Below are 144,179 nucleotides of genomic sequence, written 5' to 3' on the forward strand. Positions count from 1 at the left end.
CCTCCACTCCCCCCAGTTTATATACTAGATGTGGCATCACATGGTATGGAATACCCTGTTGGCCAGTTTGGGTCAGGTACCCTGGCTGTGTCCTGTGCCAACTTCTTGTGCCCCTCCAGCTTTCTCGCTGGCTGGGCATGAGAAGCTGAAAAATGCTTTAGTCTAAACACTACTTAGCAACAACTGAAAACATCAGTGTTATCAACATTCTTCTCATGACTAACTCAAAAACATAGCACTGTACCAGCTACTAGGAAGAGTTAACTCTATCCCAGCTGAAACCAGGACATCATCCTTGCCCCTCCTTTGGGTGGGCACCTGAACTCATCGGGCTAATGAGCAGTTTGTGAGCCTTTGGGCTTGGGGGTTGTTTGTGGAGTAACTTCTCTTTCCCTGCAGACAGGGCCATTGTTTGATCTTTGTATCAGAACAGCTTATCAGAACAGGGAGCTGCGCACCCTCCAGCATGCCCTCCCCCTCCTGTTGCTGATGTCTGAGCTGGTGGTCTTTTCACCTTGGTTCCTTGCTGTGCAGGGTTTGTCTTTAAGCAGAACTTGCCCCACCACAATGTTTGAGACCTTAACTCTTTCAGTCTCTCACACCACCCCGTGGCTCAAATGTCTATATTATCTTCGTGGATTCTCCATAGTCTTCTCCCTGTTTGGTGATTTAGATATAAAGAAGGAAGAAAGGAAGAAAAGGAGAGAGAACATGTATAAAACTTCAAACAGTACAAAACAGTATAAACTTTGAACAGTGCAACAGTATAACAATTGCAAAGCCAACCATTAAGAACAAAAAATCCACATAATGACATGAGTCCAATGTTAACAAGTCATTTTCCCCACCCCGTGAGTCCCAAGGATGTTAGGACTCGGTCAGCAATGAGCCTCTGTTAAGTCAGTCTCCAAGTTGCGTCGCTTGGAAAAGTTCTCCAGTCTTGTCTGTAACTTCTCTCATCTTCTTTCACGCTTCTTCTGAGGAGGTAGTTGTGTTGTGTATGGTGAGACAGCATTCACTGTTGGGTGAGATTTAACATCCCTATGTTCTTTTAACAACATCACAAGATTCAAGGTTTCCTCCTCAGGGAAGAAGGTAAATCTTTGAATAGTAGCCATGAAAGGTTCCCCGGAAGTGTTCCAAGAGCATTTTGTTTTTTACAGGATTGGTGATATTTAGATTAATGAGGTCGAATTGAATTCTTTTGTACAAACACCTCAATTGGTGTCATTCCAGAGGTGCATGAAACCTTGAATCAAATTCCAAGCCAAATCTGGAGAATCTTTTCCCTGTCCTCCAGTGGAAAGGATCAGGATGAAGGAAAAGGCTCCCCAAAGCATCTTTCCCTATAATAACAGACAAAAATTACAAATAGCAATAAACTGATAACACAAATAACAATTAATATAGTTAGGATTAACATGGGTCCCTTGTCGTCTTTCTCCATTTCTCTTTGGTTCTACAAAGTGCAAACATAAAACATACATAGATTAAAATGAGAGTATTATCCATCGCGTGTGGATTTGGTGGTCTTTTCCATGTGTATCAGCAGCTGCCCATGAATAGGTGTTCAGTGGAGTTTTAAGGGTTAAAGGCACCTCTCCCATTGTTGGGAGGTCCACCAGTATGACTTTGATTTCTTTTCCCTATCAGAGTTTGCACCCACATTTTCTACAGTGATCTGGGAGCGGGTTTCATCTAATTGCTCTCTTAATACTCTTTCCCGCTCCAGAGCCTCAGTCAAAGCAGTATGTAGTCTCTGGTTAGTCATTTGCTCAGTGGTGAGTTGGTCAGAGAGGCTCTTTATCTCATTTTCCAATTGCTCCTGCGAAGCTTTTGATACCGAAAAGCTGGTCGAAGAAACTCGCTAAGACTCGTTTTGGAGTTTTAGAAAGCAGGCATTCTTTATTGCAGCGCTGGATGCGCGGGGAATAGTTCCACCTAGCGTGCATGCCACGGCTTTAGCACAAACAGGTTATATAGAATAACTAATTGCATATTCATCAGATTAGTATACATATCCATAAAAATGATTGCAACTGATTATCTTAGTACTGCCTACATCCAATCATGCGCAATGAAGGATCCTTTTGAGTCGAAGGGCTGCTTTTGCGACCACCGACCCATTTGAAGTTCTTGCTGGCTGTCCTTGAAGTCTTTGTTCTTGTCCTTGTTCTTTGATCTTGAAGCTTAATGCAGTTTCAATCACGTGGTCAGTTTCAACATTGTTCTCATCTAGCGTACAGGAACATCTAGTCATAAGAGCAAAGAACTGCAAAACTTATGAATAATTACTAGTTAATCACTTGACTAGACTTTGTAATTATCTCCCCGGTTACCCTTTGTCTATTGTTTCAACCATAATGTTAATATATGATCATTTATCAAATCTCACTTGCACAGTCACCTAGCAGCAAACCTGTTTTCATAGAAGGTACAAAATATTAAAACCATAAAAGTTTGAACAAACCACATGAAATGTGTGGACATATGCTATCAATGCCAGTGCCAAAATGTCAAGGATAGGGCACTAGACCAGAAGAATTCTTGGTGTGACCCAGTATGGTGATTCTTATTACCAGAATGTGCTGAAACAGTGGGGTGAAAATGAACTGAATTGGTTTTGAGCGCTTCTGGTCTAATGGCTCTCCTGTGGGAGTTATGCTGTGGTGGGTTAACCCTGGCTGGATGCCAGGTCCCCACCAAAGCTGCTCTGTCACTGCCCCTCCTCAACTGGACAGGGGAGAGAAAATATAATGAAAGGCTCATGGGTTGATAAAAGGACAGGGAGAGATCACTCACCAATTACCGTCACGGGCAAAACAGACTCGACTTGGGGAAATTAGTTTAATTTATTACCAATCAGAATCAGAGTAGAATAATGAGAAATAAAAACTAAATCTTAAAACACCTTCCCCCCACCCCTGCCTTCTTCCCGGGCCTAACTTTACTCCCGAATTCTCTACCTCCTCCCCCACAGCGGTACATGGGGTTGTGGTCAGTTCATCACATGTTGTCACTGCCGCTCCTTCCTCCTCAGGGGGACCACTCCTCACACTCTTCCCCTGCTCCAGCATGGGGTCCTTTCCACAGGGTGTAGTCCTTCAGGAACAGACTGCTCCAGTGTGGGTGCCCCATGGGGCCACAAGTCCTGCCAGAACACCTGCTTCAGCATGGGTTCCTCTCTCTCCACAGGTCCTGCCAGAAGCCTGGTCCAGCACAGGCTTCCCACAGGGTCACAGTCTCCTTCAGACATCCACCTGCTCTGGCGTGGGGTCCTCCATGGGCTGCAGGTGGATATCTGCTCCACTGTGGACCTCCATGGGCTGCAGGGGGACAGCTTACCTCATCATGGTCTTCACCATGGGCTGCAGGGGAATCTCTGCTCCGGTGCCTGGAGCACTTCCTCCCCTTCCTTCTTCACTGTCCTCGGTGTCTGCAGAGCTGTTTCTCTCACATATTCTCCCTCCTCTTGCTAGCTGCAGTTGCCCAGTTGCACAGCAACTTTCCCCCCTTCTTAAATATGTTATCACAGAGGCGCCACCAGCATCGCTGGTTGGCTTGGCCTTGGCCAGCAGCAGGTCTTGGAGCCAGCTTGTACTGGCTCTGTTGGACATAGGGGAAGCTTCTAGCAGTTTCTCACGGAAGCCACCCCTGTAGCCCCCCAAGCTACCAAAACCTTGCCATGCAAACCCAATACATATGCACAGTTCACCACAGATTTTCTTATATCTTTTATTAGCGAATCTGAAAGCACTTGTAGGAGAAAAAGACTGGTACAGGCATAGCCCACCAGCTCAATGTGCCAGACGCTGTTGTGGTTGCAGAGAGTATGACAGCTCAATCACTACTGCCCAGCCAGACAGGTGAGATGCCTGGCGTTAGGTGTCTGGTCCTATCTTTGCTCCACCTTGGCTTCTGATTAGGGTCTGGTTTATGTTCTGATTGAACAAATCTGGATTCTTAGAGCCTCTTCTTCATATAACTGTGGGTGTTCTTGTTATCCATCCAAATGTCTCGTCCTACAGAGAGGGGAAAGAATAGGCTATTGTGAATTCTATTGTGAATTCCTCAATCTTTTTCTATGTTGCAATTTCCTTCATAGTCGAAGTAGTAAAATGTCTCCAGTCTCCCTCCACTGAGAACTGGGAAAGGCTAGAACTGTCTGTTTGCTGATGGCGGAGTGCCTTAGATGCTCATTTTAGGAGCAATAGCAGGAGCCACTGCTCACCCCATTGAAAACTTATCAAACTAATGGGTGTTTTTGTGGAAGCTGGCTGAGGCTGTAGCAAAAGCAACTAGACAGTAATGGGCATGTGAGTTTTTTGTCTGCCATTCATCTTGCTGCGGGGGGGGGGGTGGGGTGGGGTGGATTCTGAACTGCTTAAGCCTGAGCCTGATATCACAGCAGGACTGAGATTTTGGGAATACTGATCTTGGAATCCAGTCATAATTTTTCCTCTGCCTTGTTCCTGTAATGAGCTGAACCCAAATCTATACACTCATGAGCTCTAATGTTTGTGCCTCTTTCAATGGGCCAGATAAAGAGTTTTAAAGCCCCTATAGTGCTGCCCAGTTCTCTGCTCCCTGCAGAGAAAAAAAAAGTCTCCTGGGAGTCTCAAGCTGTTTTTAAACGAAACAGATGCTTGGGGTGCCTGTCTGCTAGAGGCTCCAGCCTGTACACCCTTTTTAACATGCTTCTCCATGTGGCTATATCTAGCTCCAGTTCCTTGCTTTGGGAACGTGACCTCATCGTTATTTTGGTATTTCCAGTGATTCAGCCTGGTTTGGGACAGGAAGGAGTCATTCCTGGTACAGGCTGATGGAGTGTTTGTGCGTTGCTGGAATTCCAGAGCGGTGCAGCCCCAGCCCTTCCGGTGCCTTGACAGCTCGCGCTGAGGCTTGCCTGGTGCATCGCATTCCTGCCTGGAAGATGGTCTGGATGCATCTGCTAAAGGGACCAAAGCTCCTGCTTTTGGGGATAATGGGGATCCCTGTCTTTGCAGCATACCTGCCTTGGTGAGGGCGAAGAAAGCTGAGTGCAGTAGCTCGTATGCCTGGGAAAGCCACAAGTAGTCTCTGCTTTATGTGTGGAAAATCAATCTTGCAGAATTCTCATTACTGTTTACAGACTGACAGCATCCCATAATGAAGTTAACTTTACAACATCTGCATCAACTTGGTAAGTGGATGGTTGGTTGGACTCGATGATCTTGAAGGTCTTTTCCAACCTAAATGATTCTATGATTCTGTGATTCTAAGTGTTATGATCCTTATTTCACAGGTGGGGAAACTGAGGCACTGAACAGGGAGGTGGTCTGCCTGAAGTTTTATGCAGCTAGAGCTGGAAAAGTAAACTCCCATGAAGTGGTGCTGACTGTGCCCATCCTCTCCTGTAATGGCTGGATTCCTCCAGTGAATGATGAATGTGGGCAGTGGGTCAGACTGAGGTGGAGGAGTGCTTGTAGGGAAGAACAGCTTCCAATGTGAGACAAAGCCAGGCTGTACAGATTGCTAAACTACATTTCTGTGGGTATCACTTTCCTCCATCTTTCTAGGTGTGGTCAGAAAGCACAGGGGAGAGCTTGTAGACAGGGTTCCCCAGCCAAGGTCAATGCTTCTGGCAGGCTGTGGATGCTGCAGGGCTGTCACTTGTGCCTTGGCAGAGTTGCTGTTGCTGCACATGCGGTGAGCCTTATTGCAGCCTTGATCTAAACACACTCACTCTCAACTGCTTTGTTTGAGTCTGGGTTGTTGTGAATGATTTTTAAACCTTTTGGGATCATCTGGTGGTTAGCCATTCCCTGGCTGAGACCAGTTTGGCTGCAGAAGCAGCTTGGTTGAAGACATGGCTTCAGTGTTGTCTTGCTTACTAGTGAACCAGCCTGTCAGTGTAGAGTTGCTTCACCCCAGGAGAGACCTGTCCTGGTTTGTGACTATGCAGGAATAAGTCATGAAGGCTCATCATGTTTGGAGAAGCAGCCTTCTGTGTGGAGCTTTCTTGCCCATATTAATGAATACTTGGAGATGAAGTTGTGGCCGTATTTTTGTCTCAGACAGATCTGGGGAGCTGCACCTGGCACAAGATTTACTGTTGTTACATAGGAGCTTTCCCTTTTTCTTGTGCAGTGGTAGCCCAATGTCAGGAGAGTTATCTCATCCCAAGGTCAGCTGGGCTGGGCTGCAGTAGAGAATCTCTGTACCATGGAGGGGGAAAGCATAAAGTACCTTCCTCATTGCAGGCACTGGCAGCCCAGGGAAAGGATAGTAGCATGTGCAGGAACAGGGAGTTTTAACTCCAGTAACCTGTCCTTTCCCAGCTGTGTGGAGGAGTAGTGGCTATACCAGCAGTTTGCTGGAGAGAGGAGACAATAGATAATATAACCTGGCTGCTCTCATTAACAGGGAGAATTTCAGGATGGCTTAATGCCTGGCTGGCTTCACTCTTCTTGTAGGTATCACCAGGACATAGACCTGTTATTCTGGGGTCCCTGTGCTCTCCTTGAAGCTAGGTTTTTAACAGCACTCACTGATGCGATCGGCTTATGTCAACTGTTTTCATCCTTTTTCTTTGAGGCTAGGCAATATTTTTTCAAAGGAGGTCCCCCCAACCTCTACAGAACAGACATCAGTTGCTACAGAACTACATGAACTCCCTGTTCTTTGTCACCAGTTGTACCCAGAAGTCACTGGTGTAAGCTCTATGCCTGTCTGGCACCGGGCTTACTGAAAATAGGCTATACCCGCTGTGGTATACATCCTGAAACAGCTCCTCAGCCTCTTGCTGAGGTCTTTCAGTGCTAGTTTAAGGGGCAGTAGCTGAAACCTGCAAAACCCCTCTACTGCTGGTTCCAGCTGTGGGGACAATGAAGGCAAAGCCCCCAAACCTTTTGACACATTGCTGCTTTGCTGAGCTAGTCCCTATCTCCCCATCTTCCTGATTTGGTGTAAATCCAGTTGCAATACAGTTTGTAAGTTATCCTGAAATGGGAGGGAAAGAAGAATCCTAGCAGGAGGTGCCCAAGGCAAGTGAACTCAAGAGAGAGAGGGTAAGTCCCAGTGACCGTGGAGCCCCTGTGCATGGGGAGAGGGCCTGGACTACAGGGGTGGGCTGCTGCACCATGAGCTGGTCACACACACAGATGGAGCAATGCTCTGATCAGCCTTTCTCCCAGGTGTGATGGGCTGCTGTAGCACTGTACACCAGAGAAAGTGTGGAGCTGGGACTGTCTCAAGTGGAGCATGGAATGGAAAATTGCATAGGTCTGCATTACTGCTAGCAGATGCTATGTATAGAGTTGTAGGAGCTGCTAGAGAGTATGGAGTTGGAGGGGGGTCTCCCCTCGCTAGCAGTCACTTCACCCCAAGGCTTCCCCTTGCAGGCAGATGCCCTCCCACCCCCCTGCCTGAGCAGGCAGGCCGTGGAGTCAGCCCGCACAGCCCCATCACGCTCACTTCTTTCTGAGCTTGTTGTAAATGGCTTTCTGTAACACGAACTGCATTTCTACCACAGTCCTCTCCAGAGTGCATCTGTATTTACATTGGGGCTTTCATTAGCAATCTTGCCCTTATGTTGCCAGCATCCTACAGCCCTTGCTTTTCTCTCCTGCCCACATGCTCTGTGAGTGAGACAAGCACCCTGGCACCACTGTGGCTGTGCCGGAGGAGAGGCAGGTGACTGGCAGCAGGAGGAATCCCTCCCTGAGCCAGCTCCCAACTGGAAGGAGTGCCTCATCACGTTGCCTCTCACCCGCCATACTGCAGTAATGGGGGAGCTGCCTGCAGAGACTCCCTGTAGCATGGCTCGCTGATCCCTGAGCCGACACAGGGACAAGCTGGTTTTGCTTTGGATTATCGCTGGTTCTACATGCTATATTCTTCCTGCTGCTCTCATGCTGTTGCTGCTGCACCCAGCTTCCAGCTGCAGGGAGCTGAGCCCATGATCTGAGGAGATTGTATCTGGCAAGGTAGGAGTTGATCCCTTCCATTTGTTCTGCTAAAAGTAATGTGTCCAGTCCTGTCCCCACCTGGAGAGTATACTTCAATTAGTAGTGTATGTGTTGTTTTATTCTGCATTGTTCTGTAACTCCGATGAACAGTCAGTGTGTTGTTCAGGCTGTAGCCTCTATTATATGGAAAAAAATTGCATATATCCATTTTCTTCTTATGCACTGGAAAATCAAACTCTGACTCCCTTTCTACTCCAGTATGGTGTGTTGGTGCTCCAGAGCCTGTCTGTCTGCTCTGTTCTTGTGCAGCATCCTTTGCATGTTCTACAGGTCATGTCACCTGCTTCTCCAGGTGACATGAAAGTAGAGCGCAGTCTGAATGTGTTTTGGGAGAGAGAAAGGAGGAGGGAAAAGAAACCCATGGAAGACAAAAATTGAGGAAGTTCAATAGGCATGAGAGAAATTATTTTTAACCCAGAAAATTGGACAGGGGAAGAGCCTTCTTTCCCTGGATAGTCTCAAAAGGGTATCTTTGTTTTCCCCTTCAGTCCCTTAGGGCAAGCTGTTTTGATATTGAAAGACCCGAAGCTGCTGTTGTCCCTAGGGGTGGAGGGGAGTTAGTCTGGTGCCTTCTTTCCAGTGAACCTCACAGGCATTTAATGCTTCACCTTCCTCCGCCACTGCACACCTTTACTGGGGATGTATAGAATCATAGAATAGTTTGGGTTGGAAGGGACCTTTAAAGTTCATCTAGTCCAACCCCCCCCTGCAATGAGCAGGGACATCTTCAACTAGATCAGGTTGCTCAGAGCCCTGTCCAACCTGACACTGAATGTTTCAAGGGATGGGGCATCTACCACCTCTCTGGGCAACTTGTTCCAGTGTCTCACCACCCTCATCATAAAAAATTTCATCCTTATGTCCAATCTGAATCTACCCTCTTTCAGTTTAAAACCATTACCCCTTGTCCTATCACAACAGGCCCTGCTAAAAAGTCTGTCCCCATTTTTCTTATAAGCCCCCTTTAAGTACTGAAAGGCCACATGTGGCAGGTTGACCCTGGCTAGATGCCAGGTCCCCACCAAAGCCGCTCTATCACTCCCCCTCCTCAACTGTACAGGGGAGAGAAAATATAACTAAAGGCTCATGGGATGAGATAAGGACAGGGGAAGATCATTCATCAATTACTGTCACAGGCAAAATGGACTCAACTTGGGGAAAAATAATTTAATTTATTACAAATCAAAATCAGAGTAGAATAATGAGAAATAAAACCAAATCTTAAAACATCTTCCAGCCACCCCTCCCTTCTTCCCAGGCTTAACTTTACTCCCGATTTTCTCTACCTCCTCCCCCACAGCGGCACAGGGGGTTCTGGTCAGTTCATCACATGTTGTCTCTGCCGCTCTTTCCTCCTCTTCAGGGGGAGGACTCCTCGCACTCTTCCCCTACTCCAGCATGGGTCCTTTCCCACAGGCTACAGTTCTTCATGAACTGCTCCAGCATGGGTCGCTTCCACGGGGTACAGTCCTTCAGGAACAGACTGCTCCAGTGTGGGTGCCCCATGGGGCCACAAGTCCTGCCAGAACACCTGCTTCAGCGTGGGTTCCTCTCTCTCCACAGGTCCTTCCAGGAGCCTGCTCCAGCATGGGCTTTCCACGGGGTCACAGCCTCCTTCGGGCACATCCACCTGCTCTGGTGTGGGGTCCTCCATGGGCTGCAGGTGGATATCTGCTCCACTGTGGACCTCCATGGGCTGCAGGGGAACAGCCTACCTCATCATGGTCTTCACCATGGGCTGCAGGGGAATCTCTGCTCCGGTGCCTGGAGCACTTCCTCCCCTTCCTTCTTCACTGTCCTTGGTGTCTGCAGAGTTGTTTCTCTCACATATTCTCCCTCCTCTTGCTGGCTGCAGTTGTCCAGTTGCACAGCAACTTTTCCCCCTTCTTAAATATATTATCACAGAGGCGCTACCACCATCACTGATTGGCTTGGCCTTGGCCAGTAGCAGTTGGTCTGTCTTGGAGCTGGCTGACATTGGCTCTATCAGACACAGGGGAAGCTTCTAGCAGATTCTCACAGAAGCCACCCCTGTAACACACACACACACACACCCTGCTACCAAAACCTTGCCACGCAGACCCAATACACATTCCTTCTTCTTCCCCCAGCTTTATATGCTGAGCATGACGTCATATGGTATAGAATATCCATTTGGTCAGATGGGGTCAGCTGTCCCAGCTGTGTCCCCTCCCAACTTCTTGTGCACCCCCAGCCTACTTGCTGGTGGAGTGGTGTGAGAAGCAGAAAAGGCCTTGACTCTGTGTAAGCACTACTCAGCAATAACGAAAACATTTTGGCATTATCAACACTGTTTTCAGCACAAATCCAAAACATAGCCCCATACAAGCTACTATGAAGGAAATTAACTCTATCCCAGCCAAAATCAGCACATTCTCCACCCCTTATTCCATAGCATTTACGTCATGCTCAGGTCCCACACTATCCAATACATCCTCATTAACCACCACCACCCTTCTCATCCTTTGATATAATACACAGATATAATTCCCCTAGTCTATGGATCACCCCTTTAAAATGTTTGTGAAACATCCATAAATGTCCACAAAATGTCCACTGAGATCATTTAGTCCATGACTTTGGGCCCCATCTCTTATGGTAGTCACTCAGGACAGGAGAGGTGGTGTGTTGCGTGGAGTTACTGGGCACCAAAGCCAGCTCAGGTCGCCTCACTGCTGCACTTGCACTGCTGCTTGTATGGCCTGTCCTCCATTTGTTCAGATGGTTCCTGCTGTAGTAATTCCTATAACATGCAACTCAAACGCTGGGTTACAACAACTTAAAGGTATTTCCATTAAAATCTCCACTCCTGGCCCCTTTGGACCAGACCATAGGGTTTAACATTGCAATGAACTCCTCCCCTTGCCCCTGCTCCAGCTTGGACTTATCCATAGACTGCAGTGCCTTAGACGTGTACCTGCTCCAAGTGGAGCCTTATCTATGAGCCATAGTCTCTTCAGGGGTATACCTGCTGCAGCATAGACTTATCCAAAGCCACAGTCGCTTTGAGGTGCACCTGTTCCAGTGTGGCCTTATCCATGGACCACAATGCCTTCAGAGATATACCTGCTCCAGCGTGGCCTTACCCATAGCCACAGTCACTCCAGAAGTAAACCTGCTCCAACATGGCCTTACCCATGGCTGCAGTCACTCCAGGGGCATACCTGCTCTGTTGTGGGCTTATACATGGCCACACAATTTGAGGTGCTCCAGCATGACCTCATGCACAGCCACATATGCTTTGAGGTAGACTTATCCTTGCGTCACGATCCCTTCAGAGGTATACCTGCTGTGGCACAGACATAACCACAGCCACAGACACTTCGAGATGTACCTGTTCTGGCATGGGCTTATCCTTGGCCACAGACGCTTTCAGGTGTCCTGCTCCTGCATGGACTCATCCACAGGTCACAGTCCCTTTGACTCAAGTTCACACCAGAGTTCCAGCCTGTCCAGTACAGCAGCACAGAAACAGCAGCAATGCCCTGGCCATCTGCCAGCCCAGGCGCGTGGCCATTGCTGTTATCAAAATGTTCCCAGGCACAGCAGAGTAAGGTGATAAGCAGTACAGCAAGCAGTGTAAGCAAAAAGCAGCCACTAACAAGCACTAGACTCTAATACACAGTAATGCAAGCAAGCCCCATGGCAAGCACAGGAACCTGCCCGTTAATAACTAAACAGCAATAACAGCTATAAATTTGATCTAGCACATTCCAATCAAATCTGTTGTTATCTCGAACCCTTCAAGCCCCATGTTGTGTGCCAAAAGGACTGTCGTGGTTTAACCCCAGTGGGCAACTAAGCACCACACATCTGCTCGCTCACTCCCTGCAGAAGGGGATGGGGGAGAGAATCAGAAGGGTAAAAGTGAGAAAACTCATGGGTTGAGATAAAGACAGTTTAATAAGTAAGTGTCCTGGTTTCAGCTGGGGTAGAGTTAACTGTCTTCCTAGTAGCTGGTACAGTGCTATGTTTTGAGTTCAGCATGCGAAGAAAGTTGATAACACTGATGTTTTCAGTTGTTGCTCAGAATTGTTTAGACTAAAGTCAAGGATTTTTCAGCTTCTCATGCCCAGCCAGGGCACAAGAAGCTGGCACAGGACACAACCAAGGCACCTGACCCAAACTGGCCAATGGTGTATTCCATACCATGTGACGTCCCATCTAGTTTAGGAACTGGGAAGTGGGGGGCAGAGAATCGCCGCGCAGGGACTGGCGGGGTGTTGGTCGGCGGGTGGTGAGCTATTGCCCTGCGCATCATTTGTACATTCCAATCCTTTTATTACTACTGTTGTCATTTTATTAGTGTTATCATTACCAATATTAGTTTCTTCTCTTCTGTTCTATTAAACTGTTCTTATCTCCACCCAGGAGTTTTACTTTTTTTCCCGATTTCCTCCCCCATCCCACTGGATGGGGGGGAGTGAGTGAGTGGCTGCATGGTGCTTAGTTGCTGGCTGGGGTTAAACCATGACAGTCCATTTTGGCGCCCAACGTGGGGCACGAAGGGTTGAGATATCGACAAACCCGACCAGAGCTTGTTAAAACAAATTTGTTCCAAGCGTCCATTATGTTGATTTATGTGTTCTTAGAGTTGTTGCTCTGGCTTTTAAAGCTCTGTTATGTATCACCTCGCTTGCTGTATATAGTTCCTCTTCTACTGCTTATCATCCGTGGGAGGTGGATTAAGGTTTTCACTTTGATGTATGGTATAACACTGATTTATGGTATGATAAAGTCATCGGCTGTGGGATTAATCCGGTATTTGCACTTAGCATTGTCACCTTTATACGGCAGGAGCCACCTGTGGGAAACTATTAAAAATTATACCATTTACCTTTCCTCCATGGAAAACCAGTCTATGGGTGGGGTACCTTTCTTCCCCTCCCCTTCCTCCTTCAGTCCAGTTACAATGGTGTTTGAGAATTATGAAAAATTTGAATACTCCTGGGATGTTGGGACTAGCACGGTCCTAGCCCTACTGCTAGGAATTAGCATACTTCTGAATGTGGTTCAGCTCTCGTTTAAGGTTAAACAGCTATTTAAGAAGATCACCCAGAGATGTGCCCCAAGGCTAGATAATTATGAGTGGCAGGGTGTGTGGGGTAGTATGGGCGAGTACCAGGGACAGTGGGCACCTCCAATGTTTTGGAAATTCACCCCTGAACAAGTGCAGGATCCAGAAGAACTGGTAAAATATTTGGAAAAGGTATGCTGTCATCCCGGCAGCTCCAGAGAGATACAAATCACTGCAACGTGCTGGGGCCTGGCCCATGCCTATCGAGCCCTGTTTGACACCACTCAGTACCCTCAAGGGGAAGAGAAAGTCTCTAGACCTAACAACAAAACGATGAGCACCGCGGCCACCCAAACCTCGACAATGGGCGCTGCGGCCCCTCCAGGCCTGGCAAGGAGCATTGCAGGCACCCAGACCTTGGCGACAGGCACCATGACCCCTCCAGCCCTGGCGACGAGAACTCGGGCTACCCAAACCTCAACAAGAGACACTGCGGTTATCCAAAACCCGGCGAGCGATACTGCAACTGAACCAGAGGACCAACCTGGATCAGTATTGGTTGCCCCCATACAGAAAAGGAAATATACAAAAAAATCAGTTCGCTTAGCGAAGGATGATGGTGAACCAGGGTCATCACAGGAACCGGAGGAAGAGGCAGAAACAGAGGTAATAACCCGGTCCCTATCCTTGAGTGAGCTGCGGGATATGCAAAAAGAGTTTGGCCGCCGTATAGGTGAGCATATTATCACCTGGCTCCTCCGATGCTGGGACAATGGGGCTAATAGCTTGGAATTAGAAGGTAGGGAAGCCAAGCAGCTAGGATCACTTGCCAGGGAAGGTGGCATTGACAAGGCACTTGGAAGAGGGACACAAGCCATCAGCCTCTGGAGGCGACTCCTGTCAAGTGTGAAGGAAAGGTACCCCTTTAAGGAAGATGTTATTTGTCAATCAAGCAAGTGGACCACCATGGAAAAAGGTATTCAATATCTGAAGGAATTAGCTGTGCTAGAGACGATTCATCATGACCCGGACAACCCACAATTACGCAAAGACCCAGACGAAGTCCAATGCACACGACCCATGTGGCGGAAGTTTGTACGGAGCGCACCATCGTCCTATGCCAACGTATTGGCAGTAATGTCCTGGAAGGATGAAGAGGCACCAACAGTGGAGGAAGTGGCTCGCCAACTGCGTCAATACGAAGAAATTCTCTCCTCCTCCCTACAAGCCTGCATTTCAGCTGTGGAGAAGCTGTCCGAGGATTTCCAGCAGTTCAAAAAGGATATGTCCTATTCCCCACCTGTAAGGACCAATGTCTCAGCTATTAGGAGTGAGCGGTCTTCTGCCCGAGAGAGAGAATATAGAAGGTACACACCGCGAGGTGCCGTGTGTTTTTACCTATGTGATCAGGGAGAGGACATGAGGAAATGGGATGGAAAACCTACCTCGGTCCTAAATGCACGGGTATGTGAACTGCGAGGAAAAACCACCACAAAAGGGGATTCTACCAGGAAAAAACCCGCTCCAGTTTCCAAACAGAGTAGAAGGGCTGATCTTAAGAAGTCCCTCTTGAAGGGACTTCTGAGCCAATTCTACGAGAAGTGAATACTGAATACTCTGACCAGAGTTAGAGGGGCCCTGCCTCCAGCCAGGTAGAGGAAAGGGATAACTGCGTCTGTTGGACTGTGTGGATTCGATGGCCTGGCACGTCAGACCCACAGGAGTACAAGGCTCTAGTAGACACCGGTGCACAGTGCACTCTAATACCATCAAGTTATAAAGGGACAGAATCCATTTGCTGAAGTAAGCCTAACTGGGAATGAATGGCAGAAACACCCCATTGTGACTGGTCCAGAGGCTCCGTGTATCCTTGGCATAGACTATCTCAGGAGGGGGTATTTTAAGGACCCAAAGGGGCATCAATGGGCTTTCGGTATAGCTGCCTTGGAGACGGAGGGCACTGAACAGTTGTCTACCCTGCCTGGTCTCTCTCAAGACCCTTTGATTGTGGGGTTGCTGAAGGTTGAAGAACAGCAAGTGCCAATTGCTACCACAACGGTGCACTGGCGGCAATATCGAACCAACCGAGACTCTCTGATTCCCATCCACAAATTGATTTGCCAACTGGAGAGCCAAGGAGTGATCAGCAAAACTCGCTCACCTTTTAATAGTCCCATATGGCCAGTGCGGAAGTCTAATGGGGAGTGGAGATTAACAGTTGACTATCGCGGCCTGAATGAAGTTACCCCACTGCTGAGTGCTGCCGTTCCAGATATGCTAGAACTTCAATTCGAGCTAGAGTCAAAGGCAGCCAAGTGGTATGCCACAATTGACATTGCTAATGCATTTTTCTCAATCCCTCTGGCAGCAGAGTGTCGTCCACAATTTGCCTTTACTTGGAGGGGTGTCCAGTACACTTGGAATCGATTGCGCCAGGGGTGGAAACATAGCCCCACCATTTGCCATGGACTGATCCAGACTGCACTGGAAAAAGGTGAAGCTCCGGAACACCTGCAATACATTGATGACATCATCGTATGGGGCAACACAGCAGAAGAAGTCTTTGAGAAAGGGAGGAAAATAATCCAAATCCTTCTGAAAGCTGGTTTCGCCATAAAGGAAAGTAAGGTCAAGGGACCTGCACAGGAGATCCAGTTTTTGGGAATAAAATGGCAAGATGGATGTCATCAGATCCCAATGGACGTGATTAACAAAATAGCAGCTATGTCTCCCCCAACTAATAAAAAGGACACACAGGCCTTCTTAGGTGTCGTGGGCTTTTGGAGAATGCATATTCCAAATTACAGTCAGATTGTAAGCCCTCTCTATCAAGTGACCCGGAAGAAGAATAATTTTAATTGGGGCCCTGAACAACAACAAGCCTTCGAACAAATTAAATGGGAGATTGTTCATGCCGTAGCTCTTGGACCAGTCCAGACAGGACAAGATGTTAAAAATGTGCTCTACACTGCAGCTGGGGTGAATGGCCCTACCTGGAGCCTCTGGCAGAAAGCACCTGGGGAAACCCGAGGCTGACCCCTGGGGTTTTGGAGTCGAGGATATCGAGGATCCGAGGATCGCTATACTCCAACTGAAAAAGAGATACTGGCAGCGTATGAAGGAGTTTGAGCCGCCTCAGAAGTGGTTGGTACTGAAACACAGCTCCTCTTAGCACCCCGACTGCCAGTGCTGGGCTGGATGTTCAAAGGGAGGGTCTCCTCTACACATCACGCAACTGACGCCACGTGGAGTAAGTGGATCGCACTGATCACACAATGGGCTCGCATAGGAAACCTCAGTCGCCCAGGGTTTTTAGAAGTGATCATGGACTGGCCAGAAGGCAAAGATTTTGGAATGTCACCAGAGGAGGAGGTGGCACGTGCTGAAGAAGCCCCGCTGTATAATAAACTGCCAGAAAATGAGAGGCAATATGCCCTGTTCGCTGATGGGTCCTGTCGCATTTTGGGAAAGCATCAAAGGTGGAAGGCTGCTGTATGGAGTCCTACACGACAAGTTGCAGAAACTGCTGAAGGAGAAGGTGAATCGAGTCAGTTTGCAGAGGTGAAAGCCATCCAGCTAGCGTTAGACATTGCTGAAAGAGAGATGTGGCCAGTGCTCTATCTCTATACTGACTCATGGATGGTGGCAAATGCCCTGTGGGGGTGGCTACAGCAATGGAAGCAGAGCAATTGGCAGTGCAGAGGTAAACCCATTTGGGCTGCCACACTGTGGCAAGATATTGCGTCCCGGCTAGAGAATCTGGTTGTAAAAGTACGTCATGTAGATGCTCACGTACCCAAGGGTCGGGCCACTGAGGAACATTGAAACAAAGAACAGGTGGATCAGGCTGCCAAGATTGAAGTGGCTCAGGTGGACCTGGACTGGCAACATAAGGGTGAGCTATTTATGGCTTGGTGGGCCCATGATACTTCAGGCCATCAGGGAAGAGATGCAACATATAGATGGGCTCGAGATCGAGGGGTGGACCTGACCATGGATGCTATCGTGCAGGTTATCCATGAATGTGAAACATGTGCTGCAATTAAGCAAGCCAAGCGGTTAAAGCCTCTGTGGTATGGAGGGTGATGGCTGAAATATAAATTTGGGGAAGCCTGGCAGATTGACTATATCACACTCCCACAAACTTGCCAAGGCAAGCGCTATGTGCTGACAATGGTGGAAGCAACCACCGGATGGCTGGAAACATATTCTGTACCCCATGACGCTGCCCGGAATACTATCCTGGGCCTTGAGAAGCAGGTCTTGTGGTGACACGGCACCCCAGAAAGAATTGAGTCAGACAACGGGACTCATTTCTGAAACAACCTCATAGACACCTGGGCCAAAGAGCATGGCATAGAGTGGGTGTATCATATTCCCTATCATGCACCAGCCTCTGGGAAAATCGAGTGATACAATGGACTGTTAAAGACTACATTGAAAGCAATAGGGGGTGGAACTTTCAAACATTGGGATACACATCTAGCAAAGGCCACCTGGTTAGTCAACACCAGAGGATCTGCCAATTGGAGTGGCCCTGCCCAATCAGAATTTTTACATACTGTAGAAGGGGATAAAGTCCCTGTAGTGCACATGAAAAATATGTCAGGGAAAACAGTCTGGGTTACTCCTGTCTCAGGCAAAGGTAAACCCATTCGTGGGATTGCTTTTGCTCAAGGGCCTGGGTGCACTTGGTGGGTGATGCGAAAAGATGGAGAAGTCCGATGTGTGCCTCAAGGGGATTTGATTTTAGGTGAAAATAGCCAGAATTAAACTGTATGATGTTAGTTGCTATATAACCCTGCTACTGTATGTTATCATTACTACAATTGTTATATGCTATATCCATAGTACTATAGTAAGAATCACTTGGATCAAGCAAGAAAGAACTGTGATAAAACTGAGCAAAGCGCAATAGTGATGGAACCAGAACTGACTCCAGCATGCAACAGTCCAACGGTGCACACCATCCTCCTGCTACGTCAAATGTCAGCTGCTCGTCACACCGCACTGAAGCCCAATTCTGCTCTACAGACTGAGAGGACTTTGCACCATTCCTCCTGCCCAGACAGACTGGTGTGACAGATGGAGCCCAGAGTCGGAAACTAATTGAACTCAACAAATGTTTTATGAACATAACTCATGAACTAAAGGAATAATATCTCTGTGTGTGTATGTATATATATATCATTGTTCATATATCTCAAAGGGATGGAAAGGTGGTGATGATTGATCAGGATGTAACTAAAGGTATGGGAACTGAGCATGACGTCAATGGTATAGAATAAGGGGTGGATACTGTCCTGGTTTCAGCTGGGATAGAGCTAACTGTCTTCCTAGTAGCTGGTACAGTGCTATGTTTTGAGTTCAGCATGCGAAGAAAGTTGATAACACTGATGTTTTCAGTTGTTGCTCAGTATTGTTTAGACTAAAGTCATGGATTTTTCAGCTTCTCATGCCCAGCCAGGGCACAAGAAGTTGGCACAGGACACAACCAAGGCACCTGACCCAAACTGGCCAATGGTGTATTCCATACCATGTGACGTCCCATCTAGTTTAGGAACTGGGAAGTGGGTGGGGGGCAGGGAATCGCCGCTCGGGGACTGGCGGGGTGTCGGTCGGCGGGTGGTGAGCTATTGCCCTGTGCATCATTTGTACATTCCAATCCTTTTATTACTACTGTTGTCATTTTATTACTGTTATCATTATCATTATAGTTTCTTCTTTTCTGTTCTATTAAACCGTTCTTATCTCAACCCAGGAGTTTTACTTTTTCCTGATTTCCTCCCCCATCCCACTGGATGGGGGAAGTGACTGAGCGGCTGCGTGGTACTTAGTTGCTGGCTGGGGTTAAACCACGACAGGGGGGTAGAATTGAAAGGGTAAAAGTGAGAAAACTTGTGGGTTCAGATAAAGACAGTTTAATAGGTAAAGCAAAAGCTGCACGCACAAGCAAAGGAAAACAAGGAATTCATTCACTACTTCCCATCGGCAGGCAGGTGTTTAGCCATCTCCAGAAAAGCAGGGCTCCATCACCTGTAACAGTTACTTGGGAAGACAAATGCCATAACTCCAAACGTCCCCCCACTTCCTCCTTCTTGCCCACAGCTTTATTGCTGAGAACAACATCATATGGTATGGAATATCCCTTTCGTCAGTTGGGGTCAGCTGTCCCAGCTGTGTCCCCTCCCAACTTCTTGTGCTGCTCCCCCAGCCTACTCTCTGGTGGAGTGGTGTGAGAAGCAGAAAAGGCCTTGACTGTGTAAACACTGCTCAGCAGTAATGAAAACATTTTGGCATTATCAACACTGTTTTCAGCACAAATCCAAAACATAGCCCCATACAAGCTACTATGAAGAAAATTAACTCTATCCCAGCCAAAACCAACACACCATGCTACAAACAGGGTCATGATGAACCAGAAGCTGTAGCCTAGGCATGTTCTTGCTGTTTCACCCACAGATAGCAAGGCACAGATTGTCCACTGTGGCAATGAGCTTGCTGTTGCTCATACCACTTTCTGTTTTCTCGAGAGGCATGGACACACTGAAGGTAATGAGGACTAGATCAAAATATCCATCCTTTAGGAGGAGGCGGCAAGCGGCAAGCAGCAACCTGTACTGGGTTATAGCCGTGAGCTGCGGTGGAGAGGCAGCAGCCCTGAAGCTGTCAGGCTCTTGCGAGAGTGAGCAAACCGTGCACCACACCTGATGGTTAGGCATGATTAAAGACCTGTTCCTACCCAGTGCTTAGTGTCAGAGATACAGCCCAGGCAGCCAGCTGGGATTTGGGGCTTAGCTGTTTCCAGTTCATGGATCACCAGAGCAGATTTGCAGCAAATAGGTGGGGGGCTTGGGCTGCTGGTGGATGATTTTTCTGTACAATTGGAGTAAAAGTGGAAAGGTTTCTTCCTTTTTGTATGTGGGGTTGTGCTGACCTTAGTGGCCAATTCCTGCATGGTACATGTAGGCAGGTGAAAGAAGGTGACCAAGGCCAAGTCAGAAGTGTGTTGTGCTTTTTTCCACCTAGATGATCTGTTCATGTCCTGGTTGTTGTCAGCAATTGCTCCAGGTACGCACACAGCTCATGTCCAGTGTGAGTGCAGCCCTTGGGTTCCCCCAAAGTGGTAAGCTCTGCTGCAGCCCAGAGCTGGGAATGGGATGTGCCTCCTGAACTGGAATTCACAGATGGGAGAAGGTGTTGTGCACTGAGTTCTCATACCCTTGGAGCAAGGGGGAAAGAGGCGAGATGGCAAAAACTTCTGCCCTATACCTGGGATGCCTGTGAGTAATGAGACTAACTGTGGTGGGTTGACCCTGGCTGGACACCAGGTGCTCACCAAAGCCACTCTATCACTCCCCCTCCTCAGCTGGACAGGGAAGAGAAAATATAAAGAAAGGCTTGTGGGTCGAGATAAGGACAGGGAGAAATCACTCAGCAATTACCGTCATGGGCAAAACAGACTTGACTTGGGGAGAATTAATTTATTACCAATCAAATCAGAGTAGATTAATGAGAAATAAAACCAAATCTTAAAACACCTTCCCCACACCCCTCCCTTCTTCCTGGGCCCAACTCCACTACCGATTTTCTCTACCTCCTCACCCACAGCGGTGCAGGGGGACGGGCAAAGCATCAGTTCATCACACATTGTCTCTGCCACTCCCTCCTCCTCAGGGGCAGGACTCCTCACTCTTCCCCTGCTCCAGAGTGGGATCCTGTAGGGTTCAGTTATATGGAACTTAGTTATTGGGCCTGAAAATAGCTCATGGTCACAAGACTGTTCCAGGCGCCTTTAGAAGGCCTTGAACAGAATAAATAGGAAGATAGAAGAAGAAAGATCCCAATTAGAAAAACACAGGTGCACATTCCACGATAAAGGGAACTTGGCACAAACAACCTCAATTCAGGGGCTTATCTGGAGCAATTGGACTAAGACAAGTCTTGTATGCTTTAATTAACACAACCAATTATGTCTTGTGTTTGTGCGCATGGACAGTACCAATGTAACCAATCACCGCTTATGCTTGTGCGTGTGGACACCAAGTGCTTGCATGTAGTAGCCAATCAAAGTCTCTCAACAACTTAGAGAATTGTATAAAAATGATCAGCTAAGCTCAATAAACTGGCGACTTTAATCATCACATTGGTGTTCCGTCGTCCGGGCCCCGCACGGATTAATCCCTAAACCCTACATTTGGTGACCTCAACGTGATCCGAAGAGGAACAAGAGGCAACGCTACTGAAAAGGTGGGGGAATTGCCGCGGACCACGGTGGCTTGAAAGACAGCACTGGCACTGCTCGAGAGAGGCAGGACACTGCTTGGGAAAAGCAGGTAAAATCGTAAGCTTACGTTGATAAAAAGGGTGGCATGGGTATCGCAGCATCTGCGAGGGAAAAGACAGCCAGAAAGATATTTGTGAGGCTGGTTGAAAAAACAGAGGCAAATATTAAAAAGGACAGAAACCTTTCAATTAGTGTGGGTACAGCTTTTGAGCTTAGTACCTGGAAAGCTATCAGAACCTCCCTATGGGATGAAATTAGTGACGGGTCTAAAGAAGTTAAAGGTCTTGCAACTTTATGGAAATTGATTAAGACAACTCTGCAAGAAATGAAAGCAGATCGTAAAGTGTCTGCGTCTGCTTTTGCTGCTCTCTCTCTCCAACCGCAAGCGAAAGGGAAAAGCGGGGAGAAAAACATAATGCAGCGAGAGAGACTTTTTGGAGCTTGTTCGCCTGCTCCTGTGCCCTTGACTTCTGTTCCACTTCCTGGGACTGCCGATATTAATCAGCCATCTGACAGTTCCCAAGCCTCCCTAACCGTACGATTAAAGGAAACCCTACAGAATCAGGGAGTGAGTAAAAATCCGCCTACGAGAAAACAGCCCCCAGATACCACTGTTCAACATGATCAAATTATACCTAGCATATACCCTGATTCAAATAATGCAAACAAGGACTTGGCTACTCTAATAATAGAACAAAAAGAGACATTGTTAGAATTGTTAAAGGAAATGCGGAAAAGAGACGGGGTAAAGGTGGGCAGCCGTTGACGAGGAAGTCATATGAGAAAGCAACAACTGGGATCGTAGAGAGTATGGATTCTTTTGCTAAAGTGGTGGGCAATGGGGAAGAAAAATCCCCCAGGGACAAAATGCAAGAACTGATTGACCTGTGTGTACAAAAGGGGGAATTAATGCCCGATGAGGGGAAAGGGTCTGAAGGGAGATAGGAGGATAGATACAAAGGAATGTGACGGCTAACAGACCCGCCCTCACGAAACATGGAACCAGCCCGGGCAGGACCCCCCCCACCACCACCCAGCGATCCGTCTTTTTCACCGGGACAACGCTGGCGCGGGATTATCGAGCAAGCCACTATAGAAGGAGTCATACTGCCACCCACTATCAGCTCATTTCCCGTGTTCACTGAACCAGGAGGAAAACGACAATGGGCGCCTCTGGACTGGAAAACGGTTCGAGAACTGCAAAAAGCCATCATGCAATATGGAATAGACAATAAGTACGTACAACAAATGATACAATTTTTCAAGGCACAAACCTTAGTGCCGGCGGATATAAAGGTTTTGGTGGAAATGTTCTTCGAACCAACTCAGAGGTTGCTGTTTCATGATCGGTGGAGACAGAAAGCAGAGGAAGCCCAGGTGAGAAATTTAGATGCTGGGGCACAAAATCCACTTGCATTTGTCAGTGTTGATATGTTACTCGGCACGGGACAGTTTGCTACTGGTCCCGTTCAGGCTGCATTAAGACCAGAGGTTTTACAATTGGCACAACAACTAGCTCTGGAAGCTATTTCAGAGGTGCCGCAAGTGGGTAAGCCGGTTCCACCCTATTCTCAAATCATACAAGGGGAAGAGGAGCTGTACATGAAATTCCTTGACCGTTTGAAAGCTGCTGTCAATGCGTCACCCACTTTAACCCCCGAAGCGAAAGCTGCGGTCGGAAAGGACTTAGCTATTCAAAACGCGAATGCAAAATGCAGACAAATCATTGCGTTGCTTCCACATACAGCTACATTAGTGGATATCATCGAGGCTTGTAATCGCTTACCTCTAATACAGGAACAAGAGAAAGCTAAAATACATGCTGAAGCTCACGCTGCAGCGCTCGCGGTAGCATTACGACCGATAGTGCAACAGGGAAAAGGAGACCGCGGCCCACACAAAGACCCCTTAGCGTGTTATCGGTGTGGTCAACCCGGGCATTTGAGACGTGCATGCCCTCAACGCATAGCAACGCAGCCTCGATCTATGCCAGCACTAACAGCAGTCAGTCAAACTTTCCTGGGGTCTGTAACAAGTGCGACAAGTTCGGACACAAAGCCAACGACTGTCGATCAAGGTTTAAAAAAGATGGAACACCGTTAACACTATATCTGGGTTTGCAGGTTGCAGAAGCCTCTGTACGTGCACAAAAGCTGTCGCTACACAAAGACATACGAAATGTACATGATGTACAAAAACTTGTCGGAGACCTACAGTGGATCCAGCCTTATTGTGGTATCACAAATACAGACTTACAACCACTGTTGGACTTATTGCGGGGCAGCAATAGCCTAACTTCTGTACTACATCTAAGTGCACCGGGGCGGCAAGCCTTGACAGCAAGTGAGCAGAAAATCACATCATCCGTGTCTGGCAGATACATCCCTGATTTGTCCATAAATTTATATGTATATAACTCAGATAAGGAAGTTGCAGGAATTTTGGGTCAGTGGGATGAGCGGTGGAAACAAACCCCATTGGTAATACTAGAATGGATATTCTTGCCTGCTAGCATGTCAAAAATGGTAGTCACTAGAATTGAAGCTCTGGGGATGTGCATTCAAAAAGCAGGGGTAAGGGCGATACAAATTTCAGGGAGGCAAATGGACAAAATCATTTTACCTATGTCACTTGATATTGTGAGTAATGCCGTGACGGAAAATGAATGTCTTGCAGTAGCTCTGCTGGACTTCAAAGGGGAAGTGGATAATCACTACCCCCCTCACCCATTATTTAAAACAATGTTAACAATGGAACCACACTCTATTTGCAGCGATAAGCTGCTGGAGGCCATAACCGTTTTTACTGATGCTAGCAGCAAGACAGGTAAAGCAGGATTTGTATATTTACAGGATGGATCCTGGAAATCCAAAGTCATTCTGTCAGAGGGGTCAGTACAAGTGCTCGAATTATTAGCTGTATGCTCTGTTTTTAAAAAGTGGGATAAAACACCTCTCAACATTATTTCGGATTCTCAATATGTCGTGGGGATAGTCAAACGTATGCATAGGTCCCTACTAAAAACTGTAAACAATAAGCAGCTGTTTATGACACTTTTGAAATTATGGATGTTATTAGAAAAACGGACAGACTTATTTTTTATCGATCATATTCGTAGCCATACAACGCTGCCGGGATTCATTGTGGAAGGTAATGCGTGCGAGGATCAACTGGTAGTAGCCAATGCAAACATCTATTTTAATACACCCAAACCTGATTTGTTTGGACAAGCACTGCTATCCCATAAATTTTATCATCAGTCAGCAAAAGCGCTGAGTAAACAATTTAATCTTCCATTGCAGCAAACCAGAGCTATTCTTGCTGCTTGCCCAGACTGTGCGAATATTCCAAACTTACAACCACAAGGGGTGAACCCCCGGGGATTATCACCATTGCAAATTTGGCAAACAGATGTTACGGAATATCCCAGTTTTGGGAGATATAAATTTATTCATGTATCTATTGACACATATTCGAACCTTATGTGGGCTACTGTTCATATATCAACCAATGCTAAAGCCGTAATTAAGCACCTTTTGGCAGCATTTGCCGCCATGGGAGTGCCAACAGAAATTAAAACAGACAATGGCCCGGGATATTGCGCACAGTCATTAGAAACATTTTTACAGATGTGGGGGGTAGCTCATAATTTTGGCGTACCCCATAATTCCACTGGTCAAGCTATTGTTGAACGTGCACATCGGACCTTAAAGGATCGTTTAAACATTTTAAAAACGGGGGAAGACATGCGGCATTGTACCCCCCAAGAGTTAATAAGCAAAGCACTGTATGTTTTGAATTGGCTACAGCCACGTGGTACTGAGGATCAGATCCCAATTAATAGGCATATGTGTGGGAACAAAAATGTTGATAAAAATCAGCCGCAAGTTTCAGTATTTGATCCAGTTTTACAGCAGTGGCAAGGACCTTGCAAATTATTTATGTGAGGAAGAGGGTATGCTTGTGTTTCCACAGGTAACGAACACCCCATTGGATACCGGCGAAATGGGTCAAGCCGTGGATTGAGCGACCAGATGCCACAGACAACTCAGAAGAGCAAGAGCAAGAGGCAGTGGAGACGTCAGCAGGTCCCGAAGCCCTAGATAGACTGACTAGACAAATCACAACGGAGACCGACAGTCAATGCGGAGATTAAGAATGCGTGTAAAAAACATGGAGTATGATATCGGTTTTGGATATGTATTTTAGTGCGAGTGGGTAGAAAAGATAGGTAATCATCAAAAAAAAAAAAAATTTTCGTAACCATTGTAACAGACATTCAACTAATCAACTAACCTACTAACCTATAACTAATCATATAGAGAATAAGCAGTTTAGAATAAGTGCTTTAGAGAATAAGCAAATATATATATATATGATTTAATGTTAATCAGCACTCAGCGAAACATTACTCATAAGAGCCGAGTGTGGAAGTAGTTTTAAGATACCTGATATGTAGTCATTTATTCATTAATCAAAAAAAAAAAAAAATTTTTTTTTTTTTTTTTTTTGTTAACAGTTAGTTAAAACTAAAATTAGAAGTAAGGTCATAGACTCAGTTAAGAATCTAGAAATAGGGCGATGGGACAGTCCATTTTTCATTAATAACCTCGGGGCGAGATTATGCTTGTGTTTTCACAGGTGCAAGCCCACGATGTACTTCCGTTTGATTTATACGACCATCATCATCCGAAGCATCCTAGATGGTGCAGCAATACGAATACCACCTCAGCCAAAAATTAATGCGTAGGTCATCTTAGCTAACATAACAGGTTAAAATTCTCAGTGCATTACAACCGCATCACAAAGCCCATGACCCAATAGATAAGATAACTATGACTCGTGCAGTGTGCCTGGCCAGCGAGTGCATGCGTCATAGATTTTCAGTTGAGGCGGATTTTGGCACCCGCTGGCCACATGTGCTAAAATCCATTCCTCTGCAAATGTATAAATACCGGGATTTTTCGAAGAGCATCAGGCTGGTGTGCAGCAAAACCAAAGTTGCCTCCGTAGGGACACCCACATAAAACTGACACCTACTGATTGCTGGGCTAAGTTTGTGGAACAAGACAGCAATATGTTTTCAAAAAAAAAAAAAAAAAAAAAAGAGACAGGGGGAGATGTAGGGTTCAATTATATGGAACTTAGTTATTGGGCCTGAAAATAGCTCATGGTCACAAGACTGTTCCAGGCACCTTTAGAAGGCCTTGAACAGAATAAATAGGAAGATAGAAGAAGAAAGATCCCAATTAGACAAACACAGGTGCACATTCCACGATAAAGGGAACTTGGCACAAGCAACCTCAATTCAGGGGCTTATCTTGACCAATTGGACTAAGACAAGTCTTGTATGCTTTAATTAACTGTGATGGGTTGACCCTGGCTGAACACCAGGTGCCCACCAAAGCCGTTCTATCACTCCCCCATCCTCAGCTGGATAGGGGAGAGAAAATATAACAAAAGGCTCGCGGGTCGAGATAAGGACAGGAGAGATCATTCACTATTACCGTCACGGGCAAAACAGACTCAGTTTGCAAAATTAACTCAATTTATTACAAATCAACCAGAGCAAGGTAATGAGAAATAAAACGAAATCTCAGAACACTTTCCCACCACCCCTCCCTTCTTCCCAGGCACAACTACCCTCCCGGATTTCACCAGCAAGCCCCCCCAGCGGCACAGGGGGACAGGGATGGGGTTTATGGTCATCACACGTTATTTTCTGCCGCTTCACCTCCTCAGGACGAGGGCTGATCACACTCTTCCCCTGCTCCAGCGTGGGGTCCCACCCACGGGAGACAGTCCTCCACGAACTCCTCCAACGTGGGCCATTCCCACGGGCTGCAGTTCTTCACGAACTGCTCCAGCATGGGTCCATTCCACGGTGTGCAGTCCTTCAGGAGCACACTGCTCCAGCGCGGGTCCCCCACGGGGTCACAAGTCCTGCCAGAAAACCTGCTCCGCGGGCTCCTCTCTCCACAGATCCGCAGGTCCTGCCAGGAGCCTGCTCCAGCGCGGGGTTCCCACGGGGTCACAGCCTCCTTCGGGAACCCACCTGCTCCGGCGTGGGGTCCTCCACGGGCTACAGGTGGAGATCTGCTCCACCGTGGACCTCCCTGGACTGCAGGGGGACAGCCTGCCTCACCAGGGTCTTCACCACGGGCTGCAGGGGAATCTTCGCTCCGGCGCCTGGAGCATCTCCTCCCCCTCCTTCTTCACTGACCTTGGTGTCCGCAGGCTTGTTTCTCTTACATGTTCTCACTCCTCACTCCGGCGGCAGTTTTCTCTCCGTCCCAACTTTTTCCTTCTTAAAAATGTTATCACAGAGGCGTTACCACTATCACTGATTGGCTCGGCCTTGGCCGGCGGCGGGTCCGTCTCAGAGCCGGCTAATATGGGCTTGCTCTCTCTCGAACACAGGGGAAGCTTCCAGCAGTTTCTTACAGAAGCCACCCCTGTAACCCCCCCCCCCGCTACCAAAACCTTGCCAAACAAAACCAATACATTAACACAACCAATTATGTCTTGTGTTTGTGCGCATGGACAGTACCAATGTAACCAATCACCGCTTATGCTTGTGCGTGTGGACATCAAGTGCTTGCATGTAGTAGCCAATCAAAGTCTCTAAACAACTTAGAGAATTGTATAAAAATGATCAGCTAAGCTCAATAAACTGGCGACTTTAATCATCACATTGGTGTTCCGTCATCCGGGCACCGCACGGATTAATCCCTAAACCCTACAGGGTCCCTCCCACAGTATACAGTCCTCCACGAACTTCTCCAACGTGGGTCCTTCCCACGGGCTGCAGTCCTTCACGAACTGCTCCAGCATGGGTCCTTTCCACAGGGTGCAGTCCTTCAGGAACAGATTGCTCCAGCGTGGGTCCCCTGTGGGGTCACAAGTCCTGCCAGCAAACCTGGTCCAGCATGGGCTTCTCTCTTTCCATGGGTCCACAGGTCCTTCCAGGAGCCTGCTCCAGCATGGGCTTTCCACGGGGTCACAGCCTCCTTCGGGCGCATCCACCTGCTCTGGCGTGGGGTCCTCCACGGGCTGCAGGTGGATATCTGCTCCACTGTGGACCTCCATGGGCTGCAGGGGGACAGCCTACCTCATCATGGTCTTCACCATGGGCTGCAGGGGAATCTCTGCTCCGGTGCCTGGAGCACTTCCTCCCTCTCCTTCTTCACTGTCCTTGGTGTCTGCAGGGCTGTTTCTCTCACATATTCTGCCTCCTCTTTCTGGCTGCAGTTGCCCAGTTGCACAGCAACTTTTCCCTCTTCTTAAAAATGTTATGCCAGAGGCACTACCACTATCGCTGATTGGCTTGGCCTTGACCAGTAGCAGGTCCGTCTTGGAGCTGGCTGGCCTTGCCTCTATCAGACATAGGGGAAGCTTCTAAGAGCTTCTCACAGAAGCTACCCCTGTATCCCCCCAGCTACCAAAACCTTGCCATGCAAACCGAATACACTAACATTGCTTGATAAGCAGTTTTCTCCTGCCAAGCTGCACCCCGCAGTGCTGGGGTGTATGGGAAGCACCTATCCCTACCTCTCCAGGCCAAGCAGGAGGGTGACCCCTGTTACTGTAGGGACAGGTATGTTCTGACACCTGCATCTCCCTTACCTTTCTTCTCTAAGGAGCACAGTCAGCAGCCTGCAGTATCCCTGCTCTCCTCCTTGCATGAGACTGTGGAATCAGCCACGCTCCCCTTCTCACACTGACTCATCTCTGTGATCAAAGAGAAGTTATCTCCTAGAAGACAGTCCTCAAGAAAGAGCTTTCTTCTTCCTCATGAGCACCTGTAATCTCTTACTACCTACGAAGCTTTGGGACAGCCCATCCGTTTTTACCAATGTTGCTGAGAGGGGCAGATCCTGGGAGGGAGAGGCAGCAAAGGGGTGCTTGCTGCAGAGGTGCAAGGCCACGTGAGCTTGGGGTGGGGAAAGGTGCTGAATAACTAACTGTTTTGGGAAGGAAGATACAAATGTTTATGTTGGGAACAGATATGTAAATAGGAATGTTTCTAAGGGAGCCTCTTGTCTGCTGCATTGCTCTGTTTTTTAACAAAACAGCCCCCTGAGTCCATCTGCTGTGGTCTGCATGTCTGCCACACAAGGGAGGCATTGCTGTTTGTTAGTGAATTAGTTAATGCCAGTGTGTTGTGGCAGGGACAGGGATGCAGGCAAGCACTCAGCCTGCCAGCATTTATACCTCCTGGCATCAGTATTGGCAATGTTTGTGAAGGACTGGGGAGGGCACCAAAATAGTTTCCATTCTCCTCTGCTGTGGGAACAAGTCTCCTGGGTAACAAACACTCCTTGTTCTGCACAGAGCTCTGCAGCTGAGACTGTCTTCTTCCTCACTGCTGCTCCCCGACTGTCCCAGCTGAATGAGCTGGAGACATCTGCTTGAGCCTGCCTTAATTAACACTGACAATACAATGGCACTGGCAGTATGGGGGTCTGAGGGCTACACTCTAATGGGAGTACATTGTTGCCACTGCTAATAGTTTCATTTACTGCAGCTCGAGTGGAGCAGAGCCCACCAGGACTAGCTTTCTGCTTGCTGTAATGGCCAGGCATGGAGGTACATCCCTCACTCCTGCATCATCCCTGAGGCTTGTCCTTGCTGCTTGAATGGGACAAGGTTGTGGTGTGGGTCCCAAGCATCCAAGGAAAGGCAAGCAGTGGGCTGAGGAGCATGTAGTACCACAGATGGGGCATGTGCATCGGCCTCTTGGGAAGGACCTGCAGAGCTTGAGCTTTGGGACAGGCTGATGGATCGTTTCCAGTGTTTCAGAGGTGAGTAGCAGAGATGCGTCTTCAATGCTGGCTCCAGTACATTGCGAATGGGCTGCACAGCCCACAGCCAGCCCAAGGCCCTTTCTCTTTTCTCGCTGTAAGGCTCTCTCTGCGGTGGGGGGAGTCCTGGACTCCTGCCTCTGGAGCCCTTACTAGCTCTTGGTGGGAGCTACCCACCAGTCACTGGGTTTTCAGTTGGAAATCTGATTTGAACATTGCCCAAAGAGATATTTTAAAGGTTTCTAGTGGTCTGGGATCCGAGACAATTGGCAGTCACTTTCAGTAATGAGTCTAACATTTTTCTGTCACAACTTTTTATGTTGGCCTCTCCAGAGGCAGAAGCTTCTGCAAAGTGTTGTATTGTCCAAGCTGTTGTATTTGTTTTATTTGGTTGCTGCTTTGAATGCATCATGGCATAGAGCAAGAAGTACTCAGGCATGTGACGGTTCTTCATTTCTCTGAACTGTGTGTGTGTGTGACATTTCTACATGTTCTCTGACTTGCCCGCTCCCCACAGAGCCTCGGTTTAGGAGATGGGGTTTGGTTCAGGCTTGTAGGGATTGCCAGCATAGACCTTTTTCCAATGTGGATGCTCTGTTTTCCAAGTTCTGCTTAGCTCAGAGCAGGCCAGTGGCTGTAGGAGCAGTGATGGCACCTCAGCCCTCCAAGCAGGGTTAGATAGCAAAGTGCAATAATGTGAATGGTCCCTCCAGGATGGTTGTCCAAGGGAGCTGCTCTAGCACTAGGAACATCTCCCCAGCACAGCCTGGAGCACAGTTGAGTTTCTGGGGTGTTGTCATGGTTTAACCCCAGTCAGCAACTAACAACCACACAGCCACTTGCTCACTTCACTCCCACCCAGTGGGATAGGGAAGAGAATCAGGAAAAAAAAAAAAGTAAAACTCATGGGTTGAGATAAGAACAGTTTAACAGAACAGAAAGGAAGAAACTAATAATGATAATAATAAAATTACAATACTAATAAAAAGATTGGAATATACAAAACAAGTGATGCACAGTGCAATTGCTCACCACTCACCGACCGATGCCCAGTTAGTTCCCAAGCAGCAATCTGCCCCCCAGGGCACCTCCTCTCCAGTTTATATACTGGGCTTGACATCACATGGTATGGAATACCCTGTTGGCCAGTTTGGGTCAGCTGTCCTGGCTGTGTCCCCTCCCAACTTCCCGTGCCCCTCCAGCCTTCTTGCTGGCTGGGCATGAGAAGCTGTGGTGGGTTAACTCTGGCTGGACGCCAGGTGCCCACCAAAGCCATTCTATCACTCCTCCTCCTCAACTGGACAGGGGAGAGAAAATATAACAAAGGGCTGGTGGGTAGAGATAAGGACAGGAGAGATCACTCACCAGTTACCATCATGGGCAAAACAGATTCAGCTTGGGGAAAATTAACTCAATTTATTACAAATCAACCAGAGTAGGGTAATGAGAAATAAAACCAAATCTCAGAACACCTTCCCTCCACCCCTCCCTTCTTCCCAGGCACAACTTCACTCCCGGATTCTCTACCAACCCCCCCAGCGGCACAGAGGGACAGGGAATGGGGTTTGCGGTCAGTTCATCACATGTTATTTCTGCCGCTTCATCCTCCTCAGGGGCAGGACTCATCACACTCTTCCCCTGCTCCAGTGTGAGGTCCCTTCCACGGGAGACAGTCCTCCACGAACTTCTCCAGCATGTGTCCTTTCCACGGCATGCAGTCCTTCAGGAGCACACTGCTCCAGCGTGGGTCCCCCATGGGGTCACAAGTCCTGCCAGAAGCCTGCTCCAGCGTGGGCTTCCCACGGGGTCACAGCCTCCTTCGGGCACCCACCTGCTCCGGTGTGGGGTCCTCCACATGCTGCAGGTGGATATCTGCTCCACCGTGGACCTCCATGGGCTGCAGGGGGACAACCTGCCTCACCATGGTCTTCACCATGGGCTGCAGGGGAATCTTCGCTCTGGCGCCTGGAGCATCTCCTCCCCCTCCTTCTTCACTGACCTTGGTGTCTGCAGGACTGTTTCTCTTACATGTTCTCACTCCTCTCTCTGGCTGCCATTTCTGTCTGTCCCAGCAACTTTTTTTTCCTTCTTAAAAATGTTATCCCGGAGGCGTTACTACTATTGCTGATTGGCTTGGCCTTGGCCGGCGGCGGGTCCGTCTTGGAGCTGGCTGGTATTGCCTCTGTCAGACACAGGGGAAGCTTCCAGCAGCTTCTTACAGAAGCCACCCCTGTAACCCCCCCCACACACACACTACCAAAACCTTGCCATGCAAAGCCAATACAGAAGCTGAAAAATCCTTGACTTTTAGTCTAAACACTACTTAGCAACAACTGAAAACATCAGTGTGTTATCAACATTCTTCTCATACTAAATCCAAAACATAAGACAATGCCAGCTACTAGAAAGAAAATTAACTCTATCCTAGCCAAAACCAGGACAGGTGTGTGGTCATGCCCAGAAAAACAAAAGTAGCCACACATGCTACCTGTGCCCTGGGAGAAACTGCACTGACTTGCCCATGGAGCAGGTTGCAGCTGCCTCTGGTGAAAAGGGGGTAATAGAAAAATCCTTTCACATGGCCCCAGGATAGCAAGAGAGCCTTGGCTTTTGTAGGTGGTGATCCCTTGTTTCAGGAAGGAAGATCTGCCATGGATTGCTTTGCAGAGATGCCCAGGTTACGGGCAGCACTTTAATCACAAGCTGTAGTTAATAGTTGCTGGGATCTTGATTTGAGAGTCCCTGTGACAGCGTGGACTTCAGACATCCTATCCCTCCTAGGTGTGTTCAGCACTGGGGGAAGTGCTGGTGGTTGCATCTCACTCTGGGGGTGGCTGCATTTCAGGGATGCTGTGTAGATTCTGTTGGTGAAGCTCTTTAGGACAAGGCACTACAGAAATGTAAAAGAAGCTTCAAGAAGCTTCTTGTAGTCTTCCTGATCTCTTAGTAATAAGTCCTCTCATCCTCCTCCTCCTGTGCGTTGCTTTGCAGACTAGCATTTTATCTCCAAGAGCTCTGGCTGCCATTATCAACTGTAGGAACATAGCACTCCAGTTACTTTTGCTTTCCTTTGCAAAGCCAGGAGAAGAGATCAGACAGCTTGCAACCACGCAGCATCTGAAACCAAAGCTCATCACAGAATAAGATGCTGCAGCTCTATTTTATGGCATAGTTTTTAGTCTTCATATTTCTCCTCATGCTACCTTCCTGATTTCCAAATTCCTGTAAGAATCAATCCTCCATCTTCCAGCTCGACCTGTTCTCTCCCCTCCTCTCCTTCTCTGCTCCCTCCCATCCCCTGCCTTGTCTGAGGTCCCGCAGGGACTGATTGCAAGCCGGAGTGGCGATGCTGTGGGCATGCTTGCTCCTTCACACGCAGCAACGTCACAACAGCAGCAGGAGCATTGGAGATGTGATTGCGCAGACCTTCTGCATTGCCAGGGATGCAGCTGTGAGAAAAAAAAAAAAAAATTGACTCTGTGTTTCCCATAGCATCCTGGTGAGAGGGCATGGAGCCTGCTGGAATCTGAGTGCTCAGCAGTGCCGGAGCAGAGCGTGTTCAATGAGAGGAGACAGGGAACAAAGGATCTGTGGAAAGGTGAGATGGATAAATGATCGGGGTGGGCATTAGTCATACTGATGGTTTTCAGGCCATTCATTGTCCGGCAAAGTGGCTGGTTTGTTTTTGTAGAGATTGTCAGCTACCCAATGAAGCTTAAAGATTTTAGGATTGCTTTGTCTCTTCAGAGGTTGTGTTGCTTTGGAGCTGCTGTGATTATAATTGATGGAAGAGAGTAAGGAGGCTGGTATTGCTGCGCAGAATGTGCGTTTGTCCATTATAGCTATGAAATAGTGGTTGTCATGTCTGGGGCTCATTGTGCAGAGGCGAGCTGTGCTTCGCCCCAACAATGCAGTCGCACAGCTCTCCGTTGTGTCTGCCATGACAGCTGAGCCCACACAGATTGTTTTGGTCCCACAAGCTACCATGCTCTCTGTGCATCCCTGGCGGTGGATGCTGCTGTGCAGCTCAAAAGCTGTTTTGACAGACAGTACTTCCATGAAAAGCCAAAAACAAAGGACACAGAGGAAAGGAAGCTGTCAGTGTGGCTTGTAGCTTTTTTCCCCCCTTTTTTTTCTTTTTTTTTCTTTTTTTTTTTTTAATACTGGTAAATCAATTGCTCAAAAGGTGTTAGGATAAAATAGTGTGGCAGGTAAAACCCTGCTCTTTGTTGAGAGATACACCGGGCTCTGTGCAGGCTGGAGTCCTTTGTGTTGCCCAGGGAGTGTCTGTGCTGGCTGTGTAAATGAATGCTTTCTCTCTGCCTCTTTTTCACAGATCAGATGAGAAAGGTTAGGAATGGAGGAATTGCTACCTTTAATTACTGAGATGAGTGGTCCAGGCTGGGTACCAGTTACTAGAGCTTAATTACATGGTCTTTTTATAGCCAAATCCCTCTTTTCCCTCCCCACCTTCCTTCTTCCCTCCCCCACCCTCTGCACAAATCCTTTCATCAAATTGCATCTGCAAACAAAAAGGGACAAGGGCTTGAACAAAGAGAAGGATACATATGGGATAGGGATATAGATACTGAAGAGGCAATGTTCAGGATGGCAGTCAGTGAGAACAATAAAGCAAAGGTATAAAAGAATGAGATTTTGGTATGTGTTACAGTGATGTGGCTGTAGGGGAATGTACACATGGGAATGTAGTAACAAAAGGAGATAATCAAATAGATACAATCTTTTGGGGTTATGGGAAAATGCTGAACATGTGAGTTTGCACTTGTAGGTGTTTGGGGGGAATGTGGTGTTAATGGGAGTTATATTAGCATTGGCTATTGAGGAGCAGATCATACAAGGACTGGATTGATGGGTGTTGTAAAGGCATATGGAGTATGGGGGAAATAAAGATCTGCTTTTTTACCTCCAGACATCTAGAGCCTTGTATACTGGTGTTGCTAATGAGCAAGCTTGGCAGGTCTAACCTATTCACAAAAGCTTTCTGCAGTTTGCCAATGACCCAAGAATAATTCAGATAAAGCATCTTTAGGCCTGTCAGGAGCAACAGGATCGTAGGAAAAATGTAGCTAAAATGGTAAATATTTGGCAGAGCTGTAGAGGAGCCTTGGAGCAGAAGGCGCAGGTGTGGGGGGCATTGAAGAACTAGAGGAACAGGGGGTTGTGGGTCAGAGACCAGCAATAGAGGGCACAGGGGAGGAAAATCAGGGTTGTCATTGTCAGGGAATGTAAATGTATTGTTTGTACTGTCATTCTCCAGCCTCGTACTGTGTTCCCTGGGATGGTCAGTGCTCTGTGCAGCCCCAAGAGGTTTGTGGAGGTGAGAGTGATCATCAGCACAGCCTTTTCTGCAGCAGTTTTCTGAAGGAACCATTTTGCTGCTGCAGATTCTCAGACAGTTGCTCCTTCTCCATCCCTGTGCAGTGGCAAGGCTCTCTGGCCTTTACACCTGGTGAAGAAGATAAACCCAGAGTTTCAGTGCAGGGTGCTGGGTGGGAAGGACAGGGCTTCCAGCAAAACCATGGAGCAGAGTGCATTCTGCTTGCAGCTCTGTGACAATGTCCTGGAAGCATCATAGGGCTTCCTGAACTGCAGCTCCTCATCCCTATCTCACCCTGGGACTTGGGAACCCTCTCTGTGTCTCCAGGTCTCTGTCCCACTCAGCTCAATGGGAGCAGGGAGCAGGATATGTTCCTGTAGGTATGAGAAGAGGGAACTGTACAATGAGAGACATGCTACCAGACTGCATTTTGTGGTGCTGCTGCAGAACAGGCTCCTGCAGGAGGTTGGTGGGGGTAACAACAACACATGTGCATTTGTAGGTGCATCATGGGCTGGAGGACAGGACATGCAACAGTACATATCTATGCAGCGTACACATACTTGTATCGGGGTGTGGAAGAAAAATTGCATATAGTTTGTGTGTACAATGCTTTTCTAAAAGAATAAAAAGAAGGTGATGTAGCCTGCTTCACTGCATGGGATGGGAACACTCCCCAGGACATACAGGGTGTGCCTAGCTAGTAGGTGCCACTCTTACAAGAGCATCTGTTAAGCAGTGAGAGTGCACAGATAATCTCTGCCCTGAGATGCTTAAAAGATGGGCAAGAGCTTCTGGCAACTGGAGCTGACCAAAATGATTCACAGGAAGGAGATAAAATTGCTGCCATGTGTCTTCTTTGCTGCATTGGTGGAGAATGCTGGGGACAAAGTGCAGCTGGATCTCTGGTTCCAAGGGACCCTGGACCTGCATTGCAGAAAGTGCAGGTAGCCCAGGAGAATATTCCATTGACTCGGAAATGGCCTGCCCATGGCTCCATTACCACCTCTCAGGTGTCTGAGGCTGTAATAGCAAACAAAAAAATGAATTCTCTGTCCCAGACATCTTAATTTTCTTCCAGTCTGATGGTCCTGGCGAGTCAAGATCTCACTCTGGTATTATTCTTGATAGCCAGACAGTAACCCATCTTTAGCAACCCCATGCTGTGCTTTGCCCTATTTTTCATTTATTTCCCAGTCACCTTATTCTTTTCCAATGTTTTGTAATGTATGTAGTATTAAGGGCAGGTCAATAGATCTAATGTGGGTCACTTCCCTTCCTCTTTCAGAACAGGTACAAGTTTACCTTTATTATTTGGCAGCCACACATCTTCCCCTCCTTCCTGTCTTTTCCCTCATGGATATTTTTATCAAAAGCGCTGTTGCCATCTGCGATCATGCGACTATTCTTTCATTGTTCTGGGATCAAGAATATCTTGTCCCTCTGACTTGAGTGCATTTATCTTCTTGAATTTGTTTCCACTTCAAATGCTCACTTCTTTTTCTGCACCCTCTTTTCCCTGTATTGTCTAACCTGTCATCACTGCAGCTTCGATATTCTTCTTCTTGCTGAAACAGCATCAAAGATGCTGTTTCTACTTACCTCTAATATCCTTCTTTGTGTGGTTATTCATTCAGGTTGGTCAGAAGCCCTGCTCTTCTAATTTCCTCACCTTGCCTGGTGATTCCAGATTTTTTTCTTACTTATGATGTACCTTCAAAGTCTTTTCTGCAGTACTTCTCCAAGCTCTTTGTTTTTGTTGGCTTTATAACTGTTTTCTCTGATATGCCAGAGATCTGCTTTTTAAAAATTAAAATGGTTTCATTACAGAGCTGTTTGCTTTTTGCCCTTCTGTTTTATATAAACTGTGTCAGCTTAAGACATTCAGTCCAAAGCCACTTCTATATCATAGATGCTGGGCAATAATTCATCTCAGTAGGCATGGTTCTGATGGACCTGAGTGTTGGTTAAACCCAAGAAAAGCAAACAAAAAGTGAGAGATGCGGAGATCTGTGCAGCTGGGTGAGACATGGAGGTTCAGAGATGGAGGTGCCTCCCTGTCAGCTGTGGAATTGCAGGACAATACTGAAAGAGAAGATTTTGTTCCAGTGTTTGTGGAAGCCATTAAAATCCAACCAGTAATGGGAAAGCTCATTTGTCTGCTACCCTTGCTACTTCATGGGAAGAGTCCTGATGTGGATAAAGTGCTTCTGGCAGTCCAGTCTGTAAGTCCAAAAGAGCCAGAAGCTTACCCCATTCCAGAGTTATGCAAAAGGCTGCAGGATAAGGCTTGAAGGAGCTGAGGGAGCTTGGCTGGCAGGGGGTGAAATCCATAGCAATGATCAATAACTGTGTTGGTAACTAGCCTTAGCAGGGATTTGTCATGTTATCTGCTGAGCAAGTTCCCTGCATGCCCTAGCATTCATCTGAAAGTTGGTTACTCTCCAAAGTAACAGGCTGTCAAAATGGTTCTAGTCCCTGATTCTGCTCCAATTTTCTCTCTTGATGAAAATTATTTTAATGTTCATTTTCTGGAAGAAGTGGGTCAAAGCAGGGACATACCTGTTAAGATGAGCGCAAGAGCAGGACTGTGCACAAAGTCTTCTCCATCCAAACTCTTCCTCCACAGCTGTGTTGCAGCCTCAGGGATGTATAGACAATGGGTTTTTTTTCTATCCATCAGACACATGCAAATATTTCTTACTGGGCAAGGCTGCTGGTGGTTCTATCAGCAGATAGGGAAAGAAGGACTGCAGTTGTTAACTCCTGTAAGTAAGTGGGAGGCAGAAGGCAGAGCCGCCCAGATAGAGCTGTAATGTAGGTGAGTGGCCATAATGTAAGTGACAGCAGCTCCTGGCTCAGGCTCACCCTCTGAGTTTGAACTGTTGGGAGAGAGACCGTGTCTTGGTGTTTGTGCAGTGCTGAGGGTGTGGGGCTGGCAGTACCATTGAGTGATAAATAATAAATATTTGAGTGATGGCAGCAATGCTTTGTACTGACACTTGGCAAGTGATGGGAAACTGGCACTACCACCAAACCATCCCCCTCTCTGCTTCAGCACAAGATGTCCTCTGGAAGCAGAGACCAAGTGTCTGCCCTGTTGACATGCTTTTTGGGCCAGTGGCACAGGTATCTCAGAGTGATGAGAGCTAGCTAGTTATATCTGGTCCCAAGATATTGTTGGCCCACATGGTGTCTCTTCCCTGGCTTTGCCTAATTCATTCTAATGATCAATACCTGGAGTGACACATCTGCCCTGGGGTTTGGCTTACTGTGGTTGCCCTCTCCTTCACCACTTGTTAGTATGTGAGTAGTTGTAGTCACTTCTAAGGGATTTCTTGCCTGAATGTGGCTTATCATGAGCTTGACCCTTCAGAAGAACAGCAAGTAGATTTCAGCATGCATCTGCACTTAGCCATTTTCTATTGGCAACAAACTGTTCTCTCTTGCCTACAGTCAGCGGCATCTAACTTAACCTACTGCTGAGATTTATCCTCCAGCTGCAAGTCATAGTGCTTGAAATGGCTCTTGAAAAGAGCATCTTCCTTACCCAGATGTCTCTTCCTGCCTTCAGCTCCATGTCATATGCCTCATTTTCATTTCTGCAGACACTTGCTATTTATAATTATTGTATTTATAAAGCACTCTGAAGGTGGTGACTACTTCTTATTACAGTAAGCCTGACAGCCTTTTCATTCCCATGTGCTTCCCTTCCATTTCCTCTTAGACTGACTGTTTTTGGGGAGGACTGGGAGAGAGGAAAGGTGAGGCTGCATAGAGCGCAGAAGAACCTCGGACATCCCTGGAGGTCTCTAGACCCTAGTACAGTAGGGCTAGCCAGTTCATGGCATAATAACAGAAGAGGAGAGGAGGAACTGCCAGAAACAGGTATGTCCCAGCACTGACAAGCAGCAGACATGAGGGTGGTTAACACACAAAGGTGGCAACACTCTAGTCACATGTCATTGTTTATGTTTGACCATATCTTGTTGAGACACTGATAGTAGTCATTGATCCATTGGGGCTTATATTCTCTGTGTTTCTGTTGGTGAGTTTGCACAAGCTTTAGAGATCCCAAGGAATGTCTCCATCTCCATACCTCTGACCTCTCCCAGGCTTTGTGCTGCTGACATGATTTAGTATTGAAGGGTGGAGAAACACCCCAAACTGAAGCAATGCATTTGTATTTGTCCTAGAGGCACTGAAGGGTGATCCCCCTGTGTACCAGAGTATGTTCCACAGCCAGTATTTTGGTCTACTACCTTGTTGTCTGCTTTCCCCTTGGCATGAGTTGAGGTTGAAAAGAAAAACCACAACCTCTTAGCCTGCCCATCAAAACGAAAGGGGAATCTTCTTTCATGGAGGCAAACCACCAGACCTCACTGATTTAATGAGGCAAATTCACTAGGGAAAATATCCTTCCACCCAGACCTTAGTCAGACATTGAGGACCCTCTTATCTCTTGGGGGACCACAAAGGGAATTTGCATGGGGACAGGGAAAACTTCTTCCCACACCCCTACCCCAAGAATTTGTGCAACTTGAAGGAGCAAAACCCCCCCAAAAACACACTCTACAGACAGCAAAAAGAAACTCCTCTCCTCAGTGAACAGATATGTAAGAAAAATCCCCTGGTTTCTTCTAGGCTAGTCTCGTTGCAAACCTTGAGTTTTTGAGCTTGATGCTATGTTAAGTAAATGTGTGTAACAGAGGATAGTCACAAAAGTACATTTTTTCAGGTTCCAAATCATTAAACTGATTAAATAATTATTAAATTGATTCCAACTCATTAAACTGATGTCATTAAACTGCAATAAGTACCTGGATGTTACCCTGGTCATAAGGAACTTTACTTGGTGAACATCTACCTATGAATGTTAGGGTACATAAGAAGTGGAATAGAAAGTTATGGTACAGAGTCTTCTAATGTTGATACAGAAAGCAGGGGACATCCTACTGTTGATTAGGAAACTGCAATTAGTCACCCCAGCTCAGAAGTATGACTGCAGAGTTGGAGGGAATTAAGAATCTGCTCAGGAAACTGCACAAAGTCCTGGAAAACTCTCAGAAGAGGAGAGACTGAATAAATGGGAATTATTTGTGTTAAATGGGAAAATGTAGGGTTCATGATGTGAAATAATGAACGGTCTAGAGAAAGATGATAATGATATATGTGCTGCCCTGCTTGTAACATGGAAGTATTCCAGGAAATTAAGGAGGATTATTTGAAACTGATAATAGGAATAATTTTCACACACTGTGATTAATTAGTCCACGAATCTTGGTGTTAAACTCCAAAGCCCAGCAGTATTCTCAAATGGCTTGGCATTTGTGTGAATAAGACTACCCGGTGTATTTATAGTACATGCTCAGAGCAGAAGTTGCAGAGTTTTGAAACCTCCTGGTTGAGTTGAGGCCTATCTCAGTGTAAGGGCTTAGGAGAGGCAAATTCTTCCTCACCGCTTGTTGCAGGTACTTGTTCTTTTCTGAGACATGTGGTACAGAAAGAACGCAACAGCTTCAAGAAAGGTGGTGTCCAAATGCGAGTGTGTCCTAGCTGGGAAGACCTGAGAGCCTACAGTCTTAAGGTATCTCCTCAGACCTCTTGAACACCCTTGAAGTGATTAAAAGCAGAGTGGTCATCCCTCCAGTAGTCTTGGTGTGTCCCCTAGGACTCTGACCTGCTCTTCCAGTACAGAATCAAGGATCATCCCCATTTGACCTCCTTTTTTCTCCTGGTGAATAGGTGTATGCATCCTCTGCAGCCCAGCAAGGCTTTCCTCAGCAGAAGACCTTGGTTAATCCAGGTTTATCAGATTTAGTTAGTTAGACCCTTAATATTGAGCCCAGTCATTCCAAGCCTAATTAGCACATGAGCTGTCTTGTGGAGCGATATCCTAAAATAAATATCTCATTCAGGGCAGCTGATCACTGTCCTGGCTAGAGCTTTGCAAGCTGAGTTTGGTTTGGGTTGCTAGCCCCTGTGAGGGATAAGTTTCTCCTCTCAGAAGAAAAGTATGTATAATCATTAGGAGTGCCTGGTCTGCTTCCTAACTATTTTATTAAGGTTCTGGCTTGCCTTTTGTTAGTTCTGTTGCATGGAAAATATTCTGTTATGTAAATTGATGCTGTGGTTTCATCTAGATCCTCTGAGTTCTGCCTTAGCTGCTGGCCATGCAAACATACGAGCCTACCCACACATCAGGAGAACAGTTGGAGAGAGATTGGTGACAGGACCAAAGATCAGGGAATACTCTTGTATGTGAGCAGAATAAAAAGTTTGGGACTGCTCAGAGGGGTGGCAAATGTAATAGAAAAGATGATACTCTCCCTGCCCTAGCCCAAGGACAAGCAATGAAGTTAAATGCCAGTATATTCAAAAGGACTGGCAGACAACTACTACTGTGGCTTGTAATTAGCTGTGGCACTCACTGGTTCAGGAAGTTACAAGCCCCAAAAGTTGCAAGAATTCAGAAAAAAAATTGGACACTATAAGAGATGTCAAGAATATATAGCATTATAGTTGTATAGGCACCTAGCTTGTTATGGGAGGGTTACGAAACCTGCTTCTAGATGCAAACCGTTCCCATGTGGAGGAGGCTGCCTGTGATGTGTGTGCATGTGTGTGTGTGTGTGTGTGTAGAATGGAGCAGCTGGTCACTCATTTGCCCACTTTGGGGTTATTACACCTCATTCAGAGCATCTGAACTCTGCTGGCAAAGGTGAAGGACAGGGCTTCACTCATCTGATTCAATCCACAAATGTCTGTGTTCCTGTGCTGAAATCAAAACTTCCCTGTAGCAGTTGATCCATGAAGACTAAATATGTTCATCTGTCTGTTACTTCTTTCTCCTCCCTCTATTTCTGAGCTAGTGTCAACAGTTGCCCTAGATTTTGTCTTTCTTGAAAAAAGTATTCTTGATAGATTTGTTTTGGCCAGGGAGGTCATATCAAGACCTGCTGTGTAGGGCAAAAAGTGGTTTCTAATCTTGCGTGGTCTCACTATGGTCCAAAGATTTGTTCCCAGTTCAGAAGCTTCTTGTCCCATCACCTTGGGAATCATTCTGCCTTTCTTTTGCCAAGCCTGAATTCTGCTGAAATGAGATTCAGACAGCATTTGGACTGGATTACAAAGGACCTGTTTGTTCAAGGACTTGGCCATAAAAGGGTCAAGAAATGCACAGTCTTAACAGTAATCAGGCAAATTCCCTTTTCAAACCTGTGTGCTACAGGGTCTTTTCCTCCAGCTACTTTCTAGAGATTGCAAAATCCAGCCTGTGGACTAAAAGCAGTTGGGTATCAGCAGCAAAAGTATATGTGGTCCTGATGTCCTTCAGAGGGCAGGATAAATTTGATGCATTACTCTCATCAGATGCTGCCTTTATTGGGCTGTTACTCAGCCTTTTTGCTTTGTAGCATCCTATCATCCCCGAATCAGGGTGCTGCCAGCCTCCATATCATTGAATTGCTTATTGCATATTCCTGCTCTGGAGAGACAGGAAATTTCTTTCTGTGTATCCAGTTATTGCTTATGGTCTTGTTAGAACTACCTAGAACTGGGAAGGGTTAAAGTTTCCTGCAGTTTTAGCAGGAGTTAGCTGTTGGACATAGCTGCTGTTTGAAAAACCATTTAGACATGCAGCGTGAAGAGGAACATCTAATAAAACCAGCCTGCTGCTGGGATATTTTCTGTTTGTGCTGGATTTTGGAGCTCCTGATCTGGTTGCACACAGTATGTATTAAATTCCATATAGGATTGCATAATTTAAAAATAATAAAGCTCTGCAGATGCAGGCATTCTGGCTGCCTGGCAGAACTGATGCCCATCACTGCTAGGTAATGTCATACCTGCATTGATTCTCCTATTCACTGGGACATGGCTACCTAGTCCTGGTAGCAAACCATTGCACCACCACTGTGTTGAAGTCTGAAAATAATCCTGCTAGGGCTTTTTGGCATCTCTAGCTTCTTTATTTATGGTGACTTGTGGGGTGATACCTTATTTATTTGTATTGGGTTGCCATGGCAAGGTTTTAGTAGCAGGGGGGGTGTCCTGGTTTCAGCTGGGATAGAGTTAACTGTCTTCCTAGTAGCTGGTACAGTGCTATGTTTTGAGTTCAGTATGAGAAGAATGTTGATAACATTGATGTTTTCAGTTGTTGCTAAGTAGTGTTTAGACTATAGTCAAGGATTTTTCAGCTTCTCATGTCCAGCCAGCGAGAAAGCTGGAGGGGCACAAGAAGTTGGCACAGGACACAGCCAGGGCACCTGACCCAAACTGGCCAACCGTGTATTCCATACCATGGGATGTCCCATTTAGTATAGGAACTGGGAAGTGGGGACGGGGAATCGCCGCTCGGGGACTAGCTGGGTGTTGGTCGGCGGGTGGTGAGCAATTGCCCTGCGCATCATTTGTACATTCCAATCCTTTTATTACTACTGTTGTCATTTTATTAGTGTTATCATTATCATTATTAGTTTCTTCTTTTCTGTTCTATTAAACCGTTCTTATCTCAACCCACAAGTTTTGCTTCTTTTCCCGATTTTCTCCCCCATCCCACTGGGTGGGTGGGGAGTCAGTGAGCGGCTGCGTGGTGCTTAGTTGCTGGCTGGGGTTAAACCACAACAGGGGGCTACAGGGGTGGCTTCTGTGAGAAGATACCAGAAGCTGCCCCTATGACTGACAGAGCCAGTGCCAGCCAGCTCCAAGACAGAACTGCTGTTGGCCAAAGCTGAGCCAATCAGTGATGCTGGTGGCGCCTCTGTGATAACATATTTAAGAATGGGGAAAAAAAACCTGTGAAAGAACAGCAGTGGAGAGAAGAGTGAGAAGATGTAAGAGAAAAACAGCCCTGCAGACACCAAGGTCAGTGAAGAAGGAGGGGGAGGAGGTACTCCAGGTGCCGGAGCAGAGATTCCCCTTCAGCCCATGGTGAAGACTATGGTGAGGCAGGCTGTCCCCCTGCAGCCCATGGAGGTCCACAGTGGAGCAGATATCCACCTGCAGCCCGTGGAGGACCCCACGCCAGAGCAGGTGGATGCGCCCGAAGGAGGCTGTGACCCCGTGGAAAGCCCATGCTGGAGCAGGCTCCTGGAAGGACCTGTGGACCCATGGAAAGAGAGAAGCCCATGCTGGACCAGGTTTGCTGGCAGGACTTGTGACCCCACAGGGGACCCACGCTGGAGCAATCTGTTCCTGAAGGACTGCACCCTGTGGAAAGGACCCATGCTGGAGCAGTTCGTGAAGGACTGCAGCCCGTGGGAAGGACCCACGTTGGAGAAGTTCGTGGAGGACTGTCTCCTGTGGGAGGGATCCCACTCTGGAGCAGGGGAAGAGTGAGGAGTCCTGCCCCTGAGGAGGAAGGAGTGGCAGAGACAATGTGTGATGAACTGACGCATTGCCTGTCCCCCTGCACCGCTGTGGGGGAGGAGGTAGAGAAAATCGGTAGTGGAGTTGGGCCCAGGAAGAAGGGAGGGGTGGGGGGGAAGGTGTTTTAAGATTTGGTTTTATTTTCTCATTACCCTATTCTGATTTGATTGGCAATAAATTAAATTAATTTTCCCCAAGTCAGGTCTATTTTGCCCATGACGGTAATTGCTGAGTGATCTCCCTGTCCTTATCCATGAGCCTTTCTTTATATTTTCTCTCCTCTGTCCAGCTGAGGAGGGGGAGTGATAGAGTGGCTTTGTTTAGCACCTGGTGTCCAGCCAGGGTCAACCCACCACATTATTTCAATAACTTGGCCCTGCTGTGGTTTTACTTCACTCTCCCTTAGCCACCTTTGCTGTCTGTTCTGCTTTTGCTATGTTGATATATGAGGTTGTATATCTGTAATCTGCCATCCCATAAATGTTTGGTTTTCCACTTGAAAGTGAGTGATTCCTACGTACATGGAGCTCTGGGTTGAACAGACAGTAAACATAATTTTTCAGCTTCTTTAACTGAGTTATCTTAAGACTGAGTTTCTTATTTCTCGGGCTTTCTTCAGTGGTCATTGATGCTTTTGCCTTGCAGGGAGGGTTCAGGATTGTTTTACAGCTGTGATTCCTGCAATGCATGGTCTGGATAGAAATGCAGTGCCAGTTTTAATCTGGATAGAGAGGAAACAATAGTGAAGATATGCAGCCATGGAGTGGCTGGAGTCTGTATGGATGTGCTGACCTGTGTTGCAGTAAGATCTTATTCGATGTGAAGACCTCCTTTGTGCCTTTTAGGGCTTAGCTCATTGTTGTGGTTTAACCCCAGCCAGCAACTAAGCACCACACAGCCGCTCACTCACTTCCCCCCACCCAGTGGGATGGGGGAGAGAATCAGAAGGAAAAAGGTAAAACTCGTGGGCTGAGATAAGAACAGTTTAATAGAACAAAAAGGAAGAAAATAATAATCATAACAATAACAATAATAAAATTACAATACTAATAAAAGGATTGGAATATACAAAAGAAGTGATGCACAATGCAATTGCTCACCATTCGTCGACTGACGCCCAGTTAGTTCCTGAGCAGCAATTCCCCCCAGCCCCACTCCGTTTATATACTGGACGTGATATCACACAGTATGGAATACCCTGTTGGCCAGTTTGGGTCAGCTGCCCTGGCTGTGTCCCCTCCCAACTTCTTGTGCCCCTCCAGCCTTCTTGCTGGCTGGGCATGAGAAGCTGAAAAATCCTTGACTTTAGTCTAAACACTACTTAGCAACAACTGAAAACATCAGTGTTATCAACATTCTTCGCATACTGAACTCAAAACATAGCATTGTACCAGCTACTAGGAAGACAATTAACTCTATCCCAGCTGAAACCAGGACACTCGTCTTTTCCCCAAGTCATGAAGGTGATAGGGGATCTAGAACTACTTGAGATGCAGCTATCCTCATGTACTTTTTCTTTGTGCAAGTGAGACTTGCTTCTGAAATTATCCTCCCATAAGCCTTGGATAAGCAGGGCCTCTCCTTTGCCATGGTCTGGGCAAGGCCGAGTTATCTGAAGCCAGATTCCAGTAAAAGGAAAAAAAAGGAGGAATGTCCTGAGGGCCCAGTGGATGTGATTCATGATCTCTCATAGAGAGGTCTTTCCAAAATATAGTAATTGTAGGGATGATTCAGATCCCCAGCAACCCCTGAAATCTCCAGTGCTGTTGAGAATATCTCCATCTGTATGAATCATCTGTGCCCTCTCCACCTCTTGCTATGATCTCGGGAGCCTTTGCCCCTGCAGTGCACACCTGAGCAAGAACGGCTGCTCATTCACCATTGAGTGTAGTCATATAACAGACTTCGGGAGCAGCTTTGCCATCTTGTATGCCTGCAGGCACAGATCAGAGAGCCGGCTTTGATCCACAAAGCTGCACTGAGTTTGATGCCTGACTCCCTCAGCAGAACACTTTATTCCCTGCCCTGCTGTGGCTGTTGTGGTGGAGTTTTGAGCTCACAGCTCCCAGTCGTAGAAGTTGGTGGGAAAACCTTCAGTCCATGCTTCTGCTGGCTTTGACTCTGGTTCACGCACAACTGCTGGCTGTACTTTTGTCACTACTCAATTTCAGCCTCTGGTTCCCAGGGTCCTCAGTTGGGCAGGTGTGTAAAAGGAGCATGTTCATGAGACAGCCAGCTGATAGTCACAGCCCTGCTTCATGGCTAAGCCCTGGCCAAAACTGTGCAGCTAAGGAGGAGTTAAGCTTGGCATCTTAGCTACTGATTCTGCTCAGCTATTTCATTTGCTTATAGGATTTTTTCCTCATCTGTGTGGGTTCTTGAGTACTCTGAGAATTGCACAGCAGCCAAGCTCCAGCACCCAGACAGATCTATGTTTCAGAAAGGAATTGTGTAATTTCTGCTCTTGTAAGATCTTCGATATGCTTTCAGAGTGCTCAGACAGAAAGATGCTATAGAAGTGCATAGCTCTCCTCCTGCTGCTGCTACTAGAGTGTCTGTGATAAGAAAGGATTTACTGTGTCTGCAGTTTAATTCAGCAGCAATTTCAGTGTGATATTAACAGCTAGAAACATCAGAAGTTTTTTCTCATCTAGATTTGCATATGGTAATTAAGAGCATATGAGGTGGGGCCTGGGACAGAGGACAGGCTGTGGAGAGAAGGAGGAGCAGGTTCCAACCCAGATCACCTCAACCAATGCCCATGAGTCACAGCCTATAAGTGGCTCCTGTCACATGCCAGATGATGAGTCATGAAGTAAGAGAGCACAGAAATGGGAAAAACTGGTTCAGTCTCTATCTGGTTCCTGTGTTAGCTGGTATAGATCTGCTGCTTGAGCTATCGCTGATGTCTTCTGTAACTCAAAATGCCCAAAGCAACTGGGGCTTCTTTTCCTCTGACTGGGAGGCAGTACCTGCCTCATGTTAGTTGTGTCATCAGCAGGAATACATGTACTGCTACTTATTTTCATCTCACTCAGCCTATCACCTCTGTTGGCAAGCCCCTCACCCCTGACCTGAGCAGTTCCTTGCTGTCATGTGCACAAGGGCTGTGATTGATCATCACGTGCTGCAGTTTCCATGTTGAACACATCATAATCCTATATAGTTCTGGGATGTAATGATACATTAATAACGGGCTTAGTCAGGCTGTCCTGGAAAAAGCTCTGGCCCAAGTGTTGTCCCAAAAACTTGGGTTTGTTACCTGGTGTGTGTCGCCCAATTTACACACAGAGTCGAGGTATTTTCTTTTATTATGTAAATGCGCAGATACGGGTGCATGGTACAAACCAGCACACCGTCAGTACAGACAGTTATTTATACACAAAATTTAGTCAGCTAATACATATTCATTGTTATTCTATTAAATGATTGGTTAAAATTCTTCACCTACCATGTAAATAACTATGCATGCCTGCTATGATTTTTTGAGATCTTTACTTCCTTAACCTTTTGGGTCAGTGGGTTTCTTGAGTGGGTGGTCCTTGAGTTGGTGGTCATGATCTCCCCTTGCTGGAATTACCTTTTCTCTAGTTTCACTTAAATTTGGCAACACTAAGCAGTCCTTCACGGACCTTTAACAAAGCAGACTATCATTCAATTTGGGGTTTTCTTCTTAGACAGCAGTATCCTGGTTTACAATGCCAAAGTATTGTTAGGGTAAAATGAACTAAGTTAATCTTTATCGCTATCACAGGCAGCACCTCGCTGTGGAAAGAAAAGGGAAGTGGTATTTTTGGGAATCACTGTTTGCTCAGGACCACAAGAGGAACTAGCCTGAGCTGAGGCAGAAATTTAGGAAGTAATTTAGTCTTTCTGTCTTGTGGCAGCCCCCTTTAAACACTGGGTGCTGGAATATTCACCCTGGGACCAGACAGACCACCCTTACTATGCTACTCCCTGTTGGAGGCAGGGAAGGAGAACTGGAGGTTTAGGATGAGTCAAACAACTAGCATTTCTTTTTACACCTTTTCTTTCATTAAACATGCTGGATGATTTACTAAAGCATTTAATGAAGGCATGAATTTGGCAGAGATGTATTAACTGGTGAGAAATGAATGAATGCCCAAACAAATACCACTAGCTAGTCCCACCCTACAACAACTTACAGGCTTCCCGAGTCCTCACATCCATCCTCTTCTTACTCACCCAGATGGTTCAGTCCCATCCCCAGGCCACTCATCCTCTGCCCCTCACCCCATCCTCTTTGCTCACACTGCTCCCTGAATGCCCTTCAGCTTGCTGGAATTTTCCTGTTGAGTTTTTTTTTTAAACCATTCAGTACTTTCTGGCAGCTTTTGGAGTGGCAAAGCTGGGGCAGGGATGAACTGCATTACTGGGATCCTGGAAACTGGTGCTGGAACCAGTGAGCCCTGAGATCCCTCACACCGCCTGTCCTGTTGAATGTCTGAAGAGTGGCTTTCAGTCTGGATTCTTCACCCAGCCCTTTTGCCTGGAGGTAGATTTACAGGGAGTAAACTGAATATATCTCTCCCCGTGAGCAAAGAGGAGATGTCTGTATTGTGCCCATGTCTGCAAGCTCACACAAACCGTTGCTTTTTGCAGCATTTCTGCTCGTGCTTGTTTTGTAGAGCTGTGTTGGTTTCTTTAAGCATGTTAATGCAAATGCTCTGTAGGAGTCAGGGATTTACATGGAAGAACCCTCAAAGAACAAGCAGCTCCAATACAAAAGGATTTTTGCTGGTTCATCTATGAAACTGAATGACGAGCTTTTAACTCTGTTTTTCCATCTTTCACCCTTGAGTGACTTGATAGATCTTGGTCCATCTGAGGAAGATGATGATGACAGTGAAACCATAGCCATTCAGAAAGAGGCAGTAAGAATCCTCCCAGTTAAAGGTTTACATTGGGCATTCAATTTCATAGATGAAGTTGCTGACATTTGTAGAAACAGTAATTTGTTTAGAAAAGCCACCCTCCAAAAAGCCAGCATCACCTCCAGCTGGCAGTTCTGATGATCTTGCTCCTGCCTCTTCATTCTCCATGCTATATGTGCAATCTTTTTGTATTTAAATCACATTTATTTCTTAAATCTTTACATGCCTCCCCCACTATTGCATTACATTTTATGAGGAAACTTGTGTCACTGTGTGTTGAACCCAGTTGCCCCATGTGTGCAGCTGAGAGCGCTGAGCAGAGCAGGGTATTAAGCAATCAGCAATGGACGTCCAAAAGCATGGCCAGAGCAGTAACAGATAGCGGGGTATGCCTGGCAGTATGTGACTGCCACACCTAACGCATCAGCACTTGGAGGCACCAGCCCACTCTTAATTGAAGCAGAGCCTTGCAGGCCAGTTTGGAGCCGGCTCTGATAGCTTCTGCATCTTCTCAGCAGTGTTGCAGAGGCAGGAGGCTGTACTCCAGAAGCCATGCAGCTGCACCAACCACCCTTAAATCAGCACATCCTCAGTCTTTGAGGGTAGGACAGAGGAGGGATTTGGGGGCCTCTATGTAGTGCTCAGCAAGGACTTACAAGGCATGAGGTGCAGATCCTGAAAGGCTCAGCTCTGCAAGGTGCTGTATGCCCCTGTTATCTGCAACATGCTGCCTCCTTTCTAAAGCACAGACATAGCTTGGCAGGCAGCTCTCAGATCAGTGCTGAACCATCCTTTGTTGTTCAGCACACCTCTCCCACTACTTACCTAGAGCTTTGCTGCAGCTAAGGTGTTTTTGCTATGTGTATATATATATACATATGTACATAGGAGTATAAGCATTGATAAGCAATTCCACAACACATCATATGTGTCTCACAAAATGCCATCCTTCTCTGTTCTGTATTATCTTGACTGGAGTGAAGTATCCACAGGTAATGAAATGTCTGGCCCTCACCTTCTCCAGGTAACCCTTAGCACCTCAAGAGCAAGCTAACTGAACAAACAATCCATATCTCCCATGTAGCAGCAGATGGCATCAGTATGGAGAAGGTAAAGAATTTTGACATTTGCAATCAAAATAGCTGTTGTACTGATGTGTCTAGAGTCATTGTGCTCCCTGCGTGCCTCCCTGCCTTGTACTGCCACAACATACTTTTCTGGGCAGGGATCATTGCTGGATGCTATGTTTGCTGATGTGTGTGTAGGACTGAGCAGGATTCAGCACACTGTGGGCTTGTGCTATTGCAAATGATAACTAAGAAGAATGAACTAATTTGGCAAAAAGTGTTTAGGTATAGACTGCCTATCCCCACATCTGGAAATTTCCCCTTGCAGAGGAGTGTGAGGGCTTTACAAGGAGCTGATCAAAGCCAGCAGAATCTGAAACTACTCTGCTTGCTGGATTTTATGCTCCAGTGTCAATCCCAGCCTACCAGACCCTAAATAGAAGAAGGAGGATCCTTCTACAGTCTTCCAGAATCAGGGAGGGAGAGCCAAGGGACAGTATGGCCAGGGAGGGTGCTCTGGTGTTGGGAACTGAATAATCCCTGCACTGGCAGTGCCACTGCCTAACCTCCCTGCATCTCTGAGACAGGAGGAAGCCAGGAGAGGTGTCCCAAGGGAGAAAGAGGTATCTAAGGCAGAAAAAGTATCATGCATATCCCTAGGGAAGCTGTCAGAATGGCTCCTGGCAGGAGCTGGCTGCCTGCCTCCTGTGATATTGGACCTCAGAGCCTTGTGCTGGGAGCAGGCAGAGTATGCATCCATCTGCTGCAGCATCTGTGATAGCCAGTGAATCACAGTCCACCCAGGGAGCCTGTGCTGCCACTGAAACTAAATAGCTGGGAAGAGTTGCGGGTTGCAGCCAGAGCTCTGGAGAGACAGCTGGGAAATGGCTGAGTGTCAGCTCTCTTGACATTTTGCTGTCAAATGTCAAAGTGTGCCTGTGCAAAGCTTGTCCTCCCAGAGCAGCATCTGTACCAATGTGAAGTGATGTTGCTCAGCAGGGCTTGTCAGCAGATCAGTGCTGGAAGCCAGTTCCAAGCAGCCATTTCCCAGAGGCAGTGGAGACCAGGTGCTTCAGCAGTGAAGTGTGCTGTCATCACAGTCTGTATCCTCAAAATGATGCTTTTCAAGCAGTTGTATTGTGGCAACACTCAAAATATAGCAAAGCCTTATGGAGAGATGTGATTAAGTGTTACAAACAGCTACAAAGGCAGTAACAAGGGCAGGAGAAGTCTGAATGAGTAGATAGGCACTGGGGGACCAGGGCCAGGGGTTTTTTTCCCCATAGTGCTGGGGGGGGATGACAGGATAAATAGGAGCTCCTACTCCTACATGTACCATCAGTGGAGTGAAAAGTTCAAAATGGGACATGGACATTGCCCCAGCTGTTGAACACCACTTTCAGCATGTGTGTGTGCTAGGCACAGAGCCAGGAGCTGCTGTTACCCACAGTGGTTCTTGAACAATGTGATCTTGGGAATCCCTGATGTAAAAGATATTCTCCCAGGAACTGGGCTGAGGACAGACTCATTCCTTTCAGCCTCTGCAGCAGAGGCTGTGGAAATGGAGCCAGAGGCTTGTAAGACAAAGGAATCACTGAAAGGGGAGTGAAGGGTGATACAGGCATTAGGGAGACTATAGGTTGGGGGGCAGTTTAGGGTTGCACAATAGTCCAGATGGATGCAGTCCAAGTGGACCAGGTGACCTCTCTACTTCAGAGCCTAATCCTGTGTGAAACATCCCAGCAGAAGCAGGCATGAGGGTGTGCGTGCCCCCCATGTAGGTCTCATGATGATCTCTGGTAGAGTCTACCACAAGGCTTGTCTGCTCGCTAATGCTGGTATTAGCATTAACTTTTATATCATTGGGTGTTTACTGTAAACACCAGGTGATGTGGTTTAACCCCAGACAGCAACTAAGCACCACAGCTGCTCACTCGCTTCCCCCCCACCCAGTGGAATGGGGGACAGAATTGGAAAAAGAAAAAAGTAAAACTCATGGGTTGAGATAAGAACAGTTTAACAGAACAGAAAGGAAGAAAATAATAATGATGATAATAATAATAAAATAAGGATTGGAATATACAAAACAAGTGATGCACAATGCAACTGCTCACCACCCACCGACCGACACCCAGTTAGCTCCTGAGCAGTGATTCCCCCCAGCCCCACACCCCCCAGTTTATATACTAGACATGACATCACATGGTATGGAATAACCCGTTGGCCAGTTTGGGTCAGCTGCCCTGGCTGTGTCCCCTCCCAACTTCTTGTGCCCCTCCAGCCTTCTTGCTGGCTGGGCATGAGAAGCTGAAAAATCCTTGACTATAGTCTAAACACTACTTAGCAACAACTGAAAACATCAATGTTATCAACATTCTTCTCATACTAAATCCCAAACATAACACTATACCAGCTACTAGAAAGAAAATTAACTCTATTTCAGCTGAAACCAGGACACCCTCCAATGCACTTCTCTGCATTGGCTTCTCTGAACTGTAGAAGCAAGGCAAGAAGGAAAACCCCCTCCAGACTATCCTGGAGGTGCTTGCAAGTTGGACCTCTGGGTTAGATGGGGAAGAGAGGAATGAACATGTTCTCTGCTCTCCCATATCAAATGCTAGTGAACATCTTCCTCTAGCTTTATGACAACCTGCTATTTACTGAACACTGAGGGAGTTGGGCTCTTAGTGCCCTGCCTGTACGGCTCCTGGGACTGTGGGCTGTGGCAGTGGTACTGCTGTGAAGTGCAGCAGGTAAGAAGATAAGCAGATGATAAGTGCTATAGATAATGTGGCAGAGTGTCAGGGAACTGTGAACCAGGCACCCAGGACCACAAAAGGAACCAGCCTGAGCTGAGGCTTAATCATCAGCAAAAGGTTAGCAGAAGGCAATGTGCTGTATGTGACCTATTTAACCATCAGCAGTAGCTCCCCATGGCCTCACTGAAGTCATCCGCTCCTTTTCACGAGAGGCCCTTGTGTGAATAAGTAGTTGCATACTTTGGTTTGCTCCCCTGGCACCATTAAAAGAGCTCAGGACCTCATGGGGACTCCTGGATTTTGGAGAAGAATGGTTGTTGCTGCTTTCCTGTTCCAGTCTGTTCCTGCTTTCCAGTCTCTGCCTGGACTTGTGTCTCTCCAATATTGCAAGGTCTGGCAGTGCAGTTAAGTGTTTGGTTCTTAAAAGAAAGTTCAAGGTACCTAAAGGCAGGCAAAGATATTGAATCCAGTGCGAGAAGATGGACTGCTCTCATCAGAGTGCAGCACTTCATTTCAGACCCTGTGCTGTCCGCATGTTTTCCTGTGAGTGTACAGTGCCATCAGCAATGAGGTCTTCATTTGGCCCAAAGTCTGTGCAGCCCTTTGGCCACCTGACTGAAATCAGTTAATCCAGTGTCCTGGTTTCAGCTGGGATAAAGTTAACTGTCTTCCTAGTAGCTGGTACAGTGCTATGTTTTGAGTTCAGTATGCGAAGAATGTTGATAACACTGATGTTTTCAGTTGTTGCTAAGTAGTGTTTAGACTAAAGTCAAGGATTTTTCAGCTTCTCATGCCCAGCCAGTGAGAAAGCTGGAGGGGCACAAGAAGTTGGGAGGGGACACAGCCAGGGCAGCTGACCCAAACTGGCCAACAGGGTATTCCATACCATGTGACGTCACGTCCAGTATATAAACTGGGGGGAGTGGGGGCGGGGGGAATCGCTGCTCGGGGACTAACTGGGTGTCGATCAGTGGGTGGTGAGCAATTGCATTGTGCATCACTTGTTTTGTATATTCCAATCCTTTTATTAGTATTGTAATTTTATTATTATTGTTATGATTATTATTTTCTTCCTTTTTGTTCTATTAAACTGTTCTTATCTCAGCCCATGAGTTTTACCTTTTTCCTTCTGATTGTCTCCCCCATCCCACTGGGTGGGGGGGAGTGAGTCAGCAGCTGCATGGTGCTTAGTTGCTGGCTGGGGTTAAACCACAACATCCAGATAAGTTTGAGAGGGATCAGTTGGAAGCACAAGTGTTGTCCCAGGAGTCTGCAGGGAGGGGGGGACATGTTTGTCTTACATTGTGGTGCTTTCCCTGAAGGAGAACTCAGGACCTTGTGCTCAGGTACTTGTGCTGACAAGGTCCAGTCTGTTTAGGTCATGAAGTCTTCAGTCAAACCAAGGATGCTTTAAATAGTCACTGCCTTTCCTGAGAGGTGACTTCCTTTGTGTTTTTGCCTCTCTCTAGGTATCTGAATTCCCCCATGAGAAGTGTCCTCCCAGCCTCTCATGCACACCCCTACCTGTCCATGGGTAGCACCAGCTTAACTGATGTCCTGAAGAGCATTCCTCACCATGGATAGTTCACCCAAACTGACTGGCGAGACGCTGATTGTCCATCACATTCCCCTGGTGCATTGCCAGGTCCCTGATAGACAGTGCTGCTCCGTGAACAAAAGGACCAACCCCTTCTGCCAGCCAGAGCTAGGCATTACACAGACCTCTGCCCTTCCAGACAGAGACCTTTCACAAACTGACTCCTTGGCGTACAGCAGCTTTCTCCAGGCCTCTGAAACCTCAGCAGAGGCCTCAGACAACAAAGAAGGCAAAGCGAGGGACTTGATTGTCCATAGTGTCAGTAATCAACACAACCCTTTCCTGTTGAACGAGGGTGAAGACCTTAGCATCTTTGGGGATAACTTGGGTCAAAAATCTTTCCACCTTCACAACTCCCTTGTGACTGGCAAACCTCCCTTTCACCTGCATGAGCTGGCCTTGCCCCCTTTCCACCTCCATGGCTCCAACCACATTGTGAAATCCTGGAACATGGTCAGCCGGTCTGGTGTGGTAGATGGGCAAGAGGACAAAATCAGCAGTGATGATGTTCAGAAGAGGAACAATGCAAACCAGTGCCACCAGGCCTCGGTACGCATGGAGCTGGATGAATGCAGCTGCCATTGTGGCAGCTCCTCCATCTTCTCTTTTGATGGTGGTGACCAGGAGTGGAACCAGAACATGGGTGAATCACTGAGAAATCAGGATGCCCTGCACAGACAGACATGCAGCTGTTCCAGCTCAGAGCTCCAGCATTGTCGCTGCTACAGTTCATCAAGTCAGTCTGAAGTGATTGACCAACAGATGGGCTACATAAGTGACTCTTCCTGCAACAGCTCCAATGGGGTGCTGGTGAACTTCAGTGCTCTCTACAACAAAATGAATGGCCATTCACGATCTAACCAAAATTCAGCCAACCTGTCCTGTGACTCTTCCTTCTGCAGCCACTCAGACACAGGAGCTTTTTACCTGGATTTGCATTCATCACCCACAGAATCCAAGATGTCTTGTGAGTCACATCACCCAGAGAGTTCGGGGAAGGTGTGTGGGTGTCAACACTCCTCATCACGTGTTCTTGATGCTAACTGTAACTCCTACCACCTCCACTGTGAGCCTTGCACTTCAGAGAGCTCAGATCTCACTGCCTGCTTCCAGAGCCAAGCACGGCTTGTTGTGGCTACTCAGAATTATTACAAGTTAGTCACGTGTGACTTGTCTTCCCAGTCATCCCCCAGCCTGGCAGGATCTTCCATAACTAGCTGCTCGGAAGACCATACCAAAAGTAGCCCAGCCCAGCCCACTGAATACTATCTGTTTAGAAGGCCTGACCTGAGACAAGAAGAAAGGAATGTGGAGTGCAGTGAAGAGGAGGCAAAGGGAGAAGCTGCCCAGAACATGACTGAGGGTCAGGTCTATGTGGATGTGTCACCACCTAACCTCAACACAAGCTGGCAGTGCTCCAGGAGCTATGATCAGAACCTGGACAGAAGTCCTAGCAGCAGGCTGGGCTCTTTGGAGCGCATGGTGAGCTGTCCGATCAAGCTGAGTGAAAGTCCAGCAATAGCCATCCAGAGTCCCCCCCTGAAGCGAGTGACATCTTTTGCTGAACTGGCTAAAGGCAGGAAAAAGAATGGCACCTCCCCACCTCTCCAGTCCAGTGGCGATTCCTCCTTGGAGTTCTCCCCTATCCCCAAGACACAGTGGGATTGTCCAACCTTCCTTGAAGAAAGAGCTCGCCGCAGCCAGAGTCTTCTACCCATGCCTTTTGTCCACAGCCTGAACCAGAGCTGTGAGGGCTTCTGTTTGAATCACGCTTTTGGGGACAGCCAGGCTTTGTGTTCCACCAAAGGCTCAGGTTCCAGTGAGACCATCCCCAGTGGGCATGGGGAAGGTGAGCAAGCCTCTCTTTCCCTGCTGATGGAGGCAGATGCCAGCTTCTCAAGTAGCTCTACCAGTGGCCATGGACAAAGAGATGTTAGAGCCCAAGCAGACAGTAAGGAGCCAAACTAGGCAGAATGGAGAAGTAAAAAGAAAGGCTGCTTTTTGGGACATGAGGGGAGCAGCAGAGGAACCTGCATGGCAATGGGAGACCAGTGCCTGTGCAGTTTGTTTCCTGGTCTACCACTCCTTGGGACAAAACCCTGCTGTGCTTATTTCAGACCCAGATCAGTGCAAGTGTCTTGTCCTTGTATTTCTAAAGCCTTTTGAGGTTCTGTGCAAACCTCTCCTATCATGTAAGGGAGGACACAGCATTAGCACTTGGGGTCTGTGCAGCTTGGAGGATTGTCTCCCTTCCAGGGCATTGTACTCCCCTAGTCCATGAGAACCACCTGCCTTTAGCTCCCAAGACAGAGATTTGAAGATGCTCAGCAGAGCCATGTTCCCAGCAGATGAAGGGAAAGGAACCACTGAGGAGTTTTTAGCCTTTCTTCTTTGGAGCCACATTGGGCAGAGGTGGGGAGGGAAGAGGCATAGCCAGCAGTCATCTCAATGCAGGGTCAGAGAGCTCACACAGTCTCTGCCAGGACTTACAACATGAGTCCTGCAGAGATTAGAGAAGCTGTGTGTCTCTGCTGGAATATCCTGGCCATATCCTCCACAGTGCATTGGATTGCAGCAAAGGTTCCTCTAGAGGGTGATTGTCCCAGCTCCCTCTGCAGGAAAGCCTGTAATACATGAATTGCTTTCCACCTTGATATTGCCGTTACATGTGTTTGTGAGGAAGCTGTGTGACAGTCCCATCAGAGGTACGGCCATTTCTCCAGCATGGCAGGAGACCTCCATCTCTGCCCTAGACAGTTCTTGTACCTGTTTCACAGGTAAGACCCTGTCTAAAATGGGGCTCTGACCAGACTGCTGTGGTAGATAGCCCCTAACATGCCAAGGACCTGACTGTCTCCATTTAATGCCCTGAAAATTTCTGGCAGGAGATAGGAAGAACATGTCATTCATTGCCATGGCAGGTGTGGGAGAGATTTTGGCCTTTGGAGCAAGAGTTTTTTGTGTATTGTCCTGTTTGTTTATTGAGCCTTGAATGTGTGCTAGGTGTGGGATGGCAGGGAAAGCAGGTCTCTGCTGGGAGAAGGCAGCTGTGGGAGCAGCCCTCTTGGTTTGCAGAAGGAGTGCTTGGAAGGAGCAAGAGCTGCTCAGGGAGCAGAAGGAGGGGGCAGACAAGAGCTCTCAGGGCAATATATCCTAGCAGTTCCTGCACCCCCTGCTGTGGTCCCTTCCTCTGCACTGTGACAGCAAGGCAGGCATTAGCACTGTATGGAAAGCTCCTGCCTGCAGCTGGAGATAAGAGGCAGAGCTGCCTCGTGCCAGCTGAGAGCAGCATGCAAGCCTAGAGGGTCTGAGAAGCGACTAGAGGAAAAGCAAGCCCTGCTAAAGGCCAGCTATAGGGAGAGAGGCCTGGCACACCCCACAGGCAGCAAGCAACACCAGGGCTCTGCTTGGAATGGGTCCTTTGTCCCAGAATTTGCTGTGAGCTGGAGGAGTGCTGGGGAAAGCAAGCCAGAAGCTGCCATGCCATGCTGGGATGCAGTGTGGTGATCAGGGATCTCAGTCAGCCCCATATGTGCATCCAGTGCTGTGTGTGTTGTGCACAGTGTGTCACACTTCAGCTGTGTCCCTCAGGATATTGTGGCCCCACCAGGAGCTGCAGGCATGCACGTGTAGGAGATCAGCCCAGCACATACCCTTAGGAAATCCCTGTCAGTCATTTGCTGAAGCAGACCTGCCTTTTCCAGGGTTGGAAGCTCTTCTTATTCTGCTGTGGGCCTGATTCAGTTGGGAACATCCTGCTTGGATCTGGTACAGGCAGGGGGAGGAAGGGACCTGTGTGCTCAGAGGGGGAACAGTTACAGGAGAAAGAGGAAGGAGGGAGAAGGGGAAGCAAGCAGCCTTTCTGACAGCACTGAGTGCAATGTGGGATGCAGAGCTGTGGTGCTATTGCATGTAATGCTTCTGCTCAGTTGGGTGAGTCGGGATAAGAAATCTTGCTGTACCACAGTGCATTGGGACATGTCTTTGTGGTACTGCCTGGATGGAGGCAGGCCAAGGGCAGGCGCTTGGGGCCATGGCTTGTGCTGTCCTGGGACCAAAGGATGGGGAAGGGATGGGAATCTGGTGACCCTACCAGGAGAGAGAAGCCCCCAGTGCAGCGCCCTACTCTTCCAGATAGCTGTCAACAGCTGGAAATTCTGCATTTGGGGCCACATGTCTTTACCCTGCCAGCTCATAATATATGTAACTGGTTCAAACTTGAACCACTCTGCTTGTGTCACTGGCCTCTAGCTCATCCTCTTCCCATAGCTGAGAGCAGGGTCCCTTTTGCCTGTGATCTGCCAGGCTGACAATGACTGTCCTGCCCATCCTCACACTCTGTCCCCTTTTCTCTCCTTGAAGGTGGTGGCACAGACTGCAAACCTGTGGTACGCTACAGCAAGGACCAGCGTCCCACGACTCTGCCTATCCAGCCCTTTGTTTTCCAGCACCATTTCAGCAAGCCACCCAAGGCCCGTGCTCTGCGCAGCCATTTTGCCTCCAGCCTTTCCCAACTCTACAGCTTGTCCAGCGACTGGCCTGCCAGCCAGCAGATCTCCTCCAATTCCCAGTCCTCAGCCTTGGCCACCTCAGCAGAGCAATTGGTGGCAGCAGGGACCAAAGCCCACAGCACGTTCCTGACCCAGCGCTCAGTGGATGGAGCTGCCTCCCGCAATGACAGCTGCATTAAGAAGCCTGCCCCTGAGACAACCCGTCCACCCCCCCTGGGGAGTTACTCTCCTGTGCGATGCAACGTGCCTTTCTTTCAAAGCGTGGACTCCTCTTCCTCATCTACCACAGAGAGGGCTGGAGAGAGCCAACCTCCCAGGAGCAGATCCTGCCCCATCTCTGCCAGCCTGCTTCCCATGAGGTCTTCCCCTGCTTTCAGTGCCACGCAACCCTCCCAAGCGACCAAAGCTGATGCCCTGAGGCAAAAGGAGAATCCCAAGCCTGTTCCCAAGAAGGAGGCATCTCTGGAGCCAAGCCCACCGCTCTCCGAGTACCAACTCCACAGTGGGTCCTTCCTGCCCCTCTCGGTGGATGGTATGCCCGTGAGCAGAGTAGGAGGACATGCAGATCCCCACTGGAGGAGTAGCAGTGAGACCAGCAGCTCTGGTCCCCTGAGCAACATGGGAATATGGCCCCTCAATGGTGGGTTCCCATCCACCAGGATGTGCTAGTCTGGAACATCTCCAGCTCTCTGGCTACTGCTCCCTATAGTACCACTCTCCCTCATAGCTGCAGCTCGGGGCAAAATTGCATCTGGGTGCTGCAACACCCAACAGCCCTCATCATCACTCTGCCTGCAAAAGAAAATGGTATGCTAAAAGCATGTCTGTCCAGTCCTGACTTCTACACTGTGTCTCTGGAGAGGGCAGCATGGGGCTGCTGATCTTACAGCAACCCACACCAGGTGTTTGCACCCCAATCCTGCTCCCTCTTTGCCCGCAGCCATGAGGCCATCCAGGCTCCTGCCCTGCTCTGCCAGGCTGTGGCCTCTGCCTCCCTTCATGTATGTATGCTAATGTCCTGAAATGCTGCTAGACTTTTAACTAACTTGCTGCCTCTCTTTCTGTCCTTCCTCTTTCTCATCTCTCTCCCTGTTTCTCTTCCATGTCCTCCCATCTGCTCACATCCTGCCATCTGGTGTTCACTGCCTGCGGCGTTCTAGCAAATCACCTGTCCCCCCAAGCACTGAAGTGGTGGGAGTACAGGCAGAGGAACCCCCTGGGTCTGGACCACCTTTCGGGGCTGCCTGGCTTAGCAGGCAGCCTAAACAGGAGGCAGCAAGAGCCCCAGCTGAACCGGGGAAACCCCATCTTTGAGCTCCCCAGCACTCTCAACACCAGCCATTTCCACTGCAAGCTGAATGGTGCGCACCACCTTTCTGCTGGGGGGGGGGGTCTTGGGAGGTGACCTTGGGGCTCAGGTTCAGTATCCCAGCTATGCCTGGCCTCATCACTGCTCTGCCTGCTCTGAGCAGGAGGGATGATGCATCTGCTTACAGTGGGGCTGAGGGGTACAAGATGAAGGTGAAAATGGCCTCACTGATGGGTACACTCTGTGTGGAGCCTCCCTTCTTCTCCACAAGGTGAGAGCAGTCAGGTCTGGCTCTGGGCTGGATTGAAGGGGAAAGTGAATGGCCCAAAAGCTGGCTCAGACCTCAGCAAGTGCTTCTAGGCTGTGTCCAGCTTGTAGTTCATGTCTCATACAGGAGTTGTGGCCCTTGGAGATCTCATGTCTGTGCTCCACGGTATCTGCCCCAACTCTGGCAGCATGCTAGGTGCTGGGCTGTAGCTCCCATGGGGCAGCTGGCAACACTGTAGGGCTCCATGGGGCTCTGTCTTCTCCATGCTCTGCCCTTAAGGTCTTCTCTGTTCTCCAAAACCTGTGTAGGAAAGGCCGAGAGTGGCAGGCTGCTTTTGGCTGAACCTTTGAGAGTCCTCCAGGAGGAGCAAAGGGGTCTGTCTGTGGGAGGGAGAGCATTCTTGAGGCCAGCCCCGAGTCATGGAGTGAATTCCCCAAAGCTCTACACCTCACTGACAACCCAAACAGTTTCTTCATCCCTCCTTCACAGGAAGATGCCTTGCCCAGAGCTGGGGAATCAACCAGATGATGGAAATCAAGCACATGAAAGATCTCCTGCAAAAGTCACCTCTTGAAAATAGAGACCATCTCAGGGGACAGGCAGAAGGCATGTAGTTTGATGCCTGTGTGTGTGACAAGTAGGGATTCTCTCTGTGATCTACTTTTGACCCCACTTGCTGGGGCTATCCACACAGCAGCCCTGAAAGTCTGGTGCAGCGAGGTTTTCCTTAGCATCAGCTCATGAGGGTGAACCTCCCACAGCATCTTCCAGTGCCCATGGGCCCCCCAGTCAAGCTGGAGCTAGATGTTGGGTGGACTGTGGGGTTGAACTCTACAGGCTTATGTTGCTAACCATTGCTGGAAGAGTAACAAGCTTGTAGCCTTGCTGTCTTGGACAGGCTGGTGTGAAGACTCCTGCTGGTGAGGTTGCTTCTGAGAAAAGCAAACAATGTGGGAGAGGCTTTAGTATAAGGGCTTGGGGCTGATCCTTCTCCTCCCTGTCTTGGTCCTGCAGGGCAGTCTATGAGGCAACTCCAGCTTACCTACGTTGATATCTTCCCTGACTACTTCTCACTAGCAGAGAAACCCCCCACTGAGTTCTGCCTCTCCCCAGATGGCAACACAGAGTCCATCTCCATCGACCTGCTGCAGAAGAAGGGTGAGTGAGTCCATGCGTCTCGTGTCAGTGGAGGAGGGTGTGGTGTCATCACGACCTGTGTCGCGGTAGAGACGGACACGACAAGTAATAGATCACACAAAATGGCTACTTTATTGTTCTAACACACCTTTTTATCCCCTTCTTCAGAGTATGTGTTAGTATATGATTGGCTTAGTAACTAACAATTCATGATTGGTGAGTTTGTCAGGACGGTTCTTCTTATCACTATCTTGTTTTCGTACTGGTCTTCTCGGATCTTTCCAGACTTCTCAAGGATATACTACAAGCTGCTCAAGGTCGCGCTGTTCTCGAACTGTCAGGAATTCCGTAGACTTGTTGCATCCCCCGACAATTCCCCCTTTTTGTATTTGTGCTAAAAATATCATCCCGGCTGCCCTCTGCAGGGCCCTTTGCAGAAGGCTGAAAAGACAGGGCAACATTAGAAGCATAGTTATCACAATCAAGATCACTACCCCCACAGTCTTGAGCAGAGATATCAACCATCCAGATAATCCCCAACCCTCAAATATCTTTGTCCTTGTGCTAAAAGCAAGAAATCAATTGCAGCTCTATTTTATAGTGTAGCATGTCTGACACTACCAATGTCTAGCAGTAAATCTGATAATACTACACCAGTCTGTATTCAGGCACCCCAGAATTTGTGATTCCTGGGGTGGCAATGAGGGTTAATGCCCGATCCGTGAAAACCAGGCATTCCCATCCATTGAGTCCATGACCTGCTGCACAGGGGTCTCCATCAATAAGTTCTTAAACTTTGTCGATGTCAGTGTAACCCCCTATTAAACCTGTGAAAAAGGGATAGCTTGGTGTTGTTGTACTAAGGTATAAGAAATCTTGTCCGGTCACGTCAGCCAGGGTCATCCAGATGTTTTCTTTGGTTTGCGGTGGTATCCATGCCTACGTCCATCCGAGGACTGTGAGGTAGATGAACCATCTGTACATTCTCGTGCTGTCTTGCTCCGCAAATTCAGCCCAGCAATCAGTAGGTGCCAGCTTTATGTGGGCGTCCCCACGGAGGCAACGATGGCCTTGCCGTACACCAGTCCGATGCTCTTCGGAAAATCCCGGTATTTATACATTTGTAGAGGAACGGATTTCAGCACACATGGCCAGCGGGTGCCAAAAATCCGCCTCATTTGCAACCTATGACGCATGCGCTCGCTGGCCAGGCGCGCTGCATGAGTCATAGTCATCGTCTCTATTGGTTCATGGACTTTGTGATGCGGTTGCAATGCACAGAGAATCTTGACCTGTTATATTGGTCAAGGTGACCTACACTTAGTTTTTGGTTGAGGTGGTATTCATATTGCTGCACCCTCTGGGATGTTCCAGATGATGATGGTCATTCAAATCAAGCGGGAGTCCATTGTGGGCCTGTATCTGTAGAAACACAAGCATAACCTTGCCCCCAGGTTAACAGCTCACATGGTCCACTCCACTGACCAGTAACTAAATCTTTAATGTGTACTTTGATGCCTCTTTGTAAATTCTGTGTTGAAAAAAGAGAAGTGTTGAAAAAAGGAGGTAGAGAAGAATTATCCCCATAATAGAGAAAGCTAAGAACACAAACCACGTTATCTAAACATGTCTGTGGTGGTTCCCCAATCATTCCCCCTTTTTGTTTTTGAAGCTGCTGCTTCAGTGTGCCATGTGCACGCAGCTCTACTATTTGTGGAGAACCATTTTGATACACTACTTTGCTGTTCCAGTTGTTGTTTTCATACCATACTACTGGTGCTTTACCTGTTTTTCCAGAACCATCTGTGAAGACAGTAGGGCCTTTCACAGGTTCCGGTTGGCTTAAGCTTTTCTGACCAAATGGTATTTCTCGAGCAAATTTCAGGAGCAGGTGCGACGGTAGATGATACGAGATCTGTCCTTGAAAACCCGCCATAGCCACTTGCAGCTTGTAATTGTTTGCCAGACACTATTCAAAGTACCAATTTTGAACAGGTAAAACAATCGTAGCTGGATCACGTCATGTTAGTTCTACACATCGTTTTCTGGCTTTTATGATTACATCAGCAATAAGTTCAAACAAGCCAGGAGCAGTTTTTTGTGGCCAGAAATGACAAAAACATCCATTCTAAAATATGTAATGGGTCATCCCACTCAGAATTCCACTGCACCAAAGCACCAAATGGCACTGTTTTGTCAATTAGTACAAAGAATTGTACCAATTGAGACAGATCAATTTGAGAAACAAATTTCTTGTGTATACATTGTTCCACCCTGTGAATTACATTTAACACTTCCTTATTCAATATTCTGGGTTCTGTTGGATCATTGGAATTTTTTAATAAGTCTAATAGAGGTTGTAACTGCAAATTGGTCAGTCCAAGATAGGGCCTGATCCAGTTCAAGGATCCCATTAATTTCTGTACATCACTGAGTGTCTTAACTGCAGGGTTAAGTTTCACAGGTTGGGGCACAGCCTGCTTATTTGTAATTGTCATTCCCAAATATTTCCAGGGTGCTATTTTTTGCTCTTTTTCAGGGGCAATAACTAACTCATATTGTTGTAGCAAATTCGTGGCCAAATTGTTCATGCCATTCAACTGCTCCTTGTTGTCTGACGCTAACAGAATGTCATCCATATAGTGATAACTATAACTAGTAGGGAATTTTTCCCGTACAGGTGACAGAGCTTGTGCAACAAACGATTGACAAGTGGTTGGTGAATTTTTCATCCTCTGTGGCAGAACTCTCCATTGATATCTTTTTGCTGGTTCTGCATGATTGATAGAAGGCACAGAGAATGCAAAAATTTTTTAATTTTTTTTATTTATTTATTTATTTTTTTTTTTGTCTTCGGAAGCTAGTGGAATTGTAAAAAAAAAACAACCCTTAAGGTCCATGACAATGATTTCCCAATCTTGAGGGATCATGGCAGGTGAAGGCATGCCTGGTTGCAGAGCCCCCATCGTGGCCATGACAGCATTGACTTGCCACAGGTCATGCAAAAATTGCCATTTTCCTGATTTCTTTTTTTTTTTTTTTCTTTTTTTTTTTTTCACAAACACTGGAGCATTCCACAGACTGTGAGATGGTTCAATGTGTCTGGCAGCTAGTTGTTCTGCTACCAATTCTTGCAGGGCCTTTAATTTTTTCAAGTGGTAGGGGCCACTGATCCACCCACACAGGGTTATTTGTTAACCAAGTTAAAACAAGCATGGGTTGTCTAACACCCTGCAGCACAGTGGCCCCCATTAAAAATCTGTGATAATTCTCACCCCCCACTGCAACAAGCAATCCCTCCCCCATAAATTGAGGGGAGCTGCCATCACATATGGTTTATTAACTGCTTGTTGGCCCTCAGGATTGGCAATCGGAACTGGAGTGGCTGCTATCTTCGCTCGTGTGGATCCTCCCAGCCCCACTGCTCCCATACCAGCCTCCTCTGTTGGCCAGGTAGACGGCCACAGATAATCGGCAATAATAGTCACATCGGCTCCGGTATCCAGGAGCCCTGCAAGCCTTACTGTAGTCGGAGATCTTCCGTGATTCGACAGTGTGCACGTCATATGTGGTCAGGATGATGAGACAGTCTGAGACCAGCAGACCTGAGGGGGTCCCGTGGAGCTGAAGCCTCCATCGCATCGCAGTCGTTGTTCTGCTTTTGAAATAGAACTCGAAAAAGGAACAAGTTGAGCAATGCGAGTACCTTTAGGAATTGGTACTGGTGGGTAGGGGGTCGAAATCATCGCGCAAATTTGACCTGTTAAAGCAGCATCAATAACTCCCACATGCACGATTATTCCATTCAACGTGCTACCTGATCTTCCCGGTAGCAATGCACTCAGTCCCCGTCCTATAGGACCCCTTGCATTAAGAGGGACCTTAACGATGTCTTTCGTGGCTAGAGTTACTGTGTCAGCGGTGGATACATCCAACCCTGCTAAGCCAGGTGTTGCAGCTGGCAATTGTTCGCAGAGAGGAATTGGCCGGCTGTCGGGAGGGGATTTGTTCTCCTCGCGCGCCCTCTCACACTCATTTTGTGGTTTTCCTGTAGCGGCTGTCCATTAGCATGAAATTTGGAATGACACTGTTTTGCAAAGTGTCCTGATTTCCCACATTTCTTGCAAGTAATCTCCGGTGAGTGGTGCACCGGTTGTTTACCTGGTGATGTTTTGTGTGGAGAAGTTACCATGATGTGCCCTTCGCTGCCACACCCAGAGCACTTTCCAGAATTTCTCATAGCATTCACTATGGTGGTCACTGTGTGTACCAGCGTCCCAACTTTAGAACATGCAGCTACCATGTCAGGGACAGAAGGATCTCCTGGCAGAGCCTGTATGATCTTTTGACAGTCCTCATTAGCATTATCTTTTACCAACTGTTTGCATAGCATTTGTCTTAAGACCGCATCTTCTACCTGTTTTTCCAGGGCAGCAGATATTTTTTCTACAAATTGTAAAAAGGGTTCTGTGGGGCCTTGGTGGATAGTGATGTATTTTTGCTTCAGAGCTGCCATATCCATTGTTCGCTTTATTGCCATAAGGCCTATATTTCGTGCTTGTTCGAGAGCCAGCGGAGGCCATGTAGCCTGTAGCTGAGGGTTACTATACTGCCCTTCACCAAGCAAAGCATCCTCTCCAAGGCCTAATCTCGGGTCACCCTGTGGCAGTCGTGAATTATGCAGCGCCGCCGCGCGTGCCATCTGCCTCCAGGTGGATTGAAATACTTGCAATTGTACGGGCTGAAACAGCACTTGTGCTAGATGCATAATGTCATATGGACACAGCAGATCTGTGCTAATTATACGAATAAGTTGCATTACCTCAGGAGAATTGATTCCAAATTTTTGTACTTTATTCTGCAAATCCTGCACTACTCTCCAGCCGATTGGAGTGTGCTCATCTTGCCGGTTCGTGCCCGCAGCAGCTTTGAAAACAGGAAATGTAACAGGAGCCTCTGCTGCGTTATCTAGAGGCATTAGAAATGCAGGTGTTAGAGAGCACGGGCTGAGGCGTTCTACTAGATCCCAGTTGCCGGAGTCGGCAGCATATCTTCTAACTCCTTCCCAAAATTGATCAGGGGATCTCGGGACCACAGTTACTGTGGACGGAGGGAGAGTCCATGGCAGGGGTTCTTTTGGTATGGTTTTATCTGCGAGCTGCAGGGATCGCATAGCGTCAATTAGAGATTTTTCTGCCTCAGCTTCATTTTTGCTCTCATTTTCCGTGCGGCCCTCACATTCGGTTTGAGTCTCACCATCCTTTCGGCCCTCACTTTCGTTACGGCCCTGGCTTTTCGGCTCAGTGTTAATCGCCACATTTTTCTCTTCGGGGGGGGCTGATGGAGTCACCCCTTCTGCCGCCGCACCAGTAGGTGAGGAGGGCCCCTCATCGCCCGGTAAAGTAATTAATGGTGTAGGAGGAGGAGGTGAATAAGGGTATGATCTGATTTTGCTTGTGAGGGGTTTTCTGCCCGCAACTGCTGATATTGCAGCATTGGCCGCAGCTGTTACTTGAGCAGAAACTTTTTCATTGATAACATTTTCTGATTTCTCATCTTTCTTTTGCTGATCTTTCGCATCACATTCTGCTTTCCATTCCTTCAGGGTCTCACGTAATAGACGCCATACGATCGCCAACTTACAGAGCTCTTTCTGTCCTTTAGAGATCTCATCAAACATTTTCCAGCCCACTGCTTGCCATGCACCCACACTGAATGCAGTAACTGTTGTGGCTGTAAAGCCTTGCACCTTACACCGTATTAAAATCCGTTTCAGGCTTTGTTCTGGGGTTTTAACCCCTTTTCTTTTTAATAGGGCTTTCCAGGTAGACAAAATCGTCTCCTTTTCTTTTGTTAATTTCTGCCCCATTCTAACAGTTTAGTCCCCGGTGGCTCACCTTATTATGTGTCTAGGCTCAGGTCCGGACCAGGCAGATTCCACTGCTCTCAGCTTCACCGGGCTCCGTCTCCGCAGCTTTTCTCGCTGCCAGTATACTCTTTCGCAGCTCTCGTCGCCGCTGGTATACTTCTCTCTAGTGCTGGATTTATCACCGTTAGATGATCTGTTCGCTCAGGCGCATCGGGGTCACCGTTTGTCGCGGTAGAGACGGACACGACAAGTAATAGATCACACAAAATGGCTACTTTATTGTTCTAACACACCTTTTTATCCCCTTCTTCAGAGTATGTGTTAGTATATGATTGGCTTAGTTAGTAACTAACAATTCATGATTGGTGAGTTTGTCAGGACGGTTCTTCTTATCACTATCTTGTTTTCGTACTGGTTTTCTCGGATCTTTCCAGACTTCTCAAGGATATACTACAAGCTGCTCAAGGTCGCGCTGTTCTCGAACTGTCAGGAATTCCGTAGACTTGTTGCATCCCCCGACAGACCTGGGCTGGACAGACCAGGGAGTCGTGTTTAATTCGAAATTCCATTGGGCTAAATTAAGGTGAAACGACACCAAACGATCAGTTAAAGATTTTATTCATGACAGAAGCAAACTGAACTGGGGAGGCATAAGAGGGGGCGGGGTTTCTCACAACAGGAATTGGCATGGAACTACCTCAGGGAACCATGTTACACGTGGTAACCATATACATCAATTCAGGGAATAAGGAGATCCCTTCCATTGAGTCACCAGGTTCAGAGTAGACCCCCTTGCTTTCTAGAGTCCTTCTCAGAGAAGGGCCTAGGGGTGGCTGGATCCACTCTTAGTCCCAGACTTGGTCAATGGTTTTATGTCTTAAAGGGATGAGGTGTAGGGATTATGGAAAAGGAAAGAGAGAAGACAGGGAGAGAAAAAGGAAGAGAGAAAGATTTCACCAGTCCTGGGTCCAGCGTTGGTCCAGTAAGCCAAGGGGTCCAGTTCCAGTGGGCTTGAGCACCTGGGGCTTCAGTTTGTGTCCTTTTATCATCCTTGCCCCTCCTTCGGATGGGCACTCGAACTCATTAGGCTAATTAGGTACCATGTTCAGTTTGTGAGCCTTTGGGCTTGGGGGTCGTTTGGGGAGTAGCTTCCCCTTCCCTGCAGATGTGATCTTTTGCCATGCATGGTGAGCTGCCCTGCTCAGCACATCAGAACACGGATCTGTGCACCCTCCGGCATGCCCTCCCTGTCCTGTTGCTGATCTGTGCTGATCAGCTTCTTTTCACCTGTGGTTCCTTGCTGTGCAGGGTTTGTCTTTAAGCAGAACTTGCCCCACCACAATGTTTGAGATATTAACTCAGTCTCTCACAGGTGTAGTGCAGCATAACGCAAATAGTGTTTCTCTCTGTCTCATGTCATCTCTGTAGACATAATGGTTTTTTTCCCTGTCGTTGTCTACTGTAGCATCATAACTACATGTCCCCCTGGACTGATGGATGTTTCCACGGCAGGTTCTTGTGTTCTCTGCACCATGCCACATGCCATGGAGTATGTTTGAGCTGCTTGTCCCAGGAAGTATGATTAGAAAGGATCTTAAGTCCACAAGAAAGGGGAGAGAGAGCAGGCAGGCACAGGAGTATAACCCTAAGGCAGGGCATGCTGCCATGCCTGTCTCAGTATACAAGGGTAGACCTGTGAGTCTGTGTGATGTTGCAGATGTGCTAGCCTTAGATTTTGTAATTTAGGTATGAGATGGGTTGACCCTGGCTGAACACCAGGTGCCCACCAAAGCCGTTCTATCACTCCCCCATCCTCAGCTGGACAGGGGAGAGAAAAATATAACAAAAAGCTTGCGGGTCGAGATAAGGACAGGAGAGATCATTCACTAATTACCGTCACAGGCCAAACAGACTCAATTTGGGAAAATTAACTCAATTTATTACAAATCAGCCACAGCAAGGTAATGAGAAATAAAATGAAATCTCAGAACACCTTCCCACCACCACTCCCTTCTTCCCGGGCACAACTACACTCCCGGATTTCACCACCAAGCTCCCCCAGCGGCACAGGGGGACAGGGATGGGGTTTATGGTCATCACATGTTATTTTCTGCCACTTCACCTCCTCAGGGGCAGGACTCATCACACTCTTCCCCTGCTCCAGCGTGGGGTCCCACCCACGGGAGACAGTCCTCCACAAACTCCTCCAATGTGGGCCATTTCCACGGGCTGCAGTTCTTCACGAACTGCTCCAGCATGGGTCCATTCCATGGTGTGCAGTCCTTCAGGAGCACACTGCTCCAGCGTGAGTCCCCCACGGGGTCACAAGTCCTGCCAAAAAACCTGCTCCAATGTGGGCTCCTCTCTCCACAGATCCGCAGGTCCTGCCAGGAACCTGCTCCAGCGTGGGGTTCCCACGGGGTCACAGACTCCTTCGGGAACCCACCTGCTCTGGCGTGGGGTCCTCCATGGGCTGCAGGTGGATATCTGCTCCACCGTGGACCTCCCTGGGCTGCAGAGGGACAGCCTGCCTCACCAGGGTCTTCACCACAGGCTGCAGGGGAATCTTCGCTCCAGCACCTGGAGCATCTCCTCCCCCTCCTTCTTCACTGACCTTGGTGTCCGCAGGCTTGTTTCTCTTACATGTTCTCACTCCAATCTTCGGCGGCTGTTTTTCCCTGTCCCAACTTTTTTTTCCTTCTTAAAAATGTTATCACAGAGGCGTTACCACTATCACTGATTGGCTCGGCCTTGGCCGGCGGCGGGTCCATCTTAGAGCCGGCTGGTATGGGCTCGCTCGCTCTCGAACACAGGGGAAGCTTCCAGCAGCTTCTTACAGAAGCCACCCCTATCACCCCCCCCCACTACCAAAACCTTGCCACACAAAACCAATACAAGGTAAAAGGTCTGTTGGGTCCTACATGATAAAACATTTATGACATTTATGTAAAAGGGCAGGAGAAAGGATTCCAAAACAGGACAAGATATGGCTGTGATGAGACCCATGGTAGAGGCAAGCTTTGGGGACTGGGTTGTTGACAGGTGCCTCGGTATCATATCAGAGGGAAGGGATGTGCAGAAAGGTTCCCATGCCTTTACCAGCTATGTGTTGGTGATTACCAGATGGCAGCCTTCCCCTCTATTCCACTTCTGTTCTTGCATCACACCGATGCAGATGTCAGATTACCCACCACTGGCTTGTTACTGAAAGTTATTACATAGCTTGCCATATGCATAGCTTCTGCCCTGCCACCTTGTAAGATAAAAGCAGCAAAAGACTCATTGCCTCAGACTCCATCTGTGCTCCCTCAAGGGATGGTGCGTGGAGGTGATGGTTCATGTCCCTTGGGAACACTGACAGGGTGTCTTATGCTTCAGCCACTTGTAAAGGTTGTCATACTGTTGGGCTGGTACATGAGTGTTGGAACCAGCAAGGATAGATTTGGTGAGGAGTTAGGAGGGGTTCTGCATGTTTTTGGCAGAGACCCAACATGAGCTGATCATGTTGCCAGAGAGGGCATGTGTGCTGACATATGCTTGAAATGCCCCTGCCTGATTTCTTCATTAAGTGTTTGGTCAGGGTCTGTCCTAGAAGCCCCTCAGGCAGCTCTCTGACTCTCTTTCCCTCTAGGTCTGGTGAAGGCAATCAACATTGCTGTTGACCTGATTGTGGCTCACTTTGGAACCAGCAGGGATCCAGGGGTGAAGGTAAGTCTTGCTTTCAGTATGGCTTCTCAACATCATGAGTGACATGGAGAGGATGGAGAAAGATTGCCTCTACATTCTCTTCCAGTTAAAAAACTACAGGGTATCCAATGAAGCTAGTAGTACCAAGAACAAAACAAACAAAGGTGATGGTACATCATGCAGCAGATGATAGTAAATCCGTCACAATTCTTGCTGTATGATGCTGGGGATGCTAAAAGGTTATGTGGATTTAAGGGAAGATCGGAAAAATACAGGGAAGGGAAATTCATTGAGCCTACTAAACACATAGGAATCATGTCCAGCTTAAGTAGTCTCTGAGTTGAAAGTAGTTGTAGGATGGGAGAGTATTAAGGGGAAGTATTATATATGTTTGCTCTGGTTTGACTCTTTCTTATGTACTTACTCATGACTCTTTATAAGAGAGAATATCAGGCCAACCGGACTTCTGGTCTGATGCAGCATACCAGCTCTTTTTTCTCATATAGCGGAAAGCTGTGTTTCCCTCCTCCACTCATCCAGCGATTCTATTCTGGCACTGATGCCAGGGCACAGTGCAGTGTCCCCAGTCCCTTAATGTCTCACAGGGCTCCATAATGATAAAAAGGTGCATCAGTCATTGCCCATCTGAGGCAGTTGGGCTTCCCCTATAGCCCTTCCCATGAACCCACTAGCTTCAGAGTTCATGTAGGTTGCCCATGGGGCTGGCTGTCTTTGGCCTGTGCTCCCCTCATCTCCCATTTATGGAATAACACAGGCAGAGCAAGCTCACTTCTGTTTGTGCCAGACAGTGTTTGCAGTCCTGTGACACTCAGCATCTTTGTGGTGGCTCCTCTCAAAGCTGAACACTCTGCTTCAGTTGCAGGGACTCTGGGGCAGCAATGTGACACTGTTTGGACATGATAACTGCCCCGTGATGCCATCCCCAAGGAGAAACCTGACTAGGACAGATTCCAAGCCCATTCAATCTTATCTCAGAGACCAGGGTAATTTGCTCCTAATTACAATTGTTGCTGATGCAGAGATTGCTGTGCTGCATAACCAGAGCCATTTGGATTTCCGCAGCTTTTGAAAGCTTCACTGTGAATTTCCTATTCTTGCATTGTTGGTTTGGGGAATAATCGCAACATTCCCCCATTACTTTACTTGCCAGACAACACTGTGGTTTTGATCTGGGGTTTCAATATGTGTCAGTGTGCCAAGGGCTGAGCATTCACCTGTCAAAAGGCAGCACTCGTCCCTGATGCTCCCACACTCAATGGATCTGGCAGGATTATTCCTGACCCAGAAGTTCAGTCTCAGTTCAGGACCTTTGTGGACCCGTGCCAACTGGCCAGTGTAATTCCAGCTCAGCTGGTAAAATCTGTGCCCTGAACACAACTGCCTGGGACCACTGACATGATGTGCAAGGCCTGGGGCTGACCCCTTTGGATAGACCCCCTCGGCAGCTCAAGGACTGTATGCAGCAGAATATGTCCCTGCTCTGCTGATGCTGGGCTCTTACATGCTTCCTCACCTCAACCTGGGCTCTGTTCATCCATTTTGCCCTCACCCTGTTTATTTATACTAATCCCTAGGAATTATAGCTCGGCATGTCACTGAGTTAAGTGTTCCTTAACCTCTCAGTACTGGAAGTTCCTATGTTGCTTGCTGCTTCCTACTTTAAAAATATCAACAAGAAAATCTACAACAGCAGAAAAAGCCCCTACTCTCTTCTTCCTCTAGCAGGACAGCCTTGTTATACCCATAGGGAGAACTGGGCATCCTTTCTAACGGAGATATCCTCTTCTCAAGATGGGATATTCCCTTCCCAAGCTGTTGCCTCATCCCAGCCTGGGGCAGACCTTGCAGGGAGCAACCCAGAATTGGTGTATGAGGCAGAAAGGGTAAAGGAGAAGAGCATGCCTGTTCAAGGAGCATCACTGTAGCCTGGATGTTGCCTGCTGGGTGTCTGTAGTAGGCAAGTGGGACTGGACTGTTTGCATGCATCTGTACCTTGTAGAGCAGTTACCAACCCTCTCCCTGTTGCCTGTTCTCCCTTAGGCCAAACTTGGGAATAGCTCCGTGAGTCCCAACGTGGGGCATCTCATCCTGAAATACCTGTGCCCTGCTGTCTGGGACATCCTGAGTGACGGGCTCAAGGCTTATGTCCTGGACATGATCATTGGCCAGAGGAGGAACATCCCCTGGAGCATGGTGGAGGCATCCACCCAGCTAGGTATGGAGGGTGTGCAGTGATGCCCATTGCTCTGTAGTACTCATGTGTTGTGGCTGGGAGGTGCTAGGGAAGGCTGACTATAAGGATGCAGATGCAGAATAATACCTGGCTCCCTGTGTGGAACAAGATGCACCTTGACCTTCTCTTGCAAGGTGGGAGAGCCACTGCTATATTCTGTCCAAATATTTATTGTCATTTTTCCTGAAATTTCTAAATTCTTCTATAACAGCCCCTAGCAATAGAAAAAAAAAAAAAAGAAAGAAAAAAAACCTAAAAGAATGCCCTTTTCCATCCTCTAAGTTTCCAGGGTGTTTCTAGACCTTCATCTTTAGCCCTGTGCAGCTACTGTATAAGGCAGAGCTGGTCTGTAAGAAAATTTGCATGCACAGCTCATTTTGCTCAAGCAAGCCCACATCACCTGCACCCTCTGCTAGTACCAGTCTGCACCCTGGATTGTGGCAGTGGCTACCATTCAGGAGAACTCCTTTCTGAGGTTATAGATGGCAGGGCCACGCTGATTTCTGCATCATGAAGAGCTTACATCCACGGCTGGGAAGCCTCCTAGCCTGTCTGTGGCAAATCTCCAGCTCTGGGGTTATCTCTGTGATTGCAGATACCCCAAATTATAACTACCCACCATAATATTCCGTTTACCTGCTGATTCTGAGCTGAGGGCCATGATTGTCCCTATAGTGTAAAAGACAGGTCCCTGGGGTACTTTCATCCACTGAAACTCTCCCAAAGTTTTGGAGTGGCAGTCTGGGACAGACCACAACTTCACCCCTTCTGAAGTCTAACTCTTGGGATGGAGCGAGCTCATCTTGATAATTGGTGGAGGGGAAATGCACATACGGGCATGGGCACCCAGCCAACTTCTGTCTTTGCCTTGATGCTCCTTCCTGTGATGCCCTTTTGGCTTTGCTGACCACAACTAATCTCAACATTTCGCTTCTCTCCATAGGCCCCTCTACCAAGTTGCTGCACAGCCTCTATAGCAAGATCAGCCAGTACACAGAGCTCACCAACCACACCATGAGGTTCAATGCATTCATCTTTGGCCTCCTCAAGTAAGCAGGCTCCCTGGGCTGACTGCATGTCACTGTCCAGGGCTGGCAGCAGGTGCTGGTCCTTGACTGCAAGCAGGCACAGTTGCCAATGAAAAGACTTAAGAAACCTGGGAAGCCACTCCCCAGCTGTAGGTGAGGGAAGGAAGAAGCTGTGAGCTTCAGAAGGATCAAAACCTACCCCTACCAGGCCAGAGCTGAGAAGGGCTGGTTGTAGCCCACTGAAGAACATTGTCAGCTTGTTTTAGCCTCAGAACATTAGGTGGGAAGAGTCTGTCTGTCAGTGTTCATATAGGGATAGACATAACATATGCATAAATTACTCCTGAAAATCCCTGCTTAAATCACTGCTTCCTGGAGCTGCAGTGAATCCCAGTGCATGAGGCTTTGAAGGAGAAATTGCCCTGGTTCAGGACTCAAGGCTGACCCTTCCAGATTGGATAAGGAGTGTGTGCACTACACTCTGTGTTAAACAGAAGGTGGCTGCGGTAAAGGGATGAGTACTGTTAGGATGGTATTTCCCTGCTCCTCTCCAGCAATCAGCAAGAGCTCCAACAGTGGCAACAGAGTCCCCAAGATCTCCAAATGTTGGGGGACCCCTACAAGCAGGAGCAAGCTCTGCCCTGCTCTCCCTACCCAGGATGGCCCAGCTCTCCTCTGCTGGCACAGGATGCCAGCATATTTTGGGCCAAGCCTGCAGCAATGATCTCATGTTTATAGATGATTTACCTCTTTCATGTGAGCCCTTCTCAGCAAACCTAAGCTCTGCCAAGGACATAGGAGCTAAATGGTAAGGAAACTTGCTGGAAACATGGTTGCTGTTAGGGGTTACGGTTGCACAATGCTTCATGTAAAGCAAACTGGCTCTGTGACAAGCTGGGTGGCTGTGGTCAGTGCATGCTGATGGGAGTGAGCCACTGTCCTTTCACTAGGCCTTGAGGTTCACAGGGCTATGCTGTGTAAATGCCCTTTTCCAGCCATGCTTCTTGTAGAACAGCTAGGATGAAGGGGGTGAATTTATTTTCACTTTTTCTTTCTTTCCCTGCTTGTTTTCCCTTCCTGCAGTATCCGGTCCTTGGAGTTCTGGTTCAACCACCTCTTCAACCATGAAGGTAAGAGCCTGAGGGCTGTGGGCTGCAGAGGGGGCCAAATTCTGCACAATGTAGAGCACAGATCTAAGCTCTGGGGCACGCATGTCTCTTGTTGGTCTCTCAGCCTAGGCTGCTCCCCTCTGCTCTGAGCTGAAGGACTAGACTATACATAGTCCCAGTGTACGTGTTGCTGGAGGGCTGCTCAGCTAAAGGGAATGAGGTAGAAGTCAAAGCTCCATGCAGCTCCCTCCACCTGAGCTGTTGAGAGCCTGGCCAGCCATGTCCTTCCCAGCTGCAGCTATTACCCACCAAGTGCACCCAGGCCCTTGAGCAAAAGCAATCCCACGAATGGGTTTACCTTTGCCTGAGGCAGGAGTAACCCAGACTGTTTTCCCTAACATATTTTTCATGTGCACTACAGGGACTTTATCCCCTTCTACAGTATGTAAAAATTCTGATTGGGCAGGGCCACTCCGATTGGCAGATCCTCTGGTGTTGACTAACCAGGTGGCTTTTGCTAAATGTGTATCCCAATGTTTGAAGGTTCCACCCCCCATTGCTCTCAATGTAGTCTTTAACAGTCCATTGTATCACTCAATTTTCCCAGAGGCTGGTGCATGATAGGGGATATCATACACCCACTCAATGCCATGCTCTTTGGCCCAGGTGTCTATGAGGTTGTTTCGGAAATGAGTCCCGTTGTCTGACTCGATTCTTTCTGGGGTGCCATGTCGCCACAAGACCTGCTTCTCAAGGCCCAGGATAGTATTCCGGGCAGCGTCATGGGGTACAGAATATGTTTCCAGCCATCCGGTGGTTGCTTCCACCATTGTCAGCACATAGCACTTGCCTTGGCAAGTTTGTGGGAGTGTGATATAGTCAATCTGCCAGGCTTCCCCAAATTTATATTTCAGCCATCGCCCTCCATACCACAGGGGCTTTAACCACTTGGCTTGCTTAATTGCAGCACATGTTTCACATTCATGGATAACCTGCATGATAGCGTCCATGGTCAGGTCCACCCCTCGATCTCGAGCCCATCTATATGTTGCATCTCTTCCCTGATGGCCTGAAGTATCATGGGCCCACCAAGCCATAAATAGCTCACCCTTATGTTGCCAGTCCAGGTCCACCTGAGCCACTTCAATCTTGGTAGCCTGATCCACCTGCTGTTTGATTTGATGTTCTTCATTGGCCTGACCCTTGGGTACGTGAGCATCTACATGACATACTTTTACAACCAGATTCTCTAGCCGGGATGCAATATCTTGCCACAGTGTGGCAGCCCAAATGGGTTTCCCTCTGCGCTGCCAGTTGCTCTGCTTCCATTGCTGTAACCACCCCCACAGGGCATTTGCCACCATCCATGAGTCAGTATAGAGATAGAGCACTGGCCACTTCTCTCTTTCAGCAATATCTAATGCTAGCTGGATGGCTTTCACCTCTGCAAACTGACTCGATTCACCTTCTCCTTCAGCAGTTTCTGCAACTTGTCGTGTAGGACTCCATACAGCAGCTTTCCAACTTCGATGCTTTCCCACAATGCGACAGGACCCATCAGTGAACAGGGCATATTGCCTCTCATTTTCTGGCAGTTTATTATACAGCGGGGCCTCTTCAGCCCGTGTTACCTCCTCCTCTGGTGACATTCCAAAATCTTTGCCTTCTGGCCAGTCCGTGATCACTTCTAAAAATCCTCGGTGACTGGGGTTTCCTATGCGAGCCCGTTGTGTGATCAGTGCGATCCACTTACTCCATGTGGCGTCAGTTGCGTGATGTGTAGAGGAGACCCTCCCTTTGAACATCTAGCACAGCACTGGCAGTCGGGGTGCTAAGAAGAGCTGTGTTTCAGTACCAACCACTTCTGAGGCGGCTCGAACTCCTTCATATGCTGCCAATATCTCTTTTTCAGTTGGAGTATAGCGAGCCTCAGATCCTCGATATCCTCGACTCCAAAACCCCAGGGGTCGGCCTCGGGTCTCCCCAGGTGCTTTCTGCCAGAGGCTCCAGGTAGGGCCATTCACCCCAGCTGCAGTGTAGAGCACATTTTTAACATCTTGTCCTGTCCGGACTGGTCCAAGGGCTACTGCATGAACAATCTCCCGTTTAATTGGTTCAAAGGCTTGTTGTTGCTCAGGGCTCCGTTTAAAATCATTCTTCTTCCTGGTCACTTGATAGAGAGGGCTTACAATCTGACTGTAATTTGGAATATGCATTCTCCAAAACCCTACGACACCTAAGAAGGCCTGTGTGTCCTTTTTATTAGTTGGGGGAGACATAGCTGCTATTTTGTTAATCACGTCCATTGGGATCTGACCGCATCCATCTTGCCATTTTATTCCCAAAAACTGGATCTCCTGTGCAGGTCCCTTGACCTTACTTTCCTTTATGGCGAAACCAGCTTTCAGAAGGATTTGGATTATTTTCTTCCCTTTCTCAAAGACTTCTTCTGCTGTGTTGCCCCATACGATGATGTCATCAATGTATTGCAGGTGTTCCGGAGCTTCACCTTTTTCCAGTGCAGTCTGGATTAGTCCATGGCAAATGGTGGGGCTGTGTTTCCACCCCTGGCGCAATCGATTCCAAGTGTACTGGACACCCTTCAAAGTAAAGGCAAATTGTGGACGACACTCTGCTGCCAGAGGGATTGAGAAAAACGCTTTAGCAATGTCAATTGTGGCATACCACTTGGCTGCCTTTGACTCTAGCTCGTATTGAAGTTCTAGCATAGCTGGAACGGCAGCACTCAGCGGTGGTGTAACTTCATTCAGGCCACGATAGTCAACTGTTAATCTCCACTCCCCATTAGACTTCCGCACTGGCCATATGGGACTATTAAAGGGTGAGTGAGTTTTGCTGATCACTCCTTGGCTCTCCAGTTGGCGAATCAGTTTGTGGATGGGAATCAGAGAGTCTGGGTTGGTTCGATATTGCCGCCGGTGCACCGTCATGGTAGCAATTGGCACTTGTTGTTCTTCAACCTTCAGCAACCCCACAATCGAAGGGTCTTGAGAGAGACCAGGCAGGGTAGACAACTGTTCAGTGCCCTCCGTCTCCAAGGCAGCCATACCAAAAACCCATCGATACCCCTTCGGGTCCTTAAAATACCCCCTCCTGAGATAGTCTATGCCAAGGATACACGGAGCCTCTGGACCAGTCACAATGGGGTGTTTCTGCCATTCATTCCCAGTTAGGCTTACTTTAGCTTCCAATACAGTTAGCTCTTGGGATCCCCCTGTCACACCAGAAATACAAATGGGTTCTGCCCCTTTATAACTTGATGGCATTAGAGTGCACTGTGCACCGGTGTCTACTAGAGACTTATACTCCTGTGGGTCTGACGTGCCAGGCCATCGAATCCACACAGTCCAACAGACGCGGTTATCCCTTTCCTCCACCTGGCTGGAGGCAGGGCCCCTCTAATTCTGGTTAGAGTATTCAGTATTCACTTCTCGTAGAATTGGCTCAGAAGTCCCTTCAAGAGGATCGGAAATAAAGTCAGCCCTTCTACTCTGTTTGGAAACTGGAGTGGCATTTTTCCTGGGAGAATCCCCTTTTGTGGGGGTTTTTCCTCGCAGTTCACGTACCCGTGCATTTAGGACCGAGGTAGGTTTTCCATCCCATTTCCTCATGTCCTCTCCCTGATCACATAGGTAAAAACACACGGCACCTCGTGGTGTGTACCTTCTATATTCTCTCTCTCGGGCAGAAGACCGCTCACTCCTAGTAGCTGAGACATTGGTCCTTACAAGTGTGGAGTAGGACATATCCTCTTTGATTTGTTGGACATCCTGGGACAGCTTCTCCACAGCCAAAATGCAGGCTTGTAGGGAGGAGGAGAGATTTTCTTCGTATTGACGGAGTTGGCGAGCCACTTCCTCCAGTGTTGGTGCCTCTTCATCCTTCCAGGACATTATTGCCCATGCGTTGGCATAGGACGATGGTGCGCTTTGTACAAACTTCTGCCACATGGGTCGTGTGCATTGGAGTTCGTCTGGATCTTTGGGCAATTGTGTGTTGTCCGGGTCATGATGAATTGTCTCTAGCACAGCTAATTCCCTCAGATATTGGATACCTTTTTCCATGGTCGTCCACTTGCTTTATTGACATATAACATCTTCCTTAAAGGGGTACCTTTCCTTCACACTTGACAGGAGTCGCCTCCAGAGAGGCTGATGGCTTGTGTCCCTCTTCCAATTGCCTTGTCAATGCCACCTTCCCTGGCAAGTGATCCCAGCTGCTTGGCTTCCCTACCTTGTAATTCCAAGCTATTAGCCCCATTGTCCCAGCATCGGAGGAGCCAGGTGATAATATGCTCACCTATATGGCGGCCAAAATCTTTTCGCATATCCCGCAGCTCACTCAAGGATAGGGACCGGGTTATTACCTCTGGTTCTGCCTCTTCCTCCGCTTCCTGTGATGACCCTGGTTCACCTTCATCCTTTGCTAAGCGAACTGATTTTTTTTGTATATTTCTTTTTCTGTACGGGGGCAACTGATACTGGTACAGGTTGGTCCGCTGGTTCATTTGCAGCATCGCTCGCTGGGTTTTGGATAACTGCAGTGTCTGTTTTTGAGGTTTGGGTAGCTGCAGTGCTCATTGCCGGGGATGGAGGGGCTGCAGTGCCTGTTGTTGAGGTTTGGGTAGCCCGAGTTCTCGTCACTGGGGCTGGAGGGGTCACGGTGCCTGTCGCCAAGGTCTGGGTGCCTGCAATGCTCCTTGCCAGGCCTGGAGGGGCCGCAGCGCCCATTGTCGAGGTTTGGGTGGCCGCGGTGCTCATCGTTTTGTTGTTAGGTCTAGAGACTTTCTCTTCCCCTTGAGGGTACTGAGTGGTGTCAAACAGGGCTCGATAGGCATGGGCCAGGCCCCAGCACGTTGCAGTGATTTGTATCTCTCTGGAGCTGCCGGGATGACAGCATACCTTTTCCAAATATTTTACTAGTTCTTCTGGATCCTGCACTTGTTCAGGGGTGAATTTCCAGAACATTGGAGGTGCCCACTTTTCTAGGTACTTGCCCATACTACCTCACACACCCTGCCACTCATAATTATCCAGCCTTGGGTCACATCTCTGGGTGATCTTCTTAAATAGCTGTTTAACCTTAAACGAGAGCTGAACCACATTCAGAAGTATGCTAATTCCTAGCAGTAGGGCTAGGACCGTGCTAGTCCCAACACCCCAGGAGTATTCAAATTTTTCAAAATTCTCAAACACCATTGTAACTGGACTGAAGGAGAAAGGGGAGGGGAAGAAAGGTACCCCACCCATAGACTGGTTTTCCATGGAGGAAAAGTAAATGGTATAATTATTAATACTTTCCCACAGATGGCTCCCGCAGTATAAAGGTGACAATGCTAAGTGCAAATACCGGATTAATCCCACAGCCGATGACTTTATCATACCATAAACCAGTGTTATACCATACATCAAAGCGAAAACCTTAAGCCACCTCCCACGGATGATAAGAAGTAGAAGAGGAACTACATACAGCAAGCGAGGTGATACATAACAGAGCTTTAAAAACCAGAGCAACAACTCTAAGAACACATAAATCAACATAATGAACGCTTGGAACAAATTTGTTTTAACAAGCTCTGGTCAGGTTTGTCGTTATCTCAACCCTTCTTGCCCCATGTTGGGCACCAAAATGGACTGTCATGGTTTAACCCCAGCCAGCAACTAAGCACCAGAAAGCCGCTCACTCACTCCCCCCAGTCCAGTGGGATGGGGGAGAAAATTGGAAAAAAAGAAAACTTCTGGGTTGAGATAAGAACGGTTTAATAGAACAGAAAAGAAGAAACTAATATTGGTAATGATAACACTAATAAAATGACAACAGTAGTAATAAAAGGATTGGAATGTACAAATGATGCGCAGGGCAATTGCTCACCACCTGCTGACCAACACCCAGCTAGTCCCCGAGCGGCGATTCCCTGCCCCCCCACTTCCCAGTTCCTATACTAGATGGGACGTCCCATGGTATGGAATACACCGTTGGCCAGTTTGGGTCAGGTGCCCTGGTTGCGTCCTGTGCCAACTTCTTGTGCCCTGCCTGGGCATGAGAAGCTGAAAAATCCTTGACTATAGTCTAAACACTACTGAGCAACAACTGAAAACATCAGTGTTGTCAACATTCTTTGCATACTGAACTCAAAACATAGCACTGTACCAGCTACTAGGAAGACAGTTAACTCTATCCCAGCTGAAACCAGGACACACCTCCAATGCCAATCCCTCAGTCTACCTGCAGGAGACCAAATCTAACCCTCCCCAAATTTCTGCATACCCTACCCAGTGCCTGAGAGCTTCATATGGCTGGAGGTATGAACACTTAGCTGAAAACCTTCAGGCGTGGGAAATGGAAAGGAAAACCTCCTGACAAATGAAAAGAAGATTTTTACTGGATGTATCTGTTTTTTCAACCAGAAATCTTTTTGGAGTGTACTGATAACCCAGCAGCAACGACCAAACTGCCAGATGCTTAGAAGCAGCATGACTAAGTGCTAAGTGCACAGTGAGACAGACACCCTTGACCTGCTGCATCCCCTGAGAGTGCTGCTGGCTCAGCCTGTGCTCAGCCCAGGGCCCCATGCACTGCAAGAAGCCCAGCCCAGTATCTTGTGGCAGGTTTTGGGGCTGACAGCAGACATTTCTCATGTCTGTGTGTTCAGTCAGCACTTCTCTCTGGAGAAGACAGGAAAATAGACTTGCCTTTTTACTGAGCAGTGTTGCATTTGTCGTGGTTTAACCCCAGCCAGCAACTAAGCACCACACAGCCACTCACTCACTCCCCCACCCACCCAGTGGGATGGGGGAGAAAATCGGGAAAAGAAGTAAAACTCGTGGGTTGAGATAAGAACGGTTTAATAGAACAGAAAAGAAGAAAATAATAATGATAATGATAACACTAATAAAATGACAACAGTAGTAATAAAAGGATTGGAATGTACAAATGATGCACAGGGCAATTGCTCACCACCCGCCGACCAACACCCAGCTAGTCCCCAAGCGGAGATCCCCCTCCCCCACTCCCCCCAGTTTATATACTAGATGTGGCATCACATGGTATGGAATACACCGTTGGCCAGTTTGGGTCAGGTGCCCTGGCTGTGTCCTGTGCCAACTTCTTGTGCCCCTCCAGCTTTCTTGCTGTCTGGGCATCAGAAGCTGAAAAATCCTTGACTTTAGACTAAACATGACTTAGCAACAACTGAAAACATCAGTGTTATCAACATTCTTTGCATACTGAACACAAAACATAGCACCATACCAGCTACTAGGAAGACAATTAACTCTATCCCAGCTGAAACCAGGACAGCATTAAAGGGTAAAGAATTTTGGCAGGAAATAAACCCCCTTGCATTCCAACTTATTCTCAGATGTCAGAGGAGCTGGGGGCAGCTAGGTTTAATTTCTGAGTGATGTCCAATTCATCATTATAAGTCCGGTTGCATTCAATATGTTGTACTATCCCGATGACAGATGCACTAATAGCGTACTGCACTCTCAGCTTAGCCACATTCAACACACTAGAATTACCAGACTCAGGGAGTTTGGTTGCATTAACAAACTATCACAGCTAGATTAATGAACAGTACAGTTTATTAAAGCAACAGTACAGATTCTTTTGGATTGCCAGTGATAAATACACTGTCTGCAAAGCATGTGCAAATAATTATACAGTTGACTACAAGCACACTAAATTATGGAAAAACTCTATAGAGATTTCCCGGGGAAGCACTCAGTATGACCGTGGGTTCGAATCTTACCCAATAGGTGTCCCTATGTGGGGGGAAGAGAGGTTCAGCCCGTCAACTGATCCCAGAAGTCAGCGATGTCCTCCTGACTTGTCTATGATGGTGTCTTCCCTAGCATTCCTCCTCTCTTAAGTCCTTTTCTATTGTCTTATTTTTTAGGTGGAGCTTGAGTGACTCTAGTCATATATACCTTTATTATGATTGGTAAAAAGTTCCTTTGCTTTAATTTTAAAGGTACATGCTAGAGAAAATTCAGAGTGCATGCTCCAGGGGGGGGGGGGGGGGGGGGGGGGTCGCACCTTGGAGGCGAGTAGGTTTTGGGATGGAGGTGTGTTTTGGTATTATAATGAGTTTATAATGAGCAAAGTTCACCCAGAGAACATGATTTAGCATGTCACTACTCCAGGACTGGGCACTTATGATATAAATCAGAAGTAAGGCCATAACGTTGACAGAACCCCCATTATTTCACCTCCTTGCTTCAGTGGATTCAATGCAGGGACCTTCCATTCTTGTCCCATTAGTTCCAGTTCCCTATCCCTGCAGTGATATCACAGAGCCTGGCCACAGTGTCTCCACTCCGCTCCACCCTCCATGTTGTTTCTCTTAGAGTCAGTATACCAAGCTCCCCTGGTGTTGCTAACATCTAAGGTTGCAGGTTATGTTGCTTAGGGAATTATTATGGAACAGATTTCTTGCATATCCACTGCATTCCACCCTGGAGGTTCACCTTCCCTTAAGAGGTGGGGGGACACACAAATCAATAAGTAAGTCACCTCCAGCAATCATTCCACATAATCCACCCTGTGACTATAGTCACTCAAGCTTCATAATATTTAAAAGGAATTCGGTATGTCGATTATATATATATCTCGTGGGGGTAACAGAGGGGTTAAACATTTTTCCATAATCCAAAGCTTAACATATAGGGTCATTATCAAAACAAGACACAATACAGTGAATACTAATAAGATAGTGACAGGATGAAGCATATTGTTGAAGATTCCTGTGGCAGTTGGCAACCATCTGAAAAGAGAGTCCCACCATTTCTGTTCTCCATCTTTCTTCACTCTTTCCAACACCTGATGTATCCTCTCTGCATAGTGATGGATGGTAATCAGAGTTTTTTGTCCATTTTCTTGAACTTGCTTTAACAGTTGTTTCAGGTCTTCATGTCACAGAAGTTTTCCCACCAAGGTGAGGTTCATTCCAATAGGAGTAAGCAGCAGATCACGAATTAGTGTATAGTCAGATTGTAACAATTGATAAGAGGTAACAGGAGGTAAATAATCAAAGTCACATCCCATCATTTTTGTAAGGTTACAAACACAGATATTTGAGTGATTACTTGTATCTACAGTAATGTTATCTATGAATATAAAATCACAAAGTGTTCTCATACAAACACATCCTTTTCCAGTATATATAAATACAGTTTCAGGGGTTTCATCAGGATGTATTTCAGAATGGCAGATATTGTGTTCAGTGTCAAGACAAATGTCTTGGGCCTTGATGGTATTACTTTCACAAATGAATCCCCATTGTTCCCGTACAATGTATGCATCAATATCAATAGTTTGCCATTTGTTTCTATTTTGTTGGGCCCATACTCTATGTTCCAATGGATAGAGTATAGTTCCATCATGGTTTAATCCCAGCACAATGATTGGGTATATGGTGTATACCGAAGCATTGTGTATTGTGAGGATAAAGGCAATAATCTTATCACTCTCTGCATGGTAGGTAAAGTTGACTAATTGCCACCATGACTGAAACTCTTTCTCAAATTCTGAAGCATTGTCCCAAATCAGTTTTCAAATTTCAGTGGGTAAGATTCCTCCCTCTCCTTCTCTAATGATAGCTGCTGCTATAGACTGTGTCCATAACTGTGCTTGGATGCAGCTCAAGGCAAGGGAAGTATCACCTTGGTTTGCTCCGAGGGCTTTTACGATTAATTGATGATCATTTTCTTCAGTTCATTCCCAATGGGGTAAAATGTCTGATAGGAGCCATTGACTTGCTCCTAAGGCCAATAAGGATGATTTTAATGGATATTCCAATTTCCTTAGGTGGTCTGTAGAAGCAGTTATTTTGTTCATTAGGATCTCAGCATCTATGCTATTGACTATTCCTAATCCTGTTCCCAATAACCCAGTGGCATCTCGTGGCATGCGTTGAGATTGTTTCAGAGATTGTCCATGTAACCATGCCAACCAGCCAGTGTGAGCAGTTCCCAAAAAGGTGGAACAGTTTGGTTTAATTTCTGAGATATTAATGTGTAGTGTTAGCTCTACCCTTTTTGGAGACCAACTAGGGTTGAGGAGAACTTGTTGTTGACCCATGTTTCTAATTATGTAAGTGCCTGTGCTGAAGATGTGAGGACTTGGCTCAATAGGAGGCTCAGTTGGTACAAATGGCTGTTCAGCTTCAAATTTAAACTGGAGTGTCATGCTGGAATTGATCTCAAAATTGGCCCAGAAACCCATTATGAGTGCTGAGCGAAATAGGGTAAAAGTATACCAACATTCGCGTCCATAGGGACAGGCATGTATGTAATCGAAGCTGTGTTTGACTTCTGGCATATTTTATAGTAATGCATGAGGCTGTTGCATGTTCAGTGCTGTTTTCAGTTCGGCATCCTATTGAGATGGTGTCTCTGCCTTTCTCCATCAGAGACGGAATCCATTGATCTCTGTCTTCATCTTTTATGACCCATTTCTGCTTGGAAATGGTAAAATTGTTTCATAACACCACTACAGACAAACTTGGTATGGATCCATTATAATCAGCGTAGGCATGGATCCATGGCCACACCATTGTATACGTATGTATTCCATATATTTTGTGTATTAATTATAAATTCAAATAGCAATTCGGTGTCTCTATAACCCCAAATACAATATGCAATTATAGGTTTGGTGAAGGTGCAATCTAAATTTGGTTCCGTTATTTATCCAGCAGCCAATTTGTATTTTCTCCCCTGGTATGGCCTAAAACCTGGGTCTCCACATCCACATGCGGTTCATTCAGGATTCCTGTGAACACAAAAAAGGGAAGAAAATATGCTCGGTTGTGTTCAACCAGCAGGGTTAAAAGGAAGGTGAGACCACCAGGTGCTAATCCGGTGTCCCTTTCCTGAGCAATCTCTGGCTTCCCATGTGTAGGGATTTTTGGGTGTAGTTAGTACCATTAGTACTGTTCCAATCTGAGGCATTTTCACCAGTACAGGTTGTCCAGTGTAAAATCCCATAGGATATTCTCCTGGCTTGGTATGAACTTTCGGGGCAGTTGTATTAGCAGATCCACAAAAGGCTTTAATTTTGGGGCAGCCATCTCTGCTCCATCTATTTTTCAATTAGTAGATGGTGTTATACAATCGCAAATGCCATCCAGATTTATGAGTCTTTGGGAAATGCTTGACCAATTCAATTTCAGTTGTAACATTCTTACAAATTGGCCATCTGAATTGGATCAAATGGGGTTTTTCAGGTATGATCTCCTACTCCACCCCGAGGTCCAGTGATTTCTTCTGTTTTTTATAATGGGCCTGGCCTCATATTTGGGGGAATCTAAAGGAGACAGAGGGTTATTTCCCCTTGCATAGCTATCATCGGGGTCACCCCATATGTTTTCATCCCATTCTTCAGGGGATACAATTGGTTTCCTAATTTGCATGATGTCAGGGGGATGGGGAGCTTACACAAGCATCATTTCAACCCTTTCCTCCAACTTTTTTATTGACCCTGGCCAGTTTTAGCTGTTCTTCAACAGTTTTCCAATCATGCCAGTTATCACGAGCCCATTTCTCTGAAAATCTGGGGCTCAAACTTATTCCATGCTTTGTGAGTAATCAGTGATACTACTCGCCATCCTGTCCATGACACCAATTTGTTGCAAAAGGAGTGTTTTGGACTGCTTAAAGAATCGCCTTTAAGGGTATTAGCAAAACTGATTCAATAGGAATTTATAAAAGCGTGACTTCACAGAATTCAATGGCAAGGTTCACTCTATTATTTAATACACGGATGAAACATACAAAGGAAAATTAAGTTAGAATCAAACTAAAATTATGTATACAGAGACCAAAGATGCAATAGGGTAAAAGAGAAACATACAAAGAAAAATCGAGTTAGAGAAAGGTAGGGGAGACCCTCCCATTGAGTCACAAGGTTCAGAGAAGACCCCTTGCTTTCTAAACTCCTGTCGGAGTCTAGGTGCAGCTGGATCAACTCCTAGTCTCAGACTCGGTCAACAGTTTATATCTAAAGAGATTATGAGTATAATAGCAGCCTGAGATTCATCCACAGTTGAATAAAGTTCACAACAGTAATTTAAGCATAGATTTTGGAAAGCAATATTTGTAATATACTTGCTATAGAATATTCAGGTTTTATCTAATAGCTGATTCACCCTTTCCTGTTTGAGATAATTATTCTCACTCACAAGTTTATCAGCTAGTTTTTCTCCTGTCTCCCTTTCAAAGGCCAATGAGGACTTCAACACCTCATTTTCTGATTTCAAAGCTGCATATTCTACATCAGAAATTTGTTTGGGAGCAGGGGCTTCCTTAGCTTCTTGCTGAGCACAAGATAAACAGGCTCCTAAAACCACACAAATGCACAGCCTGACACTGCTCAATGCATTCTCATCCTTCCAAAACTTTTGGGCCCACTCCTTCCCAGCCTGGGAAGGGGCATATTTATATTTTTGCAGCAGTTTATCCATGGCAATCCTGCTGACTATGCCAATTTTCTGTTTGGGCTGTCAGGACACAGAAGGCTAGGCAAAAGGGTTGGAGATAAGGTGAAAGTCCTGTCTATGGTGTAAGTTTGTTATCTCACTGGAGCCAAACTGCCACAAATCCTGTTCCCAACTCTCTCCCTGGGAGTGAGACCTGACAACAAAGCTGGGGGGGGCACTGCAGATGTGGTCAAATGAAGTGAAAGATGAATGCTGCAGGTAGAAATGCTAGTTCATTTTGTTAGGATCCACAGTTCAGCCCAGCCAGATCCCTAGAAAGACTGTATTCAGCTGTCCCTGACACCTCTCTCTCTGCAGGGGACTGGTACTGGCCAGATCTTCAGCTCCTTGTTCATCTCCAGTAGGTGGGGAAGAGAATCTTAATGTTTGCCAACCCTCTTTGATGCTCTTTATTTGCACCCTACTCCCATGGCATTTGTGGCAGAGGTCATCCTGGTGGATAGTCTGACAGGTCCTGGCTGCAGGCATGACTGGAAGCAGGACCTGGGCCAGTTTGCCCAGAGCTCACAGAGCATCTGGTGCTCCCTGACCCAGTGTTAAACCTCACACTGCAGCCACATCTGTGACCAAAAACTAGTGTCCAACTCCTTTCCCCATAGCTTCAGCAGCTTCTCGGTGGTTTGACAAAGGTGGCAAGGGCCTCTCATCTAATTAAATGTCTCTTGCCCTACAGATATCATCCTGGCACACTATCAGCCAGTAGGCTTCTTGTGCCTGTCTCATAGTGTGTGCCAGCCTCTTTTTGAGGAGCTCCTGCTCCTGCTCCAGCCTCTCTCCCTGCTACCCTTTAACCTAGACCTCCTTTTTGAACATCACCTGATGCAGATGAGCAAAGAGCAGCAGCAGCAAAAGGAGCTGCTGCGTGTGAAGCAGGACCTGCTGCTTTCCACACACTCCACCCTGCAGCTGATGCGGATGCGGGGCAGCAGTGAGGATCCTTATGACTGCAGCACTGCCCCTGAAGCATGCAAAGTGGGTGCCAGAGATGATGACATCTCACCAGGCTACAGCCCCCAGCAAGCTGCAAGTGAGAGGGTCAAGGGGGTGGGGGCCTCCTGCAGAGATGGCAACAGGGAGGAAGAGCAGAGGAAGGTACGAGAGAGCACGTGGGAGGGGAAGAAGGATAAGCAGGCAGGCTGGTGGTACCAGCTCATGCAGAGCTCTCAGATTTACATCAAGGGCTCGGCCGAAGGCTTGAAGTTCATCCGCTATGAGAAGAAGGTGGCAGCTTTGAATGCTGTGCCCAGGTCAGCGGAGACCTGCAAGGCACCATCCCCCCGTGAAGGGGTGGTAGAGGGTGCAGAGGCTGAGGGTACCTTGGAGGAGAGGCCCAAGGCTGCCAGCAAGCCAAGTCCTGAAGCTGTGGAAGAGCCCTTGGAAAAGCCCCAGCAGGTACTGGTCGGCGAAGAGGTGAAGGAATGGAGCTGGCCCTTCTGGATGGGCAGCCCCCCAGACTCGGTGCTTACAGAGCTGAAGCACAGCAAGGAAAAGGAGACTGGGACTCAGCAAAGAGTGGGAGTAGCAGTAGCAGCCCCCCAAGAGGAGAGCAGCATCAGTGCATCAAAGGGCAGCCAGCCCATCAAGTGGGGACACTTGTTTGGGTCCAGGAAGGTGCAAAAAGAGCCCAGGCAGCCTAACAGGTAGGGATGGGGCTGGGGAGGGCTGGTTAACCTGGGGTTGCAGCAGTGCAGGTGGAAGTCAGGTCAATAGCCAATCACTGGGCTACACCATGGTGGTACATAAGAGGCAGTGTGTGAATGGAGAGGTCTGTCACCCCTGTCCAGTCCTGCCTGCCTGCCTGCCCACACCACCGTTTCCCTCCTTGGCTCCTACCCTTGCTCAATCTTCTGCCTGAGCTCTACCACTGCCTCAGCTCCTAAGCCCCCTCTCCACAGGAAGGGCCCCTGCTGCACCACCCCCATCATCACCTCATCCCTCCCAAAACCACGTACTAAGTGAGAGCAAAACATGGAGCCATCCCTGTTGCTCACAATGGGTGAGGAGGATGCATGAAGTTGCCCCATGTAGCTGGGCCCTCCCTGCATTGCCTCTCCATCTGCACTCTTCTTGTTTCTATGACCACTGGAAATGTCCTTCCCAGTCTAGACCATGGTGTGTCTGGAGGATGCTGAGCCCTCCTCACCAGGAGACAGCCTGGGGACCACAGTGCACTTTGTGCATGGAGTCAGACCTCTAAGGCATGACCTTGCCATGAGAGCAGCTGCTCCTTGCCCCCGGGTACGCTTCCCTGCCACTACCTTCTTCTATCTCCTTGCAGGTTGCCCTCCAGCTGGCTGAGCTTGGACAAGTCCATGTTCCAGCTGGTGGCCCAGATGGTCGGGGCAAGCATGTGGCAAGAAGCAGCCCCTGAGTTGGAGCCTCCCCAGCCAGAGCCACCTGAAGTGCCCCCCAAGGCATGGCCAGCCTGGGGGCTGTCTGCCCACCCTCCCTGGTGAGTGGCACCATATGGCTGTCCTGCAGATGCTGGGACATGGTGGGTTGGGGTTGGCATGGCTCTGACTGTTGCAGTTCACCTGGCCCCCTTTGTACTCATGGACCAGGGGACAGATCAGGGCAGTGACGCAGCTTGTGCATCTGTCCACCCCAAGTCTGCAATCTGCAGGCGACAGGGAGCTGGGGGGCAGCTGAGAGCCTGTCTGGGGAGGGAGGCAGGGGGTGCTTTCCTCACACCTCTGTGCCTGCGGTGGTCCCTGGGCTTCAATGGGGTGAGTGTGCTGTGGCAAGTTAACCCTTCCTCCCCTCCCTCTGCCTGCAGTGAAGTGAAAGCTCTTTGCCATCACATTGCCACCGAGGCAGGACAGCTGAGTTTCAACAAGGGGGATATCCTGCAGGTCATCTCCAAGGTAGACGGTGACTGGCTGCAGTGCAGCCTCGGCTCCAAGAAGGGACTGGTGCCCATCATGTACATCACCCACCCGGAGGATGAGGACTATTGACGTGGCTGGGAGGCCAAGCACAGTACCGTGGGCTGCTGAGGCTCGTCTGGGGAAGCCCACCCTGCCAGAGGAACAGACACAGCTTCTTGCTAGTTTCTTACCATTAAAAAATACAGTAACTGTAGGTGGTTCCTTCTTGCTCCTCCTTGTGCAGCTGCCAAAGGCTGACTCGGCCCCTGGGGCCTTCTGCAAGCTGTACCTTGTATTACCAGGCATCGCTGTGCATGCAGCCACACCAGGGACCATCTGAGCCCCCTCCACCCCATGCCATCTCCAGCACCCATAAGCCATGTACTCATACATAGCAGGAACCCAAGCAGTCCCTGCCAGGGCAGTGCTACCCTGCTGCATGGCTCAGTTTCACACTGGAGGGTGCAGGATGCGAGTTGTCCCCTCCCCAGGGGTGGCAGTGCAGACTGCAGCCTTCAGCATCCCTGGCATCATCAGCCAAAGGGGTGGGAGCACCTTGTGTTGGCAAGGTCTCTGCAAGGCTGGGCTGATGGGTTGCGTTGCGGCTTGAAGGGAGGCTGCAAGGTAGGCTCCTCCACATTGGAGCAGCCCTGTCCTAATGTGTAATAGCGGTGCCTGGTGGGTTGTACTGGGCCAAGTGGCCTGGCACTGCCACACTGCAGGGCCTGGGGCTGTGCCTGGCCACAGCCAGGGGAGGGGGACAGGGTACGTGTATGCATGTGGAGCAAAGGGGTGCATGGAATTGTGAGGAAGGAGCGTGGATGTTCAGTGTTACATAGGTCCAGAATGGGTAGAGCCACCCTCTGTGGAGATGGGTGCTTTGGGGGGTGGCCCTGTGCTCTCCATGCTGAGCAGGGAGCCAGTGCCTAGGATGCCTTGGGATGCTCAGTGGAGAGGGGGTAGGAGGGGAGGGGGTGAGGGCAGGGTTCCTGACTGGGCTAGGGATGCTCTTTGGAGTTGGGGGCAGTGCTCCCAGCAGGTAGAGCAGAGGGGTGCTCCCAGAGGGAGATGGGGAGATGGGGAGGGAGGGGTGGTACTCCCCTTGGCATAAGGGTTTCTGGTCTTGCTGAGCAGTGCCGTGGGGTAGGGAGGGGGCAAGTGTTGTGTATGAGCACAAGGGGCTGCTGGGGGTCCTGGGGTCCTCGGTAGAGGCAATGCCAGTCAATCCCTTCCTTGCCATGGTCATGCTTCCCACTGCGCATCAGGTGGGGAACAGTGTTAACAAAAGGCCATGCCAGTATTTGGTGCCTTGGCCGGGTTGATGCTGCTCTCAGCATTGTGCCTCAGCTGGCTTCCCCATGGCAAGGGGCCCTGGTCTTGCAAGGTTACCTCCTGCTTATATATTGCTTAGCAGACATTGCACCATATTTAATTTGTATTTCCCCATTAGAACAAGGTGTCTTGCCTTTATTTCTTTATTTATGATGCATATTAATAAAAAAGGTGCTGATTGAGCTCCCTGCTACACAGCCTTGTGATTTCAGCCCGTCCCTGGGAAGAGCCTGAGGGGTACCTGTGCTGGGACACTGCACTGCAGGCTTTGTCCTACCTCCGGCCACAGCCAACACCAGACCTTCAGAAGGAGATAGGTTGTCCCTAACTATTCTTGGCTCATGGCAGACCATGGGAGTAGGGAGGAGATAGACCCCACCTGGCCAAGAGTAGTTGATTCAGTCCCCATGTCATCCACTCGAAGTGCAGGATCAGAGGTCCTTTCCTCACCCCTCTGGTGTATTCCTAGACCCAGGCTGGATGTGGCTGCCCCTTCCTGGGTATTTCTTTTCTCTGCTGTCCTGCATGAGCCCATGTTGTTTTGACCCTTTCCAGCTCTGGCAGTACTTGGCCAGTGGTGCCACACAGGCTCAGAGGCTCTGCCAAGACTTGGGGCAGGGAAGAAGGAGATGGCCATTAGGGGCACCACTCCTGAGCATCTCATAAACCTGTCCCATCTTTTGTTCTTGCTGAAAATGGGTTGATTTGACCTGTCAGTTCAGACTGGGGGGAGCTACATCACATCATCAGATGATGGTATGTCTCAGGGAGGCAGTGTTGTTCAGGGTTCCTTGTCTTTATTCCTTGTGCATGCTCATGGGGGCCGAAGCAGGTTTCAGACAGAAGTTCACATCATTTCAGTCTGGCATCTGCTTCTCCAGGGTGCTCAGGGTGTTGTGAGTAAGGTGTCCGTAGGTGTGGTGTGGTGGGTTGACCTTGGCTGGCTTCCAGGTGTCCACCAAGCCACTCTATCACTCCCCTCCTCAACTGGACAGGGGGGAAGAAAATAAGATGAAAAAAACCCTTGTGGGCCAAGATAAAGGCAGTTTAATAAAGAAAAGCAAAGGCCGCATACAGAAGCAAAGGAAAAAAAAAAAATTTATTCTCTACTTCCCATCAACAGGCAATGTCCAGCCACTTCCTGGGAAGTAGACCCTCAGTGTGCATAGCAGTTGCTCCAGAAGACAAACACCTTAGTAATGATTACCCCCTCTCCCCTCCTCCTTTCTCTTAGCTTTTATTGCTGAGCACAGCCTCATATGGTTTGGAATATCTCTTTGGTCAGTTTGGGTCAGCTGTCCTGGTTATGTCCTCTCCCAACCTCTTGCTCATCCCCAGCCTACTGGCCTTTGGGGGTGGGGGGACTGTTGGAGAGACAGCCTTGATGCTGTGCAAGCATTGCTCAGCAATAGCCAAAACATTGGTATGTTATCAACACCTTTCTAGCTACAAATACAAAGCACAGCACTATGAGGGCTACTATGGGGAAAGTTAACTCCATCCCTGCCAGACCCAGTACATGTGGCCAAACTGGAACTTGTAACCTGTGGGCAGCAGGAGGAAGTCCTGAATAGCGTGGGAAGGAGACGGTGAAGGATGGGTTGTGGGTCTAGGACCCAGAGCCTGGGACAACCTGGCCATGAGGCTCAGTGGTTGCAGATCACTCACAAGGAAGGGCTCTGGGGCTTTTAAACTTACACTAGCATGAGCATTGGACCTCCAAGTCCAGCAGGAATGAGCCCCAAGAACCCATCCATTCCCTTTACACCTCAGTAGCCCCCAGGAGAAGGGAAAAGCTCTGCTTGAGGCTCCAGCCTTTGCTGCAAGGACACCACGCTGGAGCTTGTTGCATCCATGTGGACAAATGGTCTGCAGTGGTGGAGTGAGTCAAAATAGTTGAAAAAAAATCCAGAAATGAAGCAGTGTAAGCCCCTATCCTGGCTTAGAGAGGCCAGGGATTGCACATGGGCTGCTTTAATAAACCTCTTAGAGGGGATGGTGGTCAGGGCTGTTTACAAATTGCACAGGGCCAGGCTGCTCTCCCCACATGCACAGGCTGGCTCAAATGGGGAAGGGGACTGGACTGTGTGCTGCCAAACTGTGGTGCTGAGTCAGCCCTGGGGCAGGAGAGGGGATTTCCAGCTGCCTGTGCTGCTGGCACTGACACTGAGTGGCTCTCAGCTGAGTTCAGCCACAGGGATGGGTTCTCGCTGCCAGGACATCCTTGGATGCAGAGGGGGCCGTAGCGGGGTGATTAGGGTGTGAGGCTGGCTTTGGGGTCACTGCTACGGTGTTTGCAGCTACTGAAGTCTTCTTCAGCGTCATTTGGCTAACCTCAAGCAGAGTCCAGTTGGTGGTTATCAAATAGCCTGTCCCAATCAGGAACTGGGCATGGGGCACAAAGCCCGTGAAGCCTGCATGGCTGGAAGGCATGTGGCAATGTGTATGGGGCAGTGGCTGCCAGCACTGCTTCTGTGGCTTGGGTGGCCCTGACAGTGGCCTGGCCCCAGAGGGTCAGCTGCAGAATCCTGATGGGGACATGGGGCTGTGAGTACCACCAGGGGCAGGCTGATCAGGGAAAGGAGCTTCCAGGTGCTGCCATGCCCTGGAGCCGACCCTGGTCTGGGGAGGGCAGCTCAGCCAGCCCCCGGCACAGGGAGCTCAGCATCCCTCAGCACCCCTTTGGCTGGGACATGGCAGCAGAAAGGTGGGTGCTGTGGGGTGTGGGTGGCAATGGAGAGAGGGATGGGTGCTGGCCCACAGCCTTGTGAGCACCTCCAGAGCAGATGGGAGCAGGTAAGACGGTCATGCTGTGTGCATGACCCCTCCTCAGTTCTTCCCTGAACCCAAACCCAGCAACCCTTCACTCTAGCAAACAGTGCAGGTCCTTGGCCTCATTACTGCACCAGACGAAATCCCTTCCCAACCTCCCAGTGGCAGGCTGCCTGCCAGGGCCAGCCCCATGTCCCCCTGCCCTCCGTGGGCACAGGGCAGAGCAGTTGCCAGCCCTAGCACCAGTGCCCACCTCACATGCCCTGAGGCACAGAGCGAGGCCAGGGGCAGCTCCGGACCAGCAGTAAGATGCACACTCGGTCCTGCCCATCTCCCATCACTCTCCTGTGCGGGGTCCTGGAGCAGTGGCCATGTCCTCCACTCCTACTCCTTGCAGACAGCTCTCAGATGCTGCTCAACGAAGTTGCTCCTGGCCTCCTTGCAGATCTTGGAGTAGATCTTAACAAAGAAGTGCTGAGCTCTGGAGATGAACCCTGGGAGAAGATCATCCGGCATGCAGGAAGCAAAGAGGACCCCAGCTTCATGGTATGGGGGGGGGTCTGGTCTGGGGTGATGGGGGGGTCTGTGGGGCCCAGCAGTGGGGGAGATAAAGGCATGGGGTGACAGTGTGGCTGTGGGGGGATTAAGGGTGCAGTGGGAGTCCAAATGCACACAACAACCTGAGGGACATGCGCCAGCTGAGAGGTGGAGACCTGCTGGTGCCAAGTGCTAGGGGGTCCTGGCAGGTCCCCTTGGACCTTCTCTGCCCAGGTCATCAGGACCTGGCTCATCATCAGGGCAAAGGCTGTGGCCATGGCCCCTGGATGCCTGCCAGGGCTGAAGCAACACTGGCAGCTCTCAGAAGCTGCTGCAGGAGACTGGAAAGGGAGGAGGCACCTGAGCACCACCAAGCTGCCTTGGGGACAGGCTGGGAGAGCTGAGGTGGGAATGCACATTTGGGCAAAACAGGCAGGGAGAGGTGGGACAGGGATGTACATGGAGTCAGGACAGCCAGGGAGAGGTGGGATGGGGATGTACACAAGGCAGGACAGGCAGCCCCAGGGGTGAGCACAAGGCCCTGGGGGTCTGCAGCCACAGCAAGCTAATAGACAGCTGTCATTGAAGGGGGGAACCCTACAGCTGAGCCAGAATGCCATGAACAGTTTCTGAGGACAGACCTGCAAGCCATGCCAACCAGCACAACTCACAGGAAAACAGAGGGTATCTTGTCAAACAGACTCAGTAGCAGCCAGTATCAGGCCTGACAAAGGAGTGTGACTGTCACGTCACTGCAACTGGGTGGCATCTGATGGAGAACAAAGAAGGTACTCCATTAGCATGGCAGCTTTTCAAGGCACTAAAGGCACTGAAACCTGAGCAAGTGGGGAAGTGTCAGTGTGGTGGGAAACACAGGCTCAGGCTCTGCTGGGATTGACCCTTCTCTTGCAAGGGCTGCAGACAGCACTGAGCTTGAGGGCAGCAGAGGGGTGGACGTCTGCTCATGGGAGCATGGGGTACAGGCAGGCACATGTGTGTCCACAAGAAAGGCCCACATGGGGGGGGGGGCTTTCCCTCCTGTGCCCCTCCTGGCAGCCAGACCTGGTGCCCACCCTGCCAGCATCCAGCAGGCAGAGACACATCCCCAAATCCCATGAGGCTCCATGCAGCAGTCACGCCATACAGGGCAGGGGCTGCTAGGCTGGGGATGGGTATGCAGGTGACTGACACTTCTTCGATCACTGCTTTGGGGACATTAAGCCATGTATGAGCTCATATTAACCCCTGAGAGCTTTGTGCATGCTGAATACAGATGAACATCCAGCTTTCAGGCTAGCCCAGATGGAGCATAGCCCAGGGACATGTCAGCTCCCTGCACGGTGGCTGTCCCAGCTCGGGGTCACAGGAGCTGCTTCCCAGGTCCCTGGTCAGTGCAACCCCCACTTGTGGTAGTAGCCCAGGAGTGCTGAGGCAGGACCAGATGCTGGGACGCAGCCCAGTTCCCTTTCAGCTGGAGGAAGGACAGCACTGCAGTTGCGGCATCGTCCTGGAACTCAGCGCTGAAATCAGTGTCTGCTGTGCAGACTTCCTTCCTTGGCCCCTTCGCTGACTCTCTCTCTGCCTCAGTGTCCCCATCTGTACAATGAAACCCAGGAGGTTTCCTCTGAACAAACTTTAGTGGCAGCATTGCCCACAAGCAGCTTTCATAGCCCAGAGACCCTATTTCCCCTTGCTGTGGTGCTCATGGGGACATGCTTGCTACAGGGCAAGAGCCAGTCTCTGTGCACCAGCAGCTGCGTGCAGTCCATGAATTTCAGTGCAGGGGAGTTTTAGGTGAGGACTGGTAAGCCAGGTGCTACTCCTGGAGAGCATTGTGCAGGTGAGTAGCACGTGTGGTTGCAAGCACCAACTTCCAGCCACAGGCAGGAGGGCAGGAACCCTTTCTCCAAGGTGTGGCCCCAGCAATGGGGTCCCTGCTTTAGAAGATGGATGCAGACCCCTTTGCACAACAGATACACCTTTGGGAACAGGGATCCCAACCAAAAGGAAGAGTTAGGGTGTAGTACTACTGCTGTTGGTCTTCAAGCACCCCTATGGCTGGTTTGAAATACCAGGCAGAGGCAAGCAAGGCATCAGTGTGTGGCTCCTCCATGTGTGCCACAAGTCCAGGAAGGAAGATGGGGAACTGAGCTCTGTGCAGGACTGGGCTGAGAACATTGTCAGCAAAGGGCTGCCCGCTGTTGACAGCCACAACATGCTTCGTTTCCATGACCCTGCGTAATCATCAAAGATTGAAAAGTCCAGTGGCATCTTGTTCAGCTTCAGAAAGGGGAAATGCATGAAATGAGGAACCGCAGATAAAATTAAGCTAAAAGAAGCAGCATGGTCACACAGTGTCCAGCAAGCCTGCAAAGATTTAAGGCAGCCTTTCAGGGCTCCTGGTATGAAAAGTCAGAGGGGAACCAGCAGGGCTAACCGCCAGGGCCAGAGGTTATTTGAAACAGAGAGGCCCCCTTCAAAGAGCTGAAGTCATGTCTAGATGACAAAAAAATGGCATCAGGCAGATAAGATGTAAAAGCTCAGTAAGACAAACACAAAAGAGAGCAAAGAACAGCCTGTAGAAGCAGCCAGCAGTCCTTTTTGTAAACACTTCAAGAGCTTCAAATCCACCAAAAAGTCTGTAGGGTCAATAGGAGTGCATGTCCTTGCAGTGGAGGAGTGACATCCTCCAGGGTGGCAAGATTGCTGTGAAACGTGGCTCAAATGCCAGCACACTGTGAGGTTTGTGGCAAAATGGGACACATGCGTGGCAGTGTGCCTGGGTCCTGGTATTACATCAGGATGCCACTCCCCACCAAGGGAAGGGGGAAAGACAAGATACACCCTGCTGAAATACACCCTGCCCATCCTCCCAGCTGTGCCAGATCTGCTGGGTGTGCTCTGCGATGTGGTGACACGGGGGAGGCAGTGGGACCTGCCAAACCAAGAAACCCAGGGACACCTGCGTCCTGTCTTGTTGCAAACAAACCAAAGCTGTCTGTGGCTTTGGCTTTGCCTTGTGTGACCAGAGCATGTAGCTGCTGGCCAAGCATTCAGGCCATGCTTGGGAAGGTGGCACCAGCTTGCAACACCCCTCTGTCTTCTATGCAGTGGCTAGGTTATGCTTGAGGATGGATTTTTTTCCAAAGCGGTGTTACCAAAAATCTGGTTATGAAAACTCTCTAAGACCAGTTTGAGGTTTTAGAAAGCAGGCATTGTTTATTGCAGCACTGGGCGCACACACGAATCGTTTTGCAAAGGTGGCGCCCTGTGTTCAAAAACTATACAGCTTTTATCTTTACATTACATACATATTCATTAGACTTCCGAGAACTACTTAACATATGCTAATCTATTTGGCGCACGCTCTTTCTTATTCCAGGAAGAGTCAGTGGTCTTCTGAGGGTCCCTGGTGGTCGTCGGTAGTCTCTGGGCTGTCCTCTGGATTAACCCAGACCTTTGAGCATGCACCCTTCTAAGCAGACACTGTTTATCTAAGCTAGGCCCTGAGGAACCAGTTAGAAGCAGTCTGCTTCCCTTTACTCTCTTTCTTATCTATTACAGAGTCCCCAAGTCTGTACTTTATAACCTAAGCAAGGTCACACTAAATTCTTCAGTGAGCATCTTATCTCTGATAATTTTGCAAGGAGCAGTTTTTTGCAGGAAAGCGGCTGCAAGCTATCAATCCCTCCTTTTCTTTTGAAGGTATAGTGCTTCTAAGCTCTATCCTTCATTTTAGAATGCAAGCAATGATACATAAACAGTTTCTTTGGTATAACAAATCCAGTCACTAGAGGCGAGTTTACTTCAAGTTTCAAATCCCCAGAATATGGAGGCTACTATTCTTTAGTAGCCTCATGTTAATGAAATAAAGGTGTTCATTAACACTTACTTTTACAAGTTACTTTGATACATATCACAATTAAAACAACTACAATGACAATGAGGGTCTGCAAAAGGCCTGCCAGCTAGTCAGTGAGAATCCCAGTCCTTGGAGTATTTTGTTTAACTATGAATTCTCTAGTCCTGCTCATAATTCTTTACTACTTTGTGCTACTTGTTTGATCTTGTCCAGTTGTTCATTTAGGTCCCCTGTTACATTTGGAATATGAACACAGCATGAATCATTTTGCAAATTTAAGTATCCACAGACCCCATGTTCTTTGAGAAGGAGTAAATTGAGGGTCAAACGATCCTGCAATGTCATTTTAGTATTGGCTTGCACTTGTATATTTAAATCTTGTAATCCTCCTTCTGTAGCATTAGCTAAGGTTTCTACCTGTAAAGTCAGGTTATGAAGGATCATCCAATTTTGATAGCTGGTAATACCTGACTCATTGCTACCATAATTGTTACAAACAAAACATAAAAATAAGTCATAACTTTTTCAATTTCAGTTTAAGGGGAGACTTTTGTTCAACTGTCCATGAGGTTGGAGCCCTTTTAATCCTGGAGTAATGAATCCACGGGCCTTTCCCTTGGACCTTGACAGCTGTATAAGTAGTCAGGAGTACCTGGAATGGTCCCTTCCACTTTTCAGTTAGCAGCTCCGAATTCCATGACTTGATGTAGACCCAGTCTCCAGGTTGAAATGGATGGGCTGGTGTATCCAGTTCCAAGGGCCTGCTTGTCATCACGTATCTTTGCAATTCCTGTAAAGTCTTTCCCAAGGACATTAAGTAATTATTTAAATCCATTTCCCCTTTAATGTGGATTGTCCCTGGTATATGTGGGGCCTGGTAAGGCCTTCCATAAAGTAACTCGTAAGGGTTCAAACTGTTTTTGCCATGAGGTTGTATTCTAATTCTTAACAGCACTAAAGGTAGCACTAGTATCCAAGTCATTGATGTTTCCTGACATATTTTTCCAATCTGCAATTTAAGTATATAGTTCATTCTTTCTACTTTTCCCCTTGACTGTGGCCTATAAGGAGTATGGAGATCCCACGTTATGGCTAAGTTTTTACTCAACTGTTTTATAACTTCAGCAACAAAATGTGGTCCTCTGTCTGAGGACATTCCTAAAAGGATACCGAACCTTGGGATAATTTCTTTTAACAGGATTTTAGTTACTTCTCTAGCTTTGTTGGTGCGACAGGGAAAAGCTTCTGGTAAAAGTATCAACTAGAACAAGGATGTATCTATATCCCCCTTTTCTAGGTAGTTCTGTAAAATAAGTTTGCCAATAGTCTCCTGGGGAATTTCCTCCTTTTGTAACCCCCCAAATTAACTTATTGCTGGTATTTGGGTTATTTTTACAACAAATTTCACATTTTTCCCATAATGCATTGGATAATTTCTGTCATTGCTCAGCTTATAACTATCTTGTGAAGATGTTTTACTTAATTTTCAGTTCCCCAATGCACTTTATTATGTTCTCATTTAGCAATTTGTCTCATTAATGAGGGTGGGGTTACTATTTGTCCTGTGGGAGTAACAGCCCACCCATCTGTTTGTTCCTGTGCCTGTAAGGCTTTTATTAATTTGGCATCTTTACTATCATATTTAGGTGGTGTTTCCGGTAAAGTTATTTCTTTTTCTGGTAATAATGCCATGATGCCTGTTTCTGCAGCCTCTTTGGCAGCTTTATCTGCCAATTGATTACCTATTTCTGGTGGGGTTTTTCCTGTTTGGTGGTGTAGTGGGTTGACCCTGGCTGGATGCCAGGTGCCCATCAAAGCCGTTCTATCACTCCCCCTCCTCAGCTGGACAGGGGAGAGAAAATATAACAAAGGGCTTGTGGGTAGAGATAAGGACAGGGAGAGATCACTCAACAAAACAGACTCAGCTTGGGGAAAATTAACTCAATTTATTACCAAGCAACCAGAGTAGAGTAATGAGAAATAAAACCAAATCTCAAAACACCTTCCCTCCACCCCTCCATTCTTCACAGGCACAACTTCACTTCCAGATTCTCTACCTACCCCCCCCCAGCAGCGCAGGGGGATGAGGAATGGGGGTTATGGTCAGTTCATCACACGTTATCTCTGCCACATCATCCTCCTCAGGGGCAGGACTCCTCACTCTTCCCCTGCTCCAGCACGGGGTCCCTCCCACAGGAGACAGTCCTCCATGAACTTCTCCAACGTGGATCCTTCCCACAGGCTGCAGTTCTTCACGAACTGCTCCAGCATGGGTACTTTCCACAGGGTGCAGTCCTTCAGGAGCACACTGCTCCAGCATGGGTCCCCCACAGGGTCACAAGTCCTGCCAGAAAAACCTGCTCTGTGGGCTCCTCTCTCCACAGATCTGCAGGTCCTGCCAGGAGCCTGCTCCAGCGTGGGGTTCCCACGGGGTCACAGCCTCCTTCGGGAACCCACCTGCTCTGGCGTGGGGTCCTCCACGGGCTGCAGGTGGATATCTGCTCCACCGTGGACCTCCCTGGACTGCAGGGGGACAGCCTGCCTCACCAGGGTCTTCACCAAGGGCTGCAGGGGAATCTTCGCTCCGGCACCTGGAGTGTCTCCTCCCCCTCCTTCTTCACTGACCTTGGTGTCTGCAGGGTTGTTTCTCTTACATGTTCTCGCTCCGCTCTCCGGCTGCCGTTTCTGTGTGCCCTGCAACTTTTCCCCCTTCTTAAATATGTTATCCCAGAGGCGCTACCACTATCGCTGATTGGCTCGGCCATGGCTGGCGGTTGGTCTGTCTTAGAGCTGGCTGGTATTGGCTCTATTGGACATAGGGGAAGCTTCCAGCAGCTTCTCACAGAAGCCACCCCTGTAACACACACACACCCCCCCCCCCCCCGCTACCAAAACCTTGCCACACAAACCCAATAGAGGTGGACTTTGCAATGCATTATTGCAACCGCCGTTGGTTTTTGAATACTCTCCAGTAATTCTTGTATTTGTGCAGCATGTTTGATTTCAGTTCCTTGTGCTGATAGTAGTACTCTTTCTTTCCAGATGGCTCCATGGGCGTGTACAACTCCAAAAGCATACTTAGAGTCTGTCCAAATATTAACCTTTTTCCCTTCACTCAGTTCCAATGCTCGAGTTAAGGCTATTAGTTCTGCCTTTTGGGCTGATGTTTTGGGAAATAAGGCTTGTGCCTCTACTATGCCATCTAAGTTCGTCACAGCATATCCTGACAGTCTCTTCCCATCACGAACAAAACTACTGCCATCAGTATATAACTCCCAGTCTGGATATTCCAATGGAACGTCTTTAAGATCCAGATGGCTAGCATATGTTTCTTCTACTGTTTGTAAGCAATCATGTTCTGGTGGGCTCTCCACTCGATCAGTAGAGAGAAACACTGCAGGATTGACAATTGAAGTAGTCTTGAGATCGATGTCATCTTGTTCCATTAGTACTATTTGGTATTTCAGCAAACAGCTGGGGTACAACCAGTGCCCCCCTAAAGTAAGTTTACGAGCCTCTTGAATTAATAATACTGCGGCTGCTACTGCTTTGAGGCAGCTGGGACATCCCTGGCTCACATTGTCCAATTTTTTGGAAAAATATGCTACAGCTCTCCGTTGCACCCCTAAAAATTGTGCCAGGACCCCTAGTGCCACTCCTCGTTGCTCATAAGTGAAATGTTCAAAAAATTTTGTCAGGTCTGGCAATCCCAGGGTTTGTTCACCTTTCATCAGGGTTTGGTTTAGTTGCTTAAATGCAGCTCTGCTGTCATTTGTCCATTCAAGAGTCCCTTTTTGGGAGTCTTTTAGTAATTCGTATAGAGGTTTTACCAACAGTCCATAATTTACAATCCATAGGCGACACCATCCAGTCATGCCTAGAAATGCTAGCAGTTCTCTTGGCTCTGGGAGGCGGCAAATAGCTTCTTTCCATTCAATTCCCAATCATCTCTGCCCTTTTAGAATTTTGAAGCCTAGATAAATGACTGTTTCCTGGATGATTTCCTTTGATACCCGGTATCCACTGAGTCCCAAAAAGTTCAAGAGGCTTATGATCAAAGAAAAACATTGTTTCTGAGTTTCTGTTGCAATTAGGATGGCATCTACATATTGTAATACAGTTTCCTGTCCATTTTATTTTCTCCAAATCTCTAATTCCTTTGCCAGCTGATTTCCAAAAATAGTTGGGCTATTCTTGAATCCTTATGGTAGAACTGTCCAAGTATATTGTGTCTTTCACCCTGTTTCAGGATTTTCCCACTCAGAAGCAAAAATCTCTTGACTTTTAGAATCCAAAGGGATGCAGAAAAAGGCATCTTTCAGATCTAAACCCGTAAACCAGCTTTGTTCACTGGTGAGGGTAGTTAGTAATGTATATGGGTTTGCAACTACTGGATGTATATCTTGTACTATCTGATTTATTGCTCTAAGATCCTGGACTAAACAGTAATCCTTTCCGTTAGCTTTCTTTACTGGTAAGATAGGTGTATTGTATTTTGACTCACCGTCTATCAGCAACTTATATTTCAAGAATTTTTGTACTATTGGTACCAAGCCAGTTCTCGCTTCTAATTTTAAAGGATATTGTTTAATTCTTACTGGTGACGATCCTGGTTTTAGATCAATTCTTACTGGTTCCACTCTCTTAGACCTTCCTGGAACTTCTCCTGCCCAAGTGATGGGAATCACTGCATCTTCTATTTCTCGAGGTATCTTGTCCCTTTTGGGATTTGTATCCTGTAACGACAAGGCTATGGCTTCGACATATTTAGATTCTGGGATTAAAATTTCAACTTCCCCATCCTTGAATCTGATTTCAGCTTTTACCTTTTCAAGTAAATCTCTACCCAATAAAGTTTTTGGAGAAGTTGGCAAATATAAAAACTGGTGAGTAACCCATTGTTTTCCAAGTTTAAATTTCAGGGATTTGAAAAATGGCCAGATCTCATGAGTCCCTGTCGCACCAATGACATTTATGCTTTTGTTATTTAAATTTCCTTCTAGTGTATTTAAGACCGAATATGTAGCCCCAGTGTCAACTAAAAATTCTATTTCCTCATCTCCCAGCTTTGCTTTAACCAGAGGTTCCTCTGGGAGAGGTTCCTCTGGTCCCTATCAGTCCTCTCTCACTGCTTACTTCAAATGCTTCTCTCAACACAGCCACGAAGACACTTGATTCCTCTTTCTTTTAACATTCCTCTTCTTGACCACTGTAGTCAAACATACTACCTCATCCATTAACTTCCCTGGTCATTCAGGGACATGTTTAGAAAAATATTTTTCTTGCTGCACATATCCCAGGTTTCCACAATAGTAACATTTTCTTCCAGTGTTCCTTGATATTCTCCTTCCCTTTTTCCAAGTCTTAGTTCAGACCCTGTACCTGATCTTCTTTCTTCCTAATCCTTATCTCACTTGTAAATCCCTTGCAAAAGCAGCTGCCAGTAAATCAGCCACTTGTTGCTTTGCTCCTCTTTTTCTTTTTTTTTCCTGCTCAGTTTTCTGCTTTTCTTGGTGCTCATCATATACAAACACAGAAACACACAAATTATTTCTCTAAATCAGGGGCCATTTGACCCACAAGGACACTAATTGCGAGTGCATCATTAAAATTTTGTTAGCAGAGCTTGTCTGAGTCCCCAAAAATCACTGTTACGCTCATCAGGCCTCTGCCTACATTCTTGCACTTTTAATCCAATTTACCCCTAGTTCCCCACATGCCCTAATGGCTTCTATTAAATTTCAGAGCCCTATCTGACAAACGGCTCTGCTCAGGGAAATTTAACACTTGCCCTTCTTTTCCAAAGCTAAAATGAGGGGATCACTAGGTGCAAGATTTATACTGCATTCCTTTTGCCACTCTGGATGTCTCCTCAAAATAAAGAACATATCCGCATACAACACTTCATCCCACTTTCCTTCTCTCCTCAAGAATAACATTAATTGTAATAAGGTGTTATAATTTAACGTACCATTCATAGGCCACTTTCCCCATCATCCAATTTATACAGTGGCCACCATTGATTGCAATACTTAATCAAATTTTCCCTTGTTGGGTCCCCACCCAGGGGTCCGGCAATCTGCTTCCAATGCTGAAGTATACAAGCCAGCGGGGACTTTTTCAAAATCCTGCCTTTTGATGATCCTGCCCCCATTATACACAAGGAATAAACCAGTTCTTTTTAACCACAAAAACACAGAACACAGACAAATATCAACAATAGACAAGGAATTTCAATAAACGACAACAGAACATAATTCATTCATAAATCCAGAAATAAACTGATGTTTCCCAAAGATGGGGACTCGAACCCCAATTTCCAAAACCAGATGGGGACTCGAACCCCAGTTTCCTGACAACTGCTTGGGCCACACTTCTTCCATGGCATTTGAGGTTTCAGATGGGATAATGAAGGGCTTTTGGAGATGCCATATACTGTTAACACAGGAGCTGACAACCATTGTGCTGGGAGTGGTGCACAGAGGTATTTTTTTTTAGTCTTTTTTAATTTATGGAATTTCCCTACTCATCTTCCAAAGATCCTCCAAATGGGGAACCTATTCCTACTGATATGGTTTGCTTTTGCAACCCTTTAATTATTTCTTGAAAGCCCCAGGAGCACCACCAGGTAGGGAGAGGTGATGTCTGAGTTGCTGCTGTTGCTGGAGGCAGAGCAGCAGTTGCTCCCCCCCACCCCCCACCCCCAACCTCCCACCTGAGGCCATGGAGCACAGCTATTATTTCCCAACTACTTCCCAGCTACCTCCAGGGCTGTGCCCTGCTGCGATATGGGGTCCTGACTATGCACTTGCAGCCGCAGGGCACTTCTGCCAGGGCAAGCGTGTTTGGGTATGGCAAACTCTCTACAGGTGAGCTCTGTATCTGAGTGAAGGAAATGGAAAGGCAAGTTCCTGGAGGGCCACTGGCCCTGCCAGCTCTGTTGCAGGAAGAGATGAAAAACAGACAAGGGAGAAGAGACTGAGACTGCCTTTCTGAGCACAGGAGGGCACAAGGAAGGTGTCTGGGCAGACTCCTGTTCTGTTCCTGAGAGGTGAAAGACTGCTGGAGTATCTGCCTGCAAGCACCATCATTGCAGAAAAAAACCACCCAAAACCAAAACTTCTACCACATTTTGCTCAGGGGCAGATTTTTGTTGTTGCTCGGAAAAGTGTATTTGGAGGGGGACACCCCATGCTGGCCTGCTTGATGCTGCTGAATAAAGGGTGTTGCAGGGCATGCAAATCAAAAGAAGGATGTGCATCAGCGGAAAGCAGAGCCTGACCCCAAGCTTAGGAGTATTGGGCCTTCCTGAAGAGCACAATAAAGAGGAAGGCCATCACAAGGGGCTACAGCCCTGCTGCGAAGCCTCAAAAAGATTTCAGGGCTTGTTTTTCTCCCAGCTGCATGTTTCAGCTGGGACATGGGCCAAGCACATCCAGCAAGGGCTGCTGTGTGGCTGGGAAAGCTGGAGTACAAATTCATCAACTCCTGCCCTGGGCTACCTCTGACAGTCAGGTCTGCTGCTATGGCCAGTGCCACCAGCGTCCAGCTGCAGAGACAGACTCACTGGTAGTCCCTACCCTGCCCGCTGCCATGCTGCGCCTCTGCCACCTTCCCACCCCTTCACGGTCATTCCTGCTTCCAGTACGTGTCGGCTGCACAACCAGCCATGGTGCTTGGGCTCCAGGTCCCCAGGGCTCTCACCAGTTTGTTCCCAAGCAGCTGCTCTTGTTACTGACTGGTCATTGATTATGTTATTGATTTGTTATTGATTGGTTGGTAGCTTTGATTTATTACTGATTTGGTAGTAGTTAGAATAAATTATGTTTGATAAAAATATAAAATGGTAAGAAACAGTTTAGTAAAGATACCTCTATTGCATTTTGCACATTTAATTAACAACCGACAGCTGCTGTGAAACCCTCTGTATAACCTGATACCAAGGCCAGAGGAATTGGTCAAAATCATTTAGAAGGAACATTTAGAACTTAGATGACAAGCTTGAGATTTAAGATGATTTCGACATAGTGTTTGTCAGTAGGAGTATATTATAGCAAACTAGTGATATAGTGTGTGTCAGAGGGAGTATATAATAACAAACTAGAAGAATGGAGAAGATGTCAGAATTACAAATTAATGGAATTGATAAGGGTCGAATGAAGCGACCTGTAGCAATTTGCCAATAAATAGTTAGTTAGTTATTTACCAAGGACCCAACTGCGCAGAATCACCTGGAGAAGGTCAAGAAGCTGACAAGTGAGGAAGACTATGAAAGACCACTAGAGGACTCTAGAAGACCACCAGAGACCTCCAATGCGCATGTGTAAAGGACATTAATATATGCTAATGTAGGCTAATGATTTCTTGGAAATCTAATGAATATGAATGAATAAGTTCAATATAAGGTGTATGATTTTGGAGTTTGGTGTGCGTGGTTCGTGAGAGGACTCACCCGCGCACCCGGCCGTCAATAAAGAAGTGTCTGCTTATCTACACTAAATTGGTGTTGATAAGTTCTTTATTCCGAGTTTTTCGGCAACACTCTCAGCTCAGTCTTGAGCACCCAGCCCCTTCTGCCAAAACCTTGTCTTTCCTGCCCATGGCATGCACTTCAGAAGTCCTTTTTATCACAATCTTTCCTAAGTTATCAGGCAGTAACAAGGTGAGGGTTGTCCTTATGTAGTCTCTGCTTGACTACAGCGTGAGTATGGAAGCTACATCTTCCTGCAAAACCCCAGTCCCAGAGGACCAGGAACCAGCACTGCTCACAAGTCCTTCTGGGACTGCTGAGATCTGTGCCGGGAGAGGAGGCAACCCAGGTGTTGTGGCTAGTAGCTGCTCCTGCCAGAAAGCCTGAAAACTGTGGTTCTCAGATGAAAGCTCAGAGAGCAGCAAGATTGCAAAAAGGGGCATGAAGCTGCCCTGGTGCACAGAAGAGAAGAACAAAAGTGGTGCTGACACTGGTAGAGGTTCCCTCTCCAATGAGGATGCCTCTTGCACCATATGTGATTTCTCTGTGTGGCTTTTTCCTTTCTGTGCTTGCACCTCTTATAATTAGATGGGCGTGCTGTGAGGCAATGAGCGGGGCTGAGACCTCAGTCTTGCCCTGGGAGCATAAGCAAACATGGCCCTGTGATGGGCATTTCTCCTGGTCCTCACACGTCTGCTGGCAGCACAGGGGCAGGAAGAGCCAGACCCCAATGTCCACAGAGAACCCCAGGAAACAGGTAAGAAGTGCTCACTCCTCTCCCTGCATGGTCGCTTCTCTCCGTACAAGAGAAGGTTTTACTGCTCTCCTGCTGCAAGTTTGCTGTGCATCTTTACTGCGTACAGGATGCAGTAGCTGTATCAGAGAGGACTGGAGCTGATGTCCATACCAGGGCCCAAGACACTCGGGCATCAGTCAGGTTGTGGTGGGGTGAAGCACTGTTTGGGGATGGAGGGCAGCAAACCTCAGTGTGCTGGAAAAGCCTCCACAGGGGCCGTAACATTCCTCCATGGAATGGGCAGTGTCCCTGGGAGCAGGACGTAGCCATATCTCTTTGCATGGTGTGCAGATGCCATGTCCTCACCACAGTGGCAATGGGTTCTGGTGCCCAGCAAAGACCTGGGGAGCCATGAGCTGAGCCCCTGTGTCTCCAGGAGACCCTGGGAGGGCAGGCATTATGGTGTGCTGAGATTGCTCTTTAATGGGCTTCCTTGGTGCTGGAGAGCCAGGGCACCCCCAGGGCTCTGCTGGGCTCTTCCTATGCAGTCTGCACACTTTCATCCCAGCAGTCACTTAATGGACATCTGCAGGCTCAGATGTTATCTGACCTTCCAGGAGGCTGCCTGGGGTTTGAGCTGGGGTCCAGGGGCTGTGACCTTGCATTGTTCTGTATCTGTCTGGATTGGAGTATTTTTCTAAACTAATCTTGCTGGAGCTAGATGATAAAAAAATCATTAAACTAGCATCTACTCATGTTGTCCCGACCCACTGTGGGGATGTGTCTGGGCTGACACAGGCTAGAGAAACCCACTGATTAAGGACCCTGGCTATGATAGAGGCCCAGGAACGGTAACGGGATCTTTAGTTGCTGATGTGAAGTGATGGCAGGATCTGTACTGTGTGATATGGGCCATAGGAGCCCATTCCCAGGGGAAATGTGTCCCTGTGGCTGCAGGGAGAGTGAGCACAGCACACTGTCACTCAAAAACCAAGGGCTAAGCCTGTTACTGAAATCCGGAATAAAAATCCTTAACACCAATGTGAAGTTAAGAAGCAGGCACTTCGTTTATTGCAGCACTGGGGACACGGGGGATCACTCCTCCAAAGGCGTGTCCAACTTAGTATCAAAATCCATCAGTTTTTATAGACTTTTTCTGTCAGGTCATTGTTACATAAGCTCTTTACATAAAAATGCATACTATGCTCGCTCTTAAATTTAACCTTTATAATGATTGGTCCTTTGATTATATAACCTTATCAATATTCTTATTTAAAAACAATCATTGGTCAATTTCACTTAGCTCTACTGATTGGAATCTTCAATACTCAAATCGAGATGGGAAGGGTAAGGGGTTTCCAAGCAGCATAACTGGTGTCCATGACAGTTTCCTTAGTTTCTTAAAACAAAACATAGAAAGGCCAGTAACTTCCTGGTGAGGTTTCCATGGTTAGCTATTTCAAACCTTAACAATATTAGGGTTCCTATAGTCACACATAACACAGTTCCTAAAGTTTCTATGGCTACATTTCAAACTTAACAATCCTATACATTATGCTTCACAATTTTACTTCTTAATCAAACCTAACTCTTCTATGTGATTAAATTTTGATTTCTTTATCAGAATATTTGCAACATTTCCCCCCTTTGAAAGTTTTGAAAATAATTTCAATACTTTCATCTTTTCTGTTTGAGGCTACCAATTTTTTAGTAGTCTCACTTGAACAGAGATTGTGTCAGTTTGTTGAAGACAGGCAAAAGTGACACAGATTATAACAATGATGATAACTATCAGAATTATATTTTGTAAAAGCTCAGTCAACCATCCAGTCAGAGAAAATTCAAAGTTTTGAAATATTTTGTTTAGCCTAAAACTTTCTGTGTTTGATCTTAATTCTCTACTGTTTTGAGCTACGTGTTTTATTCTATCTGATGATTTAGATCATCTGTCACATTTGGTATGTGGATATAACATGAATCATTTGAAAGTCCAATGTACCTACATACTCCATGTTTTTTAACAGTAGTAAGTCTAAAGTTAAGCGATTTTGCAATGTCATTTTACTAGCAGCTTGTATTTATACATTGAGTTTACTTAACCCACTTTAAATAACATTAGCTAATGTTTCTACTTGGAATGAAAGCTTGTGAAGAGTCATCTTATTTTGAAGAGTTGTTATCTGTGGTAAAAATATAGATTTTAATACCCATCCTATTTAAGTTCTAATACTTGGCAATTGCCAGATATCATCTTTTTGATTTACCCAATTCCACCATTGAGGCCGCAAGGGAGTTTTCTTCCAGAGAAGGTATAGAGTTATTAAGTCTAAAGTCCATTATTTGCTTTTGTCCTTCATGGGAAGGTGAGTGGACCATGTACCATCACTACTCACCCAAACAGTTAACCCTAAACTTTCCACCTGTCCTTTAATACAGTCAATTCCAGGCCAAATTCTCCTTCCATTATTAAGATGGGATCAAGTATCATTTAAAATATTATTATAATTTCTACAAGTACATCCCCATCTTAGAGCTTTAGCTACTAGATAAAGTCTTTGAATTTCTGGGTCAGAGGAGTTACAAGTTTAAACTTTCATACAGTTCTATTTAGGATGTGTGATTTTCTCTGTCTAAACCAATCTAAATTCCCATAAGATGGTCCTGACTCTGAGTGGATCTAACAAGGATCCTGGAAGTTCAGTAAATTCTAAACACCATTCTATATTTTAAATATGATCCCAAGTTTGTTGGAGCGGCGGAGGAATGCACATAAGTAGACCCAATATGAGTGATAGAAGTGATTCAACTTTATTTGCACGGATAGCTCATATTTATACAGTTTGCGATAATTATGCCTACTAGTCCTAATATGATTGCTACATTGCTAATGTTTATTCATTACTAAAACACACCCACTTGTGATTTGCAGCTATGCGTGTTCCATAACTTTCTCATGGGAACTTCTTCAAAAGTTACTTATGAAGTTATGCCAAGGTCACACCGTCCCTGTCTTTCTCCTGATAACAGCGAGACCAGCTGTTGTTTTTCTCCCAATATCAGTAAAGCCAGCTATTTTCAGCCAAGGCCTAGTCTTGTTGCTCAAACTGACATTCTTTCACACAGAACTCTGCTCGCACATCTTTTCCACAGGCCCATGTCCTTTTTCAGCAAGCCACTTCCCAACACAAGTTCCTTTTTGCATTTGTCTCTATGGTTTTGGCAATTGGCAGCCCCAAGGGATATTTGTACAAGTTTCTCCCGAAGGGTGATAAATTAATTCTTTTGCCCACAAGGTGGATGGTTTGGTAATGTTATAATTCAAAATGCTATTATTCCTTCTTTCAAATTTTAAAAAAATAATTTCCTTTTAAATCCATCACATTTAATTTGCTAAAAATGATTCTCATTGTTCTACATCTTTTCTCAAGTTTTGGTTAAATTCAATGTCAATATTCTCCATGGAATTGGATTTTCAGCTGACTTTGGAATCGGAAAGCAGGCTGTTATTGAGGTTAAATTTTATATCTTTACAAAGCTTTGAATCAATTACAAAACTAGATTTTTTTTATCAAAATTACAGAGACGATTAATATCAGGATTAGTAGCTCTAACAATAATTGTTTCATTTTGTTTATCTTGTGTTTAGAACCCTTTAAAAAATACTTAAAACCTGTATGTAACACACAAAAAGATTACTGCCCCTGACAATATTCCTAATAGCAGCCTCAATATTATAAGCTTTACACAATTATTTTCCCAATTACATAGCATGGAACTTATTTATAGAGTTTCAATTTCAAAGGACCAGTTTCTTTCGACTTCCAATTCCCTGTTGGTGCTTTCTTTATTCTTGAATAATGAAGCCAAGGTCCTTTTTCCCAAACCTTTACTGCTGTATATATTGTTAAAATTACTTGATACAGTCCTTTCCACTTCTTAGTGATTTTATATACATTCAGTCTCCTGGTTGGAAGGGATGCACTGCTATGTCCAATTCTAAGGGTCCAGCTGTGGAGACATACTGACGAAATTCTTGAAAAGAATTTCTTAAAAAAAATCATAACACCCTTTAAAGACATATCTCCAAAAGCGCTCAAGGTACTCAGAACATAGGACTCGATATGGTCTTCCATGTAACATTTCATAATGACTTAAATTTTCTTTCTCTTCTGGCTATACTCTGATTCTTAATAGAGCCATGGGTAATGCTTTAACCCATGTAAGTGTGGCTTCCTGACAAATTTTACTCAACTATTGCTTAAGGGTATAGTTCATTCTTTCTATTTTTCCACTTGCTTGTGGTCTATATGGGGTGTGATAGTCTCAATCTATAGATAATACTTTGTTCAACTTGTCTTATAATCTTTGCTACAAAATGATGGCCATTGTCAGATGACATTCCTACAGGCACCCCAAATTTTGGTATTATCTCTTTGACCAATAATTTAACTACTTCTCTTGCTTTGTTGGTGCGACAAGGGAAAACCTCAGGCCACCCAGTAAAGGTATCAACTAAAACTAGGATGTATCAGTATCCTTCTTTTCAAGGCAATTCTGTAAAATCAGTTTGCTAATATTCTGCTGGAAAATTTCCTTGTTTAATAATTCCAAAGATAATCTTATTACTGGTTTGGGGATTATTTTGTATATAAATTTCACATCTGCTTATAATTATTTAAATAATCTTTATCATATTTTACTTTTTGTTCCCCAATATACTTTGTTATGTTCAGCTTGGACAATTTATCTCATTCTTGCAGGTGGGACTATTATTTGACCTGTCGGTGGTACAGCCCATCCCGTTTCATTTTTGTTAGCCTGCAATTTAATAATTAATTCTTCATCTTTTTCATTATAATTTGGAGCATCTTTAGGTAAATTTACACTTTTCTCTGGAACTAGTGTTAGGATGCCTTTTTTCTGCAGCCTCTTTAGCAGCTCTATCAGCCAATCGGTTACCTGTTTCAGGGACAGTCCTAGCTGACTGATGTGCTTTACAGTGTATTATCATGACTGCTGTTGGCTTTTGAATGGCTTCTAACAATTTCAGCATTTGTTCTCCATGCTGAATGGTAGTTCCTTGTGCAGATAACAGTCCTCTTTCTTTCCATATTGCTCCATGTGCATGTACTACTCCAAAAGCATACTTTGAGCTGGTACAGTGCTATGTTTTGAGTTCAGTATGCGAAGAATATTGATAACACTGATGTTTTCAGTTGTTGCTCAGTAGTGCTTAGACTATAGTCAAGGATTTTTCAGCTTCTCGTGCCCAGCCAGGGCACAAGAAGTTGGCACAAGACACAACCAGGGCACCTGACCCAAACTGGCCAACGGTGTATTCCATACCATGTGATGTCCCATCTAGTATAGGAACTGGGAAGTGGGGGGGCATGTTGAGGATTTCTTGGCTGGGCGAGGGCATGTGAGCAATCCAGCCTTTAGCTGGGAACGAAGCATAAGTTTACAAAGTGCTGAAGCAGACAAGGATGCTGTGTCCTTGTACGCTGGGTAAGGTATATAACTGTGCTAAAAGTTGTAGTAAATGGGCTTCACTTGATCACATTGGTTTGTGTGTGATGTCCCCTGTGGATCCTCTGCAACATTTGGCGCCCGAGCAGGGACCCTCAGATCAGCACTTTATCGTCTCTATGAGAATCTCTGGTGCATCTGAACTGACGAGGGAGCGGAGAAGCCAGATGAGACTGTTCCTGCTGCCCCGGCAGGATGGCATGAGCTTCAGCTAAGCTGGGAATAACGACATGAGTTTTAGCTGAGCTGGGAAGACGAGGAGGCACACGCAAGTGAATAGAAGCTTGAATCTCGCCCTGATCAGGTGAGCGGTCAGAGAAGGAGATGGGGTTGGACAAAAGGCAGGAAGCAGTCCTAAAGCTCCTTCGTTATTTTCTCTCTGAGAGAGGACTGAATTGCGATAATTCTGTGATAAAGGGGTTGCTTTTACGGGCCTGGAGAGAGAACTTATTCCGAGTATAAATGTCGCATTTGAAGTAGCGACCTGGGATAATATAGGCAAGGCGCTGTGGGACGCTATTAGCTGCGGGGGGGATAAGGCAAAGGAGGCAAACAAATACGCAGCGCACTGGAAGGTAATTCAAGACATGCTGCAAGCAATGAGGGCGGACCGGTAGGCAGCCGCCGCTGTCTGCGCGGCGGTGACCCCCTCTGCTGCCTCCATGCCTGCCGCGTCAGCCTATCCGGCTGCAGTGAGGGGGACATTCTCTACACAACTATGTCTACTCCCCCGAGCATCCATTTCTGCTAATGCTGAGACGCCTGCACAAACACAGCCTTTCCCTATACCCAGGCAGGTCGCTGGCGCCGAAGATATCCCCGTGCCTGTTACTCCGCGAGAAGCGGAGGAATTAGGGGGGGCCGATTGTCGCCCGGCAGGTCCGAAGCCGACAGACTCGGAGGTGGTGAACCAGTTACAAAACTGCCAGCCCCGCTTTTTCTCCCCCACCCCGCCCCGCCGCGGCGTGTGTCAGCCGGCCATGGAGCGGCCGCCGCCAGAGCCACCGCCGCCGGCCCCCGGGCAGCACCATCCGCGCCCCCGCCCCCGCCCTTTAATCCATCCCGCCTCTCGAAGCCGAAGCCATCCGCGCCCGCGGTAGACGCGGAGCCGCCTGTAATAGCCGCTGCAGACGAGAGGGAGAGGCATTGGAGGGGAGTAATAAAAAATGCCCTTGTGGAAGGGACTATGCTCCAAGCGTTTCCAGTTGTTGTACAAAATAATGGACAAAAAAGATGGGAGGCGTTTCACTGGAAAGTCCTTGAGAAATTAAGGACTGCTGTGAGTCAGTATGGAATCCACTTATTGATAAAGCCAGTAAGAAATCCTCAGTCAAGTGTTTTAATTGTGGTAAACTTGGACACATCAAGAGCCAATGTAGAGTTTCTGCTAACAAAAAGACGGTGCAACAGTTGTAAGAAAGATAACCATACCACTAAGAATGCAGGAAGAAGGGAAACTTTACACCGAGTGTGAAGGACCCTTGCACAACAATGCAAGGGGTTTGGGCTGCCAGTCCTCAGGCAGCCTCTCAACTACCAGATCCACCACTGCAGGAAGCTCCAGAGTGGATGTGGAAGTACACATTACGTTGGTGGATGCAGGAGTCCACTTGGTGGATAGCAACATAAAGGGACCACTGGGGTTTGGGCTTAGTGCATTTTTAATGGGGCAATCTTCAACAGCTCTAAAAGGAATTCTGGTAGTCCCAGGGCTTATTGATGCAGATTATTGTGGGACTGTGAAAATTATGATTCATGTTTTAATCCCTGGTAGATTCGGCTCCACAGGGGAACCGCAGGTATATTTTGCCATGGACTTAACAAAAGGTAAACCAGAAAAGGTAGTGCAATTGGAAGGGCCTGACGGAGTTATCGTCAAGAAACCGATGACAATCAATACAGGAGCTGATGTTACAATTATTTCACAATATATTTGGCCTCCATCATGGCCATTGATCAATCCAAATTTTGGTATTGCAGGGATAGGGGGCACAGAAGCCACCTTAGTAAGTCAGCTACTGATTACATTTGTGTTCCCTGACGGTGAGCATGTTACGACGCGTCCGTATGTCATGACTACCCCACCTGAATTGTTCGGCCTCATAGGCCGTGATTTATTGAGCCAAATGAAGGCAATGTTGGCGGTCACTGAGGGGCAGCCAATCCTGAAAATTAGCTGGAAAACAGATGAGCCTGTGTGGATTGATCAGTGGCCGCTAAATTCTGAAAGGCTGCTAAAAATACAAGAGTTAGTCGAGGACCAATTGAGAGCGGGACATGTTGTTCCTTCTACTACTCCATGGAATACACCAATATTTACCATTCCCAAGAAAAGTGGGAAATGGAGACTGTTACATGATCTCAGAGCTGTGAATGCGGTGATGCACAGTATGGGAGCCCTGCAGCTGGGTTTGCCGTCTCCAGTTATGCTTCCAGAAGAATGGGATTTTTTAATTATAGATCTAAAGGATTGTTTTTTCACCATTCCCTTGCACCCAGATGACGCTGAACGGTTCGCTTTTTCGGTACCATTGATTAACAAGGCAGAGCCCTATAAGAGATACCATTGGGTCGTGTTACCGCAAGGAATGCGCAATTCCCCCACGATGTGTCAGGTGTATGTGGCCTGGGCATTAGAGCCTGTAAGAAAGCAGTTTCCTCAGTTAATCATTTATCATTATATGGATGACATTTTGATAGCGGGAAGGAACTTGCCACAGGATGAAATTTTAACTCTATTGCAGGACATCTTAAGCCATCGCGGAGTAATAATTGCTCCTGAAAAGGTGCAAAAGGCAGCACCTTGGAAGTATTTGGGGTGGCACATAGATGCTAGCAATGTTAAATCTCAGAAGGTTCAAATAACATGAGAAATTTCAGTGGTGCATGATGTCCAGAAGATTGTGGGAGATATCCAGTGGGTGCGGAATCTTTGCGGTATCACTAATGATGATATGGCCCCTCTGGTAGAACTCTTGGGTACGAGCGAACGTGCAGATGAGAAACGGGAAATGACAGGAGAACAGCAAAAAGCCTTAGGATATACATCAAAGAAAATTGCATCTAGCTTTGCATCCAGATGCAATGAGGATTTACCGATCATGTTGATGAGCATTAATACAGGGGACTCTCAGAGACAACACCCTTATGCGGTAATTTGTCAGTGGGACACAAAGCGCTCAGTTCCCTTGAGAATTCTGGAATGGGTCTTCTTGGCCATGCGGCCAGACAAATCTATTGTAACCCGATTGGAATTATTTGCACAACTGATCATTAGGGGAAGAATGAGGATTGTAGAGATTGCAGGGACAGAACCAGAAATAATACTAATACCTCTGGTAAAACGGTATTTGGAATGGGGAATTCGGCATTCTGTAGCGTCACAAGTGGCATTAGCAGGGTTTGGAGGTACCATAAGTAATCAATATCCAAAGCATAAGTTGTGGTCACTATTGGAACAGCAAACCTTTGAGCAAAAACCATGGAGGTTGGAAACACCTGTACACGGGGTAACAGTGTTTACTGATGCTGGGAAAAAGACAGGTACAGCCGCCTGTACATGGAAAGATGCTAACGATCAATGGTATGAGCATGTTGCAAAGGGAGAGCCTGGGGATTCTTTACAGATGTTAGAATTAAAAGCGGTGATTTGGGCACTGCAGCATTGGGCTAAGGAGCTGCTGAATATCGTATCCGATTCTCTTTATGTAGTTGGGGTGGTACAAAGGATGGAAAGAGCAATGGTAAAGGAGGTCACAAACAAAAGATTGGGCATGTTGTTTTTGTCATTACTACGTTGGCTGAACTCTCGCAGTGTAGAGTATTTTATAACACATATAAGAAGTCATCAAAAGCTACCAGGTTTGTCAGAGGGAAGTGACAGAGCTGACCAATTGGTTGCAGCAGCATGGGAACCTCCTCCAGGGAATTGTGGGAATTCACCATGGTACGGGTATTCCACATCTTCCCACAGGACAGGCTATTGTTGAACGAGCCAACCAAACCCTAAAGAGCATGCTGCAAAAACAAAAGGGGGGAACCCAGGGCTTACTCCCAGAGGAACGATTGGCCAAAGCCTTATTTGTGCTAAATTATCTTAGATTGACAGGTGATCACAAAGACCCACCAATGGTAGTGCATCATGCTCTTTTACAGGTGGAAAGGACACAACAAAGTACAGGAATCATGGTAACGTATAAGGACCCAGAGTCCGGGAAATGGTGTGGACCCGCAGAAGTAAACCTTACTGGGAGAGGGTATATGTGTTTGCTTACAGATCGAGGCATTCGCTGGATCCCAGCTAAGTGGGTCAAGCCATGGCTTCACACTGATGCTGGGTCTGGAATCATCCCAACGGCAACTGGCATGGTACCAGCGGGTGCTGGAGCCACTGATCCGACAGATTCTGACTAACAGAGTATTACACTTTAGAGGACTAGCGGACATTGAGTGCTTCAGAGAGGTTTTTGGTTAGGGCATTATAAGGATTTATCGCTTGTAGAAGACTTAGAACAGCGTGCCTTATTGTATATAGAACTTGCTTTAGGTAAAAAGTGTGTTAAGCATAATTTGATTAAACTTAGTGTGATTACAGGAAGACAGTGTGGGGTAAATGTAAAAGTTAGCTAAAGCCAAAATTAGGGTTAAGGTCTATTTCCATTAATAACCAGGGAACGAGGTTATGATTGTGTTTCCACAGATACAGGCCCACGACAGACTCTTGTTCGATTTGCACGACCATCATCATCTGGAGCATCATAGATGGTGTGGCAATATGAATAGCACCTCAGCCAAAAACTAACATGTAGGTCACCTTGGCTAACATAACAGGTCAAGATTCTCTGTGCATAGCAACTGTATCATAAAGCCCATGAACCAATAGACAAGATGGCTATGACTCGTGCAGTGCGCCTGGCCAGCAAGCGCATGCGTCATAGATTGCAACCGAGGCGGACTTTTGGCACCCGCTGGCCACGTGTGCTGAAACCCGTTCCTCTGCAAATGTATAAATACCGGGATTTTCCGAATAGCATCGGGCTGGTGTACGGCAAGGCCATTGTTGCCTCCGTGGGGACGCCCACAGAAAGCTGGCACCTACCGATTGTTGGGCTGAGTTCGTGGAGCAAGATAGCACAGGAGTGTATGGATGGTTCATCTTCCTCATAGTCCTCATGGTCTGGGTCATTAGGAGCAACGGGTTGGCTCAAAGAATTATGGGCATTGTTGTAGTTATCATGATTTTAGCTATTGTAATAATTTTACCTTGTTTAGCTTGTTAAGAAAAAATTGGCATCCCAAGTTATTAAGCAAGCCTGGATTGCTCAAAAACAAAAAGGGGGAATTGTTGAGGATTTCTTGGCTGGGCGAGAGCATGTGAGCAATCCAGCCGTTAGGTGGGAACGAAGCATAAGTTTATAAAGTGCAGGAGCAGACAAGGACGCTGTGTCCTTGTACACTCGGAAAAAGGAAGATAAGAAGAGCCTGACAAACAACTCCTGGATGCCAAAGAATGAGATAAGTAACTGCTGGACACCTCATGAAGAAGCTTGCACAGCCAATAGAGGATAAGATAGCATTGCGTGAAACCGGGTATTGTACCAATTAGAGTATTGTATAAGGCGCATGCACAAGTGTCCTGGTTTCAGCTGGGATAGAGTTAACTGTCTTCCTAGTAGCTGGTACAGTGCTATGTTTTGAGTTCAGTATGGAAAGAATTTTGATAACACTGATGTTTTCAGTTGTTGCTCAGTAGTATTTACACTATAGTCAAGGATTTTTCAGTTTCTCATGCCCAGCCAGGGCACAAGAAGTTGGCAGAGGACACAACCAGGGCACCTGACCCAAACTGGCCTATGGTGTATTCCATACCATGGGACGTCCCATCTAGTATAGGAACTGGGAAGTGGGGGGGGGGGGGGGGGGGGGGGCGGGTATCGCCGCTCGGGGACTAGCTGGGTGTCGGTTGGCGGGTGGTGAGCAATTGCCCTGCGCATCATTTGTACATTCGAATCTTTTTATTACTACTGTTGTCATTTTATTAGTGTTATCATTATCATTATTAGTTTCTTCTTTTCTGTTCTATTAAACCGTTCTTATCTCAACCTACGAATTTTACTTCTTTTTCCTGATTTTCTCCCACGGGTGAATATCTTGTACTATTTGATTTATCACTCTGAGGTCTTGAACTAATCTGTAATCTTTTGCATTAGCCTTTTAACAGGCAAGATTGGGGTGTTATATTTAGATTTGCATTGTATTAACAATTTATACATTAAAATTTTTTGTATTATAGGTACTAACCCTTTCCGACTTTCCAGTTTTAAGGGGTATTGTTTAATTCTTACCGGACTCGATCCTGGCTTTAAATCAATTCTCACAGGCTCTGTTTTTTTGGATTTACCAGGAACTTCCCAGTCCAGACGATTGGAATTACAGCATTATTTACTTCGACTGGTATGATCTTCTGCTCTCAGTAACCATCCTGTAACAACAAAGCCACTGCTTCGATATGTTTAGTGTCTGGAATTAAAATTTTAATCTCTCTTCTTAACAGGGGTTTAGGAGAATTTGGCACATACAGAAACTGACGAGTGACCCATTGCTTTCCTAATTTCATTGCTAAACTTTTAAAGAACGGTCTAGTTTCTCATTCACCTGTTGCACCAACACCACAATTTCTTCAAAATTAACTCTCCCTCTAAGGTATTTAAAACTGAAAAGGTGACTCTAGTGTCAACTAAAATTCAATTTTCTGTTCTCCCAGGTTAGCTGTAACCAGAGGTTCTGCTGGGAGACTCCCCTCCAGTCCCTGTTAGATATTTTCACTTAAAAAGAACAAATCTACATATGGCACTTCACTCCATTTACTCTCTTTCCTACAAAACAACATTAATTGCAATATAGTATTATAACTCAAAGTTCCGTTTGTTGACCATTTTTCCTGCAATTCACCCCAGTGTGGCAATGAACATCCCAACGGTGATGGTTTTGGTATCTTTTCATCAGCAGTTATATTTCCTGCACTCTTACTCTTAAACAATTTTGCTAATGCCATTATACTTATATATATTCAAATACCAAATATCAAATACCAAACAAATGCAAATGACAATTGTCCCAAATAATACACAAAGTCCAACCCAGCAATAGCTTTCGCTTATGACTTACGGGCAGATGCCTATGCTTCCAATGCAAACGGGTACCCTCTGAGCCCCAACTCTGCGAAGCTTTCGCCATGCCTTATGGGCAGGCTATCCAAATAAATTCCAAAGAAGTGCCTTACCCTTTTTTTCCAGGGAATGTTGCAAGGAGCTTTGTGAGTCGAGGTTGATGGTTCTTCCCGAGAATACCTCGGTGCCAGCCGGAGTTCGATCAACACTCGATCTTGTCCTGTCTCAGTTGCAAGGTCCCATCTGGGTCGCCAAAACTGTTACCGAAATCCGGAATAAAACTCCTTAACACCAATGTGAAGTTAAGCAGGCACTTCGTTTATTGCAGTGCTGGGGACACGGGGTTCGCTCTTCTATGTGATTAAATTTTGATTTCTTTATCAGAATATTTGCAACAAGACTGCAACAGAGGATATCCTCCTGCCCACAGTGGCTTCCCCTTGCCAAGATCCCCCACTGAAGCTGTCCTGCCAGGCCAGCATGTGCAACCATGCCCAAGCATTGCATGGCTCTCCAGCTTGTTTGCATGGTGCACAATAAGGCCAGGACCTGGTCATACCATGTGTGGTGCGATACAGTGGGGACTCGGTGGCCAGCAGACCCTTGGTGCACTCTGCACATCTTGGTCACCCAGCCATCCCTGGGGCTGCCTGCAGCAAAGGTGGTATTGCTGAGTTTGCACCTTGGTGTTTGTGAAAAGAGGAACAAAAACATTTGGCAGCCATACCCAGCAGTGCTGGCAGCCTTGCCTGTGTCCTCAGCACATGGGCTCATCCCACGCCGGGACCTGTGCTGAGGTCCTGTCCTGGTTTCAGCCCAGCCGGTAACAAAGGACCACGCAGCCGCTCGCTCACTCCTCCGCCCCCCTCCGGTGGGATGGGGAGGAGACGGAGGAGAAAAAAGAAAAAGAAACTGGAACCTCGAGGGTTGAGATAAAGGCAGTTTACTGGGACAAACACAAAGAAATTACAACAACAACGGTACTAATGAAAAAGTACACAAAAAGAGTGATGCACAGTGCAACTGCTCACCACCCGGGACCCGACGCTCCGCCACTTCCCCCACCGAAAACCGAGACCACCCCCCCCCCCCGGCCTGCTCCCCATTTATATACTGAGCATGATGTCACATGGTATGGAATAGCTCCTTGGCTAGTTCAGGTCAGCTGCCCCGGCTATGCCCCCACCTCCCAGGTTCCTGTAAAAATTAACTCTATCCCAGCTGAACCCAGGACAGGTCCCCACCTGACAGATCAGGGGCCTTGTCTCGCTGAGGGACAGGACAAAGGGCATGACCAGGATGGGGCAGGAGGGTCCTTCCCATCCCCATTAGGGTGGAATAGGTCTCCATGCGGCGGACAGTAACAGTGCAGCAGGGTAAAGATGTTGGGCAGAGAGGGGGGACATGGGGGCATGAGGAGACTGAAGTATACGGATGCCTGTAAAGTTGAAAGCAGATGACAGACGACCCTTTATTGCTAAAACACACACACATAGTCACATATTCTGCAAAGTCACTGTACACATGCACAAGCATAAAATATGATTGGTTATATCGACACTGTACACGTGCATAAACATAGGACATAATTGGTTATATTAACTAGAGCATGCGAAACTTGTCTCAGTCTAATTGGTCAAGATAAACTGCTGAATTGAGGTTCTTTGTGCCAAGTTCCCTTTATCGTGGAATGCACACCTGTGTTTTTCTAATTGGGATCTTTCTTTTTCTGTCTTCTTGTTTATTCTGTTCAAGGTCTTCTAAAGGCATCTGGAATGCTCTTGCGACCATTAGCTAAATATATCTCTACAATTCCCCCTTTTTTGTTTTTCGACAATTAACAACCTGCTGTATTGCCCTTTGCAAAAACCTATGAACACAGTTAATTAAACATGGCAAAAGCAACATTATACCTAATAAAATACATAAGAATGAAAGACTGTTCAGGTAATGCCAATGACACACAAAAAGAGGTTTGATGAATAGCTTTAGCTAGTGACACCCAAACATTCTTACTGTCCCATGGCGTTAAACGATGTGGATCAATCACTGGTGTCACTGTCATGCTGCTTACTACAGTCAGTGTGTTCCATATCAATCTCAGCATAAGGTTTCATCCATTTAGTTGGAATCCACTTTGGCCCATTTTCTGTAATGACACAAGCATAACCTCGGTCACACGTTATTACTTTAAAAGGTCCCTCCCATTGCTGACGCTCAATATTTTTAACCCAGACTTTCCACCCATTATCAATATTTTGAATCCCACTATTCATTGTTTGAAAATGCCAAACTACAGGGGGAACAACTGACTCTCCACGCAGAGTCAAAAAATTCATCACATATATTGCTTTCATCAGTCTATTTGAAGGAGGTTCCCCTAATTCCCCCGTTTTTTGTTTTTCCAAAAAATGTTTTAATACTTTATGAGTACGTTCGATTATAGCTTGACCTGTGGGAGAATGAGGAATGCCGGTAATATGAGTAACTCCCCATTGCTGAAAAAATTCCTGAGTCCGTTGTGCTATAAAACATGGTCTGTTATCTGTTTTTATCTGGGCCGGGACACCCGTTACTGCAAATGCTTGTCGTAAGTGTGTTTGTAGATGTCGACTTGGTTTGCCCGCAAGTGCTGTGGCCCATATCATCAAGGAATATGTATCAACAGAAACATGAACATAACACAATTTTCCAAAAGCTGGTACATGAGTCACATCAGTCTGCCACAATTGCAAGTATTGCAGACCCCTAGGATTTACAGCGCCATCTCCGTGCCCAGATAATTTCTGGCACTCAGCACAGGATTGAATGATGGCTTTGGTATCTGCTATAGAAATTTGAAACTGTTTGGCTAATACTTTCGCTGGTTGGTGGAAAAAACTATGAGCTCCACGTGCCTGCAGAAGTTTATTGGGGGGTGGCCCAGTCCATACAGGATTAGCTAGTAAATCAGCTCGTTTATTCCCTTCTGTGATCCATCCAGGCAAACTGATGTGACTTGGCACATACATTATATAATACCACTTTGTCCGTTGGTTTAACAGAAATAGCAACATCTTAAATTTTTCAAACAATGTGATGTTATCAATTTCTTTCAAATAAGCCTGTCTCAAGCTTTTTACTACACCTACCACGTATAAAGAATCAGCAATAATATTGACCTCATCATCCTGCACCTTTTTAAATACTTCTATTACAGCTTGAAGTTCCACCACTTGGGGGGAGCCTTCATATGTGACAATGTGATTTTTCCATACCTGACCTTCTTTCCAAACTACTACTGCCTTTCCTGTTTTTCCACTGTCATCCGTAAATATTGTAGGACCATCAGTAGGTAACTGCACACAATTCTTTTTCTTCTAGTTGTATATTCTGTAGCAAGGTAAACATTTTGTGTGCAGGAAGATGAATGTCTATCTTTCCTTCGAAATCTGCAAAAGCAATTTGTAAAGTTAGGCTATTCTGTAGACACCATTGTAAATATCCTTGAGTCAAAGGAACGACAATCGTGTGTGGTTCTCATCCACAAATCTCAATAATCCGACATCTCCCCTTTATAATTAATTCCAAAATCATTTCAATTTGAGAAAATATGGTTTTTCGGGCCTGGTGAGCTAAAAAGATCCATTCTATTATTAACAAGTCTTTGTGACTCCCCTCCCATTGATATATGATCCCGAGGAGTTGTTTTTCTCGGTTTAAAATGCTAAGATTAATGTCAAGATTTTCTTTAATCCTAAAAGCCTGACTCTGGGATATTATATCTGCTATCTGTTGTAATGCTTGTTTACCTTGAGGGGTCAATTGCCGAGGTGCAGTTAAGGTAGTGTCGCCTCGTAACATTTCAAATAAAGGGGTCAGAAGCTCATTATCTATTCCCAACAGTGTTCGAACCCAATTCATTGTCCCCAGTAATTTTTGCACATCATTCAATGTTTCAATCTTGTCTGTAATTTCCAGTTTTTGTGGAACTATAGTTTTTTCTAAAATCTTCCAGCCTAAATATTTCCATGGTTGCATTTTTTGTACCTTTTCTGGTGCTATTTTTAAACCAAAATCAGACAATTGTGTAGTCAGTTCTTTGAGCTTTTCAGATAACTCTCTTTTCCCTGCTATCAAGATATCATCCATATAGTGATAAATAATCAAGTCTGAATGTTGTTGTCTAAACCCTTTTAGAGCTTGGGATACATAGGATTGGCATATGGTTGGAGAATTTTTCATTCCTTGTGGCAGAACTACCCAATGATAACGTTCCATGGGTTCCTGTTTGTTTATGGTGGGGATAGAAAAGGCAAAATTTTCCACATCTCTCGGGTCTAAATATATTGTAAAGAAACAATCCTTTAAATCAATAATCAAAATGTTCCATCCTTGTGGAACCATAGTAGGTGTGGGTAACCCTAATTCAAGGGCTCCTATATTTTCCATTACTTCATTTATTTTTCTTAAATCATGCATCAGTCTCCATTTCCCAGATTTTTTGGAATGACAAAAACTGGTGTATTCCAAGGGCTCGTGGTATTCACCAAGTGCCCTTGTTCCAATTGCTCCTGTACTGTTTCAAGATGGCGACCTTAGATTCAGTCAGTGGCCATTGATCTACCCAACCTGGTTCCTCTGTTTTCCATTTCAGATTTAGGCATGGTCACTCGTCAATGGCCGTGCCACAAAATTGTCTCCTGTACTAAGCACACATCCCATTTGACTTAATGCATCTGTAGGGTTTAGGGTTATTCCATGCGGGGCCTGGACGACAGGACACCAATATGATGATTAAAGTCGCCAGTTTATTGAGCCTAGCTGATCATTCTTATACAATTCTCTAAGTTGCTTAGAGGCTTTGATTGGCTGCTGCATGCAAGCATTTGGTGTCCATGCGCACAAGCATAAAATGTGATTGGTTATACCGACATTGTACACGTGCATAAACATAAGATACAGTTAGTTATACTCACTCTGTACACGCGCATAAACACAGGACATAATTGGCTATATTAACTAGAGCATGCAAAACTTGTCTCAGTCTAATTGGTCAAGATAAACTGCCGAACTGAGGTTGTTTGTGCCAAGTTCCCTTTATCGTGGAATGCACACCTGTGTTTTTCTAATTGGGATCTTTCTTTTTCTGTCTTCTTGTTTATTCTGTTCAAGGCCTTCTAAAGGCATCTGGAATGCTCTTGCGACCATGAGCTACTTTCAGGCCCAGTAACTAAGTTCCATATAATTGACCCCAACATGCATCCCCTTTTTTGTTTTGTTTGTTTGTTTGTTTGTTTCAATTAACACAGCCTTACTTGATCTATCAATTAATTTTTAAACACATTGCAACATACAAGGATGGACCATCTGTACATTCTTGTGCTGTCTTGCTCTGCAAACTCAGCCTAGCAATCAGTAGGTGTCAGCTTTGTGTGGGTGTCCCCACGGAGGCAACAATGGCCTTGCCGTACACCAGCCCGATGCTCTTCGGAAAATCCCAGTATTTATATATTTGCAGAGGAACGGGTTTCAGCACATGTGGCCAGCGGGTGCCAAAATCCGCCTCAGTTGCAACCTATGACGCATGTGCTTGCTGGCCAGGCGCGCTGCACGAGTCATAGCCATCCTGTCTATTGGTTCATAGGCTTTGTGATGCGGTTGCAATACACAGAGAATCTTGACCTGTTATGTTAGCCAAGGTGATCTACATGTTAGTTTTTGGCTGAGGTGGTATTCATATTGCCGCACCATCTATGATGTTCCGGATGATGATGGTCGTACAAATTGAACGGGAGTTCATTGTGGGCCTGCATCTGTGGAAACACAAGCATAATCTCGCCCCCAGGTTATTAATGAAAAAAGGGACCTTCCCATTGCTCTGTTTCTAGATTCTTAACTAGAACCATGACCTTACCCCTAATTTTGGCTTTAGCTATCTTTTCTTGTGGAGAGAGATTCCCTACTCTTTTCTCTCTCTTTTTTTTTTTTTTTTTTGAGAGCATTAACAGATCTAGTTATCATCATTCATGAGCATTGAATCATACATGGGATAATAGCCAAGAGTATGAATATAGGAGCCACCAAGAAAATCGACCACTTTAATATTTGCCGTATCCAAGGCCCAAACCCCAATGATTCTAACCAGTCACTAAACGGGTCAGTATAGTATCCAATCTTGATTAGGTTCTCTTGTAATTGATTTGTTTGTGAATGCTTATAGAATGGTCTGAGAAGTTCATGCAACACATTCCTTCAAACTCTTCACACCTATGTCCTATCTCCACAAATCAAAAACACTCCTGGGGGCAGCAACTTTCCCCCCGCAGTATTTACTTCCAAACTTGCGGTATCAACGTCAGGCCATAAAGGTAACCGTGTTATGTTCTGCCATCCTATAAAGTATGACCCTGATCGCTCTTTCTCCTTCTTTACCAAAACGGTGTCCCCCCGAAAAATATCACTCCTATACCATTATATGGTTGTAATTGTGATCGGAGATGTCGACAATCTTCTAAATGGGAAATATTGGTTACCTCAACCGGGGGTAAAGAAAACATTAGATCCAATTCCTGAAGGGGCAAGCTCGCACTAATCAGAAGGTTTTCCACAAACAATTGTTGCTGTTTAGCTCCTATCAAAGAGGGCCACCACTTTTCGCCAATCTTTATAAACATCACCACATCGCTTGCTGTCATCATGTTGAATTTCTCAAATTCTATATTGTAATTAGTCTGGTTGTACCATGAGCTGTAAAATTTGGGGTTAAAGTCTGGATACCCAATTAGACATGTGCGAAAAGGATCCCCTGGTATAGCTAAGGACAGACAAAAATCAGTCAATTTTAAATACAGAGCCTGTGACTAAGGTCATCGCAATCATTATCACTACCATTTGCTTTTCCAAATCCCTCTCTTTTTTTTTTTCTTTTTCTTTTTTCTTTTTTTTTTGGTCTTTATCATAAATGACTACGTATCGGGGTATCTTAATACTACTTCCACACTCGGCTCTTATGAGTAATGTTTCGCCGGATGCCGATCAACATTAAATCATATATATTTGCTGCAATAGCTCTAAGCTGCTTATTCTCTATACGATTAGTTATACACAAAGCCAAAATCAGTACGCGATCTATTGAAAACTCCTCTGCCCACTCACGCAAGGTTAGTTGGTTAGTTAAATTTCTATCACAATGATCACACAAAAAATTTTCTATCCCTTTCACCTAATGTATTGGTTTTGTTTGGCAAGGTTTTGGTAGCGGGGGGGGGGGGGGTTACAGGGGTGGCTTCTGTAAGAAACTGCTGGAAGCTTCCCCTGTGTTCGAGAGAGAGCGAGCCCATATTAGCCGGCTCTGAGACGGACCCGCCGCCGGCCAAGGCCGAGCCAATCAGTGATAGTGGTAACGCCTCTGTGATAACATTTTTAAGAAGGAAAAAAGTTGGGACGGAGAGAAACTGCCGCCGGAGTGAGGAGTGAGAACATGTAAGAGAAACAAGCCTGCGGACACCAAGGTCAGTGAAGAAGGAGGGGGAGGAGATGCTCCAGGCGCCGGAGCGAAGATTCCCCTGCAGCCCGTGGTGAAGACCCTGGTGAGGCAGGCTGTCCCCCTGCAGTCCATGGAGGTCCATGGTGGAGCAAATATCCACCTGCAGCCTGTGGAGGACCCCACGCCGGAGCAGGTGGGTTCCCGAAGGAGGCTGTGACCCCGTGGGAACCCCGCGCTGGAGCAGGCTCCTGGCAGGACCTGCGGATCTGTGGAGAGAGGAGCCCATGGAGCAGGCTTTCTGGCAGGACTTGTGACCCCGTGGGGGACCCGCGCTGGAGCAGTGTGCTCCTGAAGGACTGCACACCGTGGAATGGACCCATGCTGGAGCAGTTCGTGAAGAACTGCAGCCCGTGGGAATGGCCCACGTTGGAGGAGTTCGTGGAGGACTGTCTCCCGTGGGTGGGACCCCACGCTGGAGCAGGGGAAGAGTGTGATCAGCCCTCGTCCTGAGGAGGTGAAGCGGCAGAAAATAACGTGTGATGACCATAAACCCCATCCCTGTCCCCCTGTGCCGCTGGGGGGGCTTGGTGGTGAAATCCGGGAGGGTAGTTGTGCCTGGGAAGAACGGAGGGGTGGTGGGAAGGTGTTCTGAGATTTCATTTTACTTCTCATTACCTTGCTCTGGTTGATTTGTAATAAATTGAGTATGTTTTGCAAATTGAGTCTGTTTTGCCCGTGACGGTAATAGTGAATGATCTCTCCTGTCCTTATCTCGACCCGCGAGCCTTTTGTTATATTTTCTCTCCCCTATCCAGCTGAGGATGGGGGAGTGATAGAACGGCTTTGGTGGGCACCTGGTGTTCAGCCAGGGTTAACCCATCACAGTCATTTTGGTGGAGATGCCGGGGAATGTGAGGAATTTGAGATAAGGATAGTGACTGAGAGAGGTAACGGGCAAAACATGGACTGAACGCAGCTAGAGAGTTAAGAGCTGCTTGATAAGTGGGGAATCTTTATTGTTGTAATTGTGGTGAAGGGATGAGGGGTGGATTGTGTGTGTAAATTGTCCACTTTTGTCAGTTTTGTGATGATATTATTTTGATTTTGGTGTGGGGAATTATTTTTGTGATGTGAGTGAAGACTTTGTGTGATGAATGTGGATTTTAATGATAGTTCTTAAAAATGTGATGCACAGAGGCGAGGGGTGGAATGTATTGGTTTTGTTTGGCAAGGTTTTGGTAGCGGGGGGGGGGGGGGTTACAGGGGTGGCTTCTGTAAGAAACTGCTGGAAGCTTCCCCTGTGTTCGAGAGAGAGAGAGCCCATATTAGCCGGCTCTGAGACGGACCCGCCGCCGGCCAAGGCCGAGCCAATCAGTGATAGTGGTAACGCCTCTGTGATAACATTTTTAAGAAGGAAAAAAGTTGGGACGGAGAGAAACTGCCGCCGGAGTGAGGAGTGAGAACATGTAAGAGAAACAAGCCTGCGGACACCAAGGTCAGTGAAGAAGGAGGGGGAGGAGATGCTCCAGGCGCCGGAGCGAAGATTCCCCTGCAGCCCGTGGTGAAGACCCTGGTGAGGCAGGCTGTCCCCCTGCAGTCCAGGGAGGTCCACGGTGGAGCAGATATCCACCTGTAGCCCGTGGAGGACCCCACGCCGGAGCAGGTGGGTTCCCGAAGGAGGCTGTGACCCCGTGGGAACCCCGCGCTGGAGCAGGTTCCTGGCAGGACCTGCGGATCTGTGGAGAGAGGAGCCCATGGAGCAGGCTTTCTGGCAGGACTTGTGACCCCGTGGGGGACCCGCGCTGGAGCAGTGTGCTCCTGAAGGACTGCACACCGTGGAATGGACCCATGCTGGAGCAGTTCGTGAAGAACTGCAGCCCGTGGGAATGGCCCACGTTGGAGGAGTTCGTGGAGGACTGTCTCCCGTGGGTGGGACCCCACGCTGGAGCAGGGGAAGAGTGTGATCAGCCCTCGTCCTGAGGAGGTGAAGCGGCAGAAAATAACGTGTGATGACCATAAACCCCATCCCTGTCCCCCTGTGCCGCTGGGGGGGCTTGGTGGTGAAATCCGGGAGGGTAGTTGTGCCTGGGAAGAACGGAGGGGTGGTGGGAAGGTGTTCTGAGATTTCATTTTACTTCTCATTACCTTGCTCTGGTTGATTTGTAATAAATTGAGTATGTTTTGCAAATTGAGTCTGTTTTGCCCGTGACGGTAATAGTGAATGATCTCTCCTGTCCTTATCTCGACCCGCGAGCCTTTTGTTATATTTTCTCTCCCCTATCCAGCTGAGGATGGGGGAGTGATAGAACGGCTTTGGTGGGCACCTGGTGTTCAGCCAGGGTTAACCCATCACACCTACTCATACTAAGATGCATATCCAGGGCCAGCACCGTACTCTGTGTTTTTCAGACGCGTTCTTAATTTCCACATTGACTGCCGGTCTCCATTGTGATTTGTCTAGGCAGTCTATCTAGGGCTTCAGGACCTGCTGAAGTCTCCACTGCCTCTTGTTCCCGATCTTCTGAGTTGTTTGTGACATCTGATTGCTCAATCCATGGCTTGACCCATTTTGCCGGTATCCAATGGGGCTGTTTGTTACCTGTGGAAATACAAGCATACCCTCTTCCCCACGTGAATAACTTGCAAGGTCCCTGCCATTGCTGTAAAACTGGATTGAATATTGAAACTTGTGGCTGGTTTTTATCAACATTTTTGCTCCCACACATATACCTAGTAATTGGGATCTGATCCTCAGTACCACGTGGCTGTAGCCAGTTCAGAACATATAGTGCTTTGCTTATTAACTCTTGGGGGGTACAATGCCGCATGTCTTCCCCCGTTTTCAAAATGTTTAAACGATACTTTAAGGTCCGATGTGCACGTTCAACAATAGCTTGACCAGTAGAATTATGGGGTACGCCAAAATTATGAGTTACCCCCCATTGCTGTAAAAATGTTTCTAATGACTGTGCACGATATCCCGGGCCATTGTCTGTTTTAATTTCTGTTGGCACTCCCATGGCAGCAAATGCTGCCAAAAAGTGCTTAATTACAGATCTGGCATTAGTTGATACATGAACAGTAGCCCACATAAGGTTCGAATACGTGTCAATAGATACATGGACGTATTTATATTTCCCCAAACTGGGATACTCTGTAACATCTGTTTGCCAAATTTGCAATGGTGATAGTCCCTGGGGGTTCACCCCTTGTGGTTGTAAGTTTGGAATGTTCGCACAGTCAGGGCAAGCAGCAATAATAGTTCTGGCTTGCTGCAATGGGAGATCAAATTGCTTACTCAGCACTTTTGCTGACTGATGATAAAATTTATGGGATAGCAGTGCTTGTCCAAACAAATCAGGTTTGGGTGTATTAAAATAGATGTTTGCATTGGCTACTACCAGTCAATCCACGTGCGCATTACCTTCCACAATAAATCCCGGCAACGTTGTATGGCTACGAATATGATCGATAAAAAATAAGTCTGTCCGTTTTTCTAATAACATCCATAATTTCAAAAGTGTCATAAACAGCTGCTTATTGTTTACAGTTTTTAGCAAGGATCTATGCATACGTTTGACTATCCCCACGACATATTGAGAATCCGAAACAATGTTGAGAGGTGTTTTATCCCATTTTTTGAAAACAGAGCATATGGCTAATAGCTCAAGCACCTGTACTGACCCCTCTGACAGAATGACTTCGGATTTCCAGGATCCACCCTGAAGATATACAAATCCTGCTTTACCTGTTCTGCTGCTAGCATCAGTAAAAACGGTAATGGCCTCCAGCTCAGCCCCTCCTCACCAGCTCCATGTGTGACCCTGTCCTCCTGTGCTTCCGGAGAAGCTGTGGCTGGATGCCAGCATAGGGTCCCTCAGATGAAAGGTGCTGCCCTCCTGCAAAGGGAAGTTCATTGGATACCAGGTACCAGGGGACCGCAGACTACCTGTGGTCCCCCTCACCTTGCCAGGTGCCTCTGCCTGGAGCTGTGTGCAGGCAGCCTGGGTACAGCAGGGAAGAGAAGGCTGTGATGAGTTGCAGGAGAAAAGAGAAGTTCAGGGCTCCTCCTGTGGGGGAAGTCACCACAGTGCCTGATTTGTTGCATTACTATACCAGTGACCTGGCCTCAGGTTGCCGTGGCATCCATGACATCTCCCCATCCCAAGGGACAATCGACTGTACTTCCCCTCTGCCCCATCACCTGGCCCCCTGAGGCAGCAAGGCAAGTGCAGCCCCCAGCAGCTCTGCTCTCCACAGCCCTGAGATGGGTTTCTCCACCAGCAGTGCTTGCCTGCAGCCGCCTCTGTCCCACTCTCCCCGTCCCCATCTCCCCCAGACTTCTCACCACCCTGCCTTGCAGGGAGCACCAGTTCATTGTGGCCATGACACACAATGGCACGGCAGTGGAAGGTGCATGCTCCTGGGAGCCGCAGGCCTTCAACGCCAGCCAGCAGCCCAGTGTCTACATAGCCACCATGCTCAACCTCACCACCCCCACAGACTTTGTGCTGGGTGATGGGATCCATGAGCAGGGTTACCGCAATGCTGCCCTCTGGCCAGTCTGGGACTATATAGCCCTTTCTCCACCTCATCCACTGCTCACAGAAGCTACCCATCACAGGGGGGCTCCTGCTCCACGAGGACACTACCAGATGGGGTTGAGCCCCTTGGCTGGGTCTGGGCTGGCTGCCAAAGGCAAGCAGCAGTGCCGCACGGGGTCTGCTCCCAGACCATGTGCTGAGAGCCTGGGTGCCTTGGCAGGACAGTGTCCCCAGGGTCCTTGACCACAGCTGGGGGATTTCATGGCCGTGGGTGGTGTTACAGAGGCATGCACACTCAAATCCAACAGGTGTTAAAAGTCAGATTTATTCTTCAGTAGAAAAGTTAGCTAGAACTCCGGTAACATTAGTGAACTGTGCGGAGAGACTTGAAGGAATCAGACAGGACGGCGGGTACTGCTCCATTGTTAGAAAGGGATGTGCTGGAACTTGTAGGCTATAAACCTTGGGAGGCCTGATAAGGGAAATAGAGAGGCACCGAGGTGGTGGAGAATTACTGACCCATGAGTCATGTTCGATAAGGTGCTGGAACTTAGAGTCTTTTGCAAAAATAGCTTAGTTGCTGACAGTCCAATTGTTAAAGTTAAGTAGCTACCAATTAGTGCGCCCTGATAAGAACTTTGAAGCATAATAACCAATCAGTTCAAAAAACGCATCTTCTAATTTTCTATATAAACGAGTGTTATATGCAATAAAACTGACTCTCTGCTTGCATCAAGCTGTGTCCCGTCTCTCAATCATGGCAGTGAACTACAGGCTCACTGATGTAAGGGGAATTAGTACTACACAGCTGACTTAATCCTTAAGATTCAAAAGTGATGACTCAAAATGCGCATATCACTCACCTAAAAGATGAGGGCTCTCTCCCTCAAGGAGTTACCTCAGGCGGTGCCCCAACCCGAGGGGGAGTCCCTGACTGCAGACCCGCTGCTCCAAGGAGGACTTGACGTGGGAAAAACAGACTCCACAATCAGTAAGACTGTAAAGTAGGTATGTTCATTCAGCACTGGGCGGCACGGGGGGGGGGGGGGGGGGGGGGGGGGGGTAGTCCCACCAAAGTTGTGCGCGCGTGACTCGGCAGTTCGCCTCAAGTTTATACAGTCAGGTATTACATATTCACAATACGCCTATACATATGCATGACCTATCCCCGCTCCATATTAAAATTAGCTCTGAGAGGTCATTTCCATAGTCCCGTCCCAACTGCGCCTGCGCAGGGCCTCTTTATGGTGGTCGTCTGGTGGTCGCAGAGATGAAGATAGATGACTCCTCTTCGTCACTGCTAGTAACCTTTTTCCTTGCGCAGGCTCAGTGATTTCTTGGTATTCACCCAAGCCACAAGACCAGTCTTAGCTGGCTCTTGGGGCCTGCTCCTGCTTCTTATCAAGGACTGTCTTTACCTCATTGGCTGGTTCTTGGGACCAGCTCTTCTTATCAAGGACTGTCTCTACCTCAGCTAATTTCAACAATGTAAGCACTAAACATCATCTTTCAACCCCCTTTATTATGTCTACTAAGATTCTTTTGACTCCCCTTGTCTCAGACTGATTCCAACATGTCCTCCAGCAGGACCCCGTTTAGATCTGATCTGTGGTCATTTAATCCCTATTGGCCAAGAAGGTCACCTCTGTGTACTTGGCACGTCTTGATTGGCCAGTTCAAATTTCAACCTGTGGCCTCCAGGGTTTAGGGGTTTTTCCCCTCTTCTCCCTGCCTGGAGAAGTTTCGTTTCTGCTTGGGGGGGCGGGCTGGGCAGTGTACTGCCACAGGTTGGATGCCTTTGCCCTAAGGGTGGGCAGCAGGGCAGGAGTGGCCTGAGCTCTCCCTCCCATCTCCTCCAACAGGCAAAGAAGTTCACCTATGTGTGCTACAGCTTCTCTGTTGGTAAGTGGACTCCTCACTCCTTGGGCCTGAGGGTCTCTCCCCCATCCTCTCTTTTCCCAGCCTGGCTCCTTCCCATGGAGAGGAGCTGGCCGAGCACAGGAGCAGTGGGGTCTTGTTGTGGGGGGGCAGAGGAAACCTTTCATTTCCCATACATGGGGGTGCTGCTCTAATCAACTCCTATTTCCATCTTCTTGGAAGTTCTCTGGATCTTGAGGCTATCTACGGTAGATGAGCTTTGGGCAACGTCAGGCCACTTGGGCAGGTGTTGCACAGCTGGACACTGTTCAGTGTCCCTGCCATCATCGCATATTGCATCTTAGTCCTAGTGCTCCCCTGGTGCATGTGCAACCCCAGAAACGCAAACACCTCACCAGGCTCTGTCCATGCCTGGAGACAGTCAGGGAGACAGGACCCATGTTGAAGGGTATCACACCAAGCAAGCACCTACTCTTTCTGCACCAGCTTAGCTATTCTCCAATGCAAAGCCTGTGGTGGGAGATGAGGGAAGATGCTTTTCACCCTATACCCCTATGGGATCTCCTGCTGCCTGGTTTAGGCTGTGTGTGTCGTGGTTTAACCCCAGCCAGCAACTAAGCACCATGCAGCCACTCACTCACTCCCCCCCACCCAGTGGGATGGGGGAGAAAATCAGGAAAAACAAGTAAAACTCGTGGGTTGAGATAAGAACAGTTTAATAGAACAGAAAAGAAGAAAATAATAATGATGATGATAACACTAATAAAATGACAACAGTAGTAATAAAAGGATTGGAATGTACAAATGATGCGCAGGGCAATTGCTCACCACCTGCCGAACCGACACCCAGCTAGTCCCCGAGCAGCGATTCCCTGCCCCCACTTCCCAGTTCCTATACTAGATGGGACGTGACATGGTATGGAATACACCGTTGGCCAGTTTGGGTCAGCTGCCCTAGCTGTGTCCTGTGCCAACTTCTTGTGCCCCTCCAGCTTTCTCGCTGGCTGGGCATCAGAAGCTGAAAAATCCTTGACTTTAGTCTAAACATTACTTAGCAACAACTGAAAACATCAGTGTTATCAACATTCTTTGCATACTGAACTCAAAACATAGCACTGTACCAGCTACTAGGAAGACAGTTAACTCTATCCCAGCTGAAACCAGGACAGTGTGAGAGCCTGAGTCTGGGCTGTGCTGGTTGCAGGGCAGGTGCCAGTGCCTCTGCTGGGCAGGATGGCCATGGTTATGGCTCTAACATTGGTCGTGGCTCTCCTGGCACTGGGGATTTTCCTGCTCTTCACGTCAGTATGTGCTTCACCTCTCCTGCTGTCTGTGCTGCCATGGGGCATTCAGCAACCTGCACTGCCAGGGAGTGTCCAAGTGGACCCTGAGATAAAGCAAGGTGGGAGGCAAGGCTGTTACATGGGCAACACCCTCTCCTCTGTCTCTCCTGCTGGTCTATGGGCCTGACTTGCTGTTTTGCAGGCGAAAGTACAACAGTTCAAAAACCTTGGAGAGCAACAGCATTATCCCCCTGTGAAGATGTTGAGGAGATGCAGTATGAGAGAAGTCTTGCATGCCTTGTCTGGACAAGCTGTCTGTTAAAAGCACAGGCAGGTTGCTTACAGATTCTGTAAGGTCCTTACAGGAACAGGGGGATCAGAGTTGGCTGGCTTGGGGAAAGGGACACCTCCCAGGAAAGAGGGACCTGCATGGGGAGGGACAATCTAGGCTTTGGTGGGGTCCTGCCCACCAAAATGCCAGCTCAGTCCCAGCTGCAGTGCTCCAGGGGCAGCCATCAGGTGCATGCTAAACTCCTGTCCTTGTGATCCCTGTAGGTGTGTGCAAGCTGAACACACAGATCCTGGTGGAGGAACTGATGGAGACTCTGAAGAGGTTTAAGAGGGCAGAAATAGAGGCAGAACAGACAGAGGATGAATCAATCAACAGGCATAGTGCTGGACATCTGAGAGAGTATCAGGTCTGGTTTAGATTTGTTTTCCTGTCTTGATGCCTTGAACAAAGGCAGGAGAAGGAAAATTTCACTGTATCGCTGTACTAATGAACTTTTGCTTGCTTGAATAACTTTGAAATTTTGATATGTACTAATTAGATAAGAAAAACCTTGAGCTTTGTCAATGGTATGCACTGGAGGTGCCAACAAACAGGAAGCCTCAGGCCTGATGTGCATCAACAGACAAGAAACCTTGGGCCTTGATGATAAGCTTTGAGTTCTGCTGAGTTTTTGTAATTAAAAATTGCCAAGGCCAGTTAACTAGGAGAAAGAGATGACCCACACTGCGCATGACCAAAGGGTGGACACTATGTAAATGATAATATGAATATGCATATCACTAGAACAATATAAATTTTGCTTGCTGTAGGTAACAGTGTGCACAATAGGTGGAGCGATCCCCCTTGCACCCAGCACTGCAATAAAGAATGCCTGATTTCTAAAACTCCAAAATTGAGTCTTAGAGAGTTTCTTTGACTGACTTTTTTGGTAACAGTCTGGTGTTGTGTCCCAAAGTTGGAGTGACTCAGGTTCGTGGATTTCCTTTGACAGAATTAAGGTGAAATGACACCAGGGGAGTTCAAACAACAATCAACATTTATTCAACCTAGCTAACTTTGTCCAAATACACATGAACTTATTAATATGAACCTTGCAACATGTCATTAAGCCGCTGTTTGAGGAGGGAAGTATAGAAAAATGAAATGGAAGAAGGAACATGAAACTGTGTCAGAAGGAGAGCCCTCCCCTTGAGTCACGAGGTTCAGAGCAGACCCCCTTGCTTTCTGGACTCCTCAAAGAGGAGCTCAGGGGCAGCTAGATCCACTCCTAGTCTCAGACTTGGTCAACGGTTTATGTTTCAAAGGATGAGGTGTAGGGACTGTGGAAAAGAGAGAAGGAAAAGAGGGAGAGAGAGAATGAGAGAAAGAGAGAGAGAGAGAGAGAAGAGAAGAGAAAGGTTTCATCAGTCCTGGGTCCAGCATTGGTTCAGCCAGCATAGAGATCCAGTTCTGGAGGGCATGCACTGAGAACTCGTTCTCTCTTCTTTTATAGTGTGTTAGTTGATGATCTCAACATGCACAGTTCCCACACCTGGGGTTCACTGGAATTGGTCGGTGAGCTTTGTGGAGGGGGGGTTCATTGTGGAGTTGCCTCTCTTCCTGCTGGCATGACTGCTTAAGATAGAAGCACAGTCCCAACTTCCATGGGGCCTTCTTCCTCCAGGAAGGCATAAATTGTGCTCCTTCTCCTGGTCACTTAAGATAAGGAATTGGGGCTTTGGAGAAGTGCGTTCCCACCCTCCGTGGGGCCCTCTCTGTCCACATTGTCCTGTTCACAAAACTCCAGCATTTTTACAGAGGCCGTTTTCTCCAGCAAAGCTCTTTAACGGATGTTTGAGACATTGAATTTGTCAGACCGTCACATCTGGCTGCACTGTACACCCATCCTTGAACCCTTCCTTGGGTGTGCAATGCAGTCAGCCTTGGCCAGCCCCAGAACATGTGCTAATGCAGAGTGCACTTGTCTTCTTCCTCTGCAGAAACTGGCCTCCACTTTGTTGTATCCCTGTGATGCCAGGAAGGAGCTGTGTAATCAGAGCAAGAACTGCTACAAAAGCATCATCCCGTGTAAGCAGAAATCTCCAGGAGTTGGCACAGTCACTTGGAGGTGGTTGGGCAGTGCAGGGTGCTGGTCTGGTGTAGGTGTCCCTCCAGCTATTCAGTAATGCTGAGCTCCTCATCTCATCCCCTGTGGCCACTGAAACCCAGAGGGATTTTCCAAAATCATCATGTTGGCCCCACTGTTTTATATCCAGCTGGAGAATCCTATTCTGCTCCTCAAATCTCCCTGCAAGTTTAATCATTCATCATTGTATACCTGTTCCTGCTGTTAGTCATTGAACACTGCCGTGTCCCATCCAGAGGTGGCTATTTGTGGGAAAACGGAGGGAGTGACCCAATTTCTATCAAAGCTTAAAGCTCCTCTGGGCCCCATGTGGTGTGGATATTTGGCCATTGCATTAACAGTATTCCCCCAAACCATGTTACATTTCCTGCTGTGCCATGTCAACTTTTGTCTCGTCAGCTGTTCTTTACCTCTGGACATGTCCTAAGGCCTGTAATGCTGCTGAGGAGGGAGCAGACAGTCCCAGGCTTTCTTAAATTACATCCCCCTCCTTAAACAGTCACTTTGTTGCTGCTCCAAAGAGACAGTCCACCGACTCCCATCTCCCTTCTCTTTCAGACGATCACTGCTGTGTGGTGCTGCAGCCCTCTGACACAGGGAATGGCTACATCAGTGCTAGGTACCTGGATGTAGGTAGTGAGGAATTGCTGCCCTGGGCAGGGTAGGAGGGGTGCCTGGCTGCACTGGGCAAGGACAATCCTGCTCACATGGGTGGCCCCAAGGTCTAGCACTTGCTGCCCTCAAGTGCTGGTGGATCTTGGGATGTCGCTTTCCTTGTGTCCTCTCTAAGCTGCCTGGAGTACTCTGGATTCGTGTGCAATTCTCATCCCTATCAAAAAGGGACCTGCTCACGATGTGAGGGGACAGGAGCCAAGATGCAGCCTCTGGGTACCTGCTCTCTGTGCTGACTGGGAGTGGTGCTATGGGACACACTGTGGTGAGGGCTCTGGTGCCTGTGAGGATGGGTCCTTTATTTCATTCCTTGCTAAACATTTAACCCATGTGATCAGAGCTGTTTGAACCTCTCCCCCACAGAGCTACCGGAGTCCACACTTCTTCATTGCAGCTCAAGGTGAGCGCTCCCATCCCTCATACTCAGGAGATGCCAGTCCCTGCTGCAAGACATTTGGGGGGTGGGGAACTGGGACAGCAGCCTAGGAGCTGTTAATGGCTCATTCCAGGGCACTGTATCTCCTGGGCCTCTGTCTTGGACAGTGATTATGGCTGCTGCAGGGTATGGAAGGCCTCAGTGGCAGTTTGGCAGTGACCAGCTGGAGCTGGTCCCTGCACTGCCCAAGCTGAGGACATGGTCCTTCCACCCACAAGCCTGGCTTGTTCCCTTTGGTGGCTGGTGTGACAAGGACAAGCCTGCAAATTCCTGACACATCTGCACTCAGTGAACTCAGAGACAGGCTCCTTCCAACCGTGCAAAGCCAGGATGGATTAGTCTGCTCTGTAGGGTTTAGGGATTAATCCGTGCGGGGCCCGGACGACGGAACACCAATGTGATGATTAAAGTCGCCAGTTTATTGAGCTTAGCTGATCATTTTTATACAATTCTCTAAGTTGTTTAGAAACTTTGATTGGCTATTGCATGCAAGCATTTGGTGTCCACACGCACAAGCATAAGCGGTGACTGGTTACATCGGTACTGTCCACGCGCACAAGCATAAGCGGTGATTGGTTACATCGGTACTGTCCACGCGCACGAACACATGACATAATTGGTTGTGTTAATTAAAACATACAAGACTTGTCTTAGTCCAATTGATCAAGATAAGCCCCTGAATTGAGGTTGTTTGTGCCAAGTTCCCTTTATCATGGAATGTGCACCTGTGTTTTTCTAATTGGGATCTTCTTCTATCTTCTTGTTTATTCTGTTCAAGGCCTTCTAAAGGCGCCTGGAACGGTCTTGTGACCATGAGCTATTTTCAGGCCCAATAACTAAGTTCCATATAACTGAACCCTACACTGCTCTGCGCAGCATGCAGTGAGGAGGTCTCAGGCTCCTTGCAAAGCTGCAGAAATGCTCTTCAGGAAATAGGACCCTAAATGTGGGAGCAGCTCAAGGTCATCTTGAAGATCTGGATGGGGAAGCCCCTGAAGCAGCAGTGAATCCCTGACGTACCCTGGGTTCACCTGCCCTCCCTCTTCCTTGTCCCAATTTCTAACATGGGTGATGAAGCCAAAGTGCGAAGCACCCCCTGCTAGGTGCTTCTGTGCCCAGGCAGAGGGAAGCCCAGGGCTGCTCATAGCCCGGGACCATCTATGCCATGCTTGGGAGCAGCTAGACTTCCATGGCTTGGACACTGCCACAGGGGGCTTCTCTTCCTCCCCAAGGCCCGTTGCCTGGGATGGTGGTGGATTTCTGGCAGATGGTCTGGCAGGAGAAGACCTTGGTCATTGTGATGCTGATGGGCTTAGTGGAGCAGAACAAGGTAGAGAAACTGTCTCAGCCTGTGCTCAGCTCGGGCCTCCCCAGGACCCAGGCTTCCTTGCCTGCTTTGCTTTGCTCCCAGCGCAGCCATCAATAAGGGCAGAGAGCAGCTCCACACCACTGCTGGCTTGCAACACTCCCCTAATGAGTTTGCTAGTGCTTAGCGGTCTCACTGCTGTTGACAGACCAAGTGCGAGCAGTATTGGACAGAGCAGGAGCAGGTCTATGGGGATTTCATTGTGACACTCAACAACACCAGGATCGCCACAGGCCTTGTCACATGCATCTTCTGACTGCAGAAGATAAGCCTGGCATGTAGCTGTGATAGGGATGCAGGATGCCTCTGGGTTTCAGCAGCTGGTGGGAGCTGTCAGCTGAGAGACACCACCGTGAGCCCTGCCTGGTCTCCAGCACTGGCAGGTCAATGCTGCTATTGCTGGATGCCATTCCAGGGCATCGACCCCAGGTTTCTGTGCAAGGCAAAGGCAAGCAGTCAGCTCCAGTGGTCACCCCAGCTGAGTATGGACTGATGCACATGGGCAGATCCTGCATCCTTGAGGGCTTGTATAAGGTGATCCAAAGGGTACAAAATGACATCTCTGTACATCCAGGCTTTTCAGGATGATGGGACAGGTGCATGCCTGTCATCTGGACCAATCTGCAGAGAGTCCACATTGAAGCTCCATGGTCACTTGCAGCTCCTAAACCTGAACAGAGAGTTTACAGAATCATAGAATCATTTAGGTTGAAAAAGACCCTTAAGATCGAGTTAGCCGTTAACCTAACACTGCCAAGTCCACCACTAAACCACATCCCTAAGCACCACGTCTACATGTCTTTTAAATACCTCCAGAGATGGTGACTCAACCACTTCCATGGGCAGCCTGTTCCAATGTTTGACAACCCTTTTGGTGAAGAAATTTTTCCTAATATCCAGTCTAAACCTCCCCTGGCGCAACTTGAGGCCATTTCCTCTCGTCCTATCACTTGTTACTTGGGCAAAGAGACCAACACCCACCTCACTACAACCTCCTTTCAGGTAGTTGTAGAAAGTGATAAGGTCTCCCTTAAGCCTCCTTTTCCCCAGACTAAACAACCCCAGTTCCCTCAGCCACTCTTCATAAGACTTGTTCTCTAGACCCTTCACCAGCTTCGTTGCTCTTTGGACACACTCAATGTCTTTCTTGTAGTGAGGGGCCCAAAACTGAACACAGTATTTGAGGTGCAGCCTCACCAGTGCCAAGTACGGGGGGACGATCATTTCCCTGCTGCTGCTGGCCACACTATTTCTGATACAAGCCAGGATGCTATTGGCCTTCTTGGCCACCTAGGCACACTGCTGGCTCAGATTCAGCTGGCTGTCAACCAACACCCCCAGGTCCTTTTCCGCCAGGCAGCTTTCCAGCCACTCTTCCCCAAGCCTGTAGCATTGCATGGGGTTGTTGTGACCCAAGTGCAGGACCTGGCACTTGGCCTTGTTGAACCTCATACAATTGGCCTTGGCCCATCGATCCAGCCTGTCCAGAGCCCTCTGTAGAGCCTTTCTACCCTCGAGCAGATCAACACTGTTGAGGAAATTACGCCACCTGCAGAAATTATGCCACTGTCAACAGGGCTCGGCCCTAGGTTCCTGCTGGAAGATGAGCCACCAATCTGCTGAGTAAATAAGTGGTTTATTTATCTGACTGTCATGGTTTAACCCCAGCCAGCAACTAAGCACCATGCAGCCACTCACTCACTCCCCCCCACCCAGTGGGATGGGGGAGAAAATCAGGAAAAACAAGTAAAACTCGTGGGTTGAGATAAGAACGGTTTAATAGAACAGAAAAGAAGAAAATAATAATGATGATGATAACACTAATAAAATGACAACAGTAGTAATAAAAGGATTGGAATGTACAAATGATGCCCAGGGCAATTGCTCACCACCAGCCGACCAACACCCAGCTAGTCCCCGAGCAGCGATTCCCTGCCCCCACTTCCCAGTTCCTATACTAGATGGGACGTGACATGGTATGGAATA

The 144,179-nt window shown here is 47.4% G+C and overlaps 1 protein-coding gene across 1 annotated transcript; it reads left to right on the plus strand.

Annotated features, from left to right (window-relative positions):
• Positions 1-33,555: 33,555 nt before the first annotated feature.
• On the plus strand, positions 33,556-93,181 carry LOC126035236 (AP-4 complex accessory subunit RUSC2-like). Its single transcript, XM_049793504.1, has 12 exons — positions 33,556-33,736; positions 55,036-57,012; positions 59,526-60,206; positions 60,835-61,035; positions 62,266-62,409; positions 71,889-71,965; positions 74,006-74,180; positions 75,142-75,247; positions 76,310-76,356; positions 89,529-90,495; positions 91,134-91,307; positions 91,632-93,181. The coding sequence occupies exons 2-12, from the start codon at positions 55,143-55,145 to the stop codon at positions 91,810-91,812; spliced, it is 4,623 nt and encodes a 1,540-aa protein (XP_049649461.1). The 5' UTR covers positions 33,556-33,736; positions 55,036-55,142; the 3' UTR covers positions 91,813-93,181.
• The last annotated feature ends 50,998 nt before the right edge of the window (positions 93,182-144,179 follow it).

The sequence above is a fragment of the Accipiter gentilis genome, chromosome W, assembly GCF_929443795.1.
Source record: "Accipiter gentilis chromosome W, bAccGen1.1, whole genome shotgun sequence".
NCBI classification, from domain to species: Eukaryota; Metazoa; Chordata; class Aves; order Accipitriformes; family Accipitridae; genus Astur; species Astur gentilis.

Coding starts and splice junctions, on each gene's coding strand:
- LOC126035236 (XM_049793504.1), top strand. CDS start 55,143: ATGGATAGTTCACCCAAACTGACTGGCGAGACGCTGATTGTCCATCAC. Junction 60,207..60,834: donor CCTGCCCCTCTCGGTGGATG/GTATGCCCGTGA, acceptor GCGGCGTTCTAG/CAAATCACCTGTCCCCCCAA. Junction 61,036..62,265: donor TTTCCACTGCAAGCTGAATG/GTGCGCACCACC, acceptor TTGGTCCTGCAG/GGCAGTCTATGAGGCAACTC.